The following is a 144,179-nucleotide window of genomic DNA, read 5'->3' on the forward strand; positions in this document are numbered from 1 at the left end:
GGTCTTTCCACGCTTTCCTTTTGTACATTGGATTTCACTCACTTTCTGTTTAGTAAGTGACAGAAGCACTTTGCAAAGTGCAGGCATTTACCATTTCAGTGTCTGGTCCTACATATCCCAGTCCATGTTCACTTGGCTAAGTTTTGCCTGTATAATGAGTGGTAATCAGTGAATCTTTATACCTGAACAGTTAAACTTATGGGTGTAATCTAAAACCTCTTCTGTAGCTGTGCTGAACATCTTTCAATATCACAAAGTAGAGACATAAGCAGAACTGAGATCATTGCCAGGGGATTTCCAGGACAGATCCTATGCAAGTCTGAAGCTGCACAAGCAAGGATTCTTTTATGCAGATTGGGTCTGCAAATTGAACTCCAGCATTGACGAGTGTATAGCTAGCCACCTAATGATGTTGCCTGAAAAAAAAGTTGTTCTTAAATTAACACAAAAATTGCAAATGAGAAATAAAAAGATCAAATTAGCAAGATAGGTTACAGGAAGAGTGGTTTCAAATGATGCAGCAATGTATGGGTAAAAAAAACCCCAGAAGAATATACAGCCTTGAAGTGAGACCATTCAACTCTACTGGGGGTAGGTTAATGAACAATACAGACACAATCTGTGTATGGTTATTGTTATTGATGTTGTATTAACTTTAAATAGGCCAAGTTTTAAATATATTTAAATATATTTTGGAATATTGAAGTCTATGCACAGAAGCTGCTTACATCCCCTTCTAATGTTCATGTTTCCCCTGAAAGCTACTGAACTTGCTATTTTGAAATACCTGTTGTGAGGGAGATATGAACAGACTATTATAAGGATTTGTTTGCAATTCTTTTTTTTTTTTTTTTTTCCTGACCATTGGGAGGCAATTTAGAATCATAAATGCGTGTTGAGCAATTAATCATGAAGCCGTTATGGAAAATGGCACCTTCCTGATAAATGTGCCTAATCTTTTACATTCACTGTCTAAGACACACCTCTAAGATGAAAAGGTCAGGCAGACTCAAAAGAATCAACTAAAGGCATGGAGTCAAAGCACTTAAGTAAAACTACATTAAATTTCTAACTAGATATCCTCTTCTGGTAGTAAAGTGAGTTTTGAGCTTGTCCAAGTAGCCAGGTCATATACCACTTATTAATCTTACAGAGTTAATATAGCTAAGAGGATCTAAACTGACTTTGACTGTGGTTTGTGTGCATGTACAGTTAAAACCATGGATATTTATGATGACCCTGCAGCTGGTAAAAGATCATTTTTTCTTGGTTCTACTTACAAGCACTGTGCACATTCTTATGTGGCATTTATTAGTGGAGTCGTTCAGGCAAAAATATGAAGACCCATACTTTACTAGGCAGTTGTTGATCTGGAAGCAGCTGAGCTTACCCAAGCAGAGCTGGGAGCAGAAACTCAAAGGAATGAGGGGAAAACAACCAGCTTTTACATTTCCATATTCAGTGGAAGATATTCTGTATAAAAGCTGTGGTCAATTCTAACGCTGATATTTGATTCCAGCTATTGTCACAAAGAGAATAAGTGCTGGGAAAAACAGTATTCTGGGGATATTTCAGTGGAGTGGTAAAACAGATTGAATGTATCTGCCAAAATAATATTAGAACCAAGACAATTAGGAGGGGAATAGTTTAGAGTAAGTGAATTTTAAACTTCTTCCATGAACAGCAGAAATCTTTTGGCAGATAATCTATTCTCAATTGCTGTAACAACCTATTTGAATTATACTTATTAAACATCACTACATATTTAACAGGCAGTCTCTTCACCCCTGGCTTGAGAACTGTCTGCATAAGGAATATGTGCTTTAATTTATCAACTCATTTTTTAACCATTATTTCTTCAATATTCACTCTCAACGTACAAAAATATTTTATAACAAATACTTTACCATAATTCAGCAGAAGACACTTCCAACAAGGGCTGAAATAGTTAATTCACTTAAGCTGCAGGCCAATTCATACTTTAAGCTGATGTAAGCCTGTCTTTCTGTTGAAAGAATCGGTCCCACTCTCAGGTACCCATGACTTTTACCCACTCCTTTACTCCAGTACATTTATCTGCATGGTTGGAGTGTTAACTAGATTAGGGAAACCATGGAGATAAAAAAATAAGTATTTTGCCCATTTCTTCCTGCCAGCTAGTTCCACAATTCGCTTCACTGCATTACTACACAAATACTTGTGCCGGAGGCATGGGTAGGACTCCTTCAACAGATACAAGTAGGACTTCTTCTTCTATTGCAAGACAACTATGGCAGTTCAGCTTCAACAGTTTGCTCCTGTCACTCTACTGAAGGTTTTGCAGTGTACACATATTCAGAGTAGAGGCTGCAAAAGGGGAGAAAGAATGTGTTTCCACTGCTTCAATATGGTGCCCAGGAACCTATTTAAACACGTCGTCATCATCATCAATGTAAGTGAATCCTGTAGACTTTCCACCGAAGCCTATATTCTTCCCTCCATAGAGGGATTAATCTCTAGCAAAAAGGTGAAGTAGACATTTAAGGAGTAGCATTTTCTTAAGCTTCCACGTCCTTTTACCAGTGCCTTAGGTGAAGGAAAGTAAAAATAACAAAAAAAGGATCCTACTGAAAACCTAGTAGAGAAGAGCTTTTACATAATAGCTCTTCCAGGATTGTTGTCGTTACCATTTAGAAGAATGAATCCTGTGTGCAGCTGCTAACCTAAAGATATTTAAATCCTTTCAGGTTTAGATCACTCTGACAAAAATCTGAGTGACTTGCAAAACACCTAATCAGAGAGACTGACCTTTCAGCTTCAGGCTTTTTGAAGCCTGAAAAATTAGTTGAGTCTTGCTTTAACACATATCTCGGGACTGTTGGATAAAGTGTCCTTTAGCTGAACATTGCTTATTATACATTGCAAGAATTATGTAGTGCAAAAAGCAAATGTGTAACCAATTGGCTCTTTAGGACTGCCCTGAGTGCAATAATATTTCGTATATAATGACTGCTACTTTTCTTTCTTGTGTGCTGGCTTTATTCCAGCATCCAGACTTGTGCAACTCTTTAATAAACAATATCTTGTCTCTGTGTGCTAAATTTGGCTGATTTGTATGCACATGAGGCAAAGAGCCCTGGTTTTGGGACAACAGTATGGTTTTGAACATACATAGACCATTGTAGGTAGCAGCAAAGCCAAAATTCTGTAACGCAAAATAGAAAAGGAGAAGACAGAGCTTTCGAAGAATAGTACAAGGGCTTCTTACACTAGATTTGGAGCCACAAACAGTTTTGCATGAAACTTAACGCTTCTGATAAGCCAGGTTCAAGAAAGATTCATCCTGACTGACACTGGTGAAGAGAGAAACTGTTAAGATCATGAGTCTTGTCAGGATATTTTTAAGTCAAAAGTGAAATTCAAAAGCATTCTCCAAGACCCAAGCAAAATCTTCAAGTGTTCTTCAAGTGTGTGGACCACAATCAAAGGAAAATAACAAACACAGAGAAGTAAAGAATTGGGAACTCATACCTCAAGGATGAGAAAATCTTAGCATATTCTGCTTATATTTCTAGTGGAAGAAACTCCTTACACAGTGAGTGCTTCTGAATTTCTTTATAATATCATGAAAACCATTAGAATGAGTGCCGCTAAAAATAACAGGCAAAATGTGGAAGAGATAAAAAATGAAACAGACACTAGCAGGGACAATAAAGTGCTGTGCAACTAAGTCTTGTTTAAAACACTAGGTGCATACAGGGCGCTGGGTACCACCTTGATTTATTAACTAAGCAGAACAGACACTCAATGAGAAAGCCATCTAGATCTTTAAGATCTGCAAAATTTTTGAGAGAGAAGCTAGTTTTGCAGGCCAGGTAATTAATTCAGTCTCAATGGCAAGCAGCACCTCTCATCTGAGCTTGGAAAGAAAGAGATGAATGCACAGTAATAACCTTCCTTTTTAAGGTTAACTTGGCAAAGCTTTCTCCTTTCCCTGCTCCCACTACCCAACTTAAGTCAGCACAATGATGAATGAAAGAGTTTGCTGCAGGAGGCAAGATATATCAGACATAAATATCATAACATAGTTAAAGGCCACATTTGCCAAAATGCAAGATACACATGATTATCTGTAGTACTAATTTGGAAAAAATATGTAAAGCATTGTTGGAACTTCTCTAGGCTAGTGCAGAGAGGAGACAGATGAGAGAATTTCTATGGTTCACTGAAAACTTGGAACAGCAAAAAACAGAACAAGTAATGTAGTTGAGACAAGTCAGGTGCACAATGGCTTTCTGTTGTTACATCAGGAAAGATACATTTTTCAGAATATGAAATGGCAAGTGAGTGCTTTCATTTTATTTATTTGAGAGATAAAGAAATTAATAATTCAACTTTTGCTGTTAAGATGCAAAAAATATTTGTGGGATATCATTTAGTACTACCTAGTCCTCAGAAAAGTTTGTTCTACCTAAGGGTCACAGTGTAGCAGCACTTAAACCCATTCCAAGACTTTTAGTGGTGAAAAAGAAGCATTTTTAGGCTACAAAGTTAATGATTTATTAAAAAAAAAATACATGGAAATTTTTTAACATAAGAAAGTTAAATGCAAAATAGTGAAGTCTCCTACCTTCAAGCCTCCACCTCAGAACAAAAAAAAAAACAATGGAGAAAATAAGTTGTATGTTACAGAAAGAAACCTGGATGATTAATCTTTCAGAAAAATAGCAGGTTGCCTTGGAATTTGGTAGCCAAGGGACATAGCAGCTGGCTAAGTTATGTAGTGACATATTACAATGTCTGTGTAGAAATAACACACCCAGATAACATACTGTGGGAAAGTGTTACTACATTTTCTATCTCATTCTTCGTAGTGGTAAATTAATATTCACAACAGGGGATAATTTTGCCCCATTCAGTAAAGGGTACAGTACAGAGCAGGTGCTCAGGTCCTAAGGACAAATCAAAAAAAAAGGCTCTGATGCAGTAGAGCAAATAAGAATTTCTGGAAGGATCTTGCTAATGCACAATTTTCTGTTAAAGGCTGTTTAGGAATGTACATGAGAAATGTTAAATTGATTCAACTTTCAGCTGATTTGTTCCTATTCCTTCCTGGGCATTGGCTATTTCCTCTTGAAAGCAAGTGACAGATTCTGGTAGGCCACCTTAATACTCTGGATAAAGATGTTTGTTGTAAATTTGTCATTACGTTCTCATTATTTAACTTGAAATACAAACTTATACAGTATCCATGTGTGATTTATTGCTGTTTTGTTTTTGTTGTTGTTGATGTTTTGTTTTGCTTTTTAATAGCTAGGAAAAATGAGAAGGGGGGCAGCCCATATCAGCTTACTTCTGTACTGGATTTATTAATTCTCTGCCTATCATATTGCTTTTTCTATCCCACAAAGACAGTTTCCATGTATAGGAGTTGAGGAGACAAACTGCATCTGGCTGGCTGTTGCCCAAGAAACTTCCTTCATGTAGCCTTTCTTAAATGGCAGCATTTTCATTTTCTGATGTAATGCAGAAAACAAACCAGGGGTGCGCATATATATATATAGGATCACACCAGAAAGGTCATTCCGTCACACAGAGAGCATGGAGAGTACAGAGAAAGCAAGCTGTGGCCACACTAGTCGCAACAATTACATTTTATGCTGTTGTCTCTAGGATTCGCATGTCCCAAAAGCCTTCTGCAGTCAATGACTAGGATAAGAGTCTCTAGACATAAGACTCACACAAAACAAGAGGTTCTTGTTCATCTCCATATGGCAATGACCCAGAGAAGAAACACTCTATGAAAACAAAGCCATTATTGGTGGCATCAGCCCTGCCTGGAAACCTACCTGCTGCTGCTTTCTCAGTAATTTGTAAGCTTCCTTTTCTTGTTGAAAAGTAATGGTGGGCTGAAACAGTTCAGGTTTTCTTCCTAAAAAATCCAAGAAATAAAAAAAGGAGAATTGTATTGATGTTTTTTAAGTCATAATGCAAATATGCTAATGTTTTCGATTTTCTATTAAAAACATACTATCGTTTGAAGTGAAAATCTGTTTTCAGAACTCTGATGTTGGAGATCTGTGTTTCTAGTGGGTGCATATGTAGAATGGAGTAACACAAAATAGGATAAAACACCTGAGACATGCTTAGCTTGTAGCCTGTTCATGAATGTAGTAACCATCATTGACTTATTTTCTTTCTAAGAATATACATATAGAAGCTGCACAACAGGAAAGAATCAGTTTTCAAGCAAGACTCAAGTGCCATAGCTTTAGCTCACTGTAAAAATTTCCTTCAAGGAAATTTCCTTCCTTTCAGGCAGATATTAAAAAAAAATAAAGACAGCATGACATTAAACTATACTTTTATATCAGGATGCGTAACACATCCCCATCAAATGAACTCATACGTTCTTAACAAATTTAGAAAAGCATGTTCAGTTGCGTAATTGGTGTGCTGTGATATATAGAAGGGTGTCTGCCAAAATAGAAACTCTTGTTTCTCAGGAGCTTTCCAGATGTCTTTCCAAAGCTTTTCGATCTTCAGTTCCTAGCATTCCAGAGTCTCCTGACTCTGCATCAGCCAAGACTGAAAGGATTAACTTCTAAAAGCATGGCTCCTAGTGGAATTTGGATCTAGGGAGAAGTCTGTCAAATCACATCCTTTCCACAAGGTAAAAAATATAAGGAAATTCTAACAGGAAAAAAAAAATCGTAGAAGTTCTCTGGAGGTGCTGTGCCTTCAGGAACAGGGAGGATGCTTGAGTGCTGGGCTACCATCTTTGGACAGAATGAAGCACACACTCTTCCACTTGTAGCTGCCAGTGCTATTTAGCAAAAGTTGTGACATAATAGGGTACTGTGGCACACAGCTCAGTTCCTCAGTCATTTCATGAAGAGCAGTTACATTACCTTCCCTTATAACAGAAAGATCCTTGAGACCAGTCAGGCCAACTCTTTCTTTCCACAGGACTTCCAAAAGGTTATTTCTTCAATCTCTGTCACAGCAACTGTGACTAGAACTGATCAGATTCTGCCCAAAAAAGTGGCTGGGAGATTTCCTGTGCCAGGCTTGTCTCTCTGTAGGTGGTACAGAGGTAAGCTGACATGGGCTGCTGCTCTTCTCAGGAAGGTTTCTACTTAGTCTCACACATCAGAATCCTTCCTTCAAGGTTGGTTTCTTACCCCAACACACTCCATCAGAAAATTCTTTCTGAAGAGATCATATCTTCAGGCTTTTCTTGACCAAGTTCCTAGCACTTTTAAATCTGCAGCAGGTAGCAGCTGTACCATCAGGTACAATCCATCTTGTTTAGTGAATCTTCCTTAGTATTAATCTACGGGGTGTGTCTTGGAACAAAGTTGTCTGGCTCTATATCCCCTTTACTTGGAAATGGGATGGTTTTCCAAACTCTGTGCCCTTCCTTTTGCAAGTGCATGCTTGTATATTTCTGCACAATCAATCCTTTCTTATTATGTGTCGGTGTCTAAATTTTTCAGAACTTTTCTTTTCCCCCCTCACAGAGGATGTACATCTGAAGGGAATCCCTGTTATAAATACAAAAGTGGGCAGAGTCTACTGTTGATACTGTCGCAGCTGGGGCAGCATAGGGTTTCCATGTGGATCTTTCTTGTTTTCCTCACATTTTGAGGACACAACAAGGTATGTATGTACAGAAATGCATGAGTCTTCTCCTCATACAGTTACAGAGTCATAATACAGCAGTATTATTCAGCCAGCAACACTCTGGCACCTTGAAAATAGGCACTAAATTAAGTAGTTCTTCCAAATTTTCATTAGATTTTTTTTAAAAAGCAACCTTTGACTTTCCAAACCCATACTAATTTTGGACAAATTTTAAGCACACAGTATAAGCATTTTAGTTTCTCTTGGCTTTTGAAACTCCAGGTCCAGCAAGACAAAGTTTCGGGTAGTATGATTATGCACTGAAATGAAATCTCTGAGTTGAACTGCCTCTGTAGAAAGTAATTATTTAATGCAGCATGAGCTACCATAGAGCACCGCAGAAGAAGAGAAATAATTTAATTACTATTAGACTCCACTCATCTCTACTATGGCATGTCAAAATCAGTCTGAATTTTCTCATCAAGACTCACTGTTCTGGTAACCATTTTTCCCTTTGTGATGCTAAGTAGAGGCAGGTTTGGCTGTTAGCACTGACCTATGATGGTCATTATTCCACAGTAGGGAGCCACCTCAGAATTTGTAGCTTACTCAAGTTAATTACTTTTATGGTTTTTCACCCTGTCTCACTGGGTGAGCCACTTTACCTTCTCTGTTCTCAAAAGAGATTTATTCTACCATGGATTTTCCTTGTTTAATCCCTTTGGCAGCTTTCTTTATTAAATTTCAATCTCTCAAGTAAAACATGCCTCTACTATTAGTCCTGGAGGCAGACCTGTAGCTCTTCTCAAGTTCAAACTTGAATCATCTGAAGTCTTCCCTGCAGGGAATAACTCTGCATTGAAATTATTAATAGTAATAAAATAATGCACCCATTCTGCAAATAACTCATAGTGGATTGTTTAGTACTTTCAAGCCTTTCAGGATGAACTAATTCATTTAGTGAGTAAGGTTTTTACTTAGTAATTGAATCACTAATTAAATATTTTACTAAGTAAATTAAGTACTGGGTAATTTATCCGTTCATTAATATTATTGAGTAATCTGGGAGATCTTCCAAGCAAGTAATTGAAGGAACATATGAACCATTTAAATTGTTGCCTCAAAAAAATAGTTCATATACTAAGTGTATTGTAGCAAAAATTTTGAAATTATATTCCCAGAAGATCACACATTCATGTTGTGCACTGAGCTTGCAAACTTGAATTTTCTTGTGATACCATAAAAATGTATGAAATTGGCCTGAATGGTTTCTACCCAATAAAGAGTTTATTAGCCCATAGTGTGAAAGTTGTTGCTGAAATTTCTACTGTGTGACAGTGGTAATGAAATAACACTACCTACCCTATTTTTACTGTCCTTTTGCCATGCAGTAAAGCCCTTATGCAGCTGCATGAATGCTTTGTGGAACTGGGACCTTAACCATCAAAAATGAAACTTGTCTTAAAGACCGGAATCTAAATGTCACTCTTGCTTCATGGAGAATGAAGGCTCTATACTTGTCACCCCAGTCCAAAGGGTATATTGACACTATTGGGAAAGCTTGAGTTTGAGACAGATATCAGAATGTGCCCATTGCACAGTTTGTAAACAAGCTTACGCTATAAGGGAGTCTTAGTTCAACACTGAAGTCAGCCTAAGTACATTTAGTGTCTTAACATCAGCTTTGCTTTTCTTTTTCATGGTTCTGGATGAACAAAGTACTGATGGATCTATACAGCACACAGATTCAGGCGTATGCGACAATACATAGAGGTGTTCCCAGTAGGAGCACTGGCTTTATTTCCAGTTTCCTGAAGTCATTCACCTCTCCAGGGATGTTTACAGGGCTACTCCCATATTTAATAGTATCAGTTCTTATATGCAGTGCTTTCTGTAACATCAGCCATTACTTGCCTATCATAGATGCTTCTCAGGATGTCAGCCTGCTTGTATTTAACTGTGCAGGGCACATTATGTGAAGTCTGAGAACAGAAGAGTGGGAAGGCTGGTCTCTTAGCCACAGAGCTTTGCCAAGCTCAGGTCTGCCTTGCAGGTATCTAGGTGGGAGTAAATATGGATATATCATCTCCCTTGAGTCACCTCTGCAGCTACTACTCAACAGTCATAGATGGAAATCAGCCACTCATAGTTTAATTCCTGTGGAGGTCAAGTTGGCAGATGCCAGAGAAGCAGGAAAGAAACAGTCACTGCTGCAGAATAACTCTGGTTCTCAATACAAATATTCTTTCCACAGGTCCTACAACTACCTGAAAGGAGGTTGTAGAGAGGTAGGTGGTGGTCTCTTCTCCCAAGTAACAAGTGATAGAATGAGAGGAAACGGCCTCAGGTTGCACCAGGGAAGGTTCAGAAGGTACCTCCATCCCTGGAGGTATTTAAAAGACATGTAGATATGGCACTTAGGGACATGGTTTAGTGGTGGACTTGGCCATGTTAGGCTGATGGTTGGACTCAGTGTTCTTAAGGGTCTTTTCTAACTTAAATGATTCTATGATGCTTGGCAGAAAAGGATTTGGGGCTGTTGATTGACAGCTGGATGAACATGAGCCAGCAGTGTGCCCAGGTGGTCAAAGAGGCCAACAGTATCCTAGCTTGAATCAGAAATAGTGTGGCCAGCAGGACTAGAGAAGTGATCGTACCCCTGTACTTGGTGCTGGTGAGGCTGCACCTCAAATCCTGTGTTCAGTTTTGGGCCCTTCACTACAGGAAAGATATCGAGGTGCTGGAGCAAGTTCAAAGAAGGGCAACGAAGCTGTTGAAGGGTCTGAAGCACAAGTCTGATGAGGAGCAGCTGAGGAATCTGGGGCTGTTTAGCCTGGAGAAAAGGAGGCTGAGGGGAGACCTTATTGGTCTCTACACCTGCCTGAAAGGAGGTTGTAGCATGGAGGGTGTTGGTCTCTTCTCCTGAGTAAGAAGTGACAGGACTAGAGGAAATAGCCTCAACTTGCATCAGGGTAGGGTCAGATTGGATATTAGGAAAAATTTCTTCATGGAAAGGGTTGTGAAGCACTGGAACAGGCTGCCCAGGCTGCTCCACAGGGAAGTGGTGGAGTCACTGTCCCTGGAGGTGTTTAAAAGACATATGAACAAGGTTCTCAGGGACATGGCTTAGTGCTGGAGTTAGGTTATGGTTGAACTCAGTCATCTTCAGGGTGTCTTCCAACCTAAATTATTCTATAAGAAGAAGCTCAATTCCCTCCTGTTCAATCTGAGTGGCATGCGAGTTCTGACACTGGAGTGTTTCTTCTGTGATTCTTTCTCATGTAGAGGCCTCCATATAACATGTGCACTCTAAAAATAAACAAAAACCCCAGCTCTGAAAACAGAAACAAATAGAAAATGTATCTGCAAAGAAGCCATTTTGTATTTGTTCTGAGGCATAAGCAGATACAAATCATGTCCAGTGGATTCAGGACACATGTCTTTTTTCCTTACAATATACCTGAGGGTTAGTATCACAGAGAATCACACAGATGCAATACTTCACCCTTCCTGCTTTACTTTCAGGTAAACATTCATTTCCTCGAGGTGTCTAATAAACCCCTATATCTAATACGAGAAAGAAATTTAGCATCTAGTCCTGCTGATAATAAGTTGAGATGCTTACTGTACTGCAGGCAGGTGTCTGTCCTGGTGTGGAGTGCCTGATTCTGTTAATTTGTATTTCACTTTGGGGATTTTAGTGGGAGTAAACATACACAAACACACACACAATACTGCAGATGAACAAATTTCTAACAGAGAGAAAATGGTTCTATAGGAATGAATCCTGCTTTTTCTTCTTTTAATCTGGAAATCCTATTTAGTGAATGGAAGCCCAACTGTTTCTATCAACAGAATTATTTGCAATATTTGGGTAACATGAATAAAGCCACTGACAAATTAACAACATATTTTGAGAGCCTGAACGCACAGCATTGCATTCTGTTTTTTTTCTTACACCACATCCAATGTTCATTATTTGTGTTTTATATTAGCATTGTATCATTAGTTACTAATACCAGTAGATATTATCGTGAAGTCAAACCCTGCTTATTTCAACAAACTAGTCACACTGCATCAGAAGGGGCTATAGCCAGAAAAGTAAGATTTATTTGTTATTGTGCTGGTTTGACTGAAAGTGAGTTAATTTCCTTCATGTAGTTAGAAAACTCTCTTTTTCATAGCTAGTATGGTAATTGTTTGAATTTGGTTTGAGAACAAGAAGATAATGTGCCAGGACAGAGTTAATGTTTTTAATTGCTCTGGTCTGAGAGCCAGGGATGTTCTGAGCACCCTGTCCACAGGTGTGGGGTATTAAGAAAGGGAGGCATGGATGGGGCAGAGCTTGACTGACATCCAGACTGATCAATAAGAGTATTCCATCCCATTAGCATCATTCTTCAGATTTAAGAAGAGTGAGGATCATCCAGTTAGTTCTTTCTTCTTTTTCATACCTGGCACAGAGACCTGTTTGGGCGTTTCTTTAGTTCTGCCTTAGGCCGTCCTGCCATTTTTCAGAGGCCTCTGGGCCTTTCTGCCTTTTTCCTCTCTTCTCTCTCTGGGATTGGCTGTTCAGGACCAGGGTGCTGTGTGGGTGTGGATGGCATTCATGAGGAATTGCACTGAGTATCTCTTACTTATTTTCTATTTCCATTTTACATATGTATTATTAGCAGTAGTAGTATATTAGTGCTATTTTGTTGTTTTATTAAACTGTGTTTATCTCGATCCAAGTTTATCCTTTCCCTTTTGATTCTCTCCCCTGTTTGGAGGTGGGAGGGAGGAAGTAAGGGAATGAGTGAGTGGCTATTGTGGTTATATTGCTACCTCAGGTTAAACCATGACAACTTTATTTCAATTTCTCCAGGGATAAAAACTTCAAAAATGTGAAAACTGAGTGTCTCTGAAAATTTACCATACTTACAAATGATGTAAATTTGTACATATTAACACAAATCTGTTGTATTAATGTATCTGTATAAACAGATTTATCTATTACAGATCTATAATATAAAAAGGAAACAAGTATTCTGCTTTAATAATGAATATAAAAAAAAAGCCCAGTTTAAATTCTAAATATGTGGTCACACCTTAAAAAAACCTTTCAGCAGACCTAAGAGTAAGACATTAGCTTTTTTCACTCTGCCTGGTTTAATATTCTAGCTGGAGGGGTAATGCTTCACTACATTATCCCTATCATAGAGTTCACCTGAGGCCTCTGAAGAGTAAAGTCAAAAAGGACTAAGGTCATTAGTTCAGCTGCTGCATCTAAATTTGACAGGACTAATGAATGAGGACTTTTAACTGCTGGAGCTCATAGTCTGCCATATTAGCACACTGGAATGTTGACTTGTCTTAATACATGAACTGAATTGTCTTAACATATGAACTGCTGAACAGTATGCTTGCTACAGATAGCCCTCCCTTGGGCAGAAAGACAGGGTGGACAGCTTGCATGAATGACAAAAGATGGTGGTGTGTACCATCTAGATGCTTTCCAAGCATGTGAAGGCACTATGAGGAAGGTAGAAAATTCTTTCAGACTAGCATATGCTCAGAGCTCTGTGAAGTCACAAATCTATCTGTGCATTTTTTATATACTTCTGTCACATGGAAGTACAGATATCTCGTGCTTCAATCCCATGTTTTCTGTCATCTATATGGATTGGAAATCGGTTCTTTGCCTTCCTTTTTTTACCTATTCTTTTATTGCAAAACTACCTAGAACTTCCTAATTTTCAGGAACAGAGGAGATACCTATTCCATATTTGCTGTTGTTCCTTGGCCATCATTATGAAGGAAAACTAATGGTCTTTCAATACTTTCAGGAAGAAACTGAAGGTCAGCCTGGTACAAGTCTTTCTTCCTGACACAGACTACTGGTAAGACAGATATGCTTCTTTTGGCTTCTCAGAAGTCCAGTGAAGAAGGTAAGCCTGAGGTGAGGGCTGCTGGAAGCAGAGAGAGCAGCAAAGTGGAAAAGAAAAAGAAAGGAGAAAAAAGTGTAAACTTTCATATAAGAGAGTGTGAATGTCTGTACTCACGTCTAAAGAGCAACCCATTCTATCACTGTTATTGAAAGCTGGTCTCTGGCTAGCATGGGAAATTATTTGTTTGTCTGTTCACATTTCTCACTGATTAGAGATGGGCCAGAAACAACAAATCACAGTAGCTAAGCACATATTTAAGATGATTTACAAAGAGAAATTATCTTGTTGCCCACATATGACAGGTCAGTCAGAGAAACATCCAGGATGACAAAATCACAAGTTTTCAATTCCACCCCCACCCTGCTTAATCCCCTTTAAGAGAAAAAGTGAAGCAATGAAAAAGTGCAAGGGGGGTGTGCTGCTTGCTCCTTGAATTCCCAAGTCTGAGAAAATCTCCTTTGTTACAGAATTTAAGTCAGACATTTTCCTTAAGTGCATTAAGGTGATTTATGAACAAGAGTTAAAGTAAGAAACAATATGTATCAAAAAAAGATTTTATGCAGGAAACTTTTTGCCCTCTTACAAACTAATTAGACTGGAATCATATAATTGCGGTAGCATTGGTAGATACCCTACCTATGTCATACAGCACTTTTGTAACTACTACAAGTATTAATTGGCAGGGCATATTTCAAAATGCTCACATATTCACAATCACAAGATCATTTGGAAGATGCAACTAGCTTAGAATATGACTGCCAGCTCTGTTAATGGGTTAGATGGCAGAAAGAATGTTAAAAAATGTATCCAAACATCCTTCTGGATATGTACTTCCATGTTGATGTTGCTAAGGTGTACATACAAATGGCTTGGGACAGGGGATGCCCATACTTCTCTGAAAGACAGATTATATAACTATATTCCAATAATATATTGGTCATATTTTCTTCAATAACATAAATATTGACTAATAAAATGGCTGTCATTCTACCTGCTTCAGCAATTGCTTCTTAATACCAGCACATCATCAGGTGATGAGGTCCTGAAACTTTCTTTTTCTCTCTTAGCTTTAATTTCCTTTCAATTTTTCATTTTCTTACTCATCAGTTGTAAATATTTCTACCTTAGCATCAGCTTTTCAGAGGAATGGGGGACAGCTGACTCATTTATCCATGCATTCGTGCTGCAACCAAGCTTAGTCCTCACATGTACTTTCTGTTAGGAATGGTGTGAATACTGGAATTTTTTATACCTGCAACACAGCACTGGACCTCAATACATACAAAAGGCTCAGTGCATATCAATTAGCACTTAGTAACTATTAGTCTATTTGCCCCCTGTTTGGGCACCTTCTTAGAGTCTATATTGTACTGATGATATTCCCGAAGTTGAAGGATGATCTTTTTTTCATGCTCTTGTTTAGCATTGCTTCTGAGTTTAAATTTTAAATTTTTGCTATGTTCTATACATATGAATTTGAAAATAAGGTGTTTGTAAATATGGTAAAAAAATCAATTTTTGGAAGTTGAACACTGTGTAACTTAACCATAATGAATATGTGTTTATAATAGACATTGTATCATCATTGTATCATCTATTTGCATTCAACAGTGCACAAAATCCTCCTTCTCATTTCAGTGCTATTGTACCTCCAGAAAATATACATGATCCATTTTTGAGCACACGTTGACATCTGTGACAAAGAGAAGAATATTTACTCTCTTGGTCTGCATAAGTGCTAGTTTTCAGTTATTTTCCATCTGTTTGGAATGCATCATAGCTACTTGACATGACAGATTTAGCCCTACTGTTTAGAGGCTGAGTACATCCCTGATGATTTTAACCAACTTTCTTTTGTGTATGAATAACAAAGACTAGCCAAGTTTACATCCTCCACACTCCTTGGTTCAATCTTCTGCTTTGGAAATTTAGTTTGAAAAGAAAGACAGACAAGAATAAAATCACTCTTGGTCCAAACATTTTGTTGTTACTCTCATTGTACTCCTACAGCTTGACAGCTTGCCCAACGACTTACAACCTTCTCTCCAGCTGCTATACTAAACCTCCATAGCACTGGTGGGGCTTAATCCTCCTGGAGTCCCAGAGTGCATGAACTGTGAGATTGCACTTGATCCCTGACTCCAGAAAGATGATCAGAAGCAAAAAAACACACATGGGGTTGAAGAGATGCTACCAGTAAATGGATCATGCTTAAGTTTGTTCCATCTAGCTGCTTCCTCTTGTGGGTTGCAGGGTTCTTAAATTAAGGGTTCATACACCCCTAAAAATAACTACCCCCTAACAAGAAACACCCATCACTGTGGCGCAGATGGGCAGATACCATCCTCCTCAAAAACAGACCTGCCATCAGAATAGGATATTTGCTCACATCACTGGAAAAACTCTCTTGATAGGAGAGCATGAATCTAATGGGAGACAAAGGTACACTACAAGTAAAAGCAGCATCACAGTTTGTTCAGAGATAAGTAGTGGAGTGTTATAAATTGTCCAAAACTCTGAGTATCAGCCCATACAGTGCTGCTGTACTTGCCAACATATATCTTTATCACTAATTGTAAACCAGGACTGTGGAGTACATACCACAAAAATGGTCTGTAAATGTGGAGAGCAAAGAAAGGTAGAACATGTTTCTGTGCTGATATCTAAGTGGTGGCATAACGTGATGACATTTCATTATGGTTGAGGAAGTTGCTTACCCCTTAATTTGCAGGTTTGGGCTGGAAATGCAGTAGATGCTTATTACTGAGATGTTGGCGACTAAGCTCTGTAATTCACAAAAGGAGCACTGTAGTGTTTAATGATTCATGCAGCATTTTGGAGATGAGACACAGAACTCACTTTCTAAGATATTTTAATGCTTTTAAAAATATCATGAATTAAAATCATTCCACCATTCCAAGTGATCCAAAGCTATTGATTATATATGTGTCTGTGTTTATAACCATAAATACTAGTATTGTGTTTACACTGGGCATTATTACAATGTGGAGAGAGTTGTTTTTAAAGCTGTTTACATTTGCATTAAATTTATGCTATACTGTAGAGAATCAGTGGCTGTCATTGGCTAGAGGAGTGAGCAGAAACTGGTTTATTAAAGCTGTACTTTTTATTGAAATAAAATTCTACTTGTACAGATTCAGATCTTAACAATCTAAGAAGATCTGAAAGCAAAAAGATTCGAGTAATTGCAGCCTCATCTTTAAAAAATTTTACTTATTTTAAAAGTGTAATATTACAGATGCAATTTTGGTTTTGATAGCCCTTTTTTTTTTGTTCTTTCCTGTATCTGGAGGTAAGTAGACTTGTTCACATTTAAAAAGCTACCAAAAGAATAGTAAATTATTGCTATTTTTGCTTTACTGGAACTGCTTGACTATTTGAGCATAATCTTGTCTTGTTAAATTACTATGATACTATTTTAAAAGGCTTTTAGGCTGAGATAAATCCTGCTTTAGTATAATGAATATCCCAAATGCAGGAAGTATTTTCTCCCTATGAATGCTTGCTGCAGCCACTAACATCTTATGCCTTGGCTCTGTAGCACAAGGACTCAGCAGGACACACATTCCTAAACTTACCTGTGTTCTCAAGTCTTACATACATACACAGGCTAAAGCATGTGCTTACAGTCTTTACTGAATTATTGAAGGAGGGTTGTCATTAAGCTTTAGGCTGCCTGGAGCTCTGAAAAGCCATGGCCATTGAAAGCAAGAGCAAATAATAGCCAGAAGACAAAGCTTTCCAGCTTCACAACTTTTTGTATACTGTTGACTTAGAACCTTAGGCATAAGTGGAGTTTCCATGGCATTACTGCCTTAACCCAGGGTTAATGCCCAATCTAGTTTCAATTTGAGATGATTGATATCAATAATAATGATGATTTGCTTCTGTTAGGGTCTCAAACTTGGGTCCTATTTTTGAACGTTTTTGAACAAGATGTTACAAAGATGACAGAATGTTTGAAGCCCTGACACATTAGAAGTAGTACCTCTACTGGTCTGTTGATATCTAAGTAGACCACTGTTTCTACTCATTTTACAACATTTCCAGGTTCTTACCAGATGTCTGGAGATGAAAGTGGGCAACAATAGTTGTTTTTCACCACACTTAAATATTGTTACACTACCCATTTTAGTGTTCTGCGGGATAAGTGGGACCCTCTGGAGGTTCTCTTGACTTAGAGTTGAGTAGAGTCATGGAATGTCCTGAGTTCAAAGGGACCTACAAAGATCATAGAGTCCAACTCCTGTCCCTGCATGTGACAACTCCACAGTTCACACCATGTGTCTGAGGATGTTTTCCACTTTCTTCTTGAACACTGTCAGGCCTGGGACCTTGACTACCTTCCTGGGGAGCCTGTTCCAGTGCTTCACCACCCTCTGGGTGAAGAACTTTTTCCTAATGTTCAACCTAAACCTCCCCTGGCACATCTTCCTGCCATTCCCTGGGGTTCTGTCATTAGACACTGAAGAGAAGAGTTTGGCACCTGCCCCTCCTCTTCCTGTTGTGATGAAGCTGCAGACCATGATGGGGTCTCCTCTTAATCTCCTCTTCTTCAGGCTGAACAAACCTGGTGACTTTAGCCACTCCTCATACGCCTTCCCTTCCAAACCCTTTACCAACTTCATAGGCCTCTTCTGGATATTGTGAGAAAGAGTTTCAAAGGCTTTACTGAAATCCAAAAAGATCACATTGATAGGCTTCCCTTGGTCAACTAAGTGGGTGACCTTGTGTCACTGTTTACTGCAGGGTGACAATAAACCATGGCAGATGCTCTCTGTTAACCCCCTGCCCTCCCACTAAGGAAGGGTAATGGGAGGAAAAGGGAGAGAGACTTGCAAGTTGGAAAAATTAAAAATGCTTTCCTAATGCTACTAGTAAATAGAGAAAATAATATAAAATATACAAAACCAATCTCAAATTTGCGAGGGTAGTGCAGTGTTGCCTATAGTGGAGCTGGTGTTGCTCCAGTGGCTACAGGGCAGGCACATGGAGGTCCTGGGCTGGACTCCACAGTAAACTGGAACTGGATTCAGGGATGCAGGGTCTGGAACCAGGCCTTGGATCACAGGCATCACAGGCAGGGTCCTCTTCAGGTGCTGGCCACAGTCAAAGAGAGCGAGACCCCCGTGATCTCTCACTTTTATAGGGTGTATGATGCAGATGGGATGGAATACTTAGTTGGTCAATTTTAATCACCTGTTCTGTCTGCCCCTCCTTGCAATTAAACCACTCTCACCTACAGGATGTGCAAAATTTATCAGTAACCTTGGCTGCCATAGCAATAAGTCTAAACCTGGGCCTCTTCTGCATACCATAGCTACCGTTATCACCTCTAGAATGAACAGTGTCTGAAAAACATGCAGCCAGATTCAGAAAAGTGCAGTTACTTAGAAGAACTTAACTGAAAGGAAAAATCACTAAAAGAGAAACTGGTTGTGTTTTTAACAAAACCAGGACACCTTGTAATAGAATGAAATAAAGGCTGACAAGCAGGACTTTCACCTCATGAACCTATCCTGGCTGGGACCAATGACTATGTTGTTGTTCAGATGTTTTTCAGTAACTCCCAGAACAATCTTCTCCATGATTTTGCCAGGAACAGAAGTGAGGCTGACAGGCCTGTAGTTGCCAGGGTTATCCCTGTTGCCTTTCTTCTAGACTGGGACAACATTTGCCAGCTTACAGTCTTCCGGGACCTCTCCAGATTCCCAAGAGCATTGAAAAATCACAGAAAGAGGTCTCGCTATGATGTCTGCCAGCTCTTTAATCATCCTTGGATGAATCCCATCAGGACTCACTGATTTGTAGGGATTTAGCTGAAGTAGCAAATCCCATACAAGTTCCAGATTGATTGGGAGTTTATCATTCTTGCAGCCACGGTTTTCTAGTCCAGGGTTATGAGGGCCCCCGAAGTCCACCATCGGTGTTGAAGACTGAGGTGAGGAAACCATTAAATGTCTCAGCTTCATCTGTGTCCCTGTTAATTAGGTGACTGTGCTCATCAAGTAATGGGCCAATGTTATTTCCGGTTTGCCTTTTGCCATTAATATATTTTAAAAAGCCTTTTTTATTGTCCTTCACAGCACTGGCCAGCTTCAATTCTAATTGAGTTTTGGCAGCACGAATTTCCTCCCTACAATGGCAAGCAGCATGTATGTTGTCCTCCTATGTTGCCTGACCTCGCTTCCACTGACCGTGTAATTTCTTTTTTTCCTGTATTTCAAGAAGTAGATCCTTGCTCAACCAAGATGTCTTTTTGCCCCGCCTGCTAGATTTTTGTCATTTTGGAATGGCCTGGTCCTGTGCTTTTAGTAGGTGGTACTTAAAAAAATGACCAACACTGATGGACCCCAACACCTTCAACAGCTTCTTCCCAGGGAATCTTACTAAGTTCTCCTCTGAGTAGCCTGAAGTCTGCTCTCCTCGTATCTAGCGTTAAGGTCTTGCTGGAAGTTTTCCTCCCATTAGCAAAGATTTTAAACCTGACTGCTGGTCACTGTGGCCAAGGGAGCCACTTCAACTGGTAAGTTGGTAAGTTGGAGTCCCCCATAAGGACAAGGGCAGATGACTTGGGGGTTTCACTTAGTTCCTTAAAGAGTAACTCATTTGTGTCGTTATCCTGCCTGGGTGCCCTATAGTAGACATCCACAATAACATCCACTTTATTTGTCTGACTCTTAATCCCCACCCAGAGGCTCTCAACTTTGCCGTCATCAATTGCCAGCTCCATGTACTACAGCCCCTGCACTACATACAGTGCTATCCTCCGCCTCTTCTACCCTGTCTATCCCTTCTGAATAGCCTGTAGCCATCCATCATGGCACACCAGTCACAGGATTCATCCCACCAGGTTTTGCTAATGCCGATTATATCACATCCCTGGGACCGGGCCAGGGCGTCTAGTTCATCTTGCTTGTTCCTCATGCTGTGCACATTAGTATAGAAGTACTTCACATGTCGTTTATTGTGCCCTTCACCTCGTGGCACAGTCTGAGGACTCTCACTGCCAAGCTCAAGCTTTGGTGCGCCATCCCACTGCTCATTACTGACCAGCCTGGTACCGCTGCTTTCCCCCTTCCAATCTAGTTTAAAGCCCTATCAATCAGTCTTGCTAGCCCCTCAGCAAACACCGTTTTTCCCTTCTGTGAGAGACGCATTCTGTCAGGTGTTAAGAGACCTGGTGAAGGACTGACTTTCCCACGGTCAAAAAACCCAAAGTTCCTTGATGACACCAGTCATGTAGCCAAGGGTGGAGGAAAAAAAATCACTTGAGCACCTGAGCCATTGACCAGCCACCACAAAGCTCTGAAATCCTTTTTTATTTGCTTAATACTTTTTTTTCTTATCTCTTCCCTGCCACCATTAAAAACCAATAGTGGGTAATGGTCAGAAGGCCTTACCAACCTGGGGGTTGTTAAGCCACTTCTCTTACCCTGGCTCCATGGAGGCAGCAGACTTCCCTGTGGGTTGAGTCATGTTGAGATATCAGGCCCCCTGTTCCCTTAAGAAGGGAATTGCCTATGACAATTACCCTTCTTTTTGTCTTTACATGTGAGGTTTCAATGTGTTTGCTGTGTTTCATGTGGGACATGTGTTGCTTAGAGGACTCCTTCTTAGAAGGGTCTTCATCAGCAGTATCAGCTGTTTGTCTATCCAGTTCCAGGGCCTCATACCTGTTGTATACATGCACCTGGGAAGGTGGGGCAGGCTGAGGGTGTATTTGCCTGCCACCTGGAGCTGTAACATGTTTCCATTTTCCCTCATCTTCTGGGTCACCCCTTACAGCCTGGTGGTGAGAAGGGAGGGGTTCCATTGTATCTGGTGCCATGGCTGGTTTCTGCTCCTGCGCCAGGGATGGTAGAATGTGAGTCCACCAGCCAATCTCATTTTCTGACTCTCTGATGCTCCCGAGCCTAGACACCTCCTCTCAAAGCTCTGTCACCAGGCTGAGCAGCTCTTTTACTTGGGCACATAACCCAGAGGTGAACTTGCTGCTGCCGTCAGTCCGAGCAGGAACTCGGGCACACTCTTCAGCCTGGGACCTGGACAGCTGCATCTTCCCTCCCAAGCTCAGTTTGGGTGGTTGCATCAGTTCTTGCAGCCAGAGGGACCATGAGGGACGTTGAAGGTACTGCTCTTCTCCAGGTGGACACCGTGCCTCCTGCTGTAATTAGCTTCTTGCTGGTGGGTCATAGCCTCTGAAGTAGCAGGGTCCTCCGCGCCAGCCCTTGCCTCTCAAACTGCCACTCAAACTGCCTCACTGCTGTTTGCTGGTCCTGTTCACTGTCCTTCTGGTTGCCCGTGCTCCCTGCGGGCCATTTAAATATCCTGTCAATGCCCCTGCCGTGTCAGTCTCTCTCACGGGGTCAGATGGTGTCCAGGCACTCCCTCGACCCATCCACGGGCTTGCTTCATGCCGGGCCTGCCCCTGTTTTCTCCTTGATCCTTGCTCTGCAGCAGAATTTACCATACCTGCTGCCGTGCTCCTTGATCCCTCATTGCTCAGTATTTCAATGCAATACTGCAATCCCAAGGTTTCCTTCACAAGCTTCATTCAGGGAAACTGCCAAGCTTTTACTGAGAGAACCACTGACTTTTTTTTAGATCTTTTAAACTGAATCCCCAAAATGGAGAGCAGAACTGGAGGCCTGACACTCTCTAGGTGTGCCCTACAGTTCTTAAAAACCCTTTCTCAATACTACCAAGATTTTAGCCTTTACTTTTCCTTGTCCAGTCAGAGGTCCTTCTTGGGGACATGTTCCTGGCTGGTGGTGCACCTTTCTTTTTGCATTTTCTTCATTTAGCTAGGTATGAACAAGCCAAGATTTCAAAAGGGACAGTATCCTCTATATTTGTAGTGGTGTTCTGTCAAGATTACTATTTAGACCTCAACAGGAGGAGAAATCCAAACAAGTGGCAGCTGCTTTCCAGACCAAACAAGAGAAATGGCTCTTCTGTGAAACAGATTCAGAATATTTCTTGCATTTACCCATAACGATTCTGCCACTTCTGCTGGGTAATCGTCATATCCTGTCACCAAAATCTGTTTATAACTGAACTGTGTCAGCTCCATGCTTATTTACACACAGATATATTTGTGGTTAATGTGTACTTCTTAGCCTGATTTGAGATGATGTAGACTAATTCATTACCACACTCTGTGTAAGGGCATCCACTCTTGGTTAGAATTAAGACTTGAGGTCAGAGGCTGAATCAGTCTTTTACCACCTACCTACAGAGTGTTCTCATTCTAAAAGCAGTAAGAAATGCTCTCACAGAATTTAGCTCTAGATGAGAGCAGGGAGAAAACAAAGATTTCAACTAAATGGCTCAATGTTAACAGAAAGTTAGGAATTTACCAGATGTCCATTGGCAGGGTTTATAAGTCTCATCCATTATATCAACTTCTTTTGCTCTGCCAAGGATTTAAAGGTAGGAATAAAAGAGACTTCAGTGCGAATCAGCATATGTCAAGAGTATCTAATTACATGTGAGCTAAAGTTTGTTGATAACTTCTGTATCCTTTGTACTCTTCTTATATAACCCACATGAAAATTATTTAATGCTACAGCCTCGTAGCAGGGAGAGGAGCGCTTACAACTTTTACACTGTCTGTCCCATCTTGTGAGCATAAATGAAGGTGTGAGAGATGTCTCCAGTATGTCCCTATGTAATATTTGGTCATAAAATACTTTTGTATGCAATTTGCAGTGTAAGAAAAGTTTTATATGTAAAGAAGGACCTTCAATATTCAGTATGTTCAGGGCAGTGAAACAGTTAAGTAAGAACCAAGTAACACAATGGATTTCAGTTCAAAGGAAAATGATATAAAGCCAAACAGCTAAGAAAAAGAGGTCAGAGTTTACAGGTAGCACTGTGAAAAAGAAAGTGCATACATCAAACAGGTTTTGCAGTCTCTGGGCAGTACAAGACATCAAGCGAGCAGAGGTACTAAAAGCTAAACATTACCAGAAAAAATCGCAAACTATGAAGTACTGCAAAAATGTGAAAAAGTGCCCCAGGAAAATACTTCTGTAACGTAAAAACTGCACCAGGTAGAAATTGAAAAGATAGCACACACTTGGAGACCATTAGTAAAAGCCTCTCTGACTAGATATATAGTAAAAATAGACATTGCTGGCATCTCGAGAGAAGACCAAGAAAAGCCCATGTATTGCATGCCTTAAAAAGTGCTCATTTTCTGTCTGCAAATGAGAAAGACAGGAATGTTTGGAACCTGACTGCAAATTTCAGAAATGGTGATAACACTGTTAAGTCAAAAGTCTTGTTGATTCCACTTTCTACTAGTAATATTTTGCTACTAGAAAAAATACTTAATATATTTCAGCTTTACAACTTAATTATAAACTTTGTTTCTCAGAGTTAAATATGACTATTACACTACCTTCAGTTCCATTTTTAAAACAATGCAAATTAATGAGGTTTGATAGAAACTGAAGTACAGAAAATGAGAGACAGCATGTAGCTAGTAGACAGTGACTATACATGTAAGAACTGAAGAGACTGCAACTCTGTTACTTGAATAAACACCAATTACATGCATAACATTTAAATCAGAAAAACCAATTGTTTGTTGTAACCAAGTTTTGGTTTCTTCCAATATTGTTTTCCCTGGCATGACTATGAAGAATAAATGCCACATGGCTGCAGCTACAAGCATGGGACTTTCCCAAGTAAAGTGGCATCTTCCATTTCATCTTGGCTGTAAAATACAACAAAAACCCAAACCAATATAAAAATAAAAACAAAAACAAACCAACAAACAAATACACAGTGCTAGTGCATAAAGATACACACCTCTGCAGTGGATTTTATCCTTATTCTTCATATTACAAATGCATAATGTAATGTTTGCCAGCCTAGGATATTTGTATAACAATACATCTTCTGAAGTAAATAATTACAGCAATGAAAGCTCTGGGAAAAGGAATATGCAGGACTCTGGGTAATCCTCTAATCACAGACACGAGGATTCTGGCAGGCAAATATCTTTTGTTCTTCTAAACAGTGAAACGTTGAGTTCAGGAAGCTCACAATGCCTAAAACTAAAGCCATTATCCCACCAAAAATACACAGGAGTTTATAATGATAAAAACAACTGTACTTGAAACAAGCTGCTAAGAAAGTTTTCAAAAGATGACAGATTAAATTCTATTTGTAATGTCAGAAATGATAATATTATGAGAAAATCTTTTATGTAGACTGAGGAGATTTTAGTCCCACATGTTTTACACACTGTATTCGCTAATCATTTTGCCTACCAGTGGAAGTCATCGAGGAAGTATAAGCTGGTCCCGTTCAGCAGCATGCAGGCTTGAACTGATTCGTCCCTGAGAGAAAGGGCAGTTTTGCTCCAGAGAACCAGGTGGAGTTACAGGGGTGATGCAGAGTGTAGGAAAGGGCAAAGAAGCACTGGTATTAATCCCCACAGCTTCAGTATTTCAATACCTGTCACGACACCTCATGGAAAAGTGAATTGGAAATGTTCTGTATTACAGCTTTGCTTCCACACAAACTTTCTGCCGTCAAAGGCATCCACTGGTGGAAATACCTCCTTATTGCTGCAGGGCCAGAAATCGCTCACAGTAAGGGAAGGCACAAAAGTAGGACTCGCAAGAAACCATGATATTTATTGTACAGAGATAAAAGGCATGACAAATACATGTAACACAGCATTGCTATGAAGATATTCAATGCAGCCGGAAGAAAGGCATACAAATTAATTTCTTTGTTCTAACTTTTGGGATTTCAAAGTACTTAAGCATGTTAGCTATTTAAAAGAATATAAGCTGGTCAAAGCAAAATAATGAAAAACGTCAAACTAACAAGAAGAAAATAAACCAACAATGATTTTACAAAATGCAGAATGTTTTAGTTTTATCTGATTTATTTTTCTTTTATTGTTAAAAATGAAAAAAAATGCCATAAGCAGTTATGCTACCACTGCCTCTCTGCACTGCATGGTACAAGTCCATGGCTAATCTACCTTTCTTTATTTCCATTCTGGTTAAAACAAAAACTAAAATTTTAACTGATTTTACTAGAATGGTGTTTGCTCACAGCCTTTTTTTTACAGTGGATCACACTAAGAAACTGCTAATTTCATTAGTAAATAACTGCATGTCTAGCCTGACACAATGACTTCTTTGGTACATGTTATGTGAGTGAATGCTCAGCATAGAAAGGAAGCAGAGGGCTCTCAACATGTGTTTGAGGATTTGTGTTATCAGAGATAAATACAACCATATATTGCACTCTCCCGGGCAAAAGAAGGTGTTGAATCAAAGTTGTTTAGCAAACTTGTGTAGGGAAATACTGTAACCTGTTTTAACCCATAAAATGCTATCCAGACTTACATTAGGAATTCCAGACAATTACCAGAAGGCACATTACTTTTCTTAAGAAAGCACAAAAAACAGACTTAAAGTCCAGTGTTTCTTCTGTATAAATAATATGTGGTCATCATTACATCATATATTTACAATCAACTGTTAAATGAAGGAGCATAAATTGATTTGCATTGTGGCTGGATATTCTTTTATATAGTTCCAAGCAGATGCAGAGGTATACAATCTTGTTTTGTTGCCCTGGTATATGTTTAAGTAGGATATTCCCATATGCTGTGTTATTCTATCCAGGAATTAAAAACTGTGCTTCCTGACTAACCAATCGTTAAAATTTTACTCACATAAATTTAATTTCCATATAACATTTCCTGGTACTTTATTGCCATCTTTGTACCCACATTTCTCCAAACAAACAGATAACCTGTAATAAAATATACGCATCACCATACACATCAGTATCTTATGCAAAGTCTTTCCCACATATGTAAGTAGACAGACAAGTATTTATAGTACTGTAAAAACATTTCTCTCACTTATGGAGGGGAAAAAAAAAAAGTGGGGGAAAAGGCAGAATGTTAGTGTGGCATTTGATGAAAACTACTATGACTCTCTAAGTAGATCTCATTGACCAGGGAACTCCTTGGGTACTATTCTGTCTAATATCCTAATGCAATTTCAGTGGGTCCTTATGTAGGGTGGTTGTTTCCCATGTACTAGTGTAAGAAAAAGAAATCCCAAGATGTTAAGAAGTGAGGGCGTTTGGGAGTGCAACCAAAAAAATTACCTAGGCTCCAGGTCCAGCACTTGGATTCCTGATGACAATAGTGTGGCTGGATTTTCAAAGGAACAAACCATCACTGTCACAGAAATCTCCACAGGATGATTGGCAGTGTGGTGAGAGAGGAGGTCATAAAATTGACAAATGACCAAATTATGGCTTTTTTCTTCTGATGTGAACATAGTGCTTTCAAGACTGCACTTTTGGAAATGAATCTCTCACTCATACAGTCCTCAAAAGTACTGATATTCAAGAAATATCCATGTTGTACTGCTTGTGGCCCTCATCTTAGTGCTGGAAAAATCCCACTATGAGGTTGAAAACAGTCTTAAATTCCTCTCTTATCTGTCCTGGGTGCCCTATAACCTCTCCAACTGGAGTGGTATTTATGCATGTGGACAGCAGCTCATTTTCCTGATTGCTTTCAAAAGTCAAATTGCTACTCAAAAGTAATGCTCTTCAGTCCTTACTCTCTTCCAGTTCTTTGCATGACAAAGGTTGAAGAACTCTTCTGAAAATTTAGGCCTACAAGTTGTACTCAAGGCCTCAATAGAGCTCAGGGATGCCAGAGGTAGGATTGGGGTGTGGGAGATGCTGCCTATAGGTCCCCTGCCCCTCTTTGAGTGCACTACTGTTCAGCAAGCCACAGGGTGCAAGACTCTGCAGACACCCCCAATGACGCCGTCTCTGTTAGAACTCAGAAAATGAATCATCGACACATTTTTTCACACACTGTAAGGAAAATAATTTTTCACAGAGAGATGAAATCAGTTGTTATTTTGTCACAGTGTGCTGTAAGTGTAATGATGTGTCCTTCCAATCAGTATTTCTCCTTTAACTTTACATTGCTGCTGTATCAGTCTGAGGGAAAATAGCTTAGAATAAGTAAGTAATTTCCATTACTTCCTTTGCTGTCTGAACACTATTTAATATTCTCCCTCTTCCCCAACAAATCACAATTCTTTGAAATGCAGCTATCAAGAGGAAGATAACCATAAATAAGAAATATTACTGTCTCCAGTCTAGGGGGTGATACAAAGAAAGATATGATCTCCATCTACTTCTTTCTTAGACTCCTGCTTTCTGCGAAAGATTAAGACAGGCTGCCTGCACATCCCACACTGCAAAGAACACATTGAGTTTCTGGTGTTACCCTTCAATAGCCATACAAAAGGGCAACACTTTTATTTCAGAGCAAACTTGTTTCACAGTAAGAATCCCAACATGTCAGCAAAAATGACTAATTTCCAGATGAACCAATTGAAATGAAAATGGGGGTTGCAGGTGGTGGGAGAAGGAAAAGTGTGGAGGAGAAGAATACTTCAATAATAAGTCTCAAAGGATAAATATTTCACGGGAGCATAGCACACTGCAGCATATTAGTGTTGGCTGCACAAGTCTTCTGCATCTCCTGGGAAGCTGGTATTAGCAGTCGGCAAGAAACTCCTATTCTTTAGCTTGCTAAGAATGTAAAGACATTAAATGTTTTACGAAGGGAATAATTTGTGATACTGAAAGCTACCTGAATTAAATACATACACATCAGCAGAGTATGTATTTACATCTGAAAAGCCTCCAAAAATTATTTGTCACACCATAGTAAAAGCATGACCTGAAAAGAATGAAGTAGCTGCTGATTCCAAGAATGTTTCTAGATTTAATTAAATCAGCACAACTATTAAATGCAGGGAGATCAGACTAGCATCAGATGAAGAATAATATTGCAGAAAAAATATCCTGTTTATATTACTGAGAGCACCCCTGTTGAAAAGGACTTGGGGGTACTGGAGGATAAAAACTGGACATGAGCCAGCAATGTGCACTTGCAGTCCAGAAGGCGAACGCTACCCTGGGCTGCATTAAAAGGAGCGTGGCCAGCAGGTTGAGGGAGGTGATTCTGCCCCTCTGCTCTGCTCTGGTGAGACCCCAGCTGGAGTCCTGTGTCCAGCTGTGGAGCCCTCAGCACAGGAAAGATGTGGACCTACTGGAGAGCATACAGAGGAAGCCACCAAGATGATGAGAGGGCTGAAACACCTCTGCTGTGAGGACAGGCTGAGAGAGTTGGGGTTGTTCAGCCTGGGGAAGGCTCTGGGGAGACTTTATTGAAGCCCTTCAGTACTTAAAAGGGGCTTATAAGAAAGACGAGGACAGACGTTTTAGCAGCGTCTGTATCAATAGGACAAGCAGTAATGGTTTTAAACTAAAAGAGGGGAGATTCAGGATAGACATGAGAAAGAAATTTTTTTATAATGAGAGTAGTAAAATACTGGCAAATGTTGCCCAGAGAGGTGGTAGATGCCCCATCCCTGGAAACATTCAAGGCCAGGCTGGACAGGGCTCTGAGCAATGTGGTCTAGTTGCAGATGTCCCCGCTCATTGCAGGGTGGTTGGACTAGATGATTATTGCAGGTCTCTTCCAACCCAAACTGTTCTATAATTTCATCGCTGTCAGCGGGAGTTTCCCTTTTCTGAAGTCCTGAAGTTCTCCACTTGACCAGGTGTAGGAGAAATATGTCATGTTTATAATGGCTTTCAACATCTTAACAGAAAATAGTAGACATTCCACCGATTTACACTGTTAATTACTTAAAACAAAATAGTGGAAGGATTTTAAGTGCATTTTTTTATCGTACAAAAAATACTGTAACATATTTAATTTCATGTTGAGAATTCAATTCTCTAAAAGATAATGCAAGTGTATTTAAAAGTCTCATTGCAAAAAAAAAAAAAAAAAGGAAAAAATCCAAGTATTGTTTGAAAAAACACCGACAGTAGCTGTTAAGATTATTTTTCATTTTTTTTCCAAAATTTTATACAGCATAAGATACAAGAAAATATCCAGGTTCTCTTTCTCTGCAGTTGCTATTAAGGAACATCAGTCTGTTACCATTTGTTAAGTCAGAAGCAACGCAAATAAACATAGCATAAAGCAAATGAACGCTAAGAAGTGAAACCTAGAAATAGCTCCCATAGTTGTGCTATGTATGTCCAAGGAGATATGATCCAAGATTTCCATGCTTTGAACTGGGGTTGGACCAGATGCCCTTCAGAGATCTCTCCCAGCGTGGATTACTCAGTGATTCAGTCGTCCAACCAAACGAATGCCACTGTTCACATGAGATGTAATACTTAGTCCCAGTTACTGTAGCAAAAGTTTACTTCTTATTGTATGTTAATCAAGAGATTTGGAAAATACCAGAAAAGCCTGGAAGATAAAACAAATGGCTCCTTAAATACATAAAACTAATTATTGCTTAGTCTCTTTTACATTGTCATATGGACTTCTCTAATAGTATCTGTGACTTAATTTACTCTCAGGTCCTCTATCAAGTTAGAAAAGATGGCATTAAAGTCAAAGAGGCAGAAGAGGAAATGTGTGCATTATGCCCTTGCATCGCTCAGTGAATAGTTCACACTCTGTTTGAGACTATAACAGACCATGAGATTCCTTCTTGCATCAGATACGAAGGCATATCTGCTTTGTATCATCTGAATGAAACATCCATTTCCACATACAATTATTCAAAAACCCTGAAGAAAACAGAGTTTATAAAACAGGCAGGCTACTCATCTGTTTAGCGTCTGTCAGACTTCTAAAGAACTTTAAAAGTCTTAAATAAGAAAAGAACAGCACTGTGCAGGATCTTTAATTGAATAACTTAGAGTTCTAATTTTCTAACAGAATTTATTAGATTCTCTTAACGTCTGTTCTATATCTGTTTTTATCATTGTTGTGTACATCACATAATTTGATTTTACAGATACTGGAAACTCCTTCATTTAAAAATTTGGTCAACAAAGACATTTTTCTGGAGCAATAAAGCTGTTTGCTTGTCCACCCTCAAAGAGCCTCAGTGAACTTTGTTTTTCAAGGAGTCTAAAGTTTCACATTAAGCAGAATAAACTCTTACAATCACAGTTCTTAATATGAGTATTTCTCTGTGACAGTTCTTCTTGTGGATTCTTGCATGAGACAAAGAGAAGAAGCACTTTCGTTTACCTACACACTCATTTGCCATTTTTCATATATAGGATGACCTGCATATTAAATTAAACTTTTAAATGCTGTAAAACTTACTCATAAGTAATAGAAATCTGATTAACTAGACACCTTTATTTTTAGCTAAGAAAATACTCTGGTGGTAGTTGCCTGTAACATTTGCCATTCATCATTCAGAAAGCTCACCTAGATGAATTAGCTTAATATCCACTTCAGGTGGAATTTCCCTTCTGTGACATATTTTGAGATTTTTAGTGATGTAAAAACACAGGCTAATTATCAATGATATTTTGATTTGTTCCTATTTTTTTGTTTCTGATTAGAGATGGGAATTTGTGATCTACAATGAGTAAGCATAAGCAGTATACTACCGGATCAGTTTTGGGTGCAGACACATTTTAGGATTCTGCTCTTTATGAAACACCAAAGTTCTAAAAGGTTTTTAAACAATTGTCTTTCCCTGTTGGATGCCACGCAGGAACAAATCTGGACTTCAGGGCATAGTTCATTACAAAGACGCTGGTAAAGCATCAAGTGAGTTCAGTTTTGTTTATAAAGCTGAGATTCAGTATCTGTGTTAAGTATATGGAATTCATCATATCTTCCCAAAATGTTTAGCATTTATTAATTGAATATTGAATGATTTATCTCAGAATTTACATATAAAGTAATAAACTGAATTATGGATTAAAAGGAATTAAAAATTAGTCAGAATTTTAGCATCTGTGTGAGCTGGTCCTTTGACCTGAGTAAACCAAACAATGCAATAAAGCAGCCCTTTCAGGTTCATTGTGAAAACTAATTGAGATTTTATATACAGGCTATATTTGAAGACATTCTTAATAGTTGCTGTTCATATTTAATTGGAAAGACTCAAATAGGCCATCAACTCAGATGACCTTTTAAATGGAATTGCAACTTAAATAACGGCTGTTCAACCTCTAGAGCTAGCTCAGTGAAAAACGTTCTGCTGGTTTTTGTGACTTGGAGATAAGAATGAAGGCAGATACTCGTCCTATTTCAGTACCAGATCACACATTCCATCCCTGCCTGTTGTTTTAAGATTCTACGATTGCAGCCGAGCTCATGTGCCAGTGCCCGATGGACACCTGGGGGCAGCAGTGCCTTGCTTTTAAGCTGGTTGCAACTAAATATTGGTTAGAAACTAAATGCTGAATTGTTCAGAATTGTTTAGTTGGCAAACCGGACTCTCAGAAAATCAATCAATCCACACCCCTGCCAGCTTTGTTATACATACTCATGACTATACCTTACATTATTTCACCAAAAGACCCTAGCAAAAACTTGGATGTGTTTTTATAGGATGAGAAAATTTGTCAGTCTGTATTTTTACCTGGTTCTTCGCTTCTGCAACAAGACTATTAAGAGAGGTGTTTTTTTTGTCTACTATAAAAAAAGGGAAACCATCAAATACGCTTCACATAATTGCATTACAAAGGTAAAATTTCATGGTTATGGGGTGGACATGGTGGACGTAACACAGGAAAGCAAAAGTGGAAGTCTGTATATTCCATTTCAGACTCTGTGATCTTGCTAGTTTCCTGCAAGTTAAATTATTGTTAAAAAAAAAAAAAAGGGCAAAAAAGAAAAGTATATTTGGGGTGAGAGTAACTCATAGATTGTTCATGCGCTTGATCGTGTTTTTTGAATGTATGTAGAAACTGCTGGAGGAGATTCCAGCAAAATTATCTACACAGACCTCTGCTACTAACAGTGCAGCAGTCTGACATTTTGCCAGCCTCTGTTTGGACAAGCCGTAACAGAAGATGAGATACTCCTGTGTTGTTTAGCAGTAAGTCAATACTGAACTCCCAGACCACTGAGTTACACTGAGATGTCTTCCTCCATTACAACTCAAAAGATTGTGAAAGGGGAGATTAAGGACATAGAACAAGTAGACAAACCCTAAATCACAGAATCATAGAAACATTTAAGCTGGAAAACACTTTTAAGATTGTAAACCTAGCACTGCTAAGTCCACCACTAAACCATGTCCCTAGGCACCACATTTACATGTCTTTTAAATACCTCCAGGGATGGTGACTCCACCACTTCCCCGGGTAGCCTGTTCCAATGCCTGACAACCCTTTCTGTGAGGAAATTTTTCCTAATGTCCATTCTGAACCTTTCCTGGCACAACTTGAGCTCATTTCCTCTTGTTCTATCATTTGCAACTTGGAAGAAGAGATCAGCACCCTCCATGCTACAACCTCCTGTCACGTAGTTGTAGACAGTGATATGGTCTGCCCTCAGTCTCCTTTTCTCCAGGCTAAATGGCCCCAGCTCCCTCAGCTGCTCCTTATCAGGCTCCAGGCCCCGCAGCAGCTTTGTCACCCTCCTCTGAACTTGCTTCAGCACCTCAGTGTCTTTCCCATAGTGAAAGGCCTGAAACTGAGCACAGGATTGCAGGTGCTGCCTCACCAGTGCTGAGTGCCGGGGGACGATCACTTCTCTAGTCCTGCTGGCCAAATTATTCCTGATACAAGCCAGGATGCTTTTGGCCTTTTGGCCACCTGGACACACTGTTGGCTCATGTTTAACCAGCTGTTAACCAACATCCCCAGGGCCTTTTCCACCAGGCAGCTTTGCAGCCACATTTCCCCAAGCCTGCCGTTTTGTATGGGGTTGCTGTGATCCATGAAAGACTCTCCACAAAATTTCCTGTTATATCCCAAACCTAAGCTTTCTAAAATGAATGTTTGCCAGCATTTTACTAGAATTTCAAATCCGGGACAAAACAAAATAGCATCAGAGGAGAGACATATGGCTTGTAAAACTGAAGCTGTAATTATTTTGCTTGGCAGAGCTATAAGGCGTGTTATAATGAGAAGTGATAATTGACCTTAAGATTACTAGATCTGCCTGAAATATCTGTGTATGTGTGTGTGAGGTAGCTTTTTAAAATTTGTATAGTTCACTGAAAGAAACAAACATTTCAGATGTGTATGAGATTGTGATTTTAATAATCACAATGACACTTATCTCATTTCTATAGAGCTATAACCCTCAAATGACAGGTCAAAACCCTCAAGCAAGCCATGAGGTGTTGGGTGGTAGGAAACTGAAAGCAGGAGCAGAAGTTTAATTTCCTGTCAGCTGTCTGGAAGCTCAGTTTCTTCAAGGTGGGAAAGTGAGAAAAGACAGTAGTGACTGACAGCAAGTGTTTGTTAGCCAAGGATCTGTTTCTCATTATTGGCAATTGCTCAGTTTCTCCAAAGAAGGGAAGTAAACGTAAACACTTGCTGCCAGTTACTATACCTATTTTTCAAGATCCTGTTGTGGAGAAGCCAAGCTGCTAGCGTGAGTATACCTTTGCTATGTTGTGCAAGGGACAGAGCTTGCAATGCATTTGACCACTGATGGGATATGTATGCATTTACCTTTATGGCTATCCAAATATTGCTCACATACTAGACAAAAAGAAAACCACATTGCTTTCAAGTTCCTAAATTCCCTAAACAAAATGTAAATGATGCATGTCAGATGAAACTTTTAAAAATGGTTGTTACATATGTTCCTACATCTCTCACACCAAGAGAAAGAAATCAAAATTCAAAGTGTCTTGATAAGGCTTCCAAAAATGCTAACAAAGACTGCAAATTCCGTCTTCATTTCAAATTTACTTCAGAGCTCAAAGAATCTCACTCAGCTTGTCAAGGCATTTTCTCATGGCGGTAAGTGATGAAAGTTAATTTTCCCAGTATTTTTCCAACAGAATTGGAGGCTTAGCAGCATCAAATTGTACATATTTTTGTCCTGGTTAACGGGATTTAGTCTTTAATTTTAAATTGTATGAAATCTTCTCTCTGAAAGTATACCAGCAAGGATGCTGTTTGAGGGATGAATGAAGATTTTTACCTGTTGAAACACCATACACATTAACTTTTAATTTGTCATTTTGTTTTGTTGTACTGTTTCTTTTAATGGTTTCTACACTGACTGCACATTTATTGCTTATACATTTCTTATTATAAGAAATGCATTGCAGAAGGATTATAACAAAAGTGTTATTCTATGAGAATAAAAAAAATTGCAGCCTTCAGAAATGGTATTAGACAAGAACTGCCTGATGGAGGCAGCAGAAGTGACAAAAAAATGAAGTAGCTTTGCGCTTTGCATTTAAAACAGCACTGAAAATTTCTTCTAAAAGAAGAAACTAAAAGAAGAACTAAAAGTTTTCTGACTTTTACATGAGAACAATTAAGTATTTCTTGTTACTTAAATTGCAGAAATAATCGCAGAATGTTTTTATTACCTTAGATCTTATGCATCTATGTAATGTGTCTGACAAATAATTTGCTGTTTTGTCTTAAATTTGTTTCACCTCTTTCTTAGAATATAAACTTGTCAGGCCAGTTAAGTAGCTTTTAAAATGGGGATCATTTTAATAGCAAAGGTGTATCCTATTTGTTTCCAAAGAAATGCTTCATAAGTATGCATCTTGAATTATCATACCATAGTCTAAAATTAAGAATACATAGTTTCTGTGTGTTTAATTGTTGACAAAAGTGACATTTTTCCAGTGACAATTTTGGAAAAAGTAAGGAATTGTACCATAATTATGGTGCTTGCAACTTGAATTTCATCTTGAAGCTGAAATTACTTGGCAAATTCTTCATCATTTGTGACTTCACTTCAAAACTTTGAAACAAAGAATTCCCTATGCCCAGCTATGGTAGTCTTAAAATAATTCATCCTTAATCTTCTATCACATGCTGAACTAGTGGTTTTAACAGGTATCTAACTAAACGATTGTGAGATACAGTATGGGATTTCAAACCAAAAGTCATAGAAACTCCAGGGTAATTGATCATAACATGTACCCTCTGCAGCAGCTGTAACTTCTAACAAAGAATGGAGACTCTCTATGACAGCTCAGAAAGAATATTAATGATCCTACAACAAAAAGCAACAAAAAGAAAGCAATGCTTATATGCAATATAATCCGAAACAAAAAAAGTGCCTCACGTGATCAAGCTGGGTATAAATCTTCTTATAATTTATGATAACAAAAATATTCTATCCAACTAAATCCAACCTGGGAGTTTCAGCTGCATTAAAAGCTAGGTTATTTTCTTAGGTCCATAAATGTGTGTTTTGGTAAGCAATAACAGCAGAAATATGGGGACTTATACATGCCTAAAGACTTCTGTTGTGTCGATCTCATGGAACACAGTATACATAAAGGCTGTTAAGCCTTATTTTAATGGTGTTCCTTATCTAAGGTGTAATGGAGGTGTAATGGAAACAGAAGAAACAGCTGGAATGTATTTGAATGTATGATAATAAGTGTGCTAATCTTTTCCCATACTAATATAAATGCATTAGTTAGTCCATAACAACTTGACTTTTATTCATGAGAACTTAGAGACACCTTTGCCTACAGAGGTCTAGTGGAATCATTGAGGGAAAAAACCTAATAACTTCTAGATCAGGCTAGGAAGAGAAAAAAATGGAAGGAGCAGCAGAGTCTTCATAGGACAATGAGACAAATGAGCTGTTAAAGATGGTATTAACAACTGACAAATTAGACAATAAGAAAAAATGGTAGAAAGTAAGACTGTAGAGTTGCAAAAGAACTAGGAAAAACAGTAAAGAGGCTTCTGCTTGGCTTAGTGAAGCAGAGGAAAGCAGCTGTATGGCAAAAAGAGCTAAGTAAAATGTGTAGAGCAACACATGATTCTGTAATGGTGTGTTAGGAGCTAACTACTAGGGAGAGAAAAAAAGAAGCAAAGAAGGATTCTGGGACACTGAAACTGCAGGCAGGAGATTTGACTGGAAAGAAATCAAAACCCATTCCAAGCAATATTAAGTAGTAAGATTTGAACAGACATGGTAATAAATAAAGACATGGAAGCTTAAGATCTCTAACTCCTCATACTTCTCTAACCTTGAATTAGTTTGGAGAGAAGCAATTTAACAAAGTTATGTAGTAATACAGTTACAACTTGTCTTTAGGTCACAAAAAGAGGCAAGTTTTAGATAACGTCCAAACAAACCCCCATTACTGTATCTTAAAGAGAAAAATCAAAGCCAGAGATAAAATATTTCGCTTTAAATGGAAAAAAAAAAAATCTGTTCTTTAACTGTGCCAGCAACAAGCTTGTATCAAGCAAAGGTGATGACTTTGCATAGGCCTACTACCAACTTTTAAATCCCACAGTTCATTTTATGCACAAACATTTTTTGTGCAATAAAAACATGAGTCTATAGCCTATCTGGTCAGGCAGAAGTTCATGGCACTTGCACAAGAATGGTATTGCTGGGCTCCCAGCAAATGACTGTAAGTGTCCTGACCTGTCTATCTTTCCCTCATCAGAAATGCAGATTTTTGGACATATGTCTAATGCAGGCTGAGACCTGAATTTAATCCCGTATTTCTTCTTCATAAACAATTGTAGTGACAAGTCATGCATCAAGTTGATTGAACTTCATAATTTTATGTCATCTCTTTTATCCATGCTGTTTGTTTTCAGGATAATAATTAATTTTAAAAAATCTAGGAAAACAAAGCAAAATATCTAAAAAAAAATGTGCAAAATGTCACACTGCATGAACAATGCTAGCAAAATTCTTATACTCAAAGACTGATATAAAACCTGAAAGCAGATATGTCTTAAATAGTAACAAGAGGAAAATGCAGACACCCAAAGTGTAAATTAAGTTTCTCATGTTCTGCCTTCTGATCTACCTAAAAGCAAAGTGAATCAACATACTTTTTCTTGCCAGTGTGAAGCACCTATTCAAATCTGGCTCTGCCTTAGGAAAAAAAATGAAGTTCTAATTCAGTTCTAAGGAACCCAGTTAAGGTTGCTGGCTGAACACCCTGTGGATTGTACACTCCACTAGAAATTACAAACACGGTCAATCAAAAACTTTGCACAGCTCTTCCTACAGTATCAGAAGCTTGTAAATTGTATTCACATTACCATGGAATTGCCAAATGTGCAAGAGGTTTTTTGCCAGTCTCAGCACCCATACTGCTCTATTCCCAAAAGTGTGTTCTCACGCTGCTTGTGTAATATGAAACAATCACCATAAAAAGCTGGAAAATGTTAATGCTGCCCATAATCAGAGGAGTAAAAACAACGAACATTTGTAATTGCCATGGCAACAGGAAGCAACCTAGTGTAGTAGGTCTTATCCTGCTATGTGTAATAATAAGTCACTAATCCATTAAGAAACCTTTCAGATAAGAAGTTGTCTGATTCAATGTCACTTTACTTGCTGGAGCTGTTTTACCTTTTTGCTTCCCATTATCTAAGGAAATATAAAAATGTGTCAGGTTTGTTTTGTTTTGTATGTGCCTCTATATAAGGAACTTTTTATAAGCTCTACAATAGATCTCTCTTAATCTTTCCCACCAGTGTAGTTACATTTATATTAATTGACCTGAACCCAAAGAATTAGAGAGAAAAAAAGAGAGAATAAATCCATATCCCAATAGGTGAGTAGGTACCTAAGCTATGGATCACTCAGGTTCACATGTTTGTTCTGCCAGAGTATCCCATATGCTGTGGAAATATCCTGTCCTTGGATCACACATTCTTAGTATCTCAGTGTTTTTTCCAGAGAACCTGATGAAGGAATGGGAAACTTCAAAATATATTGAGTTTCCCTTGATGTCAATGGCAACATATTGGAAATTATTAAGATATTTCTCCTACCAACCTCTACACACAATGTCTGGTAAGACTTTTCCATGTGTATTTATTAATATTTCTGGTTTTATATGAACACTGAAAATCATACTGTTGAAAGGACATCTTTTGAGCCTGCATTCTGCTCACTGTTTGAAGCAACGTTCCTTTGTGAAGCTAAGAAGTCTGTACTGGAACCTGGAATGCTGTACACTGGGAAGTGACATTTGGCATAGGATCAGCTTTTTATTCAGAAAACTCACAGCAAGGAACCTCATCCACTGAGCCAGGCTTCCTTCAGAGAGTAAAATAAAGATATATGTGAAAGAAGCACTCCTAAGTGAGCTGCATTCCAGCTAGGTCTCTATGGTCCTTGAGAAACAAGCTCTAGAATTACAGCAGCAGACACGTCAATAAAGAAAGTTAACCTATGCCTATATCCATCTTCATTCTATTAAAACACCAAGAAACACACTATCTCTATAGAGCTGGCTGAAGTCTGGTAGCTAACATGCCTGAGAGAATTTACTTTATGGAAAAAAATTGCTATAATATGCCATACTTTCAGAATTCAAAACAGATTTTCAGTTTTCATATTTGTAAAGTAGTTATATTTTAAGTCAACTGGTAGATTTTTTGCCATGTATGATATGTATTATAAGTATTTAATATCATACTTTAGTATAGGATATTCTAATACGAATCAATGTAACATTCATAGAATCATCAGTGATCCCGAGAGTCTCTTCCAACTGAAATGATTCTATGATTCTGTGATTCTATTTAGGTTGGAAAAGACATATAAGATCATCGAGTCCAACCACTAACCTGACACTGCCAAGTCCACCACTAAATCATGTCCCTAAGAACCTCATCTGCATGTCTTTTAAATACCTCCAGGGATGGTGACTCAACCACTTCCCTGGGCAGCCTGTTCCAGTGCTTGATAACCCTTTATGTGAAGAAATTTTTCCTAATATCCAATCTAAATCTTCCTTGGTGTAACTTGAGGCCTTTATGTCTTGTCCTATCGCATAATATAATTGATGTTTTTGGAGGTTATACGGCTATAGGGAGTTCTACTAGGGTGTAAGCTGAATAGATGACAATTCTTATCACCAGTATGCATTACAAGAACAGCACTAAAGAAAATGCCATCTTTGTAAAGAAAAAAAAAAAAAGCCCAGCCCTTTCAAGCCCTTTGCATTTGACAGTGCCTTCGTTAAACTATAAATAGCATTCACTTTGAACTTTTGTATTCACTAAGATCATAGCTGTAGATTCCTGGAAGTTTATCTTCGGCATCCTACATTAAACAACCTGCAAATAAATATAACTTTCCTTCCAGTACACTGAAATGTAAAGTAGGGATTTAATGTCTGGTTCACAATATGGTTCCTGAGTCAATAAGTAGAATTCCCATAAAATCCACCATGTTTTTAGATTTATTCTTTATAGCAAATCGTACATGTAAAATACTTGTTGGATTCAGGCATAATAAGCTTCATCTGCAATCTGATGAAAATTCTTACCCTAACATTGCTCGCATCAAAATCTTCTATTTTACTCTTCATTATTTAAAAAAACATCAAATACTTTTACAAACTTCAGAAGTATTACAGAAAAGCCCTTAATTTGGAGTTTTTTTTAGAATTAAAATGCAAACTTTCAACTCATTGAATAACTGAAAAAGAAGTGTCATTCTGTCTTTATGACATCTTTAATCAGTGCGAATCCCCAGTGCTGCTTGTTCATGACAGTGTTTGTAAGGAAACACAGGAAGTGCATTTTATTTCCAAGTTTCTAAAAAAGCACCACAAAAAATGAAAAGTATTTCTAAATCAAGGAAAGTAGAAGGCAGTGCCTCTTAACTCAAAATTGGAAATCTGTAAAGTAGTGTAGATTAAAAACCTGGAAAACTAAAATACATTGATGCAAACTTTTAAACCTGTAATTCATCACTGCTGTGGAGCTATGTTGTTCTTCCTGTTGTTCTTCCTTCAGTTTGACTAATACAGATATTTGGATTCCAGCCGTATTTCCCCATTTTTTCTTCTATTTTAGTTTTTATATTGATTTCAAGAATTTTGATTTTTTGATGGATACAAATCTAAATGTTTTACACTATGTTCCTGACATCAATATTTTATTTTTGATGCTTCAAAGCAATTGATACATTTAAGTACATTTATGGAGACTTTGGTTAAGGTTTTCTCGCTAATGAAGGCCATCTTACACTTCTTAACTCTTGTATACTTTTCCCTGATGAAACACTGTGGATTTTCATATAGGTATATGACATTTTAGTATACTGATCCCTTACACTGCTTTTGAAAATGCTAGGTATAATATCTGATATATTTTTCTGTCTAAAGCATCTGTATCTAAAATAATGATGCACTAGTAGAAATATATGTAGAGAGAGCAAAAAATCCAGTCACTTTGTTTGACAATAGAAAGTTTAATTTACAAGAGTTATTCCACGTGTCTTTTCTATATCCAATACTGAAGTCTATGCAGGAAGTGGAAGGCTTAAACAGAAAGACTACTGCTACAGGCCAAATGGGACACTGGTATAGTGATTACACAGATCATAAATATGTGCTTCAGAAACAGATTATTTCAAAATACTGTGATGCCAGCGGTCTTCCTGACAGTGTTTCCACATGTCTCTCATGGTTAAGGACTGCCTGCCATGCAACTGTTTAGTTTTCATGTTTTTCGAGTTTTTTTGTTTGTTTGGGCTTTTTTTTTTTTTTTTGGCTTGCACCACATGAAATCAAAATAAAATATTTTTGGAAGCAGAAAACACTCACAAGTTTTATATACTTGCTACAGTTCTTCTGTTTATGAGAATACATATTACAATGACAAATAAATGCAGAGTCTGGAGGGAGGTGCTGAGAATCAAGGGTCAAAGCTTCTGGGTCTTACCTCACCATAAACTTGCAAAAACACTAAACTAGTTCTGTTTCTCACTTTCCTCATCTTTTACAAGAAAGTAATACTACGCAACCTCATAGGAATGCAGCAAGTTTTGGTTACCTGATACTCTGAAGAGCTTAAGTATTGTTAGAAGTGGCAAAATGTTCTTATTTATTTTAAGATTAAAAATTCAATTTTTCTTTAATAATGTATGTCTCTTCAGTAGACTAATTGGCTCCGTATGGGAAAGGCCTGTGCAAGATGCAGTGAAGACAATGGCAAAAATCAAGGATAATATTAAGGAACGTCACAAATTATTCCAAAATCATTAACAAATGTGATCTTCTGCTGTGGGATGTTTTCTGTGGTGTGTTTCCACTTAGCAGTCAGATTGTTTACTGCGTTCAGGCATAGTGAATGTGCATTTCCTGAGAAGCCCGACACTGAGAACAGTTTAGAGACAGCTGCACCAGCAAATGCTCTGCTTCACCTCACTGCAGCATATTGTACTAGAAAATTGCTCAGGAAAACACCAACATAGTTATATGAGAACAACTGTCTCTAACTTATTCACAGCTGGAAATCTCACACCACATCATCTAAATTTTATTCCATGACACCAGCATTCTTCAGTGTTTTTAATTGATAGATCACCTAACCTTTTTAAAATACACACACAAAACTGTATACCTCTACTGTTAAGCGGCAGGGAAGAGAGCTGAGCACTGCTGTGTGTCATGTATGTAAATAAAAGGTTGTTACTATGTAAGATTGTGTTTTATCTCAAAATTAAATACAACTGAGTGCAGAATACTACAGAATGTGACGCTTGGGCTGGGATACCAGAAGATACCTACAGCAATAATGAATTAATTCCCAACTTTCCTTCAGGGCACTTGTCATTTCTCTGACAGCAATATTTTAATTATCGTATCTTGCCTTATAGAGTAACTTGTGACTTACGGACAATAGGCTAAATAACACTGCAGGTATACTAATGAGCTCCCAACAAGAGAAAGAAAATATAGTTAGCATCTAGAATTAGGTACAAGTGGGGAGAGAGATTTAAGACTATTAGAGGGAAGACAAGAAGGAAGACAATTACAAACCACACACAGGTGCTTAGACAGGTCTATACTGGCCTCCTCATTCAATCAATGAGATGTTCAGCTGACAGCACTGAAAGTTATGCCTCCATAGTTTTCAGGACATGTAGGCTTATGCTTCCACCAAGGGGAAGAATTAGTGTCTTCAGGGGAAGTCCTGAGGGTGTAGCCTGCAAATCATATTGGTTTGTACAAAATTTTGTTCAGTTCTTTGGACCCTCAGGACCTTGGAGGCAAGTCAGATCTACTGTGATAGAAAAAAATATGTCTACCGTGCTAGCAAAGAGAACACAAGACTGAAATCTCTACGGGAAAGGGAATCCTTTGCAAACATGTTTTGTGTGCCAAATGGCATGAGACTCCCTAATTGTAATCACAAAAGCTACTACTTGGAGAAGGAAATATAAGACAGGCCTTTTTAATTGTTCCCTTTTTCCTCAGGAAGGAAAGGAGCCACAAGTGCTGTCACTGTGAAGAATACTTCTAACGGAACCCTTCAAACAGCATTTTTTAGTCCCAGGAAAAATCATTAACACTAATCACCTGCTTTTTGAAAAGGAAGCAACACAGAGCAGGGTTGATCATGATTCAGTATTTACTACATGACCATAGTGAACTGCAGGTAGGGAAGCAGAACATGCTGTGCGAAAGCCTACTTTTCTTTTTTTTCCCCATTATATCTCCAAAATTATAGAGAACTCAAATTCTGCATAAAAGGAAGAAGGCTTCTAAACTTGCTCTAAAATACACATACACTTCAGCAGTTCTAAGGCTGCTTTGGTTTTTAATCTTTTTTGAAGATCTGAAGGCAAAGTCCAAGGCTTCATATTCAAAGTAAACAAAAACCTATAACAGAACCATGAAAGAGAATGAAATAATCAATCAAGGAGAAATTCTGAAATATGATACAGGGGTAAACAGAGTTGCAAGGGAAATAACTGATTCTGGTAAAGCTTAACATGCTCTGTACTGGAGGCATGTGTTCTTAACTTCTAAGTTTCTCAAATAAAAAGCTGTAATAGCCAATACTACCTTCTCTATACCTGTAGCTTATATGGACAGGCTTATTAAGTGTGCTGTGGGTTTACACATTCATTTTAATTAATTAGGTTGCTCTACTAAAATGCTGCTTCATAAATCACTAGCTACTAGTCATAGCTTTTGTCTGGTAAATATTTTTAGAGCCCTTTTCTTCAAACCAATAGGAAAGATTCAAAATAATGAGCAATTTATAGAATTACATTCACATTCTAGTAAAAAAGCTGGAGGTATGCTACTGCAAGGTATTTACGTGATCACACACTTGAAAACTGGAGCTAGGCATTTTCTGAATGGAACACCTCCCTGGGAAATAGGAGTTGGGGGGTGAGCAGTGGTAGCAGCTGTGACCAATCCTGTTGCAGGAAACTACTGAACACTGTTCTGCCGTGCCTGGCAATGTGTAAATCTGCCACTTAAAGTGAAGTGCTGTGAACGCTCCAACCTCTATGCCCTTTCATACAGCTTAAATTACTGTTATAGTTCATGTTCTATTATTATTTTAGTAAAAGTATTAAAAAGTGAGAACTGAATTCTTCTTCCCTAATTGGTGACATATGCAATAAGTAAGGTCAAGGGATATAGATAAGTTAACACAGTAAGAATTGCTTTTCTACCCCACTAATAGTAAACTTGAGGCCACTTTATGGCTCCATAAAATTTTGCTTAACACCAGAGAAGCAGGGAACAGTAGCACCAGCAACAGATAGATTTAACTGTATAAGGGCAATGCTAGCTGAAAGTCCAATAGAGAAAATATATGGTTTGCAGATATATACACTGGAATTTTTTACATTTACATGCGGTGATGAGAACAATGCATACACTCATCAGACACATGTACACAGAGTTCTTGTTAGCAGCAACAGCAGAGCCAGGTCAAGCTGAGCTGAGCTGAGCCTTCTTTAATTAGCCTTTCTCAATTTTTAGCTTTACAGATACGGGCCTGGACCAAGGGGTTAAACAGGATGTTTTTTTTAAAAAATATTATTCCAAACACACATGCCCAGGCCCAACACTCACATACCGTACATCCCAGAGGTGGTGTTCTGGTCCAAGATATCATTCTCACTGGCCTGGGCTATCACTCCTTCACAAACATACAATCCTGTGTAACCTGTCAAGTCTGGCTTGTTTTGACTGATTGCTGTTATTTAACCAGTTAGTATTAGTTCTTCTTTGACTGTTCAGATGGTCGTGTTAGTATTGGTCTTCCTTTATCCTCTGGGTGGCTGAAGGCTACGGCCTGCCATTCCCACATTCACACTTTCTGTTTGCTGAGAAAATTCAGGTTTAAGTATGTTCTGCCTTCTTGACCTTTTTCTTCAAATTGACTCTCCTATATTATACAAGCTGCTGAAAACTGTTGAACTGCAGCTATTCGTGGCTGAGTGAGTGTTGTAATATAAAATGACTAAGTAGTGTCCACTACAGTTAAGGCTGCATTTGACATGACATCCCTCATGTGTACCCAGTAAATTAACCCAGGTCTTATCTTAAATGAAGTAGGATCTCTGTTGACAAAGGTAAAACATCCTCTTCCTTTTTTCTGTTTAAGTTTGAACTCTTGCATTTGAGTCTCTAGTGCTGACACCAGTAACTAATCTACCATTTCCCGTTGACAAGGATTCTTCAGCTTTTTAACCTGTTTTTTAAATAATTCATTTATACTACTAAAACACATAGCAAATGTTTTATAGTTGATCTAGAAGTTGAAATAGGCAATACCACAAGGGAAAATGTTAATGCTCAGCTGACTTTTCTCTAGTCCCCCTACTATGAGGTAATTTCAATTCCAGCATCAGAGAAAAACATTCAAGCAAACTAGTTATTACAATTCTTCATGAATATGATTTTTGTAAACATCTGCATGCTAATCTTTCATGTCTTCTCTGACTACATGAACAACTCAACAATCATTCTTGCTACTCATTAGGAATGACATTGTCATGTTTTAACCTGAGCTAGCAATACAACCACAATAGCAGCTCACTCACCCCATTCCCCACCTCCCCAACAGGGGAGAGAAACAAAAGGGAAGGGAGAAACTTGGATTGAGGTAAACACAGTTTAATAAAATAACAAAATACTAATACACTACTAGTAAATATATATATCAAATAGAAATAAAAGATACTCAAGGCAATTCCTCACGAACACGCTGAACAGCCAGTCCCAGGAAACAGCCCCGTCCCAGTACCTGATCCCAAGGAAAGAGAAGAGAGGAAAAAGGCAGAAAAGCCCAGAGGCCTCTGCAAAATGGCAAAAGGCCAGGTTAAACGTCCCGACTGAACTCCCCCCTGGCTCCAATAAAGAGAATGGAGAGAAGAAAAACAATGCATGCAAGAGAAAGCACCTGAGAAGCCAGAGAGATAGCCGAAGAAGAGGAAAAATGGGGGCTACCCGGAAGAGCAACTCTCCTTAAATAATTAGCATGACACTAATGGGATGGAATACTCTTATTGATGAATCTTGATGCCTGTCAAGCTCTGCCCCATCTTTGCCTCGCTGTCTCACACCTGTAAGCAAGGCGCTCAGAATGTCCTTGGCTCTCAGACCAGAGCAATTAAAAACATTAGCTCTGTGCTAGGGTGTTATCTGCTTGTTCTCAAACTAAGTCCAAATTATGAGCATGCTAGCTATGAAAAAGAAAGGTTTCTAGCTGCATGAAGAAAATTAACTCATTTTCAGTCAAATCAGCACAGACATTTTTACAGTATTTAAAATGACATTTAACTAAGTTTGCTTAATTTAGCTATAATATTTTCATGTACTTAACAGTAAAGCACCGTATGAAGAAGTACCCCTAAACTCCTTTGAGCAGAAAAACTAAATTGATGCTTACCCCTGGAAGAACTCCTACAGAAAACAAAGGTAAAGCGTGTACAATACCTTCTTCATTTCACAGTGAATGACATGTTATTCCTGAATAAGAACTGATTATTGTATTTCCACATAATCTACTTGACAGCTATTCATAGAAATGATGAAAACCACATCTTCATCATTGTACAGATCAGTCTGAAACAAGTCCATTACAGATTTTTTTGAATATTCATGCATGTCACTCTTATGGCTGTATACAAACTAAAGACAAATCAAACTGAAATTTGTTTCCACAACTGCTAGTCAGAAATGGGAAATTACCCATATTCTACAGCTATGGATCACAGAATTACACGCCATTTCCTTTAAACATGTTGACTTGAACAGTTGTGAGTTACCACTCGTAGTGATAAGAACAAAAATCTTTTAGAAACCCCTAGGCATAATGTAGCAAGACTAGGCATAATCTAACAGAAGCCTGACAGAGAAACAATATCTCTACAGAGACTGGACATGAGGCAAAGCTGGTTGTCCTTGGCTTGCAAGCTGAGAAAGTGGAATGTTCCACTAAATTAGGAAAGAGCTACATGGTTTTTGCTGAGTAGCAGCACAAAATGACAAAATGCATGTTCAAAAAATTAAGTCAAGAATCTGACGCCGGGGGGGCACCAGGCTGCGAAGACCACCAGGGACCACTAGAGACCCTGATGAAGACCCTCAAATACCAAAGATGGACTGCCAGCAAAGGGCAGGGTTATCAAAATAATTTATGTTTAACACATTAACTAGATAGTAGAAACAAATGAATATGCAATAGATGTATGTAATAAAAACCAAGAAGTCCGAATCGCGCATGGAAGAACAATCTCCAAGTGTTCAGTGCACTGTAATAAAAGTGCCTGCTTTTTAACACTTCAGTGCAACCAGAGCAGCAATGCGTTGCTCTGCTGCAAGAGAAGGTCTTTCCCTTATGCTCTTCCAGGCTCCCACTTCCAAGTGCCAGCATGGGGCTGTCCAAGGCTTTGAACAGCAGCTGTGGGCACAGTGCAAAGGCAGCACGTTCCAGCGCTCCTCCTGTGCCCGGCCGGCCGTGTGGTGCTGCGGGGCCCATTGGTGCTGGTCCTGGGACCGTGGGGCACAACGAGAGTGCCAGGGACACCAGCACTGGTGAAGACCCTTAAGAGTTCTTCCACCTAGCATGATCATGTCTTGCAGTTACCTTGCAGGTGGTGTCTTGGGGGTGGTGGGGACTTGGGCACTCCAGCTTTTCCCCAAGGAACCCCTAACAGCTCTCCAGAGCCTGCCCCAGGCATTTCGCCCCAGATGGCTTGAGCACTGGGAAGATGCCAAGGAGATCTGGGTGGGTTTCCCCTCTTGCTCTCCCTCCCTCACTCCCCGCACCCCACATCCAAGGGGACACAGAGACAGGGGCACATCCCAGCACAGCCCCACATCTCTGTGCCCTGCCCTAGCTCCTCTGAGCCTCAGCTGGAGCCTCTCCTACCCAGAGCTTCATGTGCTCCCCCTGCCCAAGACCCTTTGCCCAAGGCTGCCCTTCCCTGGCACCTCCTTGCTCACTGTGGGCAGCCTGCCTGGGGAAGACAGGGGTACAGGGCAGCCCCTGGAGCTGGCTGGCCCAAAGGGTGGCTGCTACTGCTACTTTCCAGCCTGGAAGGAGACCCTTTAGGAGAGCCTTATCTCCTCTCACCCACAGCTTTCTGGTCCTTTCTTTGCTTTTGTGCTCCCAGCACCACAAAACCTCTGGCACTTTGCACGCCTCTCTCGGCAGGACATGGCGTCAGGCTCTGAGGAAGCCATGGGAGAGAGCAGCTCTGCTGCAAGGAACGGTGACACAAGCCAGATGCCATGGGCAGTGCTGGAGAAGGTAGCAGAGTGCTCCCAACACCCCATCTGCCTGGGAAGCACGGAGGATGCGGCCTGCGTGGCCTTCTGCATGCACCAGTTCTGCTTTGCCCACATCAAGAAGTGGGCCCAGAAGCAGAGCTATGTGCCTACTCTGCAGGCAGCCTTTCTACTTACTCCTGCACTCGGGGCAAATGGATGATCTCTACAAGGCACACGTGGTCCCCTCGTCCAACTGACGCAGAAGGGAAGTGGTCAGAGAGAGGACACAGAGCAGATCCCCTCACCAGCACGACAACCTAAACTGCTCCACCACCGATGATGCCCCTTCTGCTGGCAGAAAGGGGCAGAGGTCCAGTGCAGCTCCGGGGCCCTCCTTCCAGCAGGCTTCCACACCCCGTGCTGCTCGGGAGCCATCCCTGCTGAGGGCAGGGGAGCATCTGGCTGGCCTTGCAGCTGCAGCCTACAAACGCATTGGCAGAGGGGCGCTGTGAAGCTCGCACTTTGCCTCCTGCTCCATCCAACAAACCTCCAGATGTTTTCCAGGGGCTGTTTTTTTCCCAAAACCAAAGAGCTGCTCACTCCAGCTAATCTTTCCAATGCTGTCTCAGAAGTGAGGGAAAGCCAAGGGAAGAATTTTTGGAGGTGTAGGATGAGTTTGTTTAATGCAAGTTTAACTTCTTCAATTAACTTGTCAGTTTGGTGCAACCAGAGCAGCAACATGTTGCTTTGCTGCAAGAGGAGATCTTTTCCTCATGCTGTCCCATGCTCCCACTTCCAAGTGCCAGCATGGGGCTGTCCAAGCCCCTTGGGCAGCCACCATGCTGTGGGTCCCAAAGACCTGTGCATCATTCAGCTGCCATGGACACTGGGTATGCCGACATCTTCATTGCTGAAGGGTCTTCCTGCTTGTGCTTCTGCACCCAGGCATTCCTGGTCATTCTCCAGCCACACCAGTCTCAGACTTTTCCTCTCCCTCCTCTACAACAACAGGCCAACTCCTCCAGCCCAAGACCCTGTCGCTGTGCCTGGCAGGCAGGCCTTTCTCTGCCCTTCTGGAGGCTGGGGGGTAGAATCACAGAATGTCCTGAGTTGGAAGTGACCTACAAGGATCACTGAGTCCAGCTCCTGTCCCAGCATAGGAAAACCCCGAGGTTCATACCATGTGTCTGAGGGCATTGTCCAGTCTCTTCTTGAACACTATCAGGCTTGGGGCCATGACACCTCCCTGGGGAGCCTGTTCCAGTGCTCCACCACCCTCTGGGTGAAGAACCTCTCCATAATGTCCAACCTAAACCTCCCCTGGCACATCTTCCTGTCATTCCCTCGGGTTCTGTCATTGGCCACCAGAGAGGAGAGATCAGCACCTGCCCTTCCTTCTCCCCTTGTGAGGAAGATGTAGCCACCATGAGGTCTCCCTTCAGCCTCCTCCAGCCTGAACACACCAAGTGACATTAGCCGCTCCTCATATGGCATCCACTCCACCTCTTCACCAACTTGATAGCCCTCTTCTGGACACTCTCCATGGATTCCATCCCAGCTCAGCTGGGATGAGAGCAAAGGTTAACTTTGTGCGGTAACCCAAGGTGATGACAATCACCTGAGAGGTTCAATTAAATCACAAATTTACTAGAAACCGTGCCATGTAATTACAGTGATTAGTGGCTTGGCAAAAGTTGGTAACTGTATCATAAAACTCAGCAAGACTTTAACAACAAAACCTGCAAGATATTTCATAGAATCATAGAATGCTAGGGATTGGAAGGGACCTCAAAAGATCGCCTAGTCCAATCCCCCTGCCAGAGCAGGAACACCTAGATGAGGCTACACAGGAATGTGTCCAGGCAGATTTTGAATGTCTCCAGAGTAGGGGACTCCACAAGCCCCCTGGGCAGCCTGTTCCAGTGCTCTGTTACCCTCACTGAGAAGAAGTTTCTTCTCAAGTTTAAGTGGAACCTCTTATGTTCCAGCTTAAACCCATTACCCCTTGTCCTACCATTGTTTGTCAACGAGAAGAGCCTGGCTCCATCCTCGTGACACTCAGCCTTTGTATATTTGTAAACATTAATAAGGTCACCCCTCAGTCTCCTCTTCTCCAAACTAAAGAGACTCAGCTCCCTCAGCCTTTCCTCATAAGGGAGATGCTCCACTTCCTTCATCATCTTGGTTGCCCTACGCTGGACTCTCTCCAGCAGTTCCCTGTCCTTCTTGAACTGAGGGGCCCAGAACTGGACACAGTATTCCAGGTGTGGTCTCACCAGGGCCAAGTAGAGAGGAAGGAGAACCTCTCTCGACCTACTACCCACGCCCCTTCTAATACACCCCAGGATGCCATTGGCCTTCCTGGCCACAAGGGCACAGTGCTGGCTCATGGTCATTTCTCTTATATGTCTAGAATAAAGTTAGAACGAGAGAATGAGAGAGAGAGAGAGAGGAAAAGGAGAGAGATAGGTTAAGATATCAGAAGAAAGATAAGATCTCACCTCTCTGTTATTCCAGCTTGTGGTGGGTACAAAGCTTTATTAATGTCACACAGCACACATATACACACAAATAAAAAAACCCACACAAACAGACCAAAAAAGTGTCCCAGCTGAGGAAGTTTTTATAACCCAGTCCATTTGCACATGAGATAGGTGAACGTGGCTCATCTCCTCCCTCTGCTTGTTTTTCATGCTAATTAAGAAGATTGTACCAGAAATGAGTTGGTGGTCATAAAATTAGTGGGATGGTCACAATGCTGACCACAAGTGAGTTGTTTTGTCTGTTAAGCGTAGCTTGTGGTTCATGATTTTTCCTAGCAGTTGATTGTCCACTAGATGACCCATCTTCATCACCTCAGTTAACCAGGAATGAGGACTGAGACCTTGATAGAACTGTCTTTGTGTAAAAAAATTACGCCTTTGTTTGTCAAAGACCTTGAGGCGAAAATATAGTGTCTGCCTTCACAGCCATCTATCTTTTCCTGTCCAAAGTTGCAAAAACCAGCTGTTTAAGGCATAACATACACTGTTAATGAGTCATTTCTTTTGCAAAGGATGGTGGGGGACGCTTCATAACTGTCATACATGGGTTTACAAAAGGATGGGTCCACAGACTCTCCAAACCTCCTTGCTGATGCTGCCTTGTGCAAGAGGTTGCAAAGGGGACCTCCTCGCATCCTATCCACCTGCATTTTACTGTAGGCCCATTATTTTCCACCTCTCATTCCATGTCATTTCCTTCTGCGCTGGAGAGGGAGGGGAGGGCATGGGGTCAGGGGCTGCCCATGGTGGTGGAGGGTGGCTGCTTTCTACTGCAGCTGGATGACTGGACAAGGAAGCCAGCAAGTCGCGACACACTCCTGTCTTCTCCCTCCTCTACCCCTGAGCTGTACATTTGCCAACACTTTACAGGGCAGATAAGGTAGCACCAACCACTAGCCCATGGTGGTCTTAGAGGGAGCGAGCAGCTGCTCACAGACATGGACAAATGGAGCTTTGTGCCCTTTAACACTGGGTACTCTGTGGCTGAGCTCCTGGCACTAGCCTGAGGGATGCACTGACAATGCATGAGTGGGCAGAACACTGGTGGTGGCCAGCATGGTTGCCTCACGATACGTGTCTCATGGCCATTAGGAGGCATGTCATGGACAGTTTTGGTGTAAGACTGGGAGAGCCCCAGGCAGGGAGGCAGGGGCTACCAGTGGCAACAGAATGTGGCTCCTTCAGTTGGTGGCTCTTCTGTCTTTGACAGATGCAGCCCTAGACAGGAACATGAGCAGATCTCAGCACACTTTTGTCCTCTGCCGTTCAGCCAAGGAGTGTTGCACCTTTCTACAAGGATATTGAGCTAACCACAATGAAACACCTTTTCCTGCCTTATTTAGTACGCTGTGATAGTGTCACAGTCCTAAAAGCAGCTGGCAGGTCCCCACAGCCGTGGAAAAAAGACGCCCTGCAGCAGCCACAGTTTTTGTATGAAATTTATCCCAGAATGAAAAAGAGTTTATAAATACAAATTTTCTGATTCAGTAACCCATTTTTTTCCTGAACCTGATTTTCCTGGAGTCTAGTTTGCTGTGACTGATAAAGTATCAGTATGACTGATAAAGACTGATAAATCTGTGGTATGGGATTCTTCATTCAGAATGGACCCAAACCAGTGTGCAAACAGTTTATACCTTTAAGACTGTTCTAGGCCTATGCATATGTATTATTTCACTATGTAAGTGCTCCTGAGTAGTGGTAAGAGCAGGTAAGTTTTTGGAAACAAAATCAGATTTTGATCAAACCATGATGTTAAACTCTTTAATTGTGCAGCAGCTGTACTAAATGCATGATCTACAAAATAACTGCAGAAGATCCAAATCCCAAGGTATTAAAATATACAAGGCCCAAGTGATTTTTAGTTAAGGTTAAACTTCAAGCACAGAGAAGAAATAAAAATGGCAATTCTAAGCAAAACCTCAGTTTCTTATTTGTGGCTCAAACAAATGTAGCAACACAAACAAAAGTTTCATCAAAGCTGAATTACAGTGTAGTGCAGACATGCATTTGCAAGACATCTGGAAAGCAGCAGGTGAATGGACTAATGTATCTTGGGACTGGACGATGTCCAATGGCTTCTTCTGTAATCCAGTTTCTATTTGCTAATGCCGTCTTTGAACAATGGGGGAAAAAACCTTAAGAAGTTCAGCAAGAACATTCAAAAATAAAATTGATGAACTAAATTATTTCACTTATAGAATTGGGAAGAATATACTTATTGTTATTGTTTCGTACAGTAAACAACAGTACTTTCGACATCTCCCAAGCTAGAAATCTCTTTTCTTGAAAAAAAGTTTAAATATTTAGAATCAATGAGCTGAAGTGAAGTAAAAACCCACTCTTTTATGATCTTTTCTTTCTTCCCATATTCTGCTGTTGTAACTGTTGTTTTCACTCATAGTGTAATGACTGACGATCTGTAGGTTCAGCGTATTGCCAGAAATTCTGTTCTCAAAAATTGAACTAAATTAGAACTCACACTATGGCTAGTGAAGGGACATGTTAAGTCACTTTTTAAAACTGAGTTTTGATAAGTTTTAGATAATTTTTTAAAGTTGCTTGATTTTCTAGTACCTCTTACTGGAACTTAGAATATTTGATAGTATCACTGGATTACTTTTAATTTCACTATATTAAAAACTGTGGATAGAAGTGATTTAGTACTAAATAAATTCAATAGCTTCCCTAGAATGGGGATGACCCTTGAGATTTCTATCATGCTTCTTAAAGCGCAGAATGCAAAGGCATTACTATAATTATTAATTAATTTTTTGTAGAAATGAAAGTGCACTAAGCATAAAAACAACAAATATGGTAATAGAATATTAATGTCAGTTTTTTAATAATCAAAGACCGGGCAACATAAAAAATTAATTTTGTCTATTGATCTCAATTTACTTTCACGGGATTCATGTGTATGCATTCTTCCTTTTAGTTACTACATTTGATTAATTCTTATTCGAGAAACCTCTAAAACTGAACCATAACAAGGACCTGAGAACATAATTATTGCTTACATTCAATGCCATTGTTTACTATTTGCCTTCACAAGAATTTAACAGTTATAGAGCACCCCTGTGCTAACCAGACTTCCTTCATAAAAACGAACAAACAAATAAGACTTCTGTTTCAAATGTTTCATACATTATGGCACCAATGATGTTACTAATTCCAAATTAGGACGATTTGTGCCACAGTTTTTTTCCTGTAATTGCTATGTGGTAGCACATCAAATGGTCTGCAGTAGTGCTAGGGACAAAAAAACCCAAACAACAAACCAACAAAACAAAAAAAACCCCACAATCACAAAAAAAAAAAAAAAAAACCTAAACAAAAAAAAAACCCAAACCAAAACCAAACCAACAAAAACTAACCAAACCAAAACCAAACAGAAATGTAACAGATTTTTGGCCACTGAAATCTACGACCAGTGACAAAAGTGCCCCAAACACATCAATAATTTACTCAGATAAAGCTATAATAGCTTGTGCTGAATGTAAGAATAATAATAAAAAAATATGCTGGTGAACTGAAGAGATAAACAGAATATATTCTAATTGCATAAAAAAATGTAGGTAACTTGAACCATAAGAAGCAGAAAAGCCTGCCTTCAAACTAGGTCAGAAAATAACTCTTCCTCTGTAACCATAGCCCCATCTAGTGGGACTCCTTTCTAATAGGTGATAGGATTTCATCTGTTCCCTACTCTGACTTTGAGTACTTCGTGTTAGTAAAGACAAGCAAGTAAAAGTGGGAGATTCCCAGGTTTTACCTACACAAGATTTCTCCTTAAAGTATGCTATCTTTTATGCTGTTATAATTATCACTAACAAAGGGCTGATGCATGCAGGGAACTATCTACTGTATTATCTGGATAAGCTCTGAAAAAGCTTAGAGTAACACTGTGGAAAAAAAAGTCAAAGTACTTAGTTTTAAGAGACATAACTGATTATATGTCGAAAAGTACAATGCAGAAGTACCGTCAGTTGATGGTCCCTAGAACACCCGGGCTGCATGGACTTCCTTCAAAGTTGTCTGTGTTCATAGGAAATTAATAAATTACAAGGGTGCCCAAGAGCCTAACAAAGGTCATATTACTTTAGTGAAGGTTGGTGACTAGATTATAATGAATTTGAATTTCATCAGTCATGAATTCTGGCAGTGTACCAGCTAAACTGCAGTATAAGCACATTTCACTCCTACCTTTACAAAGAAACTGAAGAGATGGCTCATCAGTTTTAAACTCTTCTCATCAGGAGCTGTGATGTATGGAGTAGAGGGCAGAGGGTCTGTTCTGGTCCATGATACCTATAGCTCACATTATTGTAACACATAGCTCACATTGAATGCAGAAACCAGGTCCACCCTGCAGACAGAATGAGCTGGCCTGCTTCTTGAACAACATTATTACTTCATTGATGGGAGTCTTCAGGTTGTTTTTATTGACAGCTCACCAAGTATCTTCATCAGCACCTTGCCAAGACAGAGTACTCTCACAAGTTGCAGTGATCACTCTAAAGCTCTGCCTAGTTGGGTTCAGCCAAAGACATAACTTTTTCTTTTCAAATTATTGTTATCTTTGGTATTTCTTTGATTGGGAACAGTGGTTATCAGCACTGACATACTAATTGTTATCAATTTTCTAGAGAGTATTGTCCTGGTTTTGTTGGAAACAAGACCAGTTCTCTTTCAGTGAACTTTCCTTTAGCTAAGTTCTTCTAAGTGCCTTCTAAGTAACTGCACTTCTCTGAATCTTTAACTGCATGTTTTTCGGACACTGTGCTCTGGACTGATAAGATGATCAATTGAACGCATGAAAGGTTCATGTTTAGATTTATTGCTATAACAACTAAGAATTCTGATAACATTCCACAATTGAGAGGGGCGTATATGCAAGGAGGGGCAGACAGAACAGGTGACTAAAACTGATCAACCGAGTATTCCATCCCATATACATCATACTCCCTATAAAAGAGGGAGATGACAAGGGTCTCACTCTCTTCGACCATGGCCGGCATCTGAAGAGGACCTGCCTGTCATCCCTGTGATCACAGGCCTACTTCCAGACCCTGCATCCCTGAATCCAGTTTCAGTTTGCTGTGAAGTTTCACCCAGGACTTCTGGGTGCCTGCCCTGCAGCTGCTGGAGTGACATCAACTCATATAGGCAAAGCTGTTCTACCCCAGGAAATTCAAGATTGGTTTTGTATATTTTGTATTATATTTTCTCTATTTATTAGTAGCGCTAGTAATGCATTTTAAAACCTTTCTAACTTGAAGTCTCTCTCCCTTTTTCCTTCCTATCACCTTTCCTTAGCAAGGACTTTTCTTCTCCTATGCGGAGAGGGTGGGGGATTAACCGAGAGCATCTGCCACGGCTTATTGCTGCCTTACAATTAAACCTTGACAACCCAGTGACACAAACAGGGCAGTGGTTCTTCCATCAGATCAGCTGCTGGATACTTGCAAAGTTGGTCAGACAGGGCTATTGTGATTTCTGTTTCAAAGATCCTGAGTCTGTAAGACTACCAATACTTGAGTCTTAAAATAAGAGTAGATAATGCAGAGCTACACTAAACTTCCACATATCCTGGTTCGGAGACATTAGTGTGTGCTTACGGAACGAGTGGAAAATATAAGCAAAACCAGAGGGATCTTCCAGTAAATTCACTCATATTCGTGCAGCCAGCAGCTTAGGGACTTTCTATTGCTTAATGGAGTTTTATTCCACAAATTTGTCTAACTGCCTTTTAAACCACTTGTACTTTCGAACCAAAATGTCCCATGGAAATGAGTTTCATGATTTAATAACAATTTGCCTGGAAAAACACTTGTTTCTGTTTGTTTTAATCTTATTACTTGATCATTCCATTTAGTATCTCCTCTTCCTGCATTTTAAGAGAATATACCAAGTAATGATAACAGACACTATCCATATCAGTCAGGATTTTATAATTGCTATAGTGTCATTCTCTTCCCTCAGTTATCTCTCACATACTGAAACCATTCCATGGTTCTGCTTATCCTGGTATCTATGTTGTACTTTATTTCTCTTGTTAAATACTTCCTTTTGGAGATGTGGATGAGAACAGCATAGAGACTTCATGGACTCATGATATGTTAACGTAGTATTTTCAACTTTTTTCTTATCTAGTTATCTCCTAATATTTTCAAAAATTCTGTTTTCCTTTTTAACCACTTCTGAACATTCAGAAAATTATCTATACAATTTATAATATCTTTCCTAAATATATGTGTATGTATTGCATATAAATCGGAATACTTAAGTGATATATGTAAAAAATTTTAATGATGAAGTTTTCAAAATACAATTATGATTTCAAGTACATGAACCTGATGTGGTAGCCAGGAACCTGTCTGCTTACAAAAGAGGATGTATTAAGCTTGGAAATTCATATGTTTCTAACTGAGGAAACTGAATTTAAAAAATTCTCAGTATTTTGAAGCCTATTAATTAAAGAAAAAACAAGCCAAAAGAAACCATTCAAAACTGTAAGGGAAGAAGTTCCTTGGCTTTCAAGTCAATAGAAAAATGCTCAGGTCTCCAAAGAAAGCACAAGTATTATAATTTTTCATAGTGGTGACTACTTTTGAAGAAATGAAAAGTTTTTGTCAGAGCTTCTAGGCTACCAGAACAAAGCAAGCAGAAAGAAGGTGTGAAATTCTGGACATAATTGGCTAGGGCTGGCTAGGAAAAGTAATTTTAAAGAACACGTGTTGATCTACTAATCCCTATATAAGAAAGATAATTTGCGCAGGCATGTTTAAGTGAGCCCGGAGACACTAATGAATATGTAACAGCTGCCGGGGGTCTCTGTGGGGTCTGTAAGTGGGCATGTTGGAAAGATTGTGCCCCCTGAGTGCCCCAGCTAATGGGAAAAGGAGGAGGGACCGCTTGTGACTGGGGAATAAGTACGTGGGGGCTGTGCCTGCTGACCCAAACCATGGTTTTGACAGACCTCATAGGGACTCCTGTGGGTTCTCCCTGTATTCAAATGAAGTTTTCTTTTTTTTTTCTGCTTTACTCCTTTGTCTGCTCTTTGAACATTTACCTGTAGCAAAGCCATTTTCTGCACACTTTAAAAATGCCTATGTCTACTTTAAACAAAAAACAGCTTCAAAAAAGGTCATTTAGAGAGAAGCTTTCAAGTCAACACAGGCTACTTTACTAAAAGAGAACACTTGTTAAATTGCTGTGTAATGTACCATGGAAAATAAATTTCACAATGCACTGTATTTAGCAAGCATATAGCTTGTTATTCACTGGCGAAAAAGACACACAGCAAATAGAAAATGGCATTTTAAATTAACATTTATTATTCTAGCAGACTGAAGATTTCCAATCCTGTAATCTGCCTGGAATTTAGCAGAGAACACCCAATGTACTAGGGAAAAGAACGGCTTGACCCCAATTAACATATCAAGGCAAAAGGAAGGGTGAAGGCCTCTAAGTGTTGGCCACAAACACATTTCCAGTTCCCTGGTCAACAGCTTATTCTGGACTGGTGACTGGCCTGCTGTATCGTTTTTTCATGGTCTTTTTGGAGTCATAAAATTTACTGTCAGCACTACATCACCTCAACATACTGCATTTGGTGAACTCAAAGGAAAGCAGCCATACTTCTTAACAATAACTTGTGATAACGATAACCTGCTGGCCTCGCAGCACCTCGGCGAGAGAAAACCCAGCTCGCAGTCACACTTCGCTGGTGACGAAGGGCCACGGGGCGCAGCAAGGCTTAACGAGGACGGTGCACCGCTGCGGAGCGGGGCGCCCAGCGGCGCCCAAGACTCCATCCAAAGGGAGGACCACCACACACCTTCCGGCCGCCGCCGGCGGCTCCGCCAAGTCGCAGCGGTGGGGCGGGCCCGCGCGGTCACATGAGCCCGGCGGCCGGGCCCCGCCCAGGCGGCGCGGCGGAGGCGGTGGCTGCGGGGGGGAGTGAGAGTTTGGCCCCCGCCCGCCCGGCCCGCACCCGCTGCTCCTCCGGCCTGGCCTCTCCGGGAGGATGGTGGGAGCGAGATGAGCCCCGAGCCGGAGCCGCCGCCAGCCCCGGCTCGGGAGGAAGAGGAGGAGGAGACGGCGGCGGCACCACCACCACCACCACCGAGGGAGGGCGGCGGCGCCGCCGCCAGGCGGGGCGGCTGCATCATGCTGGTGAAGAGGGTCGGCGCGAAGGTGGGCGGCGGCGGCGCGGTGAGTGCGGGACGGGTCTGGGGGCGCTGGGCCCGCGGGGGGCGGTGGCGGCCCTGGGGATGCCGCCGCGGTGCGGGCCGGGCCGGGCGGCCCGTGTCGGCCGGCACACGCCGCGCTTCCTCTCCGGTGAGAGGCCAGTTTCCCCCAGAGCGTCGTCCAGCTGCCCCGCGGCCCTGGTTGCTCTCTGGGTGCCGGGGTGCGGCGGGTGCTGGGCCCCCGCAGGCTGCGGCTGGCGGCATCGCGGGCCGGACCGGCTCCCGGCCGCACCGCCTGGTCTCAGCGTCCCCGGGACGTTGGCAACTAGTTTATACCGGGCAGAGGCAACACCTGTAAGGAGGTGGTTGTAGATAAGCTCTCTTTAAAGTGTGTAAATTCGAGGTGCCTGGAAGTAGAGCTCAGTTTTCCTTTTAGAGTTCTAGGAGGCACCTCTTGCTGAACCGAAACTACAGAGTTATTATGCAATTTTAATAACTTACTGCTCTTTCTGTTTCGTTTCTTCCCACTACATCAAGCATTAAGATGGCTTTGTGCAAATAAAAGGAGATGGAACGTAGTAGTCCTTATGCTTACTCAAAAGCATCTCTAGGAAAGTTGTGTTTGTGGCACTGGTGTATAATTGCTTTCCAGGAGAAACATCTTTCAAATAGCTTAAGCGTTTCCCTTGGTATGTGCGTGCTCAGAAGATGCCTTAAAATCAGCTCTCCTGAGCTTTCTGCAGTAGGTGGGGACAGGTGACTTATTTCAGACAAGGTGTTTTGAGCTGAGATGATATAACCCATCTTTTTTTTTTTTTGGTAGTGAGCCCAGAGCATAAGATATGAGTAGAAGAACCTATAGGAACACACAAATAATGTATAATATTAATTTGCTCAGAAAATCAGATATGCTAAAAGCATTGCTTATGTCAAAAGTTTTTTAAACAATGTTAAGTTTGTGTCAGGGTGCCGTTATCTGCAATATGTGTCACCTACCCTTGCACAGTTAAGCTTCTCTGCTATTGGAGAGAGGATAGTTTACTGTCTTATGTTAATATGAAGGAAATGAACTTGTAATATCTTTAGCTGAGCATAAATAGTGTAGCATTAATGTGATATCGTGGCTAGAGTTCAAGAATGTAAAAAAAAAAAAGTGTTGAAACCATCCGTTTGATGTCAGTTGGTCCTTTGTTCCTTACTCATATCTGGTGAAGGTGTTAAGGTACTGTTAAAATGTGATTAACATAGAGAAGATGTAAAAACATGTTCTTCTATGCAATTCATTGGTCAAATAAGTTATTTTATGTAACTTAATTCTGAAGTGACTGATTCACACTTCTTGTAATTGATCACTTCTGCATTCGAGCCTTTCAGTTTTCTTTTAGAAATCATTATGTCTTAGGTTAGACTCCTTCAGAGGTGTAGCTGTTGTCTGCTGTATGGTATATTTGCTGTTTACCTTCGTGTGCAGCAGCTCCCACTTAGGTCTTTAGGCATACGTGACACAGTAAACCAATCTGAAGTCATAATAGAAAAGTAATTCTAGAAGAAGCCTGTTAACTTTTTTGTTCAGAAAAGTAACTTTTCAATTTTATCAGCATGGATGATGTGGTGAAAGGAATAAAGGATGATGTCATTATATAGAAGAAAAACAGATTAACTTATTTAAATATGAACAAAGGGTAGGAAATTAAGAGTACAGGTACACAATTAAAAAAATAACTTTGATATCTCTGTCTAACTTTGAAGAAGAGTAAAACTCAAATGGAAGATAAATTCATAACTGACAAAGGTGCTAATCTGTTTTTTGATTAATGGAGGGAATGTTTGTTAAAGTTGCATTAAGGATTAAAATAATGCTTTTTAGTACTTAAAATATGCTGGTTTATAGTTTGAAAATACAGGTTCTAAATTACATCAATTTTTAATTTATAAAGTGATCTTAGGCTTTCCTTTTTGCCTTTTTTTTTCAGTCCCTCACTTCTAGTTGTGCCCTTAAGGGATGTTGTGTTCCTGTTATGTGTCTGCTACAAGGGAAAAAGACATGAGGCTGTAACCTTCTGTACATTGGTATAGCAGTATAAGAGTTGTACTTAGATCACCTTAGGTCTGCTTCACAACTTTTGATGTCAGAACGGGCTGTTTCCTACTTCGTTATTGCAGTTCCTGCACCTCCCTGTGATTCTCATGTGGCTGTCATAATGCTAGCACTGTCTCTGCCTAGACTTTGTTGAAAGAGCTTATTCAGACTAAAAGATGAGGGCCTGGATCGTGGCTTTGGATGTAATTGCAGAGAACCCTTTGATATCAGTGGGAGTGCATCACTGACATTTGAAAGTGGGTTCTTGCGTTTTTGGCTGCTGACAGAAAAAGTAAATATAGAAATGAAATTTTGGTGAGCTGCTTCTTCAGTCTGTGAAGGATGTTTTAATTTTAATTTTTCTTCTGATTATTTTGTCACATCAGATTGATGGGACAAAGTGGAAGAATAGGGCCAAGTTTGTCAGATTGTGGAAGGCTTTCTTCCCTTATTCCTCCAGCTTGAGAGAACAAGCTTCTGGTTTTTGAATTATCTGTAACCAGCATCCTGTTGAATGTATTGGCTTCACTGATTTGAAGAACTAAAATATGAATGCTGCACAAATGACATTTTATTAATTGAGTTACTTGCTCAAAACTAATAAGAACAATAGTATTTGTAAGTAAATTCTGCTGGAACTAAATCAGTTTCCATTGGATTTTAGTGAGTTCAGAAGTTGAAGCAAATGACTCCATGGACTATTTTTTTACTAGTTATGCAATCTTGTTTCATCAGAATGATGAACACTGGTAGTATAAAACAGCGTGAGATTTAGAATATTCATACCACATGCTTCATTTTTATGCAACCTATTGTCAGTAAAATAATGCCACGCTAAGGAAGCTTTTTAGCAAAATACCGTACTGTACTGACTAAACAAAGTGCTCATGTAAGAAGTCCCTAAATAGGATATCTAAGGAGAAAACACACCTAAGTACCTCTTTGATCATACATTAGTTTCATGTTCTTGGACACTGTAAAATATTATGAAGCCCAAGACCTCTGTGTATTTTAGGAACACAATGAAAGCATTCTGAAGCTTGAAACTGTACATCTTCGAAGTTTGCCAGCCTTTATTCATTCAGCTGTTTTTACACAGTGAAACACAACTGGTATATATCCAAAGAATTACAGGTTTTTACCCTTACTGCTAGCAATTTTTTTTTTAATACTTCATAAGAAGTAGAGCGTGATGAAATTGAGGCAGCATGATTAAAAGTTATGAGACTTTACTGAAACACCTTTCAATCCAGTAAGCTGGATTCTTAAATTTCTTGCTTGTAGGATTTATATTGAATTGCTTGCAGTAAGCACATTGTTCAGATTAGCAGTTTGGGTATTTAGTGCTTTGTGGAGCACTATATTCTCCTCCACAAAAATTATTTTTCCTGTTAAATCTGTATAATTAGACATAAAGTGTAGCCTTCTCAAGGTTGCCAGTGTCACTCTGAATCCTCCAATCGTGTTAAATTAACACTGAGGCTGAACTCTGAACCATTTCCAGGAGTGATTAGTGGCTACCTTTAAAAAATACTCCTGCATATATTCGTGCCGAGAGAGCACTTCTGCTGTTCTGAGTTTGCTGGAACCTGGAGGATCAGCAGCAGCACTCGGGAATGTGTTGTGTCCAGAGAGAAGTATGCTAGGCTAGAGCAATAGAAACTTAATTATATAAGTAAGACTTGATATTTTAGCAGTGAAGATCCAAACTTAACCACTGGGCAATGAGTTTGAGTAATTGTCCCATGGAGAAGCATGTGGATTAACTAAGCAATCTGTGCTTTTTAGAGGAATTTCTCTTTGTTGTACATCCGTCTACATTTTAGGAAGAAAACTTCAACAAAGGATAAATCAGCTTACAATTCGGTGTAGCGTAATATGGTGGTTATTTATTATTTCTGTAAGAAGTAGATTATTTAGACAATGCAGTACTGTCTAAAGCTGAGCTTTCAGAATGTGACAGGGCATATGGTGATTTGTTCTCTTGGATACTCTTACTATCCTCGGTGGCCTCAGCTTCAAAGGCTGGATGAGAAATGGTGTTTCCAATGTTTTATGCACCTCAGAATGTTCCTCCTTCATAAGCTTGTCCAGTCTAAACTTAGAGGAATGTATTCCCAGCAGAAAAAAAATGATTTGACGTGACATTTTGGACCCTGAGAGTAAGTTGTGTGAAGAGCCAGGCCCTGTTTTACTTATTTTCTTGTATTGTAGTGTAAGAAGGCAGTGACAGTTGTTTTTCCATCACTCCCAGTTCAATAAACCCCAGTTGTATTTTTCTGCAGATGTTTTGACTGCAACTTGGAGGAACCTGCTTTGGCATTCCTCCATACCTTTGGCAATGTTCTTTGTCCTTCTATGGGCCTCTTGTGCTTCTGTTAAATAGACTTTTCAACAATGTATTTAGCGTTAAAGCTGCTGAACAAATCAAGCAGTCATGGGATGAGGAAAGATCTTTACTTATATCTAATAAAAATACTTAGAACACCAGGAGCAGAGGGTTAGCAAGGCAGGCACATCACATGCTTATGCGGTAATACACTGTTAGGAAAAAATACTATCATTATATCTTTGAATATCCTTTGGTAAACTATTGCTGAATGCTAACCTGATGTCTTTCGTGAAACTATTTTCTCCAGGATTGCATTCCTAAGTAGTAGACATACTATATGTGGAATTGTTTTTTTTTTTTTAATGTTTGCATTGTTTATCTACATTAATTTTCGTCAGCCATTTGATTAGTTCTGTTGATTCCATCAACTTATGATATTTTTCACTGTTGTCCTCTTTCTTCTAATGTGAGTTATGTTTCACGTGTTTTACAGCCCAGTGATGAATGTATTGAATTATGTAGACCTGAGGAGAGCCCTGGGACTCGTCTGGTAACTTCGCTCTGCTGTGGAAACAGATTGTTGTTCATTTGGTTTTGGTGGTGTTTGTTTTTCTGCTTGCTTTGAGAACCTTTGCTGTGCGTGCCTTCTTGAGCAGGTTTACTTGAATTTTCAGAAGGCTTATTAATGCAGTCTCCCTTACACATACGTGTTCTTTTGAGAACTCCAGGAACTTTTTAAGACCCAATTTCTCTTTACAAAATCTGTGCGGGCTTTTCCATTTTCAGCGGGTTGTGGTTTTGATACTCTAGACCTGTGGAATATGATTTAGTGTAGCTTTTTCGTGAGAGAAGGCATCATGATCTTACTGTCCAGGTACAGTTCAGCTTAAGGTATTTCTTTTGGAACTGAAATGCAAGTTTAGACAACATGTAAGCTGAATTAGTTATTATTTATATTCCAGCTCACAAGGCACATATAAAATGCTAAAGGGTGGACTGAAAGAACTTGTGCTTGGTGTATTTTTGCACTCCATACAAATAACATGTCTTAGACTGAGGTTTGCACACATAATCCTTTCATGTGACAAACCCCGTTAAGGTCTTGAGGCTGCTTTTTACACTTGAGTGAATTCTTGCCCGTTCCAACAAGTGGGGCATTTCTGGGGAACAGTTGGAATTAAGGTGGTTCCTAAATACTTTTGTTTGAGCACTAGAAAGAGGTAAAAATGCAAGATGCCTAGAGAGCTATCTGTGTAACACATGCAGAGAAGAGAGCATCCATAATGTAGTGAGAAGGATTGGTAGCAAAATATTTGTGCTACAATAAGCTAAAATGGTTAGATAGTGATGTAGTGAAGCATCCCAGGAAAGGTTTGCATTTGAAATGGTTGTGTTTTGGAGGTAAACGAAGAAAATAGCAGAGAAAATAAATGTGAAGAGGGGAATCCACTTCATAATTTGGCATAACTTTCAAGATCTGAATGATTCATACATGGAAGCATGTTTCTCAAAATATTTTACTGATTCTGTTCAGTTCTTTGTTTTCTTGAAAACATGACAGTTGGCATAGTGGATAGCAGTGCAGGTGGCTGTGTAAAAACAAACCAAACCAAACTTGTAGCAGTTTTGTAGGGGGAGAATGTTTCTGTAGACCCTTTTGGAAAGAAAGTAAGAAAACTTCATACTAATGCACTTGAACGTTGCTTTCCATATTATAGAGGGACAGTGAGTGCTGTTTGCAAAGTTGTCTATGTACTGAGATACAACAAACAAGGAGCAGGCTGTCCTGGGAGACCCTACTGCCTGGTGGGAAAGAACTTGCTGGAGGAGGGTGTGTGGGGAGAAAGGCAAGTTCCTGTGATTGTTCAGAAGTTCAGCTTGGTTGTTATCTGCCTAAGAGATAACAGGTTTACCGAAAAGGTACTTCAGGGAAATCTCTTACTTCTCAGATCAAGAGGATCAGCTGTGAGGATCAGGCCTGAGCAGGTTGTCAGATGGATATTGAAACCCTTTGAGGATGGAGAACACGTGTTGGCAGTAGGCTCTGCTGCTTCACCCTCAGGGGAGGAAAAAAGCATGCTGTATTTATCCAGCTGAGTCTTTTTCTTAATCTTCCTAGCAGGACTACATGGCGCACATCAATGTGAAAAGTTCAGAAAGGTGCTCTGGAGGACTTCAAGATTTGAACAGTGAGAAGTGGCTTTGTTCTGAAATATGCACATTGCTTAAGAGAAACAGTTAAGCATTTTTGAAAGTGAATGTTAATGTGCTTTTGCAGCCATTTGAACAACTTTGATTGTTAAATTATAGATTTTAATTAAGAGATACGTAGCCACCTAAAAGTTGTGTGAATAAATGAATACTGTCAATTCTAGCTTTACTCTGAAGGTCTGGGACTGGCTATAAAATTGCATCTTGCTGCGGAATATTTTAGAGTGAATTACACTAGTTCTCCTTCAAAATATCTATGATAAGATATTCTTACAGATACTGTTGCATTTTTTCCTCTTTTCTAGAAACAATTCCTCTCCAGCTGGATTTATGATCTTGAAATCTTCTCTTGGATTTCTTAATGTTCAACAGCTGTGTTCTGTTTTTAAAAAAGTTTGTAGTGCATCCCAGTAGTTCTCCCTGTTGTGTTCAAATGAACTTTTGGTTTATTCTGCCTCAAAGAAAAAATGTTTTTAGACTTGGATATGGGAAAAAAGACACATAGGAGTGGCAGGAGTGCAAGATTGGAGTAATAGCAGATATTTTGTTAGACCTTCTAGGACTTCAGATTTTATAATTTTGGCCTTAGACTTTTATTGTTAAGCACTTGAGATTAAGTAATGTTTTACTCATTATTGATTATGCCAGTATAACAGCCTGACAGGCAGCTGCATTTGAAAGCAATCGTAATGTTCGTACATAGTTTCTCAGCCCACACACTGGGCTGCCATATGAAGGAGATCTGTGCGGATGGACTATAAGCCCGTAACAGATTTTAAGACTTTCCTAAGGGCACTTAGTTTTTACATAAACACTTTAAAATTTGGGCATGGGGGATGATGAAAACAACTTGTATATTGACTATTACTTCTGAAATTCTATTTGAAGTCATTTTAACCATGGAGAATTCAGTAGGTTGTCCCCATATTGTCTAGTTCAAGAGCCTGAAAGCTTTTTGTACTTAAGTTCATAAGCATTTTTTGCATGTGTGTCTCATGTTCATTTTTTATGTAGATTGCATGCAGTTGTGTTTTGCTGCGAAGTATTTTCTCGACATAGGAATGAGCCACACTCATTACTTTTGAGGTACCTTCATCTTAGAAGCAACTCGGAAGTGTTTTTAGAAAGTTCTATGATTCTGAAACTATAGAGTTTTGTTGCTTTTTTATCAGTGGTACAGGCTGTGTATATCATCAGTCATAAGCTCTTTTCTTTACTTGAAAATAACTCTGTTTGATTAAAAATTGAACGTATTTATGATAAGAGTTTTTAGGATCTACAGAAAAGATATGCATCCAAGAAGTACCTATCTACATTTCTGTTTGACAATGTCACTGAATTAGCCTGTTTGCATGATTTTAGTTTCCTGATGCAGCCATTCGCACAAGTGTTCTTGAATTAACCTACACATTTAGGGCTCTGTAAAGAAAACTGAAAATTATTAACAATGGTCTATGTGGATCATAGGTTGGTAGCTACTAGAATATCTGTGGAATGCTTGAAAGGTGCCTGCTTCTTTCAGGATTAAAATTCTCTTTTTCCAGGTTATGTCTTGGATTCAAAAAGCTATAGAGTAGAGTGTTGGTGGGGTTTTTTTGTGTTTTTTTTTTTTTTTTTTTTTTTTTTTGTGTGTGTTTTTGTTTGTTTTTTTTTTTTTTTTTTTTTTTTTAGGTAGTTCAGTGCAACTATCTGTAAGCTACATGGTACTGCCAAAAATTATTTGCAAACTGTTTTAGTCTTCAGGAAGTACTCATTTAGGCTTAGTACAACACAAGTATTTTTCTTTCACAGGAGTTTTTAGATAACTTCTGTGGGAAAAATGCATGTCTGTGTATGTACATCATCTTTCTTGTAAACCATGTAAATCTCAGCTCAAATTTGCATGTAATAATAACATTAAAAAAAAACCAAACAAAAACCCACCAAAAAAACCCCAACAAAACAAAACCCAACAAATACTCCAAAACTTCATTTTTAGCAGCATTAGAACTGTTTGGAAACCAGAGGTTTATGGTCCAATGTAATCCTTTGTGGTATAGAGGTAGGGGGGGATGTGAAGCAGGAGAAAGGCTGGGGAGAACCTTACCTGCTCTCTGCTGCAAAACTTTGCCTTTTCCAGAGGGAACTGCCATGGGAGGGATCGTCAGGCTTCAGTGTAATCTGTGTTAAGTGCTACTTGGACTGGCATATATGTTAGCAAAAAAATGCTCTTAAAATCGTTATGCTATTACATTCTGTAGAAGTACTTGCAGACTTCTTCAATGAGGAAGATTTTTCCCCCCTATAATCTTCGGAATCTTTGCTATTTAGAGATGAAAAATTGCATGGCAACCTGCAGAGCAATGTTGATAATACTTGAAAGTTACCGGACTCCCAGAGGTGATCTTTGCTCTATGATATTATCATATTATTTCCCAGGAGAAAGAGAACTGTTTTATTCAAATCCTCAAGCTTTGAAGCAAGCTGCAATGTAGAAAGTAATTTGAATCTTACTTGCTAGAAAAAATACTGTCCGGGTTACTTTGAGTTTGCTGCTACAGGTTTTGATAAACTCTGATAGATTTAAAAATTATTAGATATCTGGACACTTAGGGTGTTTGGTTAGTAGGGGTTTCTTTAAAAATCTTTACTATAGACTTTTAGCATAAATAAAGCTTGTAATACAAGCATTTTCTAAACCTGTAATTCTTATATATCTAGAGTAAAGGTACTGAGCAGGGGAGTAACACCAAATGCATCTCTGTTCTACCTTCATGGAAGGCCGTCTTGACTATTTTTGGGTTCAGTGGGAAGACTGTGTTTCATGTTCTCCCTTCTCTTCACCTGCTGAAATGACACAATCAGGTTGAAACTTGTCGCTAGATGATGTCTTGTCAACTGAATCCTGTGTTACTAGATTATGCAATGTGCCAGAGAAGTGGGTAAACTTTAAGTATGCATGGGAGTACCAGCTGAGAGCGCTGTACTGCTCCTTTCTAAGAATTGCCAGTCCCGTGGGAGCATAGTGTCTCTGGCTAGAAATGCTGAAAAACAATCTTCTACAGAACTAGTGCTAGGGGAAATGGAAAGGGTAATTTTAGAACACAAAAAACTTTGTAAAACAGTTACTATGGCAAAGGGCACATACAAGTGAAAGAAAGCAGCAGTTCTGGCTAAATCTGCTTTACCCAAGAGTTCTGAATGGTTCATCTGAATAAAGAGATTCCAGATCTCTTGTTTGGGATGCAGGCCTTGGGTCCTGAATGGCAGCATCTTGAGCATTTCTATAGTTTGCTAATTCTTCCTAGGATTCCTTGTTGACCAGCAGAATAGCTGCTGGGTCTCCAGTCTGGGCACACACAAGCATGAAATCAGTTGGTCAGCAGAAAGTGGGTGTACAGACAGCGTAAGCTGCTCCTTGTGATTCTGTGATTCTTTTCTCCTACTTTGACAGTTTCAAGTATGAAAATCAGTGCTCTTCTGGTCACGTACGTTGTTGTAGTTCTCTTGTAGGTGATGTGATCTTAATAAATCAAGATCTGTTTTGTTGACACTTGTGGAGGTAGCAGGGAAAGTTACACCATTTGTCCTGCTGCAGTGGAAGGGTTGTGATTAGTGCTCATAGGGGAGGAAGCCTGAAGGCACATTGCAGGTGAGAGCAGTGCAGGGCAATGCCAGGAGTATGGAAAATGGTTCTCTTCAGTCAGCAGGAGTTCGCGAGAACAAACTTTTTCTACTTCCCCAGAGATCTTTAGTTGTTTTGTAATAGCTTTTCTCCACCCTTGTTTGGCTTCTTATTGTTCCCAAAGGCTTGGTAGTAGGTCATCCTGAAAGCTGGTCATGCTCAAAATATGTTTGTAGGAGATCTTTGCACATGTAATGAACTGCGTGTGTTTTTCTTTCGTAGCAACAAAGTATTGGTCGGCCAAGCGTATACCATGCGGTGGTGGTCATATTCCTAGAATTCTTTGCCTGGGGGCTCTTAACAACTCCAATGCTAACGGTAAGTATCACTGATCAGCTGCCATGGCAGGAATGACTAATGTTAGTTTGCTAATTCCTAGATATCGGGGTTTTAATTTGTTTTACACTTCCTACTTACCTTTTTAACTGAATTCCAGGAGTCTTAACATTCAACACTGTGCAGTAGTAGTATACCACAGCTGAGATCTGGACTGCTGAAAGACTAAAAGATAGTGAAAATAAATTAGCCAAATACTGTACTACTATAACTTTTTTTCTGCCTTTTAGAGTAACATTAGTTCAGTGTATTGAGGAGCCTCTGATGATTCTGGCTCTTTTTAAGACTTAATTATTCAATTTGTCTTCCAGTCATACCAATGGATAAACGATGCATCTTCTAATAAAATTTGTATTCTATTATGGGGTAGGCGTTTTGCCAGCATGGAACTTGAAGTAAAATGTAAAGGCTTTCATGTAAGAAATAGATTTTATAAGTATTTAATCTATTCTGGAATGCAGTTGTTTTCTGGATGAATAAATAATTTGAGTGTTTGGTAATAGAATATGAAGCCTTTCTTCTGAAGACATGGGTGTTACTCATTGAAATCAAGCTTGCATGAGAGAAGTTGTCAAAAGTCTATTAGTCCAGTTTTTCATCAGATAATATCTGAGAGCACTTTGAATATGTGATGAGCAAGGTCGTGTGGGATTGAAAGTACTTGGAGTTAATTATTTTCCCTCCCCAAACTCTGAATAAAATCTGCATAGCTCTAGAAAGGTGTTTGTCTAACCTTCCTAAAGACAATCTCTGATCTTCTTAACATAGCTTAATAATAAAAGAGTCCATATAAACAGTTAACAAATTTCCATGAAGTAGATGTCACACTAAATTACCATCCTATCATGCTGTCCTGCCCACTGGGTGGGCTGACTGGGTAGTCTTTCATGTTTTGTTTTGTTTTTTATTTTCTTTCCTTGTTTTCTTGGAAATGCTCAACTTCAAGTTGATTTAGCTTGACACTTCTCATTTAAAGGGATAATGTACAAACAGTTCTTGTGCAGGCTTCAGAAAAATCCATACTTCAGTAAAACTTTGTTAGGTGGGTTCTTCAACAGTATACTCAGTTGAAATAGTTCCATATGAAGCAGTACTGTCACATGCAGCTAAAATGTTAATTCTTGAAATTTGTATTTGTCATTGTATTGTGTTTAAATAAAGTGTGATGAAATGCTACTAATGTAAAGCTAAAGGCTTTGTCTAAAGTATGTGGATTCAGTACAGCTATGGCCTTGAATGTCTTGTATTTTGAAAGTTGTGTTTGTCTCTTATGTGGTCTTGAATATTTATGAGGCTGTTGCATTGGACTGTAAACTTTAAGCACTGGGCTACATATAATGGTATAACTTACCTTACACAGGTGTAAATGGCCTCTGTGCTCTTGAGGGTGATCATCTTTGTTTGTAATCTGCTTTGCACACCCTAAAGACTGATATTTGATTTAAATCATTTCAAATTTAGCTTAATACCCTGCACCCTTATGTCTTGTGGTTACCTACCTTGGCTTGTTGATCAGACAGCAGTACTAGAAGACATGTGGAACTTTCTTATGAGCAAGGTTCAGCCTTTGAAGTAACAGCTGCCCACTTTTGCTCAAGCAGGTTTGTCTTCTAGAAAGGGCAGAAATGGAAATCTGTGACCCATTGATCAAAGCTCATGATCACTCAGGTTTTTTGTGGTTGTGTCATGATTCTCCAGGTCATTGTCAACATTCAGTAAGGTTAGAATTTTGTGTTGTGTATTGTCAAAATAAACTGTATGCTAATATAACTGAGATTATTTAAACATTTTTTAGATTACTTTTCTACTTCTTTTGACATCTGTCAGAAAAGCTGTAGTGGTTATTACATGAGGCTATACTTGGAGAAGAAAAGATTTAAAGTGTTTATGAAACACAGAAAGGCTGTTTTGCTCACTACCCAAAACTTATACTCACTACTCTTGTTTATGGAGTTGTAAGCCAACATTAGTAAATCACCATAAGCAATATTGATCCCTTAATGAAATATTCTGTATTCAGTATCAGCTTTTTTTTTCAATATGTAAATACTTTAATCAGTAGAACTTGAGTAAGGCAGTTTCCTCTACCAGTTTGTCGACTTTAATTTCTTCTGCCTGTAAAGTAACGGAAATTAATCTCGAAAGCTTGAACCGATATCAGCCATGGTTTCGTCCCTGGAAAAATACTGGAAAACACATTACAGAAAGATAAATATATTTGACTCTGTGAGCTTCCTTTTTTTTTTTTTTTTTTTTTCTTTTAACTGGGAAGATGTCTGCTCTCTAGATGTCTAACTTGAACCCTGACTTTTTTTTCTCCATTCGTTTCATGAGATCAGTGGTCAAACCAGTGTAAAATTGTTTTAAATGTATAAACAGTAGATGAGACCAGAAGGAAAACCAGGTGAAAATAAGCAAAACTATCTCATCAGTAGTTAACATGGGAACAACCACCTTTATTGAACTTATGATTTGAGAATCTCAGTCATCCATGGAAAATGATACTTTTCAGTGACACTAAAGTATGGTGTTTCTGCAGGCTAGTGGCATTCTCAATATGTTTATAAATACTTTTTCTAGTTGTTGCCACTTATCTGTAGATAAAACCAGCAAATACATTTGAAGTACATGTGTGTACATGCTGTGATCATTGGAACAACTTTTTAAATTGACATAATAGGACCTGTGTGGCCTTTTAACTCTCTTGCATATTTATGGTAAATCTGTTTAGTATAGATTAACATACTTGCCCTTGAATTAAGACTGCTAGTAAAGCACCTTAAATGAATTCATAGCTGTACTTAAAGGATACATAAAACACTAAAAACTGTGGTTAGTATTTATAAGCATCTACTTGGTCATCAAAAGTGTTTCTGATTATGTGACTAATGAATATCTACGATTTGTTCAGAAACAGTTTTCACAGTGCCTTTTTGGGCAGTTGTGAATATAGCATTGTTTTTTTATTGACTGAGTAAGTTAGCTGAATCACATTTTCACTCCTAATTAGTAAGAATGATTTAGTCAGCCTTTTGATTTATACCATGTGGAAATGCTTTTTTCTTACATTGATCCCCATTTCGAGCAAAGTACCTCAAACCAAAGTGTCTCCGCAGTACAGTGTGGTCTGTGCCAGCAGCTGAATTTATGCAAATAAATTGTTATTAAACCTTCTCAGAATATTATCACGAAGACAAATATAGTTCTGGGGTAAGATACTTTTTTATCAAGTCCTAATAGAGCTATCCTGCTTATACAAATCAAATTTAAACTTTGAATCAACTTTCTCCTGTCTCTCCTGACTCAAATAATGCTTTTTTATCTTGTCAGGTCTTACATGAAACATTCTCCCATCACACATTTTTAATGAATGGTCTTATCCAAGGTGTTAAGGTAAGATTTTTTTAAAACCTCTGACCTAAGTAGTCTATGTGTTCCTACATTGTAATTTATCTCTCTTGCATTCTCCATAAGAACATCCTGAATACTGAGAATGTAACTAATTCTTTAACTATTTTTTCATTGTAATGGTTGTGTTCTTGGGCTCAGGTCAAGATTTACAGCTAAACAGTAGCATCTTAAAACAAATGAAATGTTTCTAGAAGTTTAGATTCTTCTCACTTGGATAGGTACCATTTGTAGCTATTGTAATCTTGATAACGATCCTTCTGAAAATGGAGCAAGGTTTTTGATGTCTGCTTCCTAATGTTAGATGATTTAGATCAAAAGCAGATGAATGCAGCCATGATGACACAATTGAGATAAAAAATGAAGCACTTAAATGCTATGATTTTTGTCCAAGATGTAGTATAAAAGCTAATTTTCTGCAGGGTTTTTGTGGTGTCTGGGTCATGTGTTTCTCCCCCCTCTCCCCTCACCCCTGGCTGGGCAGCTTATAGTTTACTTACATTACTGCAGTCATACAGTGGTCTTGCTGGATTGTTGCCACAAAAAAAGTTTGCAAAATTTCTCAAGCGTTAAATAAAACTTGAAAGTCTGTTCTTTGCTAACTGTCTTACTGGGAGGCTTCAAAGCGCTTAGTGTAACATATGTTATGTTAGCACTTAGTGTTAATTTATAGCAGCCAGAAATTATTTAGCTTTGTATTCTGTAGCAAATCTAAAGCATTGTTTTTAGCTGTAAGAACGTGACATCTTTGGGATGGACTTGCTGTCTTGACATATGTCATGGTGATCTGGCAGAACACCATGCACTAGGGGCATTGGGATGTCTCGAACTGAAGAAGGAAGTTAACTTTGCATTGCTCTCTTAGAAAAACAATGGTCATGTTCCTCTTGGTGTTTTCTTTCAACTCCATTCTCAGTGCATTGTAACTATGCGTATCACTTATAAGTGGTAAATGAAGAATTCCTGATATATTTTCTACAGAGCACATAGGTAGAAAAGTGCATTACTATCATGGTCTAAATGTACATATTGCTGTAAGAGGTGTAATAACCAGGGGAGCCTAGATCAGAGTGAGCTTGCTCTTCAGTGTCCAGTACGTTATTTAAAATGCTGTTTATGAAACATCAGAAGTGTTTTGAGTGACAGCAGAATGCGTTAGTTCATATTCTACTGAAATCTGACTGAGAAGCAAAAACATTAATTTCAACTAAGGTATCTGACTTTCCTAGCATCTGATAGCCTGGCTTTACAGCATTTGCTTTCAATTTACTTACTGAAATCATTGAAATCAGAGTTATTCATTGTGATTTGGCAGAATAGTGATTCAGTATAGTAGTATGTACACATATGTTAATCTTGAAGGTGACTATATTTGAATACCAGAGGTTAACTAAAGTTAGCTGGAGTAGACTTCCGGTGTATTGAGGTGCTTACAGGACCATGTATCTTCTAATGTTTGGATTTATGGCAGAGTTGGGTTGATGAGGGAACGATACACTAATGAGGAGGAAAGAAGAATACATCTGTTATGGAGGTTTTGCAGTCAACAATCCTGTGAAAAGCTTTGCTTATTTTAATTCTTTGGTGTCATACAGAACATATTTGAAACCTAGATTCAAAGACTTTATGAAATGCTGAAAAATCTAGTGTTTGATCCTTAGTCAATATTTTTCCATGACAATTGTAGCTGTAAGTTTGACTTTTACCACTTTTGCCATTATGGTGTTCCACTGTCTCAAGGTGTCAAGCTTGTCCTCATAGTTCTTGCAATGTGCAAGGGTCCTGTACATAATAAATATGTAGTATAAAGCAGTAAATGTTCTGTTTACTTTGCTTCAGAGAACAGTTAGGTTACCCAAAAATCTCCTTTAGGACAGTCCAAATCAGAGGGCAATTTGGGTTTGGGAACTAGCACGAGTCTCGTGATAGAAGCTAAGATGATGTCTTTTGTGAAACTAGGCTGTAGGTTTTGGAGATTAAGAAACTTTTGCAGTCTGTGGTACTTCTATATTGAATAAAACTGATCTTGAAAAAATGCATGACTCTTCTGTGTTGTTTTTTTAATGCACTCAGGTCTAATAGATTCAAAACTTGAAACATAGAGAAGTAGTCTGTAGAAGAAATTGTGTACCATTTCCTTATCTACAATTTTGTGTTTAATTTCAAATCAAATTGCAATTTTAGTCCATTTTTATATTGTGGTTGAAATGAAGCTAGGAAATGTAAATACAGACATTAATTGTTTTTCTTGTGTCACAGGGTTTTTTGTCATTTCTCAGTGCTCCGCTAATTGGTGCTCTATCAGATGCATGGGGAAGAAAATATTTCCTTCTTCTTACAGTCTTCTTCACTTGTGCCCCAATTCCATTAATGAGAATAAGTCCATGGTAAGTAGTACAGACTGCAGTAAGAGCTTGTCAGTACAGCAAAAATTTAGAGGAATAGTTCAGGGAAGTGGGAGAGCAACAATAAGACAAGGGAAAACCACTTTCCTTTCAAGATGTGTTTGCTTTATTCTGGAGCTTTTTTGTTTAAGAGGTGTTAAAATTGTGTATCTTAAAAGTAGAAATTACAGAATGTGAATTAGTTACTTTATTCACACAAGTATAACAGTAATTGACATGGTTTGATAGCCCTGTCTAACTTGTTTTTAAGCTCAGCTGTTCATCTGTTTCCCCTGAGGACTGCCAGTGCTGGTAATAAGCACATTTTTAAAGCTAAATGAACCTTAGAATTTATTGACCACAGAAAAGTTCAATTGCTGCAAACGAGATCTTTTAAATCTTTGACTAGGCAACTTTGCAGTCTTAACTGGGTAGAAATGACTTGCCTTCAGTTTCATTTACATGTTTTGTGAAACTTGGGAGGATTACAAAAGAACTTCTTGTACACTGAGTGTATTCAGAGTTCAGATTTTGAAGCATTGTATATGATAGTTTATTCCTTAACTGGTTGAGAAACTGAGTTCTAAGATAATTCCTTTTGCATAACTTAACCTTGCTTAAGCTTTGACTGTGTGAAAATGTATAGGTACTGTGTCCTGAAGGGGCCACTTCTTTTAGGCTGATGTAAAGTGGACAGTAGAATATAAAAAATTGAAATTATGTTTTCCAGTATTTAAGTGAGACTGCACAATCATTTGTCTCCAGTAAACCTCTACATTAGTTCTTGAGGTACAGTTTTTGTAGATTAAGTACAAACTTGCTTGATTAGTAAGAGAAAAGCAGGAAGTCTTAGCTTAAACTTTCTAATTCTTGCTTTTAAATTCTTAGGTGGTATTTCGCTATGATTTCAGTATCTGGAATCTTTTCTGTTACCTTTTCTGTAATATTTGCCTATGTAGCTGATGTAACACAAGAACATGAAAGAACTACAGCCTATGGACTGGTAAGATACACTGAACTTGAAATATGAAGGTCATAATCTGACCTTTTTTGAACTTGTGTTTTGACGTGCACATTTTTTCCTGATTAGTGTAATGAGGTTGATAGAGAAAGGAATGAACCATGATCAAGGCACTGCGTTAGGGTTTGGGAAATCTAATTTAGACATTTTAGTGATGCACAGACTGCTCCTTGCTTATAGGAACAGAATAATAATTTAACAATTTTAACCGTGGAGAGGGCATATGTAACAAAACATGTTCTAAGTTCTGCAGGCACAACAAGAAGTGTTATTAAATGCAATATGAGTTATTTAAAACTTGATCTTGCAATATCTTTCCACCACCCATAAATTGCACTTTGTGATTTCTTTTTAATATAGAAGGACTTTTATCAAGAGAAGAAGAAAATAGTTCAGTTAGTACAAACTAGCCTTTTGAGTGATAATACAGTCCCTGCTTAGTTTGTATTCCTGAATATCTGTGTTGTCTTGGCTTTTGCAGGCACATTGGTAGATGGATGCCCTTAGCCTTTGAACATCATTTATCCCTTCATCTTCTGCATCTGTTTTCACTCTACAGATAGTAATGGACGTGATTCTTGGCTGACTGTACCATACTTTGAGCTTTTAAGTTTTCTCTATTTTTAGCCTTAGGGATGTATCATTCCTCAGATGATGATTTAACATTTAAGAAAATAAAGGACTTAGTTCTCTTGAATCAAGCATGTGTGTTGTTATAGCAGAGCACAAAACAGGTTTAGAAGTTCTGGAATTACCACTTCATTTCTCCTGCCTACAAAGAGGGCCATAAGTATATTCAGAGCATATATTTTTCATGCCTTAAAACAGTTTTTTGTTAACAGAAAAGGCTCAGTCTGAAATTCTATGAAGTGAAAGACAAAAGTGCACTTGTTTTGATCATGTATAACAAATTGATTAGGAAGAGATAAAGACCTTTTTCTTAGGAATTTTTTTCTAGCTTGGTATAAAGCGAGGTTTCTAGCTTGTGTTCTTACTTATTTTATAAAATAGTTATACAGAGTGTTCTTATTTTGGGGACTGGAAAAAAGTAGTAATTAAAAAACCCAAACAAACTAGCTTTATTCTAACCTTTTCTGATTTTTATAGTGAAATTTAACAGCACTGGATTTTTATCATTTTTTGCTGTATGTAAATATAATTGGTGATCTGTTAGTAGCTGCATGTCACTACAACATCGTAGGAAGGAATACACTAGCTGTTGAAGTTGTTGCCATAGCTAATGATCTCCTAGTTTGCTGTGCTGTCCAGTGGTAGCTCAGTATTTAAAATGCAAACTGTTAACCAAGGCATTATGTATTACTCTGTGCGTTACCCAGAGTGCTTAGTCTCAGTTTCACTTAGGCAGGCATTTAAATGTGCTGACAACTTTTTCAGTGAGATGTCATCAAACTCATAACTGGAAAACAAAACAGAAAAGTTAGTCCATTTGAAAGTAAGAGCCATTTTCCTTTGAGCCAGACTTGCTGCAGACTGCAAATCCTGTCTTGTATGGTGGACTCTGGAGGAGGCTGGAAAAACTTTGTTTGGACCCATTTTTACTATAATAAGTGATTTTTTTTTTTTTTTTTTAAGAGTAAATTTTGACTTTTTGTTTTTATTAAACCACACCTCTGGGTGTGGGAGTGATAGTGTTGAGCAAATGACTTCATTTTTCTGCAATGGCAGAAGGACCTCTTCAACAAGTTTATAAACTGTTCTTGTGTGTAGGTATCAGCCACCTTTGCAGCAAGTTTGGTAACTAGTCCTGCCATTGGAGCATACCTGTCAGCCAGCTATGGAGATAACCAGGTTGTACTAGTGGCCACACTGGTGGCTGTTGTGGACATCTGCTTCATCCTGCTAGCTGTGCCAGAATCTCTGCCAGAAAAAATGAGACCTGCTTCATGGGGAGCTTCTATATCATGGGAACAAGCAGACCCTTTTGCAGTAAGATGCACTTCAATAAGTAATTAATAAATAACTAATGATTAATAATAATTGCATTTAGTAAGCCTGAGAAATCTTTAATCTTATTGGTACCTTGACTATTCAAAATACCATAATCTCTGTTTTCTGCTCTTGCACAAAAGGATCTAACTACATTTGAAAAATAGAACAGACTTGGTGGATTAAATGGTTGTTGACTTGGAAACAGTGTTTGGTGTAAAATCCAAAGGGAAAATGCTTTACATCCTTACTCTGTTTTATTGTAAGAGAAATACTGAATTCTTATACTGCTACAGACCCCAAAACCTGATATTATAGGACTTTTCCATATTCATTTTATGCTTTGTACTTTTGGTTGGCATTGTCTCTTCAGACTCTGGAATTCCATATTTGATTATATGTCTCTTTAATATTGAATGGATCTATAAAGCCTGTTTTTTCTACTGGCATATATAGAAAGGGTTAAAACATATCGTGCAGTCTTGCTAGTAACTTGTTCACTTATTCACACTTACTCAGATAATTTGTGTTTGTGTTACACCTTGGTATCTTAAGAGAGGAAAGAGGGATTGTTCTTCATGAAATTCATCCTGCTGTTACTGGTTGTAAATGTTGAGAGATGACTGACATACTTGAAGAATATTTTATACAATTTATTTGTTACTCAAACTGATTCATGTTATGGGTGAATGAGTGTAAGAAACATACAAAGAAAAATACTCTCATAATTTGGGGAGAGAAACAGTTATAATCAGGATATATTATTTGCTAGCATCTTTTGGAATGGGTTATTATGGAGATCAGTTAGAAGATACTGATACATTTCCCTAAATATTATAGTATGTTGTTTTCAGTGAATGCTTAATTTGACACTGAACAGTAGCTTAAAAATAAAATGGAAATTTTGCAGAAGAATCAGATACTACAAACCATAAAAAATAGGGTTGTTTTTAACTTAATGTTCAGCTTAACCATTTCCATGTATGATTTTTTTTTTTAATTGTATGTGTGGTTAAAAATAGATTTTAAGAAAAGTGAATCCACCTTCTGCTTTCTTTCTGCTTTCCTAAGACTTTGTATAAATATTCCAATAATTTTTTTGTTTCTTTGTTTTACAGTCTCTGAAAAAGGTTAGAAAAGATTCTACGGTTCTGCCAATCTGCATTACAGTGTTTCTCTCCTATCTGCCTGAGGCTGGCCAGTATTCTAGCTTTTTTCTGTACTTGCGACAGGTAAATGTTGATGTCTTCACATGGTACTAATAGTGTTCAAATAACTATTCCCTAAGACCTGTTTCTTGTTGAAGACTTTGCAGAGAAAACTTTCTGGCAAAATACAGCTTTAAAAAAATACAGACAGGCGACTTCGCTAAGCCAAGAACTGAATAACACTTGATTCCTGATGCATAAACTCTGCCACAGCTTGAGCATGTATTCATGAAGTAAAGCAGACCTTTGTCCCCATTCAGTGCAGCAGTTTGTGTGTCTTGAGGCAGGATCTTGCCAGTTGAAGAGCGATTGTGTCTGTGAGAGGGGATAGAGAACTTCCATTTCCAGATACATGACTTCCTCTGTCTTTTTTTCTTTTAAGACAGGTTTTTTTTCACGTGGGTTTCTTGGCAAGCAGTTGAGTTAAGGGTTGTTCCTGAAAGTGGTTACTTCCTGTATGGCTTAAATTATAAGCAGGGATCAGCGTTGTCTTTGAAGAGGATATCTCTTTGCTAGTGATTGTCCTGGATTCTGTTTGACATTAGTTTCATGCATTTTCTGCTTTTCTTCAGATTATAGGTTTTGGATCTGCTACCATTGCGGCATTCATAGCTGTGGTAGGCATTCTGTCTATAATGGCTCAGGTAAGCTTTATTTTTAGTGTCTTACTAAACAGTACAAACTGAATGCTGAGGCATGCTCTTCTGACTATTAAGCTTGTCTATAAACTTCTTACATGCTCTAAAGTGACAGTGTGTCTTACATGCGTTGAAGATTATGTTCATATATAGTTGGCATAAATGTCTTGCTTTAAATCTGCTTCCCTTAGAAATACTGGACTTCGGGATCAGAAAATGAGCCTAAAAATTGCTAAGCATAGATCAGTAAATCTTCTGAAACTCTGGCTTTAAAAGATAAAAATGATACAGGAAAATGATTACTTAATGCAAGGCCTTCTGCAAGGGGAACATGTTGTTTATTTTATGCAAAAGTAATGCTTCTTGCACATACTCAGTTGGCTCACGCTGTCAAACGTGTGTACAAATGTTGCAGGTGTTGACATGGCCTGTCCAGGGTTACTTAGGCTTGACATGGAGGCCGAGGAGCTGTGGGGGCTTGGTACATTACTTTCATGCTTCTTAATTGGGAGCGGTGAGCTGGTTTTTGGACAGGTCCTTTGTGCCTTTTAGAAATCAAACATTTTTTGTGATGTGATTTTTTGGTTATCATTATGGGTACAGTTTGTTGTCTCGTAATAACAGGAAGAGGAATGGCTAAAACAATGTGCTGTAATCTTGTTTCTATCCTTAGCAGAATGGAGGTCTCGCTGTTTTAATGTAAACAACACATTCCTGCGTGTTTACAAGTTTTACTGGTGTCAGTTGTGTCCTTCATTATCAGTACAAGTCATTATTTTATTCTTTGCTCTGTGATTTGTTCTGATACTTTTAGGTGCACTCACATTTGCCAGTCATACTTTATTCATACCTCTCTAGTTGCTAAAAGTCTCTAAAACGGCTGTCTTTCTGGTTCATGATTTTCAGTGTTAAAATGAAGACATTCTGCTTTGATTTTCAAACTCTTTGAAAAAGGAAGGTTATTGAAGCAAGCTTTGCTTCATAAACACTGATTTGTGTTGACATGTTGGATATCTCCAGAAAGAACTGATCACATGTAGATAGAATTACTGTATTTTTGCTGTTTAGCTTTCAAGCTAGCTTTGTCTAAGAATGAGAAAAAGAAAACTAGTGTAAGAGGTACAGGAGAGAGGAAATGTGCTCTGCTCTGCAGTCCTGGTTCCTTTTCTCTGGTGCTTTACTGATGCATTGCTGAGTTTCTCATTTTAAAGAAAAACACATTCACTGAATGGAGCAGCCTGTATGCATTTTGCTTTACTAAGAACAGTCTGCTCCTTGCCATGAGTATATTGCTGTTTTATCTGAACTGGGACCTCCTTCCCCATCAATAGTAACATTGCTAACAGATGAAAACCAGTGGTCTTCCTTTAGGGCATCTATGTTTAAGACTAGTTTCCATGTGCAAATAAAAAGGTCATATGAGTGGTGTAAAGAGTTGGCAGAAAATGTAATTAAAGATGAAAAGGACTTGGCCAAAAAAAAAAAGGCGGGATTTACTTTTTGGTTTTAATTGTAAATTTGCATAGTAATTCATTTGACCTAAAGAGATTACTACCTTTTTTCCTGTGCTAACAGTCTTTTTTTTTTTTTCTTCCCCTCTAGTATTTGTAAGTACTGGTGAATTCAACTCACATGCAGCCTGTACTGTCCTAACTTGATGCTAGCATTTATTGTAGGACTCTCTAGTCTGCAAGGAAACGGAGTTGTAAAGGTGGAAGTGAAAGCCTCTTTACAGTAGAAACAGCCACTGAGATATAATGTTCACAGAGAAGGCAGTACGCATGCTTCTTGATATCCTGAGGTAGAAACTCCTCAATAGCTAAGAGTGCCTGTACATCAAATGCTGGTGTGGCTTGTCTGCATTTTGGACTTAATACGAGGGAAGTAAGAGCACAAACAGTGTGAAGTTCCTCACTGGTTGAATGCTCTTTTGAGTTACTTGGTGTAGAACAAGAAATTACTTGAGCAATCCGGCTGTTAAAAATGGCTTTCAGATGAGTCAATTTCTCTTGCAGACTGTGTTTCTCAGGATCTTGATGAGGTCAATAGGCAACAAAAATACGGTTCTCCTTGGCCTTGGCTTTCAAATCCTTCAGCTGGCTTGGTATGGTTTTGGATCTCAGCCTTGGTAAGTGCACGTTTTCATGGGTGCATACCTGTGAAGGAATTGAAAATGTTTTTCCAAGAGATTCTATCTTTAATTCTGTTATCATGACTACTAAAATGTTCTGTGAATTAAGCATTCTCATGTGCGTTACACTAGCAAAGTTTAGTCTGTATTTTGCACATGTAGGTAGAATTTTCCAGGTATGTAGTGTAAATTGCAAGCTAACAGCCCTTTTGAAAAAGGGGTCTGCACCGTTTTGGTTCGTTGCGGTTTATGTTTATAAATGTGGTCAAAGGTTTTTCTTAAACTCACAAACTAGTAAGTAGTATGTTCTCTCCAGTAATTCCACTAGATCCATTCTAATTAGTTATTGGACCTCTATTTTTTTCTTTTTTCTAATGTGTCATTCTCGACATATTTGGTCTTGGAACCTATCTAGAGCTTCTTTTGTTGGAAAAACTGTCTGTAAGTAAAGTGAACTAGAACTGTAAACTGGAACAGCTTTGTTTTACAAAGTTTGTCCTATTGACAGTGATGAATGCTTGTTCTTTATCAGAGCAATTCCTAGTGAGCTATACAAGTCAGAAAACTGCCTCACTGGGCCACCCCATGAAATTGTTCCTCTGTACAGCCTTTGGAATGGGAAAGCATGTGCATCACTTCACTCCCACTCTTTTCCTCTGCTGTAATAGCTCATGTGGAATCAAATGAGCTTTTATTGCAGCAATCTTGGGGTATTTTGTGGGAGGGGAGCAGGAAGAAGACCCAGACCAGATAATTTCCCATCTCTAGGTATTTTAATGAGTACTTTGAAATGGCATTAAGGCTTAAATGAGGGTACCCTTGTCACCCTTTTTGGAGGAGTGGGGACTAATTCTATGGTCAGTCAATTTTTAATTCAAATTATGCATTCAACACAGGATGATGTGGGCAGCAGGAGCTGTAGCAGCAATGTCAAGCATTACATTCCCAGCAATCAGTGCTCTGGTTTCACGAAATGCAGAGTCAGATCAACAAGGTGAGTATTGAATGAATTTGTTTCAGCATCAGACTGTTTTCTTGGATGACTCTAGAAAGCAGAGCAGGTGTACTTTTCAAATATATTGATGAGTAATGCTTTTCTTTGGTATTATTTTGGAAGTCTGCCAGTCTTTGTAGAGAGGAGTGAGGTACACAAATTTATCACATTTGCATTGCAAAACACATAGTTTCTGTTTGACCAGCTACTTTTATCTTTCTGTGAAAGTACTACAGAAGCAACAAAACCAGATGTGGTAACTTTCATGATTTTTCTTTCCTATTTATTATGAAAAGTAATATTCTATAAGTAGATAGTGAGTATTAATGTAACAGTACTAGCTTTTTATTGAAAACTAACCCCACATTTTACTGGATTAAAATAAGCCTATATGAGAAGCTCTGTTCTGTGTGGAAAAGTTGTCTCTATTTGCTATAGTACTGTAGATTTTCAAGGGAAAGGAAGTTTGAGTAAATAGTTGATGTGGGAAGACAGAAAATTTAATTGGTTTTGATGTGGAGGGGAATGAACAATCAGAAATACTGCTTCATTTAAAGTAAAGTGAGGGGAAGAATCATTGCGAAGTATGACACTTGTTTATAGTAACTGGATTTAGTGTTCTCTTTCAAAAAATTCTGTACATATAAATCAGAAGTATCAGTCTTGCTTTAACATTGTACAACTTGAACTTAAGTAATGGGAGGTACAAAGGAGGCATAGTTCTAGAAGACAGCTTGGAAGGTATTTTATGTGGCTTTTTTATCACTCCTATTTCCCTGATTTTTGTTTCCAATAGAGACATTTAGAAGAATTTTGAAAGAACTAGTTTCCTAGTTATGTCATGAAATTACTAGTTAAGTTGATGGAAGTCATTAGACTTTTGTTTTGCATAGAGGAAACTACTGCTAGTAGCTCAGGCGTGCAAAAATTTGTGGAGTGCAGTTTTGCCACCTAGTGGCATGAAGATTTTAAGCTTACACAATAACAGCTGAAGGAAAACCTTGGACAACTTTCTTTTTGACATACTTTATTTCCTTTCATTTTACATGTTCCTGCCTTAAGAAGGAAAGGGTTCTGGAGACTACTAATGTTGTAAAATTAGGGTTTTGTAGAATCTTGATCTGTAAGATCATTTAAAAAAAAAATTTTTTACAATGTTGTCACAATCACATAATGAAGCTACAGGAGAAGCAAACCCATAGAACTTTGACTAAACTCTGAAAATACTCTAATGGAGAACTGCAACCCCTCTAGTATTGTGAATTTACTGCAGTACTGCTGAGTTACTACCCTGAATAAGTTTCTTGATCCTTAAATAAGTCTTGGGTTTAGGCTGGTGAAGGGAAGAAATCGGTTAGTCTGTGCATATTTTGCCAATAACAATCCTTAATACATAAATATTTTATTATAAATTTCACCTGAAGATAAATTAGGCAGGTACCACAATTAATCTCTGCTTTATTCGTTGTAGGCTTTGAGTAAGGGTGGAAAAACTCTAACACAAAAAAATATTAGACTTGCACGTAAATTTAGCCCCTCATATTCAAAACTCATTCTTTTGATATATATCTACTCAAAACAGAGATGTAATCCTGAATTACAGCAAAACATGAAATGTTGACAGTAAGATGGTAATTTTTGGAACACAGTAAATTTTAACAGAACTTTATCTTTAAACTTCCGGGAGCATGCAGGTACAGTGCCAGAATTATGGTAATGCAGAGGATTGTTTTAATCTAGCCAAATTGTCTTCAATGTATTTCGTAAGATTTTATTATGAGAAGTGCTTTGTTGGAATAGCTGTTGGCTTGGAGTATTTCATTCTTGATTAATAAAGTCCAACTCTTTTTTTTTTTCATTAGGTGTTGTCCAAGGAATAATAACTGGAATCAGAGGTCTGTGCAATGGCCTGGGACCAGCACTGTATGGCTTTATTTTCTTTCTGTTTCATGTGGAGCTCAATGAATTACCACCTGATCAGACTTCAGAAAAAAAAGCAATGCAAGATCCCAGTGATGAGGTAAGTTTAAAGTTCGGTGTGAAGTTTGCAGCATAGAGCTTGTAAGGGTAAAAATCTGTCATTTTTGGTTGATTTGAAATCTTGTTATCTAATTGCTAAACTACACAATTCTCACTTGCCGGCTTTATTGAACTATTAAGGTAACTCATAATTTAAATTTGATAGTAACTGTTTATATTTCCAGTAGTAGCAGCTTTGTTTCAGTAGTCTGAGAGAACCAGTTAACTTCTTTTGACGTATATATACTCAAAACACAGCTGTAGTCCCGAATTACAGCAAAACATGAAATTTTGACAATGAGATGGTAATTTTTGGTAACTCAGTAAATTGTAACACGTTTATCTTTAAACCTCACAGGAATAGGGTATTTATTGGTGTAGGCAGTAGTGTAGTATACAGTTGAGATGGTTTTGTTTTGTTTTGTTGTTTTTTAATTCAGTGGCAGTAACAATGCTGTTTGTCACCTATCCTTACCTATATGAAACTTGAGGGGGAGCGGAGAAGTCAAACCTCTACAGCATTTCTTTGGTACTCCTTTCAGTCTTTTCTTGTGTCCACTCCATCTTTGTTTTAGGTCTGCATTTTTGTCTGGTTTGTTCTTTTGCATTTGGCTTCCAAGATACCAAATATATGCTTAGCAGAGTTTGGAGAATCTTATGGTGCTTTTTTCTTGTTCACTTGATTGCCCTGACCACATCAGCTATGATTTCATTGCTCTTTCAAAGTACTAAGAATGGACTTTTTAGAGAGCTGATGATCTCTTAGCTTGTCATTAAGCTGATTAAGAAAGACAACAGATTAGCTGAATATGTAAATAACTGGTGGCTGTTACTATGGAAACAAATGTTTGTGGTTCATCCCCCAGTTGCAAGTAATGTTGGTATGTTCTGTTACTTTAAGAATATCCATGTGTATTTTTGTTGAAGTAGCCCAGATGTATTACAGTGGAGCCAGTGACTGTTCCAGTAAGTTATAAATGAGTCAAAACTTCTGTTGTAGAATTTGCTAAAGCTTGTGGTAGAACGAATTCCTGCACTGGAGCCTAGTGTACAAGCTTCCATATAACAAAATAATGATTTTTCTAAGCTGTGTTAATTAAAAAATTTCAGACATCATTGTTTTATTCAAAATCTACTTAGTACATAAGACATTTTTTAGTTAGCAATACAGCAAAATCAGTAAGTATTTACATAACTAAGATTGTTTTATTCTCGTTTCAGTGCGTCAGCTCTTACTTTTAATTATGTATGTACTCATAAGCTTTGTTAAAATGTCTTCCTGTTACTAGGCACCTAACATGTAAAACTATCAGTCACAAAAATAACAATACAGTTTTTTTCCTACTAATTCTTATGTTTAAGTCTAATATAACAGTGGGAAAGAACTCCACAATTCAAATGTTACATAGCTTTAAAAATTGATGTAAGTAAAATGAGTGGAAATGTAAACCAGGGAATGCACCAAGTTTAGACGAGGAAATTAGCAGTGCCAAGTTTACAATGCTAGTACTGCTACCTTGGATTTGCAAGTCTCAAATACAAACTACTTGTCTCTTGGTTTTGTTCCGTGTTCCAAATTGGTAACTAGGAGCTGTTTACAGACATACATTGTTTAAAAAATGTTTTATTGGCTTTATTAAATGCTAATAAATGTTCACTAAGTGTTTTAATAGCAAGTTTAAGTCGTCAAGTACCTTGTTTTAAAAGCTACTAGATGTATGTGGAATTGCAGTTAATTTATATAATGTGATTTAGTCTGTGACAGACATTGTTGGGTTTTTTGTTGTAGGTTTTTGTGTTGTGTTTTTTTTTTTCCTACTCTTACTTGTCAAAAGCAATGGGTCTATAGGAACTCAAAAGAGAATGCACTGTTTCTATGCTGAACCTGGATCCAACCCAGTGTTGCTGTTGAGGTGAATTAAGAAGAGTTCTTCCTCCTTTGTTTCCCCTGCTCTAATACTGGGTGTTACTGCAACTACAAGAAGTAGATTTTTAAGTTGTTATCAGAAACAGGTTGTTTATATAGGTATTGTAAGAATTATTAATGTGAAGCACAAATTCGTTTGTGTAACTGTTTGCAAATTTTACTTTGGGAGGAAGCTGTCTTGTCCACTTCTAAAAACCAAACAACCAAACAAGAACAAAACAAAAACCCACAAATGAACAAACAAACCCCAAACCCAAACATCTAAGTTTAACCTACTGATTATTATTGTAATTTAGTATTGTACATTTCAGATAAAGATCTTCTGTGTTCACTGATGGGCAGAGCGCTAAATTAAATTTTTAGATATGATGGTTTTGTAAACCTTCATATTCAGACAGTAGTGACAGGGAAGTCTAGATGTATATATTTCAGTTACATATACAAATGTGCAGACTGGGTGTTTTTTTTACTTGCCTTTAGGTATTAATTTCTATTCCTCTGGAGGAATTTAATATTCAGCAAAATCCTAGTCTTCTCTTTTTTTTTCTTTTCTCGTGGAAGTGGGAGAGCTGCAATTTTACCACAGGTCACATTTGTGATTCTCTTCCATGAAAGAAAAGATCTGATGCGCCTATTCAAGCAAGGTTGTGTATCTGCTCTCCTGAGCATAAATAGTAGAAGTTAAGCCTATCTTTCTTAGTTCCCATTTAAATAACTCTTTTCAAAACTGGAGAGCCTAAAGAGGAAAGTGATGTGGTATCATTAGAATGATCCGCAGGGAGTGCAGCAAACAGTGCAGTCACAGGCTGTGTTGGGCAAGTAGTGATAACATTTGGCAATGCAGTGAGCAAGGGCTGCTTTTCAAAACTTATTACTCCCTTCAGTGAAACTGCAATAGTGGCATATTCAAGAGCTGCTCAGGTAAATCAGCTGTTACACTACAAATTAGGATGTTAATTTATGGAATTTTATTACATTCTTTGAGTACTTGTGGCTGTAGCACCTCTTGGAAGATCTAAGTAATATTGTTAATGTAAATTCTGTTAATATGATTATATACTTCAAATTTAGAGACTACCAGCTGAAAAATTGGGCTTCTGCTTGTAACAAGAGTTGAAGCGAGGGAAATATCCTGTTACGGTATGCTTAATTGCAGCGACTTTCTCAATTCATGTTAGAATAACTTCCTGCATTTCATTTGTTAGAAAAAAGTACACAATTGTCATCTTCTGATTTTTGTTTAGTTGACAAAAACACAGAAAAGTTGTTTTAAGATCTAAAAAAAAAAAGGCATCACTAGATTGCTGACACTGTTTTGTAGAGTTTTGTCATCAGACTTAGGTGGTTTAAAATTAGTCTTGCAGCCTGTTTTTAATTGTGGTTATGAAATGTAGATAAGTTGTATTTTAAATTTTAAAATAAACTGCTTAGACACAAGGGAGAGTAACTCCAAATACTGAGTTATCATACATGCCAGCAACCTGTTTCTGCAGTGAGAACAGTATGTACCAATAGCTTGCTGAGTTTCCTCACGTGTTCATTTTTGGGGATGTTTGTGTATTCAGCTAACTTGATTCTAAAGTATGTGAGCCATGGAAGCAAATGGAAAAAAGTGAAGTTAAAAGTTAATTGAGCATTTTTATTTCTGGATGTTGAAACCTTATCCTATTATTCTTCAGAGGAGTCTTGCTGATTTAACAGGCATGTTTCCTAAAGAAAAAAAAAAGACATTACAAAGAAGCATGAGTTATTGTTCAATCAGCTAGGCCGTCCTATAGTCAGTTGGTAATTTTGTGTATGTTTCTGGTTTTTAGGTTGCTGTGCAGATCAGGTGAGGGATTGTGGATGCAGAAAATTCATATTGCACTACACATATGAACTTGTTGGCATAAACCTTGTAGTCACTGTAACTATGTCTCCCATTATCTCCTGCTAAAAGGTATAGTTTTTAATGCAGAAGTCAGTGTCTAAAACTTTATGAATTTGGTTTCTTTCCCTGCAGAGAGCAATCATTCCTGGTCCACCCTTCCTGGTTGGAGCGTTCATTGTTCTTCTGGCTTTTCTAGTTGCCTTATTTATTCCTGAGCACAGCAAGGCCAGCAGTACCAGAAAACACAGCAGCAGCATCAGCAGCGCTCTGAGTAGCAACCTCGACCGAAGTAGTGAAGAGGATATTGAACCATTGCTTCAAGACAGCAGTGTATGAAGGCCAACTTCTGAGGAGACTGTGGAACCAGGTCATGCACTGAACTGCAGCTCTGGAATCTTGGTGGGATGTACAGAGTATCTGGCTTGCGAAAGGAAGGCAGGTGTGTGCTCGGGAAAGTCACATGCTGTGTGACACTTGAGGTTGATATCATACTTGCAGGAGGGTTTATTTAGCAGGACAGGTCACAACTAGGTGTGATGCTACCCAATACTGGACCTATGTCAAATCCCCGTATTTGGTAGAAACCCAAATATACAGACACAGTGGGATGTTTCTTTAAGTTTGAATGTTCCGTTCCCAAAGTTGTATGCAAAATAATCAGGTTTAAGGCAGAATAGTTTCTGCCACAACTTTTAAAGGTATTTTGCATTTCTTATGCCTTTTGTCTGCATGTATATCACGTTTTGTCCTCACAGTGTGAGAGGGACTGATCTATATAGTTCTGGTATCTGAAATAGTGGTTGTCAACAAAAACAATTTGATTTCCTGAAGATACATTCTCAAATATTATTTAGTAATGAGGACTCCAGTAGTTAACAGACGAAACTGAGGTGATTTCTGAGGATGTATGATCACACATGACAGTCATTACTCATCAGTGAGGGTCATATCGAAGTCTTAAACACACATTCCAGGTCAGTTCTGAGCAGTTAGAGTAAATCCAGATGACTCCTGAGAGCACTGGTCACATTAGTGTTTTGCTGATTTAAAAAAAAAAAAAAAAAAAAAAAGACAGGGAAAACAGTGGATGCCAGAGTAGTTTACAACAAGAAATATGTATATTTATTGCATTTTGTCACTTTATATGTCATTTGAAATAATCTTTCATATTAATTCTTTTCACCCCTGCCTTAACTGCTACTTAGTGTTCAGTTATTCCTATTTAGCCTTCATATCACTGTCTTACCTGCTGAATTTCATGGATATATTCATATCGAATTTCCTATCTAAATGATGCTTTAAAGGAGTTACGAATGGCTACAAATGAACTAATTTTTAGAGACATTTTATGAAAAATACACAGATTTATATGTATTTTGCTGCAGTGTAAATGGACCATTAAACCCAACTTTAATGAAGTACTCCTATGAATGTTTTATATGTATGCAATATATGTAGATATTTGTAAGGCATTTTAATTTTTCCAAATGGGGTGCTGTGTAAATCAGGTATTTATAAGTGTTATGGGGGTACTCACAGATATACAGTTTTTTAAAAGGATTGTGTATTGACTGAACAAATTTTAAAAATATATATATTTTGAAACTTGTTCTACATTGAGCAGAGATAACAAACCTTTTGTACTATGCAGTTTGGTTAAGTTAATAAGTTTCCTGATGCATAATAAATCTACATCTTAAGGTTTCTAGGTTTCACGTGTAAGTGTGTGTTCTTCCACGTTTACTATTGTGCCTTTCCTGCGTCCGAACAGAAAGGATTTAATCCTGGTTTAATGCTGGATTACAGTATCTGAATTCCTTTTGTACTGCTGTGTCTGTGTCATCAAGCATGGTGAAAAGCATGCTTTGCTCAGAAGTCCATTTGGTATCTGACATGGTATCCGACAGGATAGAGAAGTGGAAAAAGAGGAATGGCATTGCTGAAGAGTACTACAGAATTCAGTGCACAGATCCAAATTATAAGAAGTGTATTGTTGGCTGTACTTAATAAATCATGATGCTAATTTTTCAGTCTCATCCACCAATTGCAGAAGTGTTTGTTACAGTTCAGCTCGTAAGTTTCCATCTTCCCTAATGTGAGTCAGTTGTTCTTGTAAGCTAACTGGAAGGTCTTGATTTTGTGTGTGTGTGTGTGTGTGTGTGTGTGTGTGTGTGTGTGTGTGTGTGTGTGTTTTAACTAGTGTATTGAATACCCACCAAAACTCTTCATTTGGAAGATTTTTAAACAGGTTAGAAAATTGTTTCCAAGTTCAAGTGTGTGGGTATAAGGGTTTTGATAGGTGACACCTTTGCACTGCTTTTCACAACAGAATCACATGATGATGGAAACGTTTCCAAACTTCTGTTTTCAAAATGTTCTCTCCATACAATGGGTTTCTTTAGAAAAGCAGTTATTTTCTCACTCATTGCTAAAACGTTGGCTTCACCTTGAAGAGACAGATTAAACGTTTTCATTTTTCTAAAATACTGGCTTAGGTAGCGTAGTACTGACAGGCCCTTTTCATCACAGAAAAGGTCAGCAGATTTGGAACACTTGCTTGTCTTTCTGTGAAAGAAAAATGCGTACTCATCCTTAAGTTTGACAACTCTTTTAAGCACTTTGCCACAAACCAGTGAATCTCTGTGGTACAAAAGACTCTCACGGTCACTCCCCATCTCTTCGCAAAGTATTGTAAAGATTCTAATGTGGAAAGGTGATGTTTTTATAAAATTAACCACATTGACGACATCTTGTAGCATTTACGCACTTCTGTCTCCAACTTCTTTGCTGCGTGAGCTTGCCCATGAGTGGTCCAGTAAATTAACTTTGCTATTGTTGTAACCTTACCCTACGATCCTTTTATTCCAGTCAAAACAGACACTTCATCAGTGGTTACCCTTGCACGGTTTTTCTATAAAACATTGTTTTTATTAAAGAAACCCTTTGCTGTTGAGAATATATCTTTGCCAGTACTTCTTTCCTTTAGTGACTCACAACAAAGTTGTTCTTTGTGTATTTCATAATTTTAAAAATCTAGCAAATAGCATAAGCCTAGACATGTTAGGAACACCTGTACTTTCCTCCAGTTGTATAGAAAACCTCTGACACCCCATAACTTGTTCTAATATTTGTTTCTGCAAATCTTCAGCAATGTTTTCTATGAAAGGTACTGGACTGATTATCACTTGACTTTAAACATCACTGAAAACACTTGGAAAGGTTTGTCTTCATGTCCTGGATGTTTAATTGTTAAATGCCCTGCTAATCCTCCTGGCTTCACACTATTATTAGCTAACACCAAGAGGCACGGCATGTGCTTTAAATGAGGTTCATTGTTAGCAATAGTGGATGTACATTTGCATTTCAAATAGTTGTCTTGATAATTGTTTTTTCCCCAACTTTGTAAAATCTGATTAGACTGTCATTGATATTACCCTGCAATATGGTTGACGAAGGGATCATACTAAGAGCAGAAGTGTCAGTTCTGCAATTTTCTTGCTTGTTTGTGCTTGTATTAGTAGCATTACCTTCAATTTGCAGTTTGTTTTTTTTTTTTTTTTGTTCCTTTTCTTAAAGCCACCTGTTCTTTTGTGAAGGTTAGTTAGTTACAACTGGATGATATTATCCACAGATGGATTTAACTGGGCACATGTGAACTGCAAGATGTCACAATACAGTGAAAGCAAACCAATGAGTGAGCCACTGGCTCAAATCCCCTTTGCATTGCGAAGCACCTACTCTCCCCTAAGGGTACCTTGCGTACTGTTTGTGTGATGCAAAGCTTAATTTCTTTCTTACATCCTTAGATTAAAAATAAAGACAAGTTCAAATATTTTCTTCCTGCACCCCAATGGATTGCCTTGCACATGGGGAAGGTGTTCACCCCCCCTGTTGGAAGACCACTGCTCCAGAGTACTTCTTGTTGTAGTGTAAATGTGCCTCAGTTCCTCAGGGAGGTAACGGGTATTCTTTTTTAGAGCAGCTGCTGGTCTTCATTTGTGCTGAGGTGCGCTTCCCTCATCCAGAGAAACAAAAATTCTAATTGTTCTGTTGCTATGTGTCTTTCTTCTTTTTTTTTTTCAAGAGAAATCTGATACAGTCTTTCCCCCCAAAAGACCAGGGGAAGGGAGGAGGGAAGAGAGATGGAAGACAGGGAAATCTGTGTTTACCACACTTGTTTCCTTTTCCCCTGTGCAGAGATTTTATGCTGCTGTGTACGTGCCTTTGTCACAAAAATATGCTGCTACTGTACTTTGATGATAACATACTGGGAGATTATATTAAAACCTTAATCTCTAATTTAGATTGGTTAAACAAGTGTGTTAACCATACTGTCATCATAATGTCTTTTAAGAAGATAATTTGGTTAAAAATAAAATCTCATGCTGGGACTTCCCTGTTAATGTGGTCCAAAAGCCTCCACTTACAGGATCTTCCAAGTTAAGGATCTTCCAAATTAGCTAAGCTCTAACACTTCCTAGTAAATATCAAAATGTTTGGGAACCAGGATGAGAAGACAAGCAGAATGGCCTATTTTTATGATTGAGGAAAATGAATGTGATTTCTAGTCGTCTATTTTCATGCTCTCTCATTTGTTGTGTTTCAGGAGCTTGATGATGAGGAGATTTATCTAAGAGTAGAGGTTAAAAGCTTGAATCCCATGCATCGAAAGAACTATATTAAACCAGTTTTTTGTTTCTAGACAATTACTCTTGAATAACTTGCATACACACACAAAAAAAGCACTGTTTATCTTCTCTCATTGCTTTGCAATGAGAGAGTGGAAGATGTCTGGTGAGGTTCAAGACATACTCCCAGGTCTAGCATTGCTACTCCCTGGCCGTTGCAGCCCATCTATTCTGTGTTGGTATAAAGATTCCTTTATCTTAAGTATTGCTTCAGTGCCTTAAAGCAAGAATGTTAAATTCCTTTCTTAATTTGAACATAATTGCTGGATCAGTAGCTGAATCCCTAAGAGGTATAGAGCTGGGTGATGTAAATGCAATCAACTGATTGATGTGCTAACAGTTTTGAAGTCAGAATATTTTCTATAACCATTGGTTTTGCTGGTAGGAAGGGTGATCACATCTGATTGCATGTCTGAACGAGAACTTAGGCTTATGGATTTCAGAAAGTTCCTTGTATATAAAGTGTCCCTTTATTGCTGCCCTATATATCCCTTAGTGCTGATGTATCAATATAATTGTGTGAGAAACTGACGGTAAAGGAAACTGTGCTGCTAGCTCTGTGCCATCTAAACAAAGGCAGAAAGCCTGCTCTGAAGGACCTTATTTAGTCATGATGCAACAAAAACTGACAGTGAACAACAGGCAAGCAACATCAAGCCATGTCAAATGACTTTTCTACACGTACGGAAAGTGTTGATGTTCTTGATAACTTTGCTGTGGTTGTATTGTTCTTTCCAGGAAATCTGTCTTACAGGCAGATTTTGTATTCCAGACAACTTCTTTTCTTTCCTTCCTCCTCCTCCCACTTTTGATAAAAAGTATTTTAAAGCATATTTTTATGCTTTGCAGCAAAATACTGCTGTCTTTTCCAGAAGTGATGAGTTCTGTTCAGTTAGAGATACTTAATCATACATGGAGGTTGCCACTCTGTGGCAACTTGATGCCTTTCCTCAAAGCAGTGATTCCAACATCCCTGCGAAAGTGAAGGGAAAAAAACCAAAACCCAAAACCAACTAAACAAAAACCACCGAAAAAAACTACACAAAAAACTAAAACAAAAAAAAAACCCACAACAAACAAAAAAAAGGCAAAATCATCTTGTAACAGACTGATGTGTTTAGGATTGAAGGAAAAAAAAAACACATATGGTATCCTTCCATATTGCTTGAAGTTCCAAAGCAGTTTTTTCTATCTGTCTTACTTCTCTGTACCCACGTGATAATTTAACTATATTTTGTAATTTTTGACTGCATCTGTAACTGGCTTATATGTAGCTGCAACAGCAAACTTCTGTAGGCTTGCCCAGCCAGACATTTTGTGCCCATGCTTAAATGCGTTGGGAGTTTTAATTCACTGCAACAAGTGATCTCAGCAAGTTTTAAGCATGCATTTGCATGCTAGTAGAATACTTTAAATGCGATATTTAAAGAGGTGTAGGAAAAAAGATTCTATATTTTATGGTTTAGTTAGCACTGAGAGAGAAATAAAACTGAAAAGGGAGTGAGAAATGTAAGTATTCACTAGACTACGACTGCAAAAGCCAATTGCATTCTGCAGATCCTTGTCAGGCACACATTTCAACTACTGAAAGACCTTGCAGGCCTCTGTGCAGTCCATAGGGAAAAGCTGTTTGCAGACCTGCTAATTTGCAGTCTTAACTGAGTGGTTAAGGATGCAATGTGCTTGGCTAATGGGTTTCCATTTTTCCTGAAGAAGCAAGCTTTCCTTGCTTTCATTTTTCAAACATGAAGGCATGTTTAGCCAAATACCTTGGGAAATATGGAGCACTGAAAAGTTCTAAATAGAACCAAGTAATCCAAAATGAATCCAGATTTTTTTTATTATTATTTTTAATACAAATCACATGAAACCATAATATGTGGCAAGATCAAGAGTTACATTTTTAGTGTTTCAGAGTAATTCTGAAATTATTTATATGTATATGAAATACATCAGCAGCACTGCAGCTGCCTTTCATGAAGGTGAAAGAAAGAAAAATATGATAAAGGTCAGAGTGTCAGGTGGTGTGTTATCAGCAAAACATTTCCTAGGGCAGGCCCTTACCAAAAGTGGGCTGGTGCCACCCTGACATTACAGCATGTGTCAAAAGGAAAAACAACACATGACTCTAGGCAATCACTGAAGGTAGTAAAACCAGCCCATTTGCCCTATTTCTCCCATCCCTAGGGGGAGAAGCACATCAAGCTACCATATAGCAATGATATTAGAAAGTTCTGCACAGGTGCCTCAAGCAGCTGGCTGAAGTCTTGGTCTTTTATTAGGAAATACGCAAATATAAAAGCTTATCTCTATGTTTGTGGAAGGAGCCCAGGGCAAATATATTTGAATTTATTTGCTTTTATTCAATGATGAATGTAGTTATATTTGGAAAAGGGACTATAAAAATGGAACAGGAAAGATTCCATGTGTGCCTTTTGAGGTTTTTTGTTTGTTTGTGTGTTTTGTTTTGTTTTTTAAGAGGATATTTGTTTTTCCTTAGCTACAAAGATCCAAACTCAACCTGAGATTTTCAACTTCTGCTGTTTTTTCTAAGACAATTACCATAAAAGCTGACCTACCTGAAGTGTAGGGTAAACATAACAAAAGTGCGTTTGGGATAGCATGGGGTTAGAGAAGAGAGTGTAGGAAAGAAAGCAGCTTGACTTCCATAAATAACTGAGTTTTCAAGCCTGATAAAAATCTCCTGAACCTAGCAAGCTTTATCTGGAAGTTGAGACACTAAAGACTAATACTGATTGCAAGAAGGTTTTGTTAAAGGCATTAGTTAAGAAATGCTTCGCTTGTAGTAAGACCTAGTTTTGCAATGGAATACTTTGAGATCCCATTGATCAATGGCTATCACTGAGGTTATATCTGAAATACATCTAGATTAAAAAAAAAAATAATCCTATTAATCAAAATGTGATGGGGAAACCTGCGCACCAAACTTGACCTCTTAAAACTGAAAAACTTGGCTTTCAAATAAGAGAATTCAACCCCATCTCACTGAGTCATTTTCCTGTGATATCCTGGGCACAATGAGCTTTTCCAGTATTCATTCATCTCCTCAGAGGAAAACTTAGCACTTCAGGTATGTTTTTCTTTGAAGCCAGGAGAGTCCAGTTGTTGCAGTTTCAGGTGTCCAATTTTGCAGCTGATTGCAGTAGGATACACTTCCTTAACTGCAGTGCTATAAAAATGTCTTTCATTCATTTGTTCATGCTTCAATGTTTTTTTCCCCTGACATGACAATTCTTACCCTATTTCTGACCGTGCAACTTTTGTGAAGATTTTTATTAAGAGATAGGCACATCATGGTGTCTAGCAGCAAATACCGATGCTTGAACCAGTGTACGGATGCTTGTTGTCAGGAAAGAGCTAATTTAGTGATTTCTCATGTCTTTTTTGTCCTGCATAAAAAAAGATCTGAAAGTCTAAGGAAAAGGTCACACAGTAGTGCCATTTAGAGCTTTGTATGTACTGGTCACTTAAGCCTTGACTGCACCATTTCTTTACTAGCCAAAATTCAGATGATTAATCCCATTGACAGCGGGGACTGGAAGTGCCTGACTTTTGCTAGTTGCAGCTGCCTAGAAAGCCTGCTATTACTAGTAAATCAGGAAATCTTGACTTTTGTTGTCACAGTGCTAGCCTTCACATCAGGGTCTCAAGAATACTTTAAGGTGTAGGTGTCTTTGTAAAAAGAATGTACCACTTTATTCCTAAGTAGTGTTAGTCATAAGAGAAAATCTCAGCTGAGGAAGTAGTACACCCATCCACAGACTTCAGCATGTTATTTGAGTTAAAATGTGCCTTAAGGCACTGACCTTCAAATGCTTGGATAAAACACCAAGTGTACTTTTTGGATGTTAGTCTAAAACCTTCTTGTCAGCTCTTTCAGAAAACACAATGCCTTTATTATGGCAAAAAGCTATTGAACCATCTAAAACAATTATATCTGACATCACCCTTCAATTGAAAGGACCACAAAGGGCTTTATCAACTGCATGCAAACCTCCAGTAAAAGACTGAGGGAGTGAAGTGTACTTGTTGTGTTGATCCATTTGAAAGTGCCAGTTGTGATACCTGTGATCAGTTCCGTTGATGCATTCTGTGGATGGACTAAAAATCCTCACCTACTCATACACAACGCAGTATAGTCTCTGTTGATCACATTTTGCTAACATTTTAGGGAGCTTGGGTAGTTATCTTCTTTCTGTTCACCTACAGATTAGTTTGGATTTTACTAAACTTTTTTTTTTTTGAAAGTAAACTATTTAAAAAATAACCACCCTCTATGCATAGATATGTATTTGCCAAATCATATGATGGAAAGTAGAACACATTCCTATTTTATAATTAAATGTGGGAAATAACAGGTTACCTTTGGTGGGAGTCAGGTGTTGCGTTAAACGAACTTGGAATTGAAAGGAGTCAGCTATGGGGAGAGCTGTGCCTCTCTAGGATTATATGGCTAAGTTACTGAAAAACTAATGGAAACAAACTAACATAATTAACAGATAGACATTCGTATGAAAAATATTAAGATTGATATCACTGAAGTGTGGAGGAAGAGTATGTTAAAGCCTCAGAAACAACTGAAGAAGAGGATAGTATGTGTTAATTGCTACAGAACACTGTACATAGTTACATTCATATGACTTGATGGTAGGAAGAAAAAGCCTGAAATATTAACAATGTCAAAGTGGGAGGTCTGAGGCCATAAAATACATGTATAGGAAAACAAAAGAATGATGAGTCTCGGGCAATTTGCTCAAGGTTTGTAAGGGGTGCGACAAGTTACAGAGGTGCATGATCCCAAGGAATGCCCACAATGAAGGATTATAAAAAGCACAATCCCCAGTCAGTATATTGCATCCAACCAAAAATAAATCAAAATGTGTGAGAGCTGGGTAGAAAGTGTTGCTTGTACTCCATGTCATGCCCAAGTGATCCTGGCCAGTCTGCTTTTTTGCATGCCTTGGTGCTTGTTAGTATGCTCCTGCATGCATGGTTTATTTGAGATAATTTTGTTAAATGAAATCACCTTCCTGTTCCATAACATCTTGCATTGAATTTTGCTACACAAACTTCCCACAAATACAAGAGCCAGTTAAAACCCCTGCTGTGACTGACAGCATTTTAATAGAGTGGGTGGCAGCTGGAGAGTGCTTTGCTTTGTGTCCACAAAATCGAGCAGTGCCACCGAGCAGGAAGCTGTCAGAGGATAATTTCTTTGGTGACAATAGCGAGTTCTGAAATGGTTTGGTTTTAGTGTCTTTCCATTATCTCAAGCAGATGAGCTAAATGTGCAACTGCATTAGAGAAAATTTATGAATGCTGCTCTCTGTGCAAAAGTGAAGCCTGCATCAAGAAAAGCCTTAACTATGCAGAATGAGGGGGAAACATAGGCTGGCATTTACTGTTGGAAGGAGAAAAATGAGTCCCTGATCAGGTATTGGATTATGTGGGACAGAGAGTGAAAACTGGAAGTTGAGATCAATGAGCCTTTGGCATTTGAAAGATTTTATGCCACAGAGAGTGAAGGCTATAGAGGGATTATACAGAAATGTGTAAAACTTGGCCAATGTTGGCACAGCATAGTGTGATTCAAGAGGTGACAAATGTGCTAGTCTTTGTAGAGCTGTGAACAGCACTGGATATGGAATGGTGTGGCTGTCTATCTGAAAGACTTCTCCGCAAGCTGCTTGTACTGGTGAAAGTTAGTTAACCGCCAAACTAGTTAGAAAAGTGTTGCCAACAACATAGACTTCCTGTAGTTGAAAGATGGGGAAGAAAATGTGAGGCAAACAGCTAGATCACAGCATGACTGAGGCCACCGTGTCTGACCCAAGAGGGAAGGTCCAGCTACAATGAATCCATCAGCTGGAGGAGAATGTATGTGGGGCACTGATGCAGGTGCCTGAAAACCTAATTTCAAAACAAGCATTTCCCAGCAGCTGCATAATTTTGCAAATATTTAAGGAGAATCTGAGAACTTGAATGAGATGAGCTCCATGGTGCACTGTGATGGTTAGCAAAAAACTGCAATTCCTGGGCACTTTCTGGGATGGTAATGACCAATCTAGAATTGTTAATTGGCCAAAAGTCTCCATCACACATGTATTGGAGATAGCTAAAGGCAAAAGGTATAAGGGCTAACCAGACAATCTTGTGACAGAGACAATCTTGTGCACAGGGCCCAAGAATATTTTCAGTGTACAGGAAAACCACCCTGAGAAAAGAGACTGTTAAGTGGAGACAATTAGGGGAAGTGCTTCAAAACTCCTCTGAACCAAGTCACCAGTGTAGATGCAGCCCAAATTTTCCTTTGCCTGCGTTAGTCACTATCGTAGGGTAGAAAATGAAATTTATTTTATCTCCTCTTTTTAAAGACACCTCCTAAATAAGGGCTTCCGTCACAGGTAGTGAATAATTTTAAAAGATTCTGAGTTTAGGGCAGATATTTTATCCTCAGTAGTACCTCTGTGCCTTTATTGACAGATCTTTTCCTCTAGGGATACTCCTCATATGAATTTTAATTACTTCACAATTTTCCAGACAATGGTGGACTTGGCCCTCAGACTCACTATCTCAATTGGCACCTTGTACTTATCCTGGCTATCAGAATCATTTGCAAAGATGCCTGCTGTGCTTGTATTTATCCATGCTGAGTAGTCCTGCTGAAGTCAGAATAAAATTAAGTGTGTATGTAAATCTTTACAGACTGACATCCTGAGACTGGAAGGACCTTAAACAAGTTGGTTTTTAATATACATTTTCCTGGTCCTTTACAGCAAAACCAGGTTGATCCTGCTGGTGCCTCTTATCAATACGATCTAGGTATGCTCCCACTGTGAGCCAGCCGGGCCCCATAACCACCGCTATAATAGCTCAGAAATGAAGTCCACATAATAAATCTGGCTGCAAAGTGAGATGAATCAACACAGATTTGTTGCAAAGCGATAGTAGCTCCCAGTCCTGGTTGATCGAGTGTGAAAAGAGCAAGTTTAAAACTGCTTGCAAACAGTAGCATAGATATACCTTTAGCATATTAATTATGAATCCCAACAATGCCTTAATAGGAACCGTTTGATGATAAATATATATAGCATCATAGGCTTGCCTTTAAAAATTTTTATTAGTTGTAATGTATTTTATAATTTCCTAAAAATTCCATTTTTCTTATGTTAACCGGTAGGAAATACGTGCTTCCAAAACGTGTATTCTGCTCTACAGTCTTTGCATCATGACATGCAAATGCTGACCAACTTAAGTTTTACAAGGGTTGTATAGCCAGCGAGGCTATCTATAGAAACAGAGTTAAGCATATATGTTTTTTGCAGGACATGATGTTTATGTTAGGATACACTCTTTCCATTCCTTTACTCTCTCTTGCCATGTATTTTGCATGTTCTTTTTTACGCCATTTCACAAAACAGCCTGTTTGAAGCTAGACCTTAGATTACAGAAAGAATTCAGAAAAATGTATCATTAATATTGTAAAAGTAATTATTATAAATGCATGCCATGTTATAAATGCTTGCTGCTGCATTTTCCTTGCCCTTTTCATAATAAAAAAATCATATTATTATCCATGTGTCAGAATATATAGCTCAGAGATGGCACAGACAGTAAAATTAAACAACATTAATTAAGTTATAGCACAGTTTCCTGCACTGTGGGAATCAGTGCTGTTATGGTCTTAAAAATATCCATGTACTGTTGAATTGGAAAACAAAACATAAATGCAGGACTACCACATTAATGAACTAAATGCTACCTTCATGCAAATTTTTAGGTTCTGATAGCTAAGCTACCAGAATATGTTTGTGATTTATTTGTCATCTTATTAAACTACAACTATAAAAGGTTTTACTACAGTTCAAAAATATTAAAATTGTGCTAGAATTGAGTTATGTGCTCTGAAGTCAAGTGGCCACTAGCTGGCAATGTTATACAGCTCTTACTGTTGTAGATTCATTGCATAATATATCATGGTTTGACTCAAGACCTTTAATTTTAAAAATAGAAAAAGAAATTGGATTTCAGTGGGGCTGGGCATATCTGAATATTTCACTGCTAAGGCTCCAGTGTAGATTAACAGGAAAATAGGAAGGACAGTGGACAGAAACAGGTTCTGAAGTAGTAACCTTTGCTCATAGGATTTCTTTTGTTTCTCCAGTTCTGTGTGTTTAGTTTTAACTTTGATTTTAAATGTCTTTTCATTACCTCAAACCATCCAGTGTGTTGAAAATGAAGCTTGTATAATAAATTAATCTGCCAATAGCCTGGACTACAATAGCAACTCCTTGAAACCTCAGTGTCGGTGTCCTTCATTGCACTTGGTTCATTATTTTTCCCTCAGCTTCAGATGTCTCAAAACTGTATCCATTCCTGCCTATCCACTATTGTTTGTTTCCTATGTCATAGTCCCACATTTTCAATGTCTAGTGAAGATGTTGAAAAACAATGGGAGCTACTCCAAGGTCCAGGATGATGAGACCAGTCTGGGGAACAAAATGGTAGGATAAAACCTTGCTTTTAATTTTGGAGGGATTCTGAAAAAGAAATCATGCTCATGGCTGAGAATATTTTATCTACAGTTATTACATGAAGTGTTTGGAGATTCTTGTATCTACAAGATTTTTGGAAACAGGTTGATTCCCATTTGTTCACTTAGCAAATAGCCTTGTGTACACTCAGTTCTCAGTGTTCACTTTTCTTTCTCTAGTCAGTGCTTTTGCTTGGTCCCTTTAGAATTAAGCAGGAGAAGAACAAGACCCTGGTGGAGATAAAACCATTATAAGGAAAAGAAGAAAATGTGACTGTACATCATTTAAACAGAGGCATTTAGAAGGCAGATGTAGTCAGGCGGTGTATCCTAAAGTCCATTTCAGTGTGGAATAGGTTCAGCACAGAAAGCCAGTCATATCCTTTCCTAGTCCAAGGGTGTGGTATAGCACCCTGTCAATATGGTAGGAAATCTGGGCCACAGTGGTTTAAGTCAGCTACTAAAAGGCTCCTCTACACATGAAGAATCCCCTACTTTGAGAAAATTGCTGTCCTTAGAGTGAATGAGTATGTGAACAGCAGAAGTGTAGCTTAGATGTAGCATGCTTTTATCTAAAAATAAAAAGTGGCTTCCAGCCAGCTGTTTGCCTAGTGGAATTTGGCTATGATTGGGATGCTAACAAAAAGGTGGAGTTTCTGGTATGTAATTACCTACTTCTGTATCTCTTAGGTTTTTGCACTATTGATATCTGACAGCTAGTCTTTAATATGAAAACTCCTTTGATCATGTGCTATGCTTTGCTTTTCTTTTATCTTTTATCTGAAACATGCTTTCTCTCTTGGGGGAAACTGTTCACTTTAGAAAGGTTAATGAAATGTTTACTTCAGGAAACTGTTTAGTCACTAGATGTCTTTTTGTGCTGGATAAATTTTCAGATGGTGGTCACTGGTAAACAAAGGGAGCAAGGTGGAGCTTAAGTCATGTGAAAACTACCATTTTTTTTTTCCTTAATAAGCATTCATTAAGGAGGAATGCTTTTTAGTGCAGTGACAGAAAAGCTTTCTTATACTGAAATATAATGCTATTTGTAATATTAAATTTGGATTAAATTATAGTAATTACAAAGATTATTCTGACACCAGGTTACCTGGGCTTAAAATCCTTGCCATTTGTAAGATGCTGGGATTCTTCTTACATTATATTCTGAGTGTCTGAGAAGATCTCTACTAATGATCTCAAACCGTAGCAACACTTACAAGTGAGATGGATCCTCCAGGTTTTCTGAAGTTGCCTGAAAAAGGTCACAAAGAGATCAAGCCTAAATAACATATTCCCAGATTACACTCTTAAGGTGATGCACGAGGCAAAAATTGGTATTACAGGCTAGAGAAGTTTTATAATATATCATCAGAAAACAGAAAATCTATTCATCCTTTGATACCTATATTCTAACACATACCTTCTAATTGGCTTCTCTTCAGAATACTGCAACTGCTAAGAAAATAACTAACTGTAGACCAGTCTGGAAGTCAGCAAAAAAGGATAGTTGGAAAGAGTTATTTGGAAGAAGCAGCAAGCAAGCCAGGAGGCCAACAAGAATGTTGTGACGTTATGCAGGGGAAAAATTAGAAAGGCCAAAGCCCAATCAGAGCTTAATCTGGCTACTGCCATAAAAGAAAATATTTTTTTTTTCTATGAATAAATTAGCAACAAAAGGAGGGGTTAGGAGAATCTCTCCCCTTTATTGGATGTGAGGGGGATAGGTAGTGACAAAGGCTGAGAAAAAGGCTGAGGTACTGAGTGGCTTCTTTGACTCAGTCTTCAATAGTAAGAGCAGTTATTCTTCAGTTACCCAATCCCCCTGAACTGAAAGACAGGGATAGGGAGGAGAATGCAGTCCTTATAATCTAAGGGGAAATGGTTAGTGACGGCTACACCACCTAGACACAGAGAAGTCTATGGGACCAGATGGGATCCACCCAAGGATACTGAAGGAGCTGGCAGTGGTGATCATCAAGCCACTTTCCATCATTTATCAGCAGCCCTGGCTCACCAGGAAGGTCCCAGGTGAATGAAAATTGGCAAATGTGACACTCATCTACAAGAAGGGCCAGAAGAAGAATCTGGGGAACTACAGACCTGTCAGTATGACATCAGTGCTGGGGAAGATTACAGAGCAGGTCATCCTGAGTGTCATCACAAAATAAGTACAGGACAATTAGACCATGAGGCCCAGTCAACATGGGTTTGTGAAAGGCAAATCCTTCTTGACGTATCTGATCTCCTTCTATGGCTAGGTGACCCACTCAGTGCATGAGGGAAAGGCTGTGGATGTTGTGGACTTAGACTTCAGTAAAGCCTTTGACACGATTTCCCACAGCATTCTCCTGGAGAAACTGGCTGCTTATGGCTTGGATGGGTGTATTCTTCGCTGGGTAAAAAACTGGCTGGATGGCTGGGCTCAAAGAGTTGTGGGGAATGGAGTCAAATCCTGTTGGTGGCCGGTCATGAGTGGTGTTGTCCAGGGCTCAGTGTTGGGGCCAGTTCTGTTTAATCTCTTTATCAGTGGTCTGGACAAGGCGATTGAGTGCACCCTCAGTAACACTGAGGGTGACAACAAGTTGGGTGGAAGTGTTGATCTGCTGCAGGGTAGGAAGGCCATACAGAGGGAGATGGACCAGCTGAATCGATGGACTGGGTCCAATTGTATGAGGTTTAATAAGGCCAAATGCTGGGTCCTGCATTTGAGTCACAACAACCCCATACAATGCTACAGCCTCATGGAAGAGTGTCTGGAAGGCTGCCTGGCAGAGAGGGATCTGGGGGTGTTGATTGACAGCTGGCTGAACATGAGCCAGCAGTGTGCCCAGGTGGCCAAAGAGGCCAATAGCATCCTGGCTTGTATCAAGAATAGTGTGGCCAGCAGGACTGGGGAAGTGATCTTCCCCCTGTACTCGGTACTGGTGAGGCTGCGTCTTGAATATTTTGTTTGGTTTTGGGCCCCTCACTACAGGAAAGACATTGATGTGCAGGAGTGAGTTCAGAGGAGGGCAGTGAAGCTGGTGAAGGGTCTGGAGAACAAGGCTTATGAGGAGTAGCTGAGAAAACTGGAGTTGTTTAGCCTGGAGAAAAGGAGGCTGACCTTATTGCTCTCTAGTCCTACCTGAAAGGAGGTTATAGTGAGGTGGTGTTTTTCTCTTCTCCCAGGTAATGAGGATAAGAGGAAACACCCTCAGGTTGCTCCAAGGAAAGGTTAGATTGGATATTAGGAAAAATTTCTTCATGGGAAGGGGTTGTGAAGCATTGGAACAGGTTGCCCAGGGAACTGGTTTAGTCACCATCACTGAAGGTATTTTAAAGATGTGCAGATGAGGTTCTTAGGGACATGGTTTAGTGATGGACTTGGCAATTTTAGGGTAATGGTTTGACCCAATGATCTTAAAGGTCTCTTCCAGCCAAAATCATTATTTGATTCTGTGATCTCTCTAAGGCAGTGGCTTCTCTGAAATGGTGACACTAGAACTAGTCAAGATGGATGTTATTAGAAAACTTTGTTTTGATGGGTTGCTGAAAGAATGAAATGTTTGCAGGGGATAATTTAGCAAAGAAAATATGCTTAGTTTTAGCAAAGAGCTGGGCCACTAGACACAACTAAATGTGTGGAATTATGGAGGTCAAATGTTGATTGCCATTACGTTTATTAATAATAAATGTCTAGTACTGTTTTGACAGCAACTGTACTGCTCCACTCTTCTGTGGATGTTCATTGGGATTTCTTAAAAAAAAAAAAAAGGATGGAACTATGGCAATGAGGATCTTTTCAATTTGTCCAGGAATCTGTGGAGAATTGTTCATCCGGAAAATATAAAAATAACAGAGAGAAGATGTCCTTTAAAACTGCCATTCTCAAAGGAACCCACACTATCAATCTGGATCTATTTCCCCTGTACTTTTTGATTCAGTCAGTTTTCTTTATTAACTGGGTTTATTATTATTATTATTTTGTTAATTTTAAAGATTGTCTTGGAAGGGCACAGAAATCACAGAGTAAAGGCTAAAAAGGCAGTTCATTTATGTGTATACTTCTAACCCTTTTTGTCTTGCTTACTGCAACAAAAATTTAAACAGATGCAAAAATTATGTTGAATGCTAGCTTCCTGGATTTTAATGTGTTGTGCAGCTATATAACTTGATGAAGGACTCTTTTCTAACAGGAATCATGCCATTTGCACATTTGTTTTATTGAGAAACAGATCTCAACAGTAGGCAGAGTTTATGTAAGCAAACTAGTTCAAATGTACGAAATGATACCGTGGTTGTCATTTCTGTGAAATATAATTTGTTGAGATGTTCTTGTCATTTCTACACTCTGCTTGACTGCCCCTGATCGCTTTCTGAGTATATTTCTGAGTATAACATAACATAAAATCTTATTTAGAAATTTTTATTTGCATCTCCTCTGCAGTTAAACTGTTTGCTGTACCACATAAAAATATAAGATTTCTCTTCTTGTTCTTTCTGTCTTACATGTGAAAATGTGAGAATTGCAAAGTGCAAGTTTCTTGGTATGAGGCAGAAAAATTACCAGCTAATAAATTACCTGATTTTTTAATGATATCTTTAGATACTGCTACCTACTTTCTATTTTATTTATTTTTAATCTGTTAACCAGATCAAATTACGTAACATTTCCTTTGTGCTTGTGCATTTCTAAGGAGTGTTTTGTTTCTCACTTGCAGCTCAGCACTCTGTTTAGTATAACAGATTTTTCATTACTCTATAAAATGCATCAGACTATTTTCCAAAGGTCAAAACTCAGATCATGTTAATGATAGAGGTGTTTTGAGAATACCTGATTCATTCTTTTCTTAGTAAGACTATTTCTACTTAAAACAAGTCTCCAAAGTACTGGGCCTGGTTTGTTTGTTTGTTTGTTTGTTTGTTTTTGGTTTTGTTTTTTTTGTTTATTTTTATTTTTGCCTATTATCTTTTCACTATTATTTGTGAGACTTGAAAATGAACTAGTTATTAGATAATTAGAGTATAAAACATTTTAATACTGCCTGTGAAGTACAGTTCATCCTGTTTCTGCATCACATTAGTACTGACAGCTTTGATAGTATTCCCCTAATTATTTGAACTAGAACATGTCAGGGCTTTATTAGTAGAAAAGCAGAAAATAGTATAGTTTTGTATTTGTCTCTAGAGCAGCTTTTCTCAGATCTTGGATCATTTTTGTCTGTCCAAAATTCAAGATAGAGTAGATTCAGAGAAGAGTCACAAAAGTGTTTCTGTAAGCTGAGAGACTCCAGGAAAGAGTTGGCTTATCAAAAAGAAAGAGAAGAAATTATCATTTACAGGCACCTGAGAAGGGACAGACATCTGCTAATAAATATGTGAGAAACAGAGGCTGAAGTTATAAAAGAAGAGCTAAAGTTGAAAGTTGAAACTGGACAAATTTGGATTTGAAATTAAGAGTGCCATCAATGGCAAAAAAATACTGGAACAATGTAATAGATTGTATAGTAGATCTTTTGTTCAGTTTGTTTGAGATTTAGTTTTTTTGGTGCACTTTAATTCAAACAAGAACTTAGATTCATGGCCTATGCTGTGATGTAGAAGGTTGGAGCAGTACTTCCTTCTGTCTTTCTACTCTAAAATTTCTCGTGAATAAAACTCCTACTCCACTACTGAGAGATAAGATTTAACATGTCATTGTCTTCTGATTTTTTTGCTATAATACTGCCTATTTAGTGCTAAATTTTAAAGGGCTGATAAGGATTGCACTTTAGAAAATACATTTCCACATAGTGTGATATACAGAATGAAGAAAGGAAGCCACAATTTGGACTGTGTGGGGACAGGATGTATTTTACTGAGTTGTTTAATCTTTTTTTCTGCTGCTTAATTAGAAAGGCTGTGTCAGCAGATTGGAACCGTAGAGCACAAACCATATGAACCCAGGAGAACTTATATAATTATTAAATGTAAGGGTCAGGTTTTTCATGACTGTTGCTATTGTCATCTCTGAGTTATGATGAAGGAATGAGCAGAGACCTGCAGGGTGCAGGAACAAGCTTTCTTGAAACTGTGTCGGCCTAGTGTGTGGGGAGCAGGGGAAGCACAAGGCAACATATTTTTTCTTGGGTAGCTTTTCAGCTTGACTGATGGATCCTATGTGCGAGACTGTGGCAGTGTTTAAGTGGAGGAGTTTTCCCTCTGTGACCTGAATCCATAAGACGCTTCATGCTAATTGAAGTCAGGTGCCTGGGTTGGATTTTCTGGCAAAGCCATGCCATTTTATTGGTTTATCCTTGTATAACACAAAACCATAATTAATAAAATATCAGTTTGCTCATAGCTTTTCCATTATGACAAGCACAATCTGAAGATCTGGGCTTCCTGCCAGCCATGAGGTAAAATTCTGAACGAACAAGGGGTGAGGAGCGTTCTCAAAAGTTTTTCACATAGATAGGGTAAAGATGCAATTCTAGGTTGTAGTGATAAGGAGGAGGGCAAAAATTCCTCCATCTCATTCTGGAAATGCTGACTTTGTTGGCAAAGTTTTTTTGGAGGTCTGGAGGGGTTTTGGTTGTTTCAGATGTACTAATTGCTTGCATCTGTATTATGCTTAAATTTTATTTGCTGAATTTTTAAAGTGATGAAAATTCAGTTTATGATTAAGACCAGTCCATTTTTGTTACTTGTAAAATAGGGATGATTTGTTTGTTTGTTTTGTTTTGTATATTTCTTGTGCTATTAGTCTGCCAAGGATTTCCTGTAATTATTTAAGGGTTATTGCTTGTGGAAATTGAATTTTCAGAAGCACTTATTTTAAATTAATACTCTTTCTGTGGAAGTCAATGGTGAAGATAGCATTGATTTATCTGGGAGCAACTGGGGAGATATTCTGTACTTTTAATAATCCCAATTAAGTTTGTAATTGAGAAACCCTGGGACATGTGAAATTGTTGCTTACAAAATATCTGGTACTCTTCATGGCCTTGTTTTGAAAGCTGGATCTTCAGTGAGCTTAGAAAAATGGAGTCTTGTATTCACAGTTGGAATCAATGCAAGAGGTCACATCTATTTCCCTAATTATTTACTTAAGTGTAAATTTTGTGCAAACAATATTTTATTGAACTCTCAAGCTCTCAGAGTCATTATCTGGAGTGAAAGTATGAATATTTTAGGACTCTTGCCTGTCAGTGTGCATCTTTAACTGTTACAGATGAAAGTTTTATATTGTTCCTCCTAATGCAAGACATATACTAAAAGGAGAGCAAGGCGGACTTAATCTTGAAATGAAATAGTAAATAGCTTTGTACATATTGATGCATTTTGGGTTTTATTATAACTATGAATATTAATTCTGTGATTTTGCATTGTAAAAATAGTGATTGTTTTGCTTTTGATCTTGGCTTAGGTATTTTTGGTAGTTAGGTGGAAAATTAATTCTTTATCTACAATGCATAGTTTTTTGACATTTTTATGGAAAGATGGCTTTAAAAGCTGCAACAGTCACTGCATTCATCCCTCATGAGATTTCACTGAAATTGGGGATGAATTTGGTCATTGTGATGTAAATTTTTTAGACGAAATATAGATAACAGCATGTCTCTTTGTCCCTCATAATTTTCTCTTTTAGACAGAGAAAAATATTCTTTTCTTCCTTTCAGTGAAGAAAGATTTTCTGCTGAATTTAGAATTGCACTTCTAGCTATTGTGATCAATAATCTGCAGGGTAGATTTTCCAGTAGCATTGTCATGACATTTGTGAGAGATTATTGTCAACCTTCAGGATCAGAGAAGCTGAAAAATAGCTCTTTTTGCCTACATTAAGGTCTGCTTTGTTCAACCTGAGCATCATCAAAGATTAGGAAAACCAATTATTCCTTGAGGTTTTCTAATCAACCTGGGATCCTTGAAAGACCATGAGGCAAGTTGGCTCAAAAGACAATAAAATTGATGGAAATCTTCTCATCTTTCTAATAATGAAAACTAAACTTAACATAGCTCTGATTTTTGAGGAGTATGATTTCATAAAACCATTAAATAACTAGCCACTGAAATGCATATAAACTATCTTCTCCATCTGGTTTCCAAATCAGACTTTTTTGATAAACTGTTCTTTGTATATTAACTCAACTGCACAATGATACAAAGCAGAGACCATCATTCTTCTTTCTTGCACGTCCTGGAGAAAATTGTAATTTGACTGACAGTAAGAATGACATTGGGATTTTTGAGCTTTTTCCAGGTCCAAACAGACTGTCTTCTGAAGTGACCAATGCACCATACATAGTCATTTGCAAGTGTATCAACTGTACTTCTTTACTGCCTGTTTTATTCTCAAACAAGAGAGAATATACTTGTGAATAAATCTCACACCAAACCATCAATCTTCACCGTCTTTCCCAGACTGCAGAGTGTCTTTTGTATTGATTATTTTGTGCCTGATATCTACAGGAATAAGCTTTTACTGTAGCTGTGAGAAACATCAAAACTGATGTGTTTTCCTTTTCTGCTTTGAGTGAATTTGATGGTATTTTTCTTTTCCTGAGAACATATACAGATCTAGGGGGAGATTTTCTTATAAAAATCCTGGCTTCGTAGCAACTTAAGCCAATAGCGAATTTTGATTAGTGTGCTTTTTCTGGAGGTCCATGACTTTAGAAAGAAGTCGTAGCTGGTTTTGGAAGTGATTAAGGAAAAACTTGCATTCTGGGCTTGATGTAGCTGCTGTCTCTGAAGTGAATGGAAACTTGGAGACCAAATGTTTTCTTCACCTATTGTAAATGGCCAGCTTCCATGTGTGCATACCCACTTTGCCCTCCAGGACCCTGGTGGCAGCCAGATCATCCTTCCAAAACAGGGAGGCCATGACCACTTAGGTCCCTGGAGAGACCTGCTCCAAGCAGCTATTGACTTTGTGAGCAGAGCCTGCTCTGTTACCTGTAACATGGGTGAACCCTTTCCATTAATTCAAATTCTGGAAGTTAGGGAAGAGCTTAAGGAAAGTGGTGGGCATTTTTCTGTCACCAGAAAAAAAAAATAAAATAGGAGATCAGCTTTAATTCCGAATGCCCCTATTTATTACTAGTTAGAAAATCTGAGTGATTTCTAATTAGTTTTTTAACTTTAATCCTAAGGAAATACAAAGGTGTTTGTTTGTTTGTGTTTTTTGTTTGTTTGTGGATATTGTTTGTTTGTTCCCCTTTCCCCCCCCCCGCCCCCCCCAATTTCCTTAAACACGTTGTTACATACTTCCCTTTATTTTTAAATACCGTTGTTTCTCATGGGTCTCACATCACCTTTGTGGAAGCCTTTCAATCTGATATCCTGGAATTGGGTTTTGATGAGACCACAACAGACATGCAGTCAGGACTGAAATGTGTTTTCTTGCCTCAGTCTCTTTTCTTTTTGTGGCTAGAATCATCCACAGGATATGAAAACTGACATTTCTCAGCTGAAATAGCCTTTCTGGAAACTGCCTTGAAACAGCCGTCTAAAAAGATCCTGGAACATGAAAAGTTAAGTGCAGAAATTCACATCTGATCCTGAGGAGGTAAAAATAGGGTAACATTTCCATACATCAGATTTTCTGTGTGCTTCATAGACTTCATAGTCTTACTGGAAAGTACCAAATCACAGTGACCCCTAATTGAATAAAGAACTTTTTTTTGTAGCATTTTTAACAACATTTTTCATAGTAATTTCAAAGCATTTACTTAATTTTTGGAACATTTTGATGTTTATAGACATGGCTCATACTTGTATTCATAGTGTAAATTCCAGTATAATCACGTTTCTTCCTTGTGTCTGTTTTGGGCTGTTTGATACCTGCTAAATCTCTCTCCCCTGGCTTTCAAATTTTCTTTTAAAGTCTTCCAATTTTATTTAAAGGTGGCTTCATACTTGCAGAAGATGCTAAATTTAGAGTCTGGAGAACACTTGAGGGAAGGAGCATGGGCCATTTGTAAGGAAACCATCTGCACTTCCGCAGTATGTGAGAGAGGTTTAGATAATTAACGTGTTTCTAAGGTTTTGCCCCTAATCAGGAAAATAATTCCTTTTTGTTTCTGCTCTTGGGCTGTGGGAGTCTAATATCACATGGATTATTATTTCTTGGCATGAGTTTCCAAAATCAGCACGAAATACTTTATATGTTTCTTTCTATGTGAAAAGCTTCACATAGTTATCTTTGCTAAGGGAATAGAGAGACTCGTTCTCAGAGGTCTCCTCTGTGTTTCTTTAGCTCTCTAAGAAGAAGCAATCAGGAATACCTAAGTATGACTGCAAGGCACTAAAGAAAGAAAAATGTCCACATTTTTTACCCCATCTTTTAAGCGGAAAATGGAGAAGATGAAACTGCTTTAAAGGAATCAGAGAACACCATGCTGTATTTTTCTTCAGAGTCTCTTTTTTTCCTTCAGTATTTCACTTCATGTCAAGTCTTGCTCCCATCAGGCATCTTAGACATCTCTGTGAGGCACAGCTTAATTGGAGTGCTAGTTGGTGAGGACTATTTTGGACAAAATGCATTTTTGTTGGACTGTATCAGGTGTGACTAAACTTTCAGAAAGTACAGTCTCCCACATGTAGCTTCCTATCAAAATCACAAAAAAAGAAAGAGGAAAAGATACTTCAGATGTAGGGTTCAAGTTCAAATCTCACTTCAATTAAATAACTACTTGTAGAAAGTGAAATGCCTCTAACAAGATGTTGAAGGAACCTCACTCCAGGATAGACAACATGTGAGAGAATGGGAAGGCCAAACTTGAATGAGAGTGTCCTAAAGATCACCTGATTCCTCTAACTGCTGGGATGTGGTCTGTTCTTGTTAGCTTTTTAAGAAAATATTTGAAAAGTCTGTTTATTTCACTGCTGGACAGAAGAGAAAAACTTTCGAAATCTCACAGTTTGGAGTGGGCAGATTGATGGTTCTCAGGGAAATATTTTCCCAGATATCTGCTTGATATTTCTGGAATTTGGAAAGAAAGGTCTATTCCCAATGTAAGAAATGAACAACCGTTTATCACACTGTACAGCCCAAATAGCCATGTACTTGGAGAAACTGAAACGTTTGAACATTCCACTGTGAGAGACCATTAGAAACCTGCGGAACAACTACAGATTGAACTTACCATTCTTCAGTGATACTGAATGAAGCTGTGAACTCCATTCTTCAGTCACAGTGAGTTTCAAACCAGCTCTCCGATTCCATAATTTTATGCGTGATCTGTTACGTAGTGATCTGTTAGCGATCTTCTGCTCATGCCTCCTTTTGGGTCTTGACACCTTCTGGCCATTAGATTACCAAGATATCTGATTACCCAGCCAAGTCTTTGGTATGCACTGCATTCAGCTATTTTGCTCTAATATTGTTTTCTTATTCTTCATATTGTACATGGAACAATCCCATTAAACAGCTGACAGTTGCATGTCTTCCCTCTCTTCTCACTGTGTTCAGTTATCACCCTGGGTTTTTTCTAGTTCAGTTTTTATTTCTTGTACTTTGCTGAAGCTTAGCAGAAATGTATACTGTAGAATATACTGCCAAAATCCTGTTCAAACCCCATTTTTCTTGTACGCAATACTCATGCATCGAGATCACAGCTTATCAGTCTTTCACCTGTGGAGCACACCTTGTGGCTGGTGCTCACAGTGCTTATTATTGACAGGTGGGATCAGAACTGCTTCTGGAGTGATTCTCATTCTACCTCTGGATCTGTGACAGTGAGGAGAAAACTAATACAGAGCTCATACAGCCTTAAAAACTTATAAATGCAATTATTTTTTGTAATCTGAGTATTTGGAGTTGCATGCTATCTGTGGGGTTTGTGCTGGTAGACAAAGTTATGCACACACGAGTAATATTTTTACTTTCTGCACATAAAATTGTGTGCATGCATGAGTTTGGAAGTCAAGAGTTTTTGAAGTTGAGCAGGATTGTCTGAAATAATTAGTGCTATTTTTATTTTCAGTGAATTCACAACTGTATCATTCCTTGGGACACTTGCCAGCCTCACAGGAAATACAGAATACTCTACAAACTCCAGTTGTAGGATGAAACATCGACAGAGATAACTCGTCAGTGTGGAAGCAATTCCAAACAGTAAATACTGGGGATTCTCCAGCCAATATCAAACAGTAAAGACAAATTCTATAAACTGATCTTAGAAACCATACCAAGTAATTTTTTTATCCTCTAAGTCTGAAACACTTCCATGCTGCCCCATAGAATGCTTACCATCTTTTACAAAACCTACACAGTATATATTTTTTCTTTCCTACTCCATAAAATCTTGAAATCTATTATCTTAGCAATTTTACACTGAGAAAAGACTTGGTCTTCTAAGGTGGTTTTTTTTTTTTTTTTTTTTTTTTTTTTTCTGCAGAAAAACATAAGGAAAGATGTCCCCAAGAGAGCACTCATGTAGCATATGAGAAACCCAGGTCTTACTCTGCTTTTCCTGACTGAGGCCAGGAATCCATGCCCTGTACTGCCAAACACAGGTAGATGCTCTGACCAGCTGGCTGTTCTGGACTCATATGCTCCTGCTTTGATCACCCAGACCCTCCTGGATCTGGGAGGTCTTTCCCAGTCAGTTCTGGTCTGCAACCTCCATTTGTATTTTCACATGAAAAGCCAGCTAAAAAATTCACCAACAACCTCCAGTTTGACTGTGAGGTTGTTTTGACAAAGAAATTCATGTGTGTGCAAAATGTAAGCCTGAAGTTTTACAGTCCACGAGGAATGTTCTACTGTCATGTATAATACAGGTGCTGTAGAATGTATTGTATGTACTTCACAAACAATAGAGTTTAGTTTATATACTAAACAATTTAGAAGCTAAGAACACCTGGGCTGGTGGTTCTCTGCCAGGATCCTTGCCAGGGAGGCACATGGAGGAAAGAAGAAGTGAGCAGTGCCAGGGAACTGCTCAGGAGAGGTCAAATTTCCTCATATTTTCACAATGCAAGTTATAATCAAAACCACTGCTGAACATTGAGTTGCTTTTCTTTAGCACATGATTTGTGCCCATTGTGTGAAAAATATGTTAATTACTCTTTGGGTTTGGAGACTTCAGCTACCAAAGTTTAATTTTGTAATTTGTTAGCTGGCACGGTAAGGGAGTAATGACCAGTTTGTCATTACGATATCAACTGGGTTTAGTACTGTCGTGGGGGAGCTGGTTGCCAGAGGGTGGGCAGAGGAGTGCAGAGCTGCCCAGTTAGTGGCCTGCAATCACCATCTGAGGACTGGGCAAGTGCTGGAAGCCTGGCATGGGCTTGTTGCTCCTGACCATGCTGCTGTTGGCAGTAGGTTGTTTTTTGTATTTTTTTTTTTTTTAATTTAGAAGGCTTGGTGTTTTAAACAGGATAAAAGGTCAGATTGACTCATTTATTGGTTTATTTTATTCCTGATGCCCCTAGTTGAATGCTATGAGAAAGGAAGGTAAAATGTATGGTGACATATGCCATTATGCTTAAATAACTACAGAAAGAAAATGTTCTGGGTCAGGTTTTTCACACTAGTAAAAGGTGACATAGAATGTCTCCATGGGGGTGCATTAGCTGTCTAGCTCTTCTGAACAGCCTGGAAGCAAAGTCTTTGTTTATTAGATACCACAACAAGCTATAATACTTCGACAAGATGGCATTTCTTTTCTTGGGATAGTTTATCAAAACAGGTCGTGGAGACAAGCTTGGGCCACCCAAATTAAGTGCTGGTGTCAGCAATGACAGCTGTGCTGATGCAGTGACTGCATATGCCAAAGATGACGTTTGCCTTTCAACTCTGTCAAGCCTACTTGTTGACTTAAAGACAAATATTCGGACAGGGGTTGGAAAATTAGTTATGGAAGGAAAATAAATTCTGAATTAATGTGGTTGTGAATAAAATCTAGACAGAGTCTCTCTGTTGGGCAGAATGGAAGAGAGGGATGAAAGCCAGCCTTAGAAAGACTCCAAACCTTTCAGTTTTGGATGCTAAAGAGAATGTATAGACTTTTATGGTTCTCACTTTTGCTTGCCAAAGTTCCTCTCTTCTAACGGTGATTTGAACATTGCAGACATGAGGCAAAATAATAAGGTGCAAAGTGAGATCTGCTGTCTGAGATCCTTCTCATGAAGATATTTTTTGTGCATTTAAGACAGGCTAGATATATGGGAGAAGATAAATAAATAAAAGCAAAGTACAATTCTACACTGAGAAGTGACAGTAACCAGTATTTCTTGTTTCTCCATAATTTCCATATCTAACACTTTCAATTTACAAATAAAAAGATGTGAATTTATTTTCCTCTAGGAGAGCAGTACATGTTTATCCTGGATAACAAGTTAGTTTGTACTTACACCATCCATCACTGGTAAGTACACCCTGCTGGTAACACAGGTAACAGCAACTGTATTAGACCTCAGCTGTTGCATTGTGGCTGAGGTCTTCAATATGCTCTTTAAGGCACATGTTCAGCCCTTTACTGAGCATGCAAGTGTAATTCCTGAATTAGTAATGCCCAGAGAGAAATGAGTGCCAATACATATAGCTAGGCTGGCTCTGTGAGGCCTAGTAGAATGAAATGCTTATTGCCAAAGTCAATACATACGAACAGGTCCAGTAATGTTGAAAGACATGTTTTACATAACACAACTTGTTGGTTTTTTTTTTTTTTTTTCCAATTTATTCACCTGTTCCTGAAATGCAGATTAAATATGCTCTGGGAAATTTTAGCTTTTAATTTAACTTTCCTAACCACCTTCTGAAAGGTCACACCCTAAATGATCAGTTTTTCAGAGTCTGACTGTACAACTTTGCTGCCAGGTAACTGTAGAGGATGCAATCATTTGTCTACTTCCTGCTTTTTGTGCCCAGCTGGCAGTGGCAGCATGTTGGTGAGATGCTGTCTGAACTCTTTATGTTATACAAAGGAGTCATGTTTAACAGCTAAACTTCTGCTATGCCACTTCTTGTTTGAGAGCCTTGTGCTCACTGCAGGGAGAGATTGAACAGAGGCATTTAAACTCTTTGCATTTTTCTTTTGTGTTCTCATTTTCTGCCTCAAATATTTCCTCTTGCCAAATGCCCTTCTCAGTAATTGCTTCCAAACCCCAGAGTGCATTTCCTCAGACCTGGTTTGTTATTCCCATAGCCAGCTGACAAATTCTCTTGCAATGATACAGTCCCTGTTCCTTCTCCCACAAACAATTTGCCTTCTGTGCCCAGGAAAAATGGTTTAGGTCAGAAAACTCACATATCTCAAATTTTTGTAATGCAATGTGGATCCTTTTTCTTGGAAAAAAGTCCTTGTTTGTGGACATTGTATGTGAAATGGGGTCACTGCCTAAATCTTTAATTTGTTTCTCAAATGGAATATAATTTGTCATTTAAGGGCTTCCGTATACTTCCTCACTCTGTGCTTTGCTAGGCAAGCTGAATCTAAACTATTAACAGGACAAAAATGGGAAAGCCTTTGAGTGTTTACTGTTGTGAAATTCCTACTCTGATGTGCAAGCAGGTGTATGCCTGAATCTACCAATTTGCAGTTTTAACTAAGCAATTTGGACAGTAGCCTCACATGGAATTTGCTCATTTCTACCTGGAACTCATTATGATATAAACCAAAATGTAGGTCTCTCCAGGATGTTGCTTAAAAGCCTGATTCTAAATGTGCACCTCATCATAGAGGATTTGCAATCACCAGTGTTGCATGATATTTTGCATATGAACAGCTATATAAATTAAATTATTGCCTTTATTAAATTTGGATTAAAGGTTAATTACAGCTATTTTAGAAATGCTGAATGCAGCTCCTTGATTTGGGCAGAACTACACAAAAATACTGTCTGCTGTGATATTTACTCTTCCTTGCTGGGATTTTAGATCAAGATCTTAAATATTGTACTGAAACATATTTGACATACAAATATTTTCCAATGAAAAATGATCAGGAATTAAATGAATTATTTGAGGTGCTGTGGCACTGATGTTAAGATCATTCAGTCTTTACACCTTAATTAGACACAGTTGTGATTACAGGGGCAATTCTTCTTCAGTACAGCAGACTATTCCAGCAGCCTGTGTATGTCTCTGTGACTGTCAGGCTTAGTTTGAATAGTAACTGGCTTCTCTAGCAAAGCCTGGAGAGTTTAACGCCAAAGCAGAACATTCACTGGATGCAGCAATCTGAACAAAGTGCTGTCTTAGCTAAGCAGTAGAGAATGCCAAAGAGGGAAATAAAACTGTGATTCCTGTTCTCCACAGATAATTAGATAGTTAATCCTAAAATAGAAGGGAACATCTAACACTGCTTAGCTGTAAACCTCCTTCTAAAGCTGGGTCAATCCTATGTAATAAGAAAAAACAAAATACAAAGATCATGCCTATAATAAAGTAGTGGCTAGGACATTCAATGAGGTACATCCTAAAATGTCTTTATTGTCTGATTCGGAGGAGAGATCTAATCCAACACACTGTTATGGTACTTCAGGCTTGTGGTTTTCCTCCTCCTAAGTTATTTCATTTGCCATGAATAATATTATTGAGCTTGGGTTTAGACTAGCTAGGTGAGTTTTCTAACAACTGGATTATCTATTCTCTTTCTTCTTACCACTTACTCTGGGAATATCACATTAGCTATATGAAGTAGAATGACCTCAGCTGGAGAAATAAACAGTAATTCCATAATACAAGCAATTCAGGCACTGTTTAAAGGTGTAGAAAATGTAAACAAGATCCTGAGCTGAATCAGGCTGAATAGAGGATCAGATTCATGCCGTGATCTACTGGATATGCCCGAGACCACTTCCTTCCAAAATTACTTGCCAAGCACTGCCTTTTGCAGAAGGTTTAATTCAGCTTTATGCCCTAAAAACACCATTGTATTGAGATAAGCATTGTGGAGGAACAGCTGCTAATGTTACTGATAGTAGGCATGAGTTACGACACCTGGTAGATAAACAGCATCAGGCTGTAGCTGATATCGTGCAGAACCTCTTGTTTTGGCATATTGAAATTTTATTAGGTGTGGATATGGTTAAGCAGCAATACTAAGGCTTGTAAACAGTGGAGTCTGTTGCAGACGTAGTCTCTACATTACCAAAGACTATTGGCTTTTTATGCTGCTAAGTATATTTTTCCAGTTGTAATGATTGGAAGTTTTGAGTTTTTCCTGGAGGTGAAAGACATACCTGAAGGCTGGAAGATTCTTTAAAACTACAACTGCTTTAAAATGTGATGTTTTGATATGGGAATGGTACTTCTACTCTTAAAATGACTTTTTGTAACTCACGTCACAAGTTCAAAATCCTTGGCCTCATCTGTCTCCAGTCCTGCCTATATCTCTGCTTTCTCTCACTGCTTCCCCTCCTCCAACTTACCACTAAGCAAGGCACTTACTCACATACACAGCAGATGATAAAGGGAGCTATGACCACTATTGCAAAAATCCCTAAGAAAATAGATACTTTAATACTTGTGAAGAGCAGACAGAACCTTGTTTTCTTAAGTAGTGGCCACAGCTGTTTAGCTGAAGGAACCTCCACAATAGGTCATTACATTGGGAAAAAAAAAATAAATAAAAAAAGATATTTTTAAGGGACTTCAAAACAAGGTGAAATGCTGTCATAGGCTTGCAAAAATAAACTAGATATGAAGATACATTGTCTTTGCCATAGAGTTTTGAAAATAATTTTCATAACTTTTAGACAAAGAAAAATGCATAGCAATTTGTTTTTCTTTCTAATTCTTGTTGTGCCTATCTATATCTCTAGGTATCAGAATGCCTTTAAAATACATGATTTTCAACCCATCAATAGAATAGTGAAATATGTGCCACTTAGATTTTCCTTCTTATTACACTCAAATTTACTTCATTTTTCACCTTGCACAGACCTTGCATTACTGTAAATTATTTACATGAAAAGTCTTAAGTCATGACAGTAAGGTTAATGAAAAATGTGTTCTGTATTAAAAAGAAAACTTCAGGCTTATTCCAAGTTGCCTGCAATTCTTTTTTTCTCTGCTTAGCTTCAAATAAAGCTTTTTGGTACAGATTTGAGTATCAGTAGATTGAGGAGTGATATCTAAATAAATAAATAAATATGCACCATAGTAAATACACATGCCAGATAGATTTCCACCCTTGTGTCTTTCTTTCCTGATAGTCCCTGAATGATTTGATTCCACTTAAAACATCAAGGAATTACAGTAGATCTTGGCTAAGGCATCAGCTTAGGGTGTACTTCACAGTTTTGCTACAACCATCCTCTGATATTCTGAAGCTGTGGGTACTGATGCTACCTATTGCATCAAATAATGAACTCACTGGATTGTTTGTTTGCCTTAAATTAAATGTGCTTTCTCACTATATAGCATCATGTGTCCTGACCTTATTTGGAATATTTAGGTACTTCTGTCACTAACATAAATAATACATGATTGTGTCAATAAAGCAGAAATGTATTTACAGGCTTGTGAGGCTTAAAGTTTGTTTCTAAACTAAAATGCGCATACTGGAAAGACAGATAGATAGCTCTTTCTCTGGCTTGGGCTTGGGTTTCTAATCCTCTGTTGCCCTTAGCCTAGTGCTCTAATAACCTCTCTAAAAATCTTGCTGCATTGCTTTGGAAATGGTATGATCCTAACAAGCTAAAATAATTGTTTCATATCGGTATTTCCTATGTTATTACCATTAACTATGTCAACAAGTACCACGTTAGCTTCTTGCTAAAATATAAAACAAGCTGCTTTATTCTCATTACTCAGCACATCTCCTTATAAACACTTATAGAAAGGAATTACTCTAACTACTTGTGAAGGCTGAAGGATATTTGGAGCCACAAAGCTTTTCTGGATTCCTTCTCAGTCATTTCATCTTTTGTTGATCTGGTCTGCTGCTTCCCAGGATTGAATGGCATCTGAGCAAAATGCTCAAGCAATAACTTTCAAAAGCACCGGGTGGATCGTAACAGGCTGTGATTTCTTGTTACAGAATGATGGTTGCTACATAGTCTTTCCTTTTGATTATCATCATAGATATGTCAAGCTGTCCAGAAGTAATTTAGATAGTTGGAAAACTCTTCTTTCTCTCTGTAGTCAAAGTATGGAGAGAACAGTTTGTTTGTGTCCCAGCCTCTGAAGACATAACACAAAATGCTTGCTGTCAGTATCTTCTCACCTAGCTTTTAGCAGCTCTGTGTTCAGTCCTTTATTTCCCACTGCGAAGTTCTGATTCAGAGATATATCTCTGTGCCTTGATGTAGCACAATGGGATACCATAGCCCACAGAGTAAAGGGCACCACTCTTTCATTTAATGCCTTGAAGCTGGGATTGAGCTAGAGAATGTGTGCACCCAGACGTCTTGATGTGGGTCGTCTGGCTGGCTGTGGGAAGCAGGTAGTTTTTACAATGCAAGCAGTGACTTCGTGGGCTCTTCTGTGTGCACATCTCTGTCTGTTCCATCAGTACTCTTATCCCTGTGTGTTCAAGATGGTTTCTATAGAAAGCAAGAGAAGCGAATGCGCAAAACATGAAGATCATAGTGCTTATGTACTTTTTTAAAAGCTTATAAGCAGGCAGTATGAAAACACTCATCTCAGCCTTCCTGTAAAGGAAGCAGAGAGACTGTGGGCTGCTTGTCCCCTGGCACAGCCGGCTGGATTGGTATGACTTTGAAACAGACTCCAAGCTGGGCTTTGTTCTGGGTAATCCACATATCAGATAACAGAACTGTACCCAAATGTAATGTCTTCTTAGAATTCTTAGAATTTAACTTTCTTTTTTTTTTTTTTTTTTTTTTTTTTCCTTAAGTATAGAAGAATAATTATCTCTCTTAATTATCCATAGATCCTGTTAAGAAGACGGGTTGTACAGAAGTCTTTAGGCCAAGGAAGGACACGCATATTGTCTGTTACTATAAAGTCAACCAGCAGAGGGTACTAATGACTTTCATCGTTGACTGTCTTGCTTATGTAAATGTTTAATATATTCAGTGCTGAAATGTATATTTGAAAATGATGGTATACTACTAGTTGTAAACAAAAAGATTAGTTTTTCATCCAGTTTGCATTTCACCACCTGCATTTGATTTCTGTCTCTTCAGGGGACATTTCAGATGGTCCTATACATGGGGCATGAGTAAGCTGGAAAGGTCTTATAGAGGAGTGCACTGGAAGACTACAATCTGAAGAAATGTTTAAAGAAATGTCTTAATGTACCATCTACATGTGATACTGTTATTATGCAGGCAGGTGGATGCTTAACCCTTTGGAAAAGCTGCTTGATGTCTACTGTAATTACAATTATGATTTTACAAGTACCAGGAAAACTTTCTTAACATACAAGTGCACCAGAATCTGGGGAGGATTAATAAATCCAGGCTGTGTTATCAGTTTTCTTTTAGCTCAGCTCCTTGTGCCTGGGACTGGGGGGCAGGGGGTGCCCAGCAAGGGGCCTGCTGGCTGTGACCCACTGCAGGGGTACATGGTCCATCCTGCAAGCGAGGGCAGAAAGGACATGCTGGGTGGCAGCAGGGCCTCCCACACCACGGACCAGGCTGGGCTGTGGGCCAGGCCATGCCAAGGATCTTGGCCCCAGCTGTGCTGTCATGCTTGGGCTGGTCTGGCCACAGTTCAGGGTCTTTCTTACAGTTGAAGTCAGCCATGGCTGGCCAACGAAGCTGAGCAGCTTCATACCTCTGAGGTATGTCTGTGCATTTATTTCCTGTGCACTTGAGACATATTGTATTTTCAGAGCCTCCTCTGGCTTGCCTTCCACTTAAAGTTCAAGTGGCTTTTTGCTGTTTAGATGCTGTGGGAAGTGCTATATATGCCCCTCTCCAGTGTGTAAAGTGGACTAGGCAGCAGGAGACAATTAAGAGAAAGTGAGCCTTAGTAAATAAATGAAATATTATAGGTAACCAATGAAGAGTGAGGAGGTGCTTGATGTAGTCTCCTGGCACCACTTAGGCTAAAAACCATCAGTTGGGGTGTTGGTTGCTGGCAGTCCCTGCTATTCACCCAGCCAAAGGCTATTCCAGCCTTCCTCACTGCCAGCAGTGCACACATCAGTGGTGTCAATGGCTTTGATTTTTTTTTTAATGTCAATGAGTTCCTTTTTTAAAAAAACTTAGTTGATGATATCATTACTGCATTGTACCCTGTTTTAAAATCCAGAATCTGGACCGATGGTCTGCACAAAGTGATGTGTGACATGATGACTCGAAATATAGAGTCAGGTGGAGTTCCTTCCTGCCTGTATCTCTGGCACAGCACCACAGCACTGCTAGACTGCTTTTGAGATGATGCTTGCCCAGAGGGTCCATGTGCAGTTTGTCTCCCTGTATTTTTTCTGGAAACACATGAAACATGACATGTTTGTGCACAGACACAGGCAATTGTGCCTGCTCCATACATTTTGGGAGCGCACGAGTTACAGTAAGTATTGCCATGGATGGAAGGTATTGTAACTCAGCGTAGTATCCTTTGAAGTAATTAGGAAATTTAGAAAAACTAGAGGTAACCAAAGGATTTTGTAGATACTTTCTGACATTACCTTTTAGTATGAAATCTAGAGCCTTTATCTGAGGCACCTACAAACATTTGCGAATGTCACTTTGGACACTTATGTTAAAAAATCTTGCTATACTTTTCCTAATCCTGGTTGTTGTAATGGTATAATAACTTGCTCAGAGATTTTTTCTGTAGTAAAAGTTTTTAGAATCCCAGATTTTGAAGCTTATACCTTTTCCATAGCAGAAAAATTTTCTTCAGCTGTAAGATATATATGTGTCACTTCTGGCAGTCAGAAATATAAAAGCTTCAAACTGAAAGACAGAGGACACAGTTCTTTTGAAAAGTACCCGGACATGGAAACCTTCTTTTCTTCTTTACTACAAGCATTCTATCAGTCAGGTGTGCCAGGAAATTCAAAATATATTAATGCAATATGTTTAATGCAGTAATGGTTTGGTTGTAGTTGCATAAAGACATCCTCAAACATACTTATAAATTTGAAAATTAGACCTGAGAAGTTTCACAGTGCCTGCAAAAGGCCCAAGGTTCATTTGGTCTGAATGGGCAGCTCTTGCTGCAGCAGAATGGTATTTTTTGTATATTTTCACAAGGAAAGGTCAAGATTTTGCAACAAAAAGGATTTTACTACAAAAACCTCTTTTCTATCTTGTAAAGCTGTTACTCAGATATGTAAAATAATCTTAGTTAAGGAAGGAAATATGCCATACTTTGTTGTCAGCTTGTAAAAATATTGATTTCCACTATTCAGAGAAATTGCAGGACATTTTTCTAAGAAGAATTTCCAATTTAGTGTTCAGTTTTTCCTCCAGAAGTGTATGTCTACTCTACATGCATTGTAGCTCCCTTGGGGAAATGTTTTGTTTTGTTTGTCTGTTTGTTTGTTTGTTTGTTTAAAGAGGTTGTAGTGTAAACAAATATTTGCTAGTCTGTGTGGACTAACTCACAGAAAACTAGATCCACTTATGCTGTTACAACATGCAGATCATGCCTTCACATGCCAGTGAGGAGCACATAGGTCCCATGGGATTTATAATTCAGGAAGGAAAGGCAGAGTGAACAGCGGCTTTAAACCCTATCAAGTACTCTGCAGCTTTCTCAGACAATGCACTGAATCACGTCTTCTCTGGTTTCTGAGTTAATGCCTCTTTTCAAAGAAAGTTCTCACAGAAGTGCATTGCTCCACCTTTGTGGGTGAATGGAGCAGTGGGCTCAGGACCTTCAGCTTGATTTCAGTAGAAGAGCTACCACATTAATTTTGAAGGAGTGTGAGAAAATGGGCATATAAAAATTTGTCGTTCACAAATTTGCTGAAGGTGTGCATCTCAGCTGACTCAGATTGGCTTTTTCTGTCTGGATTATGCAACCACTGTGAGATTTCTGGAAGAATAAAAATGTTTGTTGACATGCTGCCCCATGAGAGTATCTTAGCCAGCAGGTATCTCTGAGGGAATCAGTGGCTGGGAATCCCACCAGCTCAGTGTCTGTGATAACCACGTGTGCTGGAGACATACAGCAAAAAAATCACTCCCTATTTTCCTTGCCTCAATTTTGCTTGCAGGCATTTTGAAAAAGTGAATCCTAGGAAAAGCTGGTTTTCCACTCAGAGAGGTGACATTTTAGTGCAGGCAAGCATTTAATCAAAGAAAAATAAAACTAATGATGACTATGATGTGTTCACATAGGACCCTCTTGTCATGCTTGGTGGTTCTGATGTGGCTGAAGTATTGAACACCACTTTTGGATAAGCATAAGTTCTGTCTCGAACAGAACTAGCACTTTCAGGTTTATCTCGAGCAGGATATTAAAATCCCAGAGTGGTTATTGACTTGCTAGAGAAAGCTGTTGGCATTTGTTTTATTTTTTTTAATCTCATTTTGAATCTTCTTTCCACTTGTGTCAAGACTCAAGTGGCCTCTGAGGGTTTTAGAGACCAATGGAGAAATCTGTTTTGAACTTGCCTTGTTTTCAAATAGATTACATAACCTTACAAAACCTCTTTTCTTAAGAAATCCTTAGAATAATCTATTGCTGGTCATAGAAGTGATTTCATTATTTCATTTTAAATGACTTTATTTTCCAAGGAGTTGTGAGTACCCTCCAGTTTCCCAGAAGTTTATTTAATGAAAATTTTAAAATAATATTTCCAGGTAGACAGTGAAGCTGAACAGCCAGTTTTGTTGTAAATAATAGGAATTTATTGTTTGTCTGATACAGGTATAGACATAGTGATAGGCCAATATGAAAAGTTCAGGTAGAGTAGTTATTTCTTTTTGACATCAGGAAACATATCTAACAAACGTAATTTAACATGCAAAATGTAGAGGACAACAGATTTGTGGCCCCAGCAAATGTTCAAGTAAATGCACAATAAAGTGTAAAACAAAAGAGTGACTTTTTTCACACACCTTGGCTATTGAAGTGCTAGCTATGAATATTTAGAAATAATAGCATGAAGGAAAAGAAAAAAAACAACTGTGAGTTTAACTGCACTGGGAAGTAGCAACTCCATCTCTCTACCTGCATAAAAGGCTGTTATAACACGTTGAAATGTCACATGATATGCCCCTGATCACCTCAACTTAGAATTTTATATATATGTATATATATACACACATACACATATGTATAAAGAAAAAAAAAACAGGTTTTAGATTAAGCATTGATTTTCTGGGCTTTCTATTCTTCATTGGTAGCATTTCTCTATCTCATCCAAAGTTATAACATAAATGCTGACGGGCTGGAAGAAATAATCTCATGAAGTAGTCTGTTTTGCAGGATCAGATCCTTCAATTTAGAGTAAATGTATTAAGAAAAATAAAGTCAGGAATTTTTAGCTGAAACATTTTTATTACTGTGATTGGAATATTCTCCTATGTGGAAATGGAAATTTTGCATACTCTGTAAAAAACTGTTTTTGTTTTTTATTTTTTTTTCCTGTTGGTTGTGAGAGGCCCAAGCTCTCTTTGTGCTCTGAATAAACCATGTCAGAAAACTGAAATAAGAATGGCTGGATTATGAGGTGGTTGTTTTTTGAAGTAAAATTTTCCTGTCATGCTGATCACTCAATGAACATCTTTTTGTTTTCAGTTGCCAAATCTTATTAAAGAAACTAAAATCCATTTTTCCCTGATACTTTGTTTCTGTATAAACTTGTAATGGTTGCTCTAGATAAAATCTATTAAACCACAGATGATATGATCTTAGTGTTGTGGATCTGAAAGTGTTTTTCACTAATCATGATAAACTTTCAAGATATCATTTGTATGTAATACTGATATGTGCTTTTAGTGGATTTATGTGTTCTAAAGAGAAATCTTTTATGCCAGTCACCCTACTCAGAAAGTCTCTTGGTGCTCCAGCACCAAAAGCTTGGGACAACATGAAATGGACAGGTCATCTAGCTTTTTATTTACCTCAGGCACTGACAAGAAGTTCATATAACCCAAACTGAATTAATATGTATTTCTTCAGCTCATGAATGCTGGTATTGGTCTTCCTTCTTGAACAGCTCTATAGTGAGAGTTACAAGTGCTCCTCTCCCTAGAGTTTTTGGACTAAATTAATTAATTGTAAAATGGGCACATTACGTGATAATGAACTATGACTGTAAGCAGACACCTGAAGCTAAAATACAGTGAGTATGTTGGATTTTACCTGTTATATGATGTTCATAAAAATAAACACATTTCTTTGAATCATAAGGAGGCTCACAGAAATGCACTTATTCCCTTCAAATAAAAAGGCAGTTATTGTGTTTGTCTTGTATTGCATCTGTTAAATAAGGGAGTAGGGATTATGCAAGGGAGGCTAACAACATAAATTAAGACAACAAAGCAGATAACATGTTAAGATGAAAACACAAGTATGTCTGACATCTACACAAATAACAGACTCTTCACTGGATGTTGTTCTCACTTGTGTAAATCTTCATTATAAAGATTTATCTTGCATACTCACAATTACGGGTGTATTTTAAACACAGAAATTCTTCCATGTAAAACGATGTTATAAATGGACTTACAACATCAATGTTCCCTAAATTCATGTTTACCCTACACTATAAAATTACAAAACAACTGTAGGATTGTGTTTGCACCTTTGTCAAGACCCAGATGTTACAATGGTGTCAGCATATCAAACCAGAGAAGTGTCAGGGGACTGATTCTGTTCAAGACAGAAAAAATGCCTTTCCTTGCTGCTGAAGGAGACCATTTTCCAAAAGAGCTAGTTGCAAGATACCTTTTCATCCCTGCAGAGTGTGTGGAAATGGCATGTGGCTCAGAATACAAAGAAAGGCTCCCTTTTTCAACACCTCTTAAAGTGTCTTACCAGAGAATCTGTCTTCCCTGTGTGTTAGGTTATTGGAGCAAGCTAAAAACCCAGGTTCAGCGTGTAGGGATTCATTACTTTGGTTCTTTTGATCCCATGTGCACAGGACAAGAAGCATGAACTGACCTAGCTTTGTTTGCTGTATTCTGTCAAATAATACTTTTTCTTTTGTTGTAATATGAGCACATCTATTTATAAGTCCACTATGATTTACTTTCTTAGGTAGATACTTGAAGTCAGTGTCAGAGTCATATTGGATCAACAGAATGCCAATGTTATTTTAGTAACCTCTTTCAACTGTCTCAAACTTAGAGCCTTGTGTAGAAATTCCTTATAAAATTATAGAAGCTATCCACTTCTGTACACATTACTGTTTATCTGTTCCATGATGGTCAGTCATGAAACTCATTAGTTAAGGTAAAATGAAATCTCAGTCAAGAATTAGTTCACAAGATCATTCACAGTTTCTGATTCCAAGTATGGTTAGTTTTTGGGGGCTCAACCAACATTTTCACATGTTGGTGCAATCCACAACAATGGCACTTAGCTTGCAGTTAAAATAAGCTCAAAACTCAAGAATATATCAAAACAGTTCCCCAGCCAGCCTCTGTTTCCCTCATCTGCCACTGTAGATTGTGTAAATCTGGAGGTGTAAAACATTTAGAGACTATGGTAGAGACCGGGATCAAATTATGGACAGCAGAGATATCTGGGATACAGGATCACAAGTCTGTGAATGATGGCAATAGTGAGAGAACACCCATGAGAAATGAAATGCTTTGACACTCTTGAAGTAAACATTCTTAAAACTCTTGCATAAGCAATCTTATGACTTCTTAATTTATAAATTTTTTAAACTCTTAATTGTCTTTTACACTAGAATTTTTATAATAGAGAGATCTTGCACAGCATACTACAAGTGGCATTTGCGAGTAGTTGTAAATGAGAATTCACAACAAATGCAAATAGATAATATAGCAATAATAACAAGTTATAGCATTGCTAGCTTGTGGTGAACATCTTGGATGCGATATTAAAGTAACATGTCTGGCAACACTGGAATAATTAATCCCAAGTTGCCAATGGCAAACACCACAGTAGGAACACTTTGTTAGTTTACAGAGGAAGCACCCAGAAGGAAATTTGTACTAGGCAGAAATTCACTTAGAGAGGCTGGCTTCTGAGAAAAAGAATGGAATGATACAGTACTGTGGTCATATTTAAAGTTATATGAAAAATTGAGACATGGGAGACGGCAGATGCAGAAAGAGTTAGGTAGCCCATCTCAATTAAAACTTCACAGAGAATAGAAACCTTGGAGAGATTTTAAGACAGGATTCACCCAGTCACACTGTTATTGACCACTGTGTGGTGTATGTTCCTTGATGACAATGTGTGGGTCTCAGCGTGACCCTGGGATTCTTTGGACTTGTGAAGGAGAAGAATGCTTGAAAACATAGTGCACATCCAAGAGGAAAAATGTTGTAAGAAAACTTATAGTTTTTGAAGAATAGACACTATTTGGGAACATTCTGTCACAACTTGAAAGATATTGTGCAGGGCGAGAGCAGACACTTCAATATTTTCACAAAGCGTAAGATGTATGTGTGTATAAGGTATATAATATTCAATGTGTGTATTCTGTGGAGATTGAGAGTGTTAAAAACTGTATGAAGGACTTTTGTACTGAAGACATGTCGTGAATGAATGCTTGATCAAATGAATCACATTTGTGGAGAATCTAACTTATATGCCTTTTGTATAATTGTTATTATAATTATTTTCTGACATTGTTAGTGCCCCAATGTCACTCAGCAGGTTTCAGCAGAATTAATTTTCAGCTACGCAACGGTAGCGGCAGAGTGACGTTTTTCACAGGTAGTGATGCTTATTTTGTGCACAGATGTAAGTCCAATGTCAGCTGTCTGTCTGGAAACTCTGGGAAATGGGTGGCGGTGCCATTGCAGGTGGTCACTCAAAAGTTATGACAGGCAGGCAAGTGCCAGTTGATCATTTCAGATGATATTAGTCTCACCTGAATCAGGCTGAAAAGCAGGCTTCTCATCAGATGAAGCTGTCTCAACTCTCTCTTCAGTCCATGGAGTAAATCAGACCCCCTCTGAGGGTATTTGATCTCATCGTTTTTAGAAACCCATTTTAAAATTGGATAAATTTTCTGCTGAAGAGTGCTCTCTTTCTTCATCGACTGGAGTCTAGGTGATGAATGTCGACTAGACACTAAAGTTTTAGATGCTTAGTAGTGCAACAAATCTTACCCAAGGTAGCCACAAGCTCTTATTTAACATTAGAAGCAGGTCTAACCTGAGCATAGGAAAGATTAAGGGGAGTTCAAGAATAAGAGGTGGTCAGTGGCTGACTCCCTCTTTTCCTTCGCTAACTGAATCTAAGTAGAATACAGAATTTATATCTATTTGTGATAAACTTGCTATTCTGTATAATCTACTGTTATAATTTAGTGGGTAATCTGAGCAAACAATTCCTTGTCATCATGCAGCACAATATTTCTCAAGTTTGATAGATGGGCTAAGGTAGTTAGCCAACTTGCAGTTAAAATAAACCTCAAAACTGCGCCTACATCAAAACATTTCCACAGCTTCTCTTGCTATATTTACTCTGCTTGTTGTTGTGTAATATTCATTTACAGTCTACCTTTCGTCTAAATTACTTTAATGGGCCCCAAGCCCAGAATGCATATAGTAGCATTCGGTACCACACAATAGGTGCATTGAAACTCCAGAGAAAAATATAGGTTATTTAAGATTGTAGCAGAAAGAAGAGTATTTTATGCTATTTGATAAATAATGCGTTGTCTTGCAATTATGGTGTGTATCCTATTATGCCTGTAAAGGTCAGAAATAATTCTGTACTCTACAGCTAAACTTAATATATATGCTTGCTTTGGAACAGATCTGATAGATAATTTTTTAAATTATTGTTTTCACAAACAACAATTGCTTTAAAATAAGCAAGACTCTTCTGAATTTTTCTCTCCAGCTATGGGAGATATATTCTGGTGTAGACTACAGTGGTCTCTGTTCACTGCCAGGGCAGTCTTCATGCCTCTCTCTTTCCTTTTTCTTATCCTACCTCTCTTGTTTCATCCTACTTAACTAATTTCACATCGCACCTCCCTGAAAGAATCAATGAGTTGGACTGGATGGACCAAGGGCATAAGAGAGGAGTAGGAAGCACATGTATGTTCAGGAAATTTTGATGGGACTGGGGGGAGGCTGAAAATTGGAGCAAAAGAAATACATCATCTTTGTAAATAAAATGAAAGCTTGAAACTGCTAATGGCCTTTTAAAACTTTTTTTTTTTTTTTCTTTTCTTTTTACCTTACCATTGTACTGAGACTGTGATCATGAGTTGAAGAACACAACCTCAAGTGCTTTGTTGCATGCCCTTTTAAACTACAAGACTACTTTAAAAACAGATTCTTGATAAGACACAGGTTTGACTTTAAAGATATTTCAATGACTTAAATTTTTCAATAATTTAATTTATTTGCTTAGACGATGCTATTAGGGAATTATCATCAAAGGTCATGGGGGATCTTTCCATTTACTTCCCCTCAGAAAAAGTGCACTTTGCAAGTTCCCTTCTTTTTCACTTCTGAGGGAACATGGAAGAGATGGAGGCAGGGGGAGAGAACCTCACTGCACCCCTTGGGTCTAGGTGAACAGTGGTTCTCGTTTTTTTTTTTTCAATAGCATAAGTAAAGCAAGGCAATTAAATTGGAGTCTTGTGAGTGTCAAGGTTTAATTGCAAGGTGACAAGAAACCATGGCAGATGCTCTCTGTTAATCCCTCCACCCTCTCCGCATAGAAAAACGTCCTTGCTAAGGAAAGCTGATAGGAAGGAAAAAGGGAGACAGACTTGAAGTTAGAAAGGTATTAAAATGCTTTACTAATGCTAATAATAAATAGAGAAAAAATAATACAAAATATACAAAACCAATCTTGAATTTCCTCAGGTAGAACACCTTTACCCCATCTGAGTTGGCATCACTCCAGCAGCTGCAGGACAGGCACCTGGAAGTCCTGGGTGGGACTTCACAGCAAACTGTCACTGGATTCAGGGATGCAAGGCCTGGAAGTAGGCCTGGGATCTCAGAGACGACAGGCAGGGTCTTCTCCAGATGCCAGCCATGGTTGAAGAGAGCGAGACCCTCATGATCTCCCTTTTTTATAGGGTGTATGATGTGTATGGGAGGGAATATTCTGTTTGTCAGTTTTAGTCACCTGTTCTGTCTGCCCCTCCTTGAAAATACACCCCTCTCAATTATGGAATGATATCAGAATTCTTAGTTGTTATAGCAATAAATCTAAACATGAGCCTCTCTTGCATTCCACTGGTCATCTTACCAGTCCGGAGCGAACAGCGTCTTAAAAACCATGTAGCTAAATTCAGAAAAGTGCTGTTACTTAGAAGGTACTTAGAAGAACTTAGCTGAAAGGAAAAAATCACTAAAAGAGAACCTGTCTTGTTTTTAACAAAACCAGAACAGTGAGAGAGTGTATGACTGGGTAGTCTGAACTGCTAAAAGCCTAATTTTGGTATTTCTAGTGAACAAGGAATATGCAACAGAAAACCTTTCCAGAAGCGATAAGAAACACACTTAGAAGTACAACAGGATACATGTTTTAAACTGCTCACTTGAAAGCAGATCTTTGTATAGTATTACTTCTTGTCCACTGGATTCAGCTCTATACTTTCTTATGTCACACGAATTAAGTACCATGAAGTGACTATTCCCACTCTTTTCTGCATCATGCGCTTCTACATCTGTCCTTGCATTTCTGTTTTATCCTTAGAGAAGTATGGTCTTCTAATGCCATATATGATTACAATTATAACTGACATCTGGAGCAGGCAAATTCCCTGTCAGAGTTCTGAAGCAGTAATTGTTTCTGTATGAAAAAGCCATTCCTTATTAAAAAAAAAAAAAAAGAAAAAAGAAAAAAAATAGAGACCCTATTATTCTCAGCCTCTGTCTAACCTGCTCTTTTTGCAAAAGCATTTTGAAAAGATCATGGCTGAACATGTGTTATTTTACCTTTGTAAAACCCACCTGCATGAAAAAATTCAGTCAGTTCTTAGGCTGCCTCAGGACATTCAGATTATTTTGTGTGATGTTTGAATTGGACCAAGTGTGCGTAACGTAAATGGCAGGTTTAGAATGAGCATCCAAACAGCCACTTCTTTTCCTTTTCATTTTGATAATTTCTAAAATTACACTTTCAGCATTTCAGTGTTGAAAAACAAGTTCAGCGTGTTTCAGGGTAGTATAGGAAAGAGCAAAATAAAAGAATTTTCCATAGAAGTCTCTCCAACTATATCAGGATTTTGGACTTCTATTCTGGACTCCAAATTTGACATTCAGCTAGACTTCCAGAATTTAATGGAAATTTTTTTTTTTTCCTTTACTTTTATCTCATAAAAGTGCCCTTCTTGTTTGTTGCAGTGTGAGAGAATGTACTGCTTTTCTGGTTTAATCCTTGAAACCATTGAGCACAAACCTATATTTCATTTTTCTTTCATGAGGAAGAGCTAATTGGTCTTTTACATTCATGTGAGACCATTGGCAGCTTCAAAAACCTTTCAGACCAAAGTTCTGCAGGTTCAGAACATGAAAGAAAGCAACCTAGTATATTAGGCTGAAGATAAGACTGGTAAATGCTTTTTTAAGTGAGAAAACAGTAGTTTTTTATTTTAAAAAAATGTTGCAGACTTGTCTATAAAAACTGTTACTGCAGTGTGGGAAAGAGGGAGGTAGTTGTTCTTAGAACATTTTTACACCTGACAAGACAATCTCTGCCCCAAATCCCATTGTTAACGTGGTTGTTTAATTAATTAATGTCATTCCTCTTCCTACTGGGGAAGTCCTTTCTCAGACTTGTGTGAGAAGGAAAACAGACTATGATGGAAAATGTTTCCTTGAGATAGCTAGGGTTGGCGGAATTAACCTTGCAGTATTTAAGTGTCTTGAGATGTCAGGAACACTTCGACAGATAAAAGAGAGAACTAGGGAGCTACCAGAACTTTATGCATAAAGGAACCTAACCCTCTGATTTAAGTGATGATCTAACCCTAGTTTTACTTTAAGTGCCTTAAAATTGATTTGAAACCAGCTATGTGAGAGAAATTATTCTCAGCAGATGCTAATTTTGGAGTTGGAAATGTTTGATTTTGCTGATAAAGAATTGTATAGATGGAAACAGTTAGTATAGGAATTAGTGAACTGGTTGTCATGAGGGAGCCTGGACCAAACTGCTGCTGGTTTTGCTGAGAGGGGGAGGGTCGAGTGCATCTGCCACACTGGTCAATGATTTATTAATTCTTGAAGACCAGTTTAGCCTAAGCTGTAGTTCATTTAGCTGATAAAGCTTGTATATCTCTTTTGGTTTTGCTATAAACTTTCTCTAAGAGCTGAACTGAAAGTTTAGAGTAAAGAGGAATCCCTTATGCCCCAAACAGGTGACAAGAACGATTTTTCTTCTCCATAAACTGTTTTAATTTGTTGTATTGGGAGGGGAACAGGGTAGAGGGTTAAAGAAGCACTGATCTTGTCTTTGAGTGAAATTACATACTTCTATTTCTATATAATGGCAGTACATGCTAGAAAGAAGGACATAACAGAATTGTGTGCTACGGTAATTGTCATGAAAAATCTACAGCACTGATTTTTGCCACTTTCTAAAACACCTTCTCTAAAGTGTCAGAATAATAGTACATCATAACTCGTAACAATGCACCCATCAACCAAAAAATTACCACTCTCTGGAAGGTTTAAAAGGGTATAAGTGCAGACAGAACAACTCACCTTGTTTATCAAATTCTGTCAATAGGTTTCTGGGCAATAGAGGGTACATACTAATCTTTCTTGTGACTCTTTAGCTACAAAATAATGAAGGGATTTTCATTTAATTGTGTTTTAGATCTAAACCCAGAAGGACCTTACTTCTGAATGGCAGGGTTCATAAATTCAGAGTAATGTTAAATCTGAAACCCACAATGCCCTGGCTAAAGATAATAATGGAGCTTCTTTTTTAATAATTCTCTTAAGAAGCACAAGGAACATCAACTGTGAAGAAAGCATTTAGAAAAAAGTTTGTATCACAGAAGGCACTAAACTTGATTACAAGTAATTTAATCAAAGGAGCAGCTTTTAGAATCTGTAGGTAATCTCTACAGGTCTTGTAAAATAATAAAAAGTTGTAGGAGCTAAAAGTTAAGAGATAACAGCGGGTGATTAGAAAGCTGTGACTACCTCATTAGTCACAGAAGTCAAGCACCTGTGGTTTGTAGCAGTCATGCTAATTTCTGTGCAGGTGTCTTTAGAGACTGTGAACTGTTTTCAGGAGTCCTAGCTAAAGCTGTTAAGAATAATTTCTCAAATGTATATCAGAGGGATGAGGACAGTCTTGTCATTAGAATGCATGTTACTTGTAGAGCTGGCAGAACATTGCTCTACTGGAAAATGTACTGCATTCAGATTAACACATTCCCCTGAAACATATGTATTACAAAGTTTCAAACCAGATAAAAGACACAAACCAAGTAATTTCAATGAAGTCCACTGTGATGCTTCTGGAATATATCTCAGTTGATTACCTGTTAGCATTTATCCATATTAAGGTAATCAAAATGCTAACACCAATTTGATATGAACTTTTTATAATTAAAATAATGACTAAACTTCTAAAATACATCAAAATAAAAGATATTTAAAATAAAATTAGATCAGACTTAGTGCAATATTTCAGTAGGGAACACTGTCACTCCATTCCCCCGTGGAATTAAAAAAATGCTTAAGTAGACATGATACTTAGTGAGTTTTGTTTGATTAAATTAGCAGCAAAAAACATGCCAGGCATTTCCTAAAAATAGGAAGACCTAAAATTGTACTATTTAAATAGATGGAATTAATAACTAAAATGTGTTTGTTTTGTTTTGTTTTGTTTTCTTTTTCCAAGTAAGAACTCTTAGCTTGAATGATTACTAAAAATTTGTAAAGAGTCTTAGTACTTTTCAGTTTGCAAATATGTCAATGGATGTGCAACCATCACTATTGTAACTTAAACTTCATGAATGAATCTAACATAGTGAAGTTATAGATAAAGGATGCATTACAGAGATGATGATGACATTATGCCAATATTTGCTGTGGGCTTGCAGCTGAGTGCCAGTCTATGATTTTTGGAACATTAGAGAGAGATTTGATAGATTCTGAGGCCCATGAGAAAGCCTGAATACAACTGTAGTGACAAGAGAACAGTTCAATATATTAGCTGTATCCACCTTTTCCTTCAAAAATGTGTGTGTTAGCTTTACACTTTGCTTGAGAAATGGCTTAGAGCTACCAAAGGCACAGCAATACTTGATGAAAAGAAAAAGATGAAGGGATATGTGAAAGCAGACAGTGCATAGGGCAGGAGAGAGATGGTCCTGAGGAGAATTATGAATATCAAAATATTTAAAACAAGTTGGCTTAGGGCTTAAAATGACATTCAAACCTCCTTAGATGAGAAAGTCACTGAATGAACTGTTTTTGTCTTGTAGAAGAAAGTATTCTGCAATAGCACTAGATAATATGAGACTTGTACGCCATTAGAGAAATTTAGGACTAAACAATCAATATTTTTGAAACAGACCCTTAGTGGCACAGTAGGGTGTCATTAGCTTTTAAGCAGCAAGCAATCGTACTCCCGTCACCACTCGTATCCCATAAATCTCTTGTAGTTTGAAAACAGTTTTGTCCAAAAAGAAAAAGGTAACAATGACTCAGACTCTATGGAATGAGCATATAATCCAGTGCTGAATTTCTAAAAATATTTGATGTCTGAAAAGATAGTTAATACTCATTTTGTGTAAAAATTCTTCACAATAAAAACATACTGTATACAGACATTTGCTGATAACAGCTGACCAAAAAAAAACCTCAGAGGGACTGCCTGAGAAGTGGTTAGTCCTGATAGATTTCACTGTAGGAATATTCTAGAAATAAATTTATATATCTATTTTTTACATTGATATTGTTGTTGGTTGTGGTTGTTGTTTTGTTTGTTTTTGTTTTTTTCAACTTAACCACAACACTTTCATTGTTTTAAATGCATTCTTAAAGCCCATTTTCTGTAAGTTACCACATACAAACACAGCCATTGAAGAGACTACTAAAAATGTATGAAGTGTTTAATTTTTAGGAAGCTTTTTGTATGGCTCAACTAGGGCATGGTCTGTAAAGTCGTATTTGTTGGGACATCCCACTCTCTAGAGGCTGAGCTCATTGTGTACATCAAGTGGTATGCATCTTTCTTTCAAGGACATTTATTTCAATAGTGTTTTGCAATCCCAATACCTTGTTTTTTCTAACATCCTTCTCCAATCTCCTGCCCAAGTGTCATCTCTAGGATATAATTTGGAATTTGCCCCATTGCTTCCAACCGTGAAACATTAAATCAGTTAACTTCAAATTTCTTTGCTCTCACAAATTTGTAGTAGAAGAAAATAACTGCTCTGAACAGGCTGTTTGTTTAAAGGAAATGAAATTATTCATATTTACGACAAAGATCCATCTATAACATACCAGTAATGAACTTCAACATCTACCTATTAACTGTGGCAACTGCATGAATATTATTCACTGTCTTTTATTTTGTCCATCTTGCTTTGTCTGAAAGCAAGATATCTATAGCTCGTTGGAATATTTCTGATTACTTCTTGTACATGAAGAATAAAGAAAGGCATGACTGAAGTTTTTTGACTCATTAGTGATTTTGCAGATTTTGAAGTATTCAACATCCTTGCAGATAGTCTGCCTTAGGGCTCTGGCTCAGCTGAACCCAGGGAGACAGTCAAATGATGAAAGAAGGAAGTCCTTCTTTCCTGAAGGCTCAGAGAATAAATGAAGTGAAGTGATCTATAGAACCACAACCATTTCATATCCCCTCTATAAACGATACTAATTGGCCCCACTGTCATACTTCTCTCCAAATGTAGACCAAAAGTTATGTATGGATGCAATCTGAATGATCTTTTCTTCTACAGAAAGGCTTTATTCCAGCCCAGTCCAAGACCATGTTGCTGCTATGATCTGGATTGATAAAGAACTTTAGTGTGGTGCTTTTCAGAGCTGGGATATATTCAGTTGTGTCAATCTAACACAGAAAATGCTTTTTTTCTGACTCTTCAGGTAGAAATTTACCTTTCACCTGTTCAGGACATCAATGCCTCTTGACTCCTTGATTTAATACAGATTATGAGAACAAATTTGGTCTTGTATATGTGCCTATAGCAAGGACCTCATATTTAAAATAAAAATACCATAGGATATTTTCCGAGGAACAGAAAATGATAAAAGTAAAATTTCATTATAATTTGTTTTCTTTTATGGATATATCTATGGCTTGAGATTATTGCCTTTTTTTCTATGCTTGAAATTGCAGATTTCATGTGTGTTATACATGTATATGTATATATTTATACAGAGATATATTTATTATAGTGTGTATTTACATACAATGTACTTTAATAGTTGACTTTTACATTAGAAAGACAGACTGAACATAGTATGCTCACATTAGACTTTGTTGTTCTGTCACAACAATCAGATTTTGGGATTGTATTCTGAACTCGGTTTGATTGAAGTTTCTTCCATATATCTTAATATCAATAAGAAGCTGCTGTAAAGTTGAAGACCTATAAGAAGTCTTCTAGAGAATTTGAGCTGGATTAAATGATAATTTTATTTTACAAGTCACTGTTCAATATTTATTAAATCAAAATGCATAAATACTCTTAAACTGTGTGAGGAGAACATTCTGTGTAATGAAACCCCTGGGTTAGACAGACTGTCATCCAGAAGATAAAATACAAACTGTTAATCAGCTGTGATTTCATTGTACTATTGACACAAACTCCAGCCTGGACATGGCAATTAACGCAGCTGAGCAAGAGAAACTGTAGAATTGCTTTACATCCTTGCTCATTCCTGCTGTTTTCCTGTGTCAATAATGCTCCAAGGGATGAAAATGAATCTGCTCCTTTCCTCTCTGGCACTTGCTGCTATTTCCACATGCTTTATGGTGTGGAGATCAAATACACCATTCTCCATGGTGAGGTTTGTAATTAGTTTTCTAATGATTATCTACATTTCTCTACAAGTTTCTTTTCGACAGACTTGTGTGGGATTTAGAATATAGGCCTGAATGCAATGTTTCCTTCTGCTAGTGATGGAAACTGGTGATTTTCCTTTTCACACGTAGTTGAGTGTTTTCAACAAGTGTCCATAATTTTTTTACTAATTTATTTTCAAAAGCCGTGTTTTTTCTCGCTTTTTCCACATGCATTACCCTTGGTGCATCCTCATTCTGCTCTGGTGTTGTACTGTTTTCTCTCTTAAACGTTACTGAGGCCTTGATGTTTTAAGGTCTTTTTCATCTTTGCTATTACTGTTGGCTTTATAAACCTAGAAAGGTTAATTAGTGTAACATCCTCCAGCATCCTACATCCTACAGCAACATTGATTACTCTTGGCTTTCAAGGGCATTTGTTTTATCATGACTAAGTATGAATCAAGTGTAGCATGCTATTTTTATAGATTATTTGGGGTTTTATAAAAGTGCTGCTCAGCATTGCAGAATTTAGCTCTTCTAGACTAATTATCTAGAATATCTAGATTTTGCTTGTCTGGTATAGCATTCAAGTGTTTTGCTGCCATGCTCATTCAAACTATGCGGTCAAAAAAGACTAGAAAGAAAGTGTAGCAGCTTTTAACATGCTGCATATGCATCCACCCCATTTGGTTTTCTGTTTAGCTTTACAAAACTCTTTGTCTAGCTTTAGGTGGCATTAGTAATGTTGGCTGCTGGGAACGCTGAATCCCACTGTCTTTTCCACTGCTCTTTTTTTCTGCTGTTTCAGTTTACCTTCAGATTGTTTTCTCTATGATGGAAATTTAAAACGTGCTTTTCAGTTAAAATGAGAATTTCTCTCTCTCTCTCTTTTTTTTTTTTCTTTTTTTTTTTTTTCCCCTCTTTCTCTTCTTATTTTGCTAGAACAAAGATAGTGACCTACTGGTGTAGCTATCTGCATGTAAGTAAGCTGTATTAGAAACTTCCCACGTTTTACTCTTTACATTTTTTTTTTTCCCAGAGACTGGGTGAGATTCATGTCCCACTGTGCAAATTTTGTAGGTCATTTGTGAAAAAGCTACTTCAGACACCAAGCACATTTCTGTGGTTCTTCCTCAGCTCTGATAAGCTTCAGGTTCTTTCTCTGTTGTTTCCATTCATTTAGTCATCATGTTATGGTTTACATTGTTTGCATTTAAAATCAGACGGCTGTCTTTTCCTTGCCACTATAATATTTTGTTTGCTCAAAGTACTGTGTCACTGTTGCACGTTGCTAACAGTCTGTTTCAGAATCTGGGTATGTGCTACATTCATTGAAATAGATTTTCAGTCAGGGGAGTGAATTTCCATGAAGCATGCCATTGTGAGGACTCTTCACCTTGTGTGCTTTTTATCAACAATGCCAGTGTAGACCTTTTTTCTGCTTGCAATGCATCTATTTCGGACTGCTCTCATCAATGCTAAGGGTGTCAAGTTGGTAACTGTCTCCTTTTGTCATGTTTTTTAGGAGTCGTATATAACTATTATATTCCAGTGATAAAAATTAGACTTGATTATTTCTATGAGCCCTAGTGTTGGGTTTTGTTTGTTTATTTGTTTGTTTTTTTTAAAGGAAAAAAAAAGCTTACATCAAACTTTAATATAAAATGAGGTTACAAGAATGTTCTCTGCAAAACAGCAATTTTTTGCTGAAATCTTAGCTTAATCTTGCTTCTCTACCTGGTATTTTATGAGGCTAAGTAGTTCTGCTGTTACATTACTGTGCTTGAAATGAGCAACTGTAGTGAAAGAGATATGTTCCTAAGAATCTGCAGTTTTGTCAACACAGGAAATGCACGTTCTGTGTTAGAAAGAATTGATATTTGGTGGATGATGGAGGACTAAGAGAAAGAAGATAACTAAGATAAGAGCCTGAACTATGTTCTCTTAGGATGCATTTTTAGTATGGAGTAATCTGAGGGCCAGGAGTTGGCTTAAAATGCACCTATAGAAGTCAGGAGATGAATTTAACCTTCTGCAGTGTGAGCATGAAACCAGTGGAAGATGGTTTTCTAATGTAAAATGCACAAAATTACTTTTTTTGTCCTTTACATGGCAAATTTAAGGTTGTTTTATTTCTGCTGTAGGGGAAGGTATGCTGAAAAATGAGAGAGACTCTTGTTTTCATCATGCAACATGCCCTCCTTAAATTAGTTTCCCAAAGACAACTATTTCCCTTACTGAAAATAATGAAGAGGAACTGACATACTTTCTAGTTTCCAGTTCAGTTTGAACAAGGTCATGCTCCTTTCTATTTCTGCAAAAATTATTTTCCAAATTCATTTTATTCTGAATTGAAAATGGATTGATATTTAGGTGAAGTTCAATCAGTGTTAGGAGTGTAGTGTTAATAACTTTGATGTGCGTTATTGAATTACAGAATGTAATAACATTTTCTTTAGTTATTCAAATGATTTTTCCCCATAGTTCAGAATATTTCCAATCAGACTTCTACAGATAGTGAGATCCTGGGTCAGCTACTTAAAGTACTTAGCTGAAAGAGGAAGATTTCTGATGACCTCTCATGATTAAATTCATGAAAAAAGCTCATTCAAAACCTGCCTAATTTCTTCATTTAATTACAATGATTTTTTTTTTTTTTTTTAAGTTATCAGTTCTAATACATAACTCAATCTGTTCAGTTCTTGAATGTTTCTGGGAGGTTTGAGAATGATTTGTCTATTTCACAAGAACAGGTTGAAGTATTGGAAGAAAAGCAATGATAAGTTTATAAGAAAACCATTTCTACTTTTGTAGCATTATCAATCAGAGGATTTACTTGAAAAAAACAAAAGAGTTATAGCAAATTAGATTGTCCAGATTAAAAAAAAGATAATCACTTGTGTTAATAACATCTACAATTATGCTCACTACAGAAAAATAAGAATGATTAATTCTTATGCTTCAGGGCATAAGCTGTTTTGTTTAGGTTGGATAGAATTTTTTCCATTTTATCTTGGTGTAAGTTTAAAAATCACTTAAATTGGTGGAACTTTTTATGCTGGTATATATACTGAGTAGCAAGATATCGGTGCAAGAAAGAGCCTAGATCAAATGAAATTATTAATATTTTTCATGTTTAAGCAATCTTGATACTTAGCTAACTAAAATACACACAGTTTTAAAAAGCAGTATATTTCTGGAAGCTCCCCTGTTCCAGTATTAGGCACACTGTATTTGGAGGAAACAATTTCTAAACATGCTCTTAATTACTAGAAAGGAAGAGAGAAAACAATGGGGCTTAGGGGAAGAACCTAAGTATATACTAAAAAAGTGTTCTTACTCCAAAAATCGGTTCCAAGTGGAGAAATAAAGAAAAAGAGTGCAGATGACTAGAAAATAATGTTATCATTCCCATCATAAAGATAAATGTGAGGAAAGTGACAACAACATGGACAGAAAAATCTTCCATAGATCCATAAATGATATATAAAATAAACAAATAATGATTTAAATGGTGTCTTATTTGTCCATTTGTTTATGTATTTATTTATTTATTTATTTCAGGGATTGTAGATATTTCATATGCTAAGAAAATAACAATAAGTAAAAGGATACTTCTGGGAGTTAAAAAATAGCAAACCTATCTCTTTTTTTCTAGTAAAATGCAGTAAATACTGAGCCTCTATGCATATAAAGGCCAACACATTTGTTAGCAATAACAAATACTGATCTTTAAAGATCAGATTAAGCCAGACAAAGATTATATTCAGGGTACGATGACTTTGAGGTACATGAATTCACTCAGTGAAATATAATTATAACTCTTAATTGACACCTGTAACTATAAATTAATTGGGTTACTCAAAAGCTTAAATCAAACTGCCATGAAACTACAATAAGTGTACATATATGCAATTCTCCTAGCTCTCACTTCATTATTATGAAGTTTATATTTTCAGAATAATTCTTTCAATTCTGAACACCTATGCTGAAACAGGAGAAATTGAAAACTGGAGCTCTTTTACAATAGTGTCACACAGTATACCCACCATTTATTGAATTTGATTTTTTTTGGAAGACAGAAGCATAATGTGAAGACACTAAATTCCTCTTTCTGCCTCCTCTGAACAAAAAAGTGGAAGACAGTGAGTTCATGAGTCTAGCACTCGTTGAAGTGTGGTGAGTCAGGCCTCTAAATGAAATCTGGACTTAAAGTATTTTACATGTAGTTCTGCTACAGGTAGAGGTCTTTTTCAGTGGCTAAACAAATATTGTAAAAAACTGTTGATGCAAATACCTTATCTATCACAATATACCTCCAATGACTTGCAGATCTGCTTAGGGTGGAAGAGACATTTGAAGCAAAATGTGGTATGATGTATGATGTAACTGATGCTGAGCCTTTGAAAGGCAAGTTTTTCTGGAGTAACCTCATGCAGGCTGAGACCGACCGGCTGAATATCACCTGCAGAATAGGACTAGGGTATGATCTTCTAGGCTGCATGAAGTGTGCAATTATTGAGGATCTGTGCTGCCAAAAAAAGAGGCATGGGATCAGATCAGCAGTTTGTGCAGCACCGGAGACAGCAAGAAAAATGCTCACCAGATCTTCTCTGAGATCCTGCAACTTTAAGAGCCTGAACCTCTAGCTGTACCAAGGGAGGGCAGACACCATCTGAAAGCTGAAGGCTGTAAACTGATGGCTTCTGGTACCACCTCCTTCATGGCAGATGCAGCGGACTTATCTCTCTTCCGAGTGGCTACCATGGTTAGGCTCCTCCTGTGAGGGTGATAGCCACTAACTGCACTAATCTCTTGAGGTGGCAGAGCTTCCTCACGCTTGCCACTCTCCCTTCCTCTCCAAGACAAAGCCATACTATTGGTGGCAGCCTGTGACAGGATAAGAGGAAAAAGTCCACAATTAGAGTCATTAAGCAGTGGAACAGGTTTCCCAGAGTT

General features: G+C 38.2%; 1 protein-coding gene across 3 annotated transcripts; it reads left to right on the top strand.

Annotated features, from left to right (window-relative positions):
* Positions 1–58,568: 58,568 nt before the first annotated feature.
* MFSD14B (major facilitator superfamily domain containing 14B) lies at positions 58,569–90,722 on the top strand. 3 transcript variants are annotated; one of them, XM_065045782.1, is made up of 12 exons: positions 58,569–58,851; positions 69,354–69,449; positions 72,798–72,860; positions 75,135–75,262; positions 76,148–76,262; positions 78,009–78,227; positions 79,346–79,459; positions 80,008–80,079; positions 82,089–82,201; positions 83,101–83,198; positions 85,061–85,218; positions 89,147–90,722. In XM_065045782.1, exons 1-12 carry the CDS (start codon positions 58,696–58,698, stop codon positions 89,348–89,350), a joined length of 1,536 nt encoding a protein of 511 aa, XP_064901854.1. In that variant the 5' UTR covers positions 58,569–58,695; the 3' UTR covers positions 89,351–90,722. The 3 variants fall into 3 exon arrangements, with proteins under 3 accessions (XP_064901854.1, XP_064901855.1, XP_064901853.1); XM_065045781.1 differs by having other exon boundaries at positions 58,571–58,869; XM_065045783.1 differs by lacking the exon at positions 78,009–78,227 and having other exon boundaries at positions 58,569–58,869.
* Positions 90,723–144,179: the final 53,457 nt, after the last annotated feature.

The sequence above is a fragment of the Columba livia genome, chromosome Z, assembly GCF_036013475.1.
Source record: "Columba livia isolate bColLiv1 breed racing homer chromosome Z, bColLiv1.pat.W.v2, whole genome shotgun sequence".
In the NCBI taxonomy this organism is placed as follows: domain Eukaryota; kingdom Metazoa; phylum Chordata; class Aves; order Columbiformes; family Columbidae; genus Columba; species Columba livia.

Coding starts and splice junctions, on each gene's coding strand:
- MFSD14B (XM_065045781.1), top strand. CDS start 58,696: ATGAGCCCCGAGCCGGAGCCGCCGCCAGCCCCGGCTCGGGAGGAAGAG. Junction 69,450..72,797: donor TAACAACTCCAATGCTAACG/GTAAGTATCACT, acceptor TTATCTTGTCAG/GTCTTACATGAAACATTCTC. Junction 78,228..79,345: donor AACAAGCAGACCCTTTTGCA/GTAAGATGCACT, acceptor TTTGTTTTACAG/TCTCTGAAAAAGGTTAGAAA.